The sequence below is a fragment of the Nesoenas mayeri genome, assembly GCF_963082525.1.
Source record: "Nesoenas mayeri genome assembly, chromosome: W".
Lineage (NCBI taxonomy): Eukaryota > Metazoa > Chordata > Aves > Columbiformes > Columbidae > Nesoenas > Nesoenas mayeri.
This window is the reverse complement of record NC_137553.1, coordinates 878,085-1,022,263: the sequence shown is the minus strand read 5'-3', so window position 1 is coordinate 1,022,263 and position 144,179 is coordinate 878,085. Positions and strand designations below refer to the sequence as shown.

Here is a 144,179-nt window from a genome sequence, read left to right as displayed (position 1 = left end):
TTGGAGGAGACTATGGGATGACCTCTGTCACGGAGGCACCCTGAGGTTAGTTTAAGGGACAACAGGGTCCAAAACAACTTTTATTAAACCGGTGAGAAACAGGGTTTTAGCACTCCAAAAGTGACTTAAATACAGGTTCGGACATCAGTTGAGGAAAATTATTAAGGGGCAGCAACTAATACAACAGGCGGTCCACAGAGTGCATGCACATGGCTTAACCCAAAACAATGCCGGAGCTGTCCCTGAGTCCCAGAGAAGTACACACTTGCCTAAACACGGTGTGGGATTATTTTTAAAGAGATACACGTACTCGTAGTGAGTACGGAAAGTGTACACTCGCGATTCTGCGAGGGTTAATTTACTTACACGTGCAAATCTGCACAGAATATTACACGTGCTTATGTGGAAGCACGGGAGGAAAATACACTTGCGATTGTGCGAGGAAATAATTTATACACGTGCTCGTATTGAGCACGGAAAGTTACGTGTGCAAACGTGCACAGAAAGTACACATGCTTGTATTAAGCACGGAAAGTAAGCGTGCAAATGTGCACGGAAAGTTACACGTGCTTATGTGGAAGCACTGGAGGAAAATACACCCACAATTATGCGAGGATTAATTTTACACGTGCCCATATTGAGCACGGAAAGTTACACGTGCATATGTGCACGGAAAGTATAAATATACTCGCAATCCTGCGAGAAGTTTTACTCACACCCGTGGCAGCAAGGCAATTGGAGTCTCCATCCCGGGGAGGGGGGCTCTCGGCAGCAGCATCTTGCTCATGCTCCGAGAGACCCACGGCAATGGGCGGAGTCTCGATGAGAATCCCGTTTTTATATTGGCTGATCAGATGTGACTGTGGGCATTCCAGAAGCTTCTCTGCACCCCCACACTGGCTGTGGGTGCCCCTGAAGCCTCCAAACATCCCCCACACTGGCTGTAGGCGCCCAGCGGCTCACTGGCGCCTCAGCACTCCCTTCTAATGGCCCTGGCCAGGGTGCTCTGGGGCCAAACAAAAGAAGCTGTCAGCCTCAAGTAGCAGAGAGAGAGGGAGATGTGCCTACTCCTTCCATACTGAAGGAGGGAAGAGGAGAGAGGGGGGTTTGCATCCTGCCACAACCTCATTAATGTTTACAAATATACAAAGAGTGAGTGTCATGAGGATGGAGCCAGGCTCTTCTCGGTGACAAACAATGGTAGGACAAGGGGTAATGGGTTTAAGCTGGAACATAAGAGGTTCTACTTAAACTTGAGAAGAAAATTCTTCTCAATGAGGGTAACAGAGCACTGGAACAGGCTGCCCAGGGAGGTTGTGGAGTCTCCTACTCTGGAGACATTCAAGACCTGCCTGGACACGTTCCTGTGTAGCCTCATCTAGGTGTTCCTGCTCCAGCAGGGGGATTGGACTAGATGATCTTTCAAGGTCCCTTCCAATCCCTAGCATTCTATGATTCTATGATTCTATGATTCTATAAACATGAAGTATGTTGACTAGTAAGATAACGGAATAATGTGCTACATCGGCAAAAAACATTTAATCTCTCTGGGCAGATCAGCAAGTAGGTAGCAATTCTTCCCATTACTGTGTGAAAAACTGTCTTATGTTGCATGGAACATAACTAATCATTTTGCTCATCTGGAAGTGTTTGTGTGCTCATTATTTGCTACTAATGGAACTTAGTAAAGATATTACCTTTGACATACAGTATTTTATGTGTAGATATGAAACAAGATTAATCATATTCTTCATCTTAGTGCCAAATAGCACACTGGCTACTAACGTATTTTGACACATACTTCTGAAATAATAGCAGTAATTAAACTGTTTATAGGTCAGAATATTCTTTTTTCTGTTTTCATTTTGTCAAGCAAGCTTACGAATGTAAATGCTTTGTATGTTGTTAATCAGATTTCACAAATGAATGACTCTATAAACATACTATATCCAAGCAAAAATTTGCTATTCCATTGTATAATTCAGTCACCTGGAAGTTATAACCTCTGGGACCTTAATTTTTTAATCTAATAATAGCTAAACTCAGTCAAAAACAGTAACAGACACTGTGTGTACTCCAACTCTAAGTTTTGCAAATTCCATTCTGTGGTTTTATTTTGCATTGCGATGGACTAGAAAGAGGGACACATGGTCTGTTATAGTCTCAGTGGAAGTGCTGATTAACTTTAAATTCCGTTATTGGGAACGCAGACAGGATTAGTCATCAGAATAACAATTAACATTAATGAAGTTACTCAGTATTACTCAAATCAGAACACTGGATTGTGAAAAAAACAAACACACTGTATTGTGGAGTCAGCAAATAATTTTATTAGCTGCAGAATGGCTGAAATAACAACATTTTGCAATTGGTCTTTGCAAAAAAAAAGGCCAGTCAGTCTCATCTCCATCCCTAGAAAAGTGATGGGACAACTCATTCTGGATGTCATCTCCAAGCATGTGGAGGAAAAGAAGGTTATCAGTAGTCAACATGGGTTCACCAAGAGGAAATCATGTTTGACTAACCTGATAGCCTTCTATGATGGTATGGCTGGCTGGGAAGATAAGGGGAGAGCAGTGGATGTCTACCTTGACTTCAGCAAGACTTCTGACATAGACTCCTACAACATCCTCATAGGTAAGCTCAGGAGGTGTGGGTTGGATGAATGGACAGTGAGATGGATTGTGAACTGGCTGGATGGCAAAGCCCAGAGGGTTGTGATAAGCATCGCAGAGTCTGATTGGAGGCCTGTAGCTAGTGGTGTTCCCCAGGGGTCAGTACTGGTGCGGCAGTTGCACATTCCCCCGATGAAATCTGAAGCCTTCGATAGGGCAGTTGATGGCTCTTTAGAACCTTTTGTGCCCCACTGTACCTGTCCTCATGTACACCTAGGTTGGTGCTAAGGTGTTGACAGTCACATCCTCCCCCACCCCAGGGAACAGTGACTCCTCACATTCACCCAGCTGGGGAGGCAGGAGGAGTGGGACCCTTGGTCAATACACAGGGTCCTCAACAAAAGGAGGTGCCCAGAGAAACTGAGAAGCTTCTCAACCATGCTCGTAATAACCACATCCAGATCCAACCAGTCTATAAAATGGAGGCCTCACTGAAGACCACCCTTTGAGTGGTCTTCTCGGAGCAGCGGGTCTCTGAATGGAACCCTCCCCTTAGATTGGGATGCTGTCGAAGGAGACTTCCTGGGACAGAGTGCCCTCACCTTCACTTTGGTGATATATCCTGGATATATGTGATATATCACCTGCAGAAAGGTGTCTTCTCCTAATAGCTGTGGCTCGGGCCCGTGTATGTGATGAGTATCACAGTATGTTTGGGATTGGAAGGGACCTGGAAAGCTCATCCAGTGCAATCCCCCCGCCGGAGCAGAAACACCCAGATGAGGTTACACAGGAAGGTGTCCAGGCGGGTTGGAATGTCTCCAGAGAAGGAGACTCCACAACCTCCCTGGGCAGCCTGGGCCAGGCTCTGCCACCCTCACCATGAAGAAGTTTCTTCTCAAATTTAAGTGGAACCTCTTGTGTTCCAGTTTGTACCCATTACTCCTTGTCCTATCACTGGTTGTCACCGAGAAGAGCCTGGCTCCATCCTCCTGACACTCACCCTTTATATATCTGTAAACATTAATGAGGTCACCCCTCAGTCTCCTCTTGCCCAGCTCCAGAGCCCCAGCTCCCTCAGCCTTTCCTCACACGGGAGATGCTCCACTCCCTGCAGCATCTTGGTGGCTGCGCTGGACTCTCTCCAGCAGTTCCCTGTCCTGCTGGAACTGAGGGGCCACAACTGGACACAATATGTGGTCTCACCAGGGCAGAGTAGAGGAGAAGGAGAACCTCTCTGACCTACTGACTGTGGGGGACTACGGTGGGTCCATGGATTCCCTGACGGAGGGCATGGGAACAGAAATTAGCCTTGAAGATATGAAGGCCTACCCGTGAGGAAGATGGGAGTAAAGGAGTATCTGGAGATGTGAAGGATGTACCCGTGAGAGAGAAGGGAGTAGAAGAGTAACACTGATGATAGCAAAATTAGCCAATGAGATGTTACTGCTGTAACTTGTAACCAATAATGAAGAGACACATTAACTGGTAAAACTGTATAAAAATGCACTTGTGGCAATAAATGGCATCTACTACTTTCATCCTGGAAGAACTTGATCTATGTCGTTTGTCCGTCTCAACCACAACAACTGACCACCCCCCTTCTAATCCACCCCAGGATGCCATTGGCCTTCCTGGCCACAAGGGCCCAGTGCTGGCTCATGGTCACCCTGCTGTCCCCAGGACCCCCAGGTCCCTTTCCCCTACACTGCTCTCTAATAGGTCATTCCCCAACTGATACTGGAACCTGGGGTTGTTCCTGCCCAGATTCAAGACTCTACACTTGCCCTTGTTATATTGCATTAAATTTTTCCCTGCCCAACTCTCCAGCCTGTCCAGGTCTCTGGATGGCAGCACAGCTTCCAGTGTCACCCACTCCTCCCAGCTTGGTGTCATCAGCAAACTTACTGACAGTCACTCTATTCCCTCATCCAAATCATTGATGAATATATTGAATAATACAGGCCTCAGTACTGACCCCTGAGGCACTGCACTAGATCCAGGCCTCAACTGGACTCTGCCCCACTGACCACGACTCTCTGGCTGCTTCCCTTCAGCCAGTTCGCAGCCCACCTCACTACCCGATCATCCAGACCGCACTCCCTCAGTTTAGCTGTGAGGATGCTGTGGGAGACTGTGTCAAATGCCTTACTCAAGTCAAGGTAGACCATGTCCACCGCTCTGCCATCATCCATCCATCTTGTTATGTCCTCATAAAAGTCAATGAGGTTGGTCAAGCACGACTTCCCCTTGGTGAAGCCATGTTGACTGCCCCTAATGACCCTCTTATCCTTGATATGCCTTGAGATGGCACCAAGGAGAAGTCGTTGCATCACTTTCCCAGGGATGGAGGTGAGGCTGACTGGTCTATAGTTACCCAGGTCCTCCTTCTTGCCCTTTTTGAAGACTGCAGTGACATTTGCTTTCCTCCAGTCCTCAGGCACCTCTCCCGTTTCCCAAGACTTGGCAAAGATGATGGAGAGCAGTCCAGCAATGACCTCAGCCAGCTCCCTCAGCACCCGCGGGTGCATCCCATCCGGACCCATGGATTTATGGAAGTCCAGATTGCCTATCTGCTCCCTAACCCAGTCCTCCTCAACCCAGGCAAACTTCTCCATTGTCCCGACTTCCTCTGGGGCCTCAGCGGTACGGGGCTCCTCAGGACAGCCCCCGGCAGAGCAGACAGAGACAAAGAAGGTGTTCAGTAACTCTGCCTTCTCTGTATCTTCTGTCACCAGGGCACCCACCTCGTTCATCAGTGGGCCTATGTTGCCTCTGTTGTTAGTTTTATCTGCCACATATTGGAAAAAGCTCTTCCTGTTGTCCTTGACCCTTCTCGCCAGGTTTAATTCTAAGGAGGCCTTAGCTTTTACCACCGTTTAACCACGCAGGTCTCCTGGCTCCCTTCCTTGAATTCCTACATTTCTCCACAGCTGCGATTGTCTTTTGAAAGGGTGAGTAACCCTAAAGTGCGGGTATAAGACGGTGGTGTGCTCTGCACAAACTTCCGCATTATACCTCGGGTACATGGCACTTCATCAGGATCTATAACTGTCTGTGGGTCACTGTAAATTATCTCTTGCACAGCTAGTTCTCTCAGATACCTAATACCTCTCTCCATAGTAGTCCATTTGGTTGGGCGGCATATGATATCATCTTTTAAAGGGTACCTGATTTTTACTGCTGAGAAAATTCTCCTCCAAAGGCTTTGACTTCGTTTCTTCTTTGCAATTGCCTTATCAATGCCTCCATCTCTGGCCAGGGATCCCAACTGACTGGCATCCTCTAAATTTCTCTATTACAGATTACCACAAATACCACAAAAATCACCACTAGCAAGTATACTTATGATTAATAAATATATAATATTTATATATTTACTATATATATCAATTTCTTGCAAATTGCTATCAGCAATCAATAATATAGTATTGATCAATAGCATGGCAGTGATCAATCATATAGCAAACACCAATAATAGCAACAGCCAAGTAGGTATACACTATTACAGATTGCTGCAAATTCATCATTAGTGAAGCAACTTATCAACAATTTAACAGCAGTTATGCTTATGATAGATTATTTATATGGATATCTAATGCTGGTATCAAGCAAATTAGATTTCAGAAAGGGCCAAAGCATCCCAAAAGGGAGGACAAACCAATCCCAGAGGGGAACCCAACCATCCCCAAAAGAGGGGAGGATAAACCAAACTGACCCTCAAAAGTGGGTCCAAAGGGGGACCAATAAGACAACAGAGTTTTGCTTCAAAGATTATCTGCATCACAGAGTTTGGAGTCAGCCAGGTATCCCCAGTGAGAGTCCAAGACCTCATAGGAAGTTCGTGTGGAAAATTCAACCCATTTAGGAAAGGAAGAGTACATGTAGCATGGGAAGCTCTCAGAGAGAGAGGCTTAATTTTGGATAAAATTTAAGTCCTTTTTATATCATAGAGACATAAGAGGGCACAGGACCTACTACTTCAAGCAGCCAATAGATGCTGTTAATTTCAATTTTTCATCTGTAACAACCAATAGATAACGGTGCTTTCTCTTCTTTCAGACCCATTTTATTCTCCTAGACTGTTTCCACTTTTTCAGACAATAAGTTGCCATTACAGTCCCTTGATTTTGTGCTTATCAGTGGTATCTCGGGATGTCTCTGGTTTCTGGGTATCGCATCTATACTTCAAAGAGGCCAGTTGCACTTTTCAAGCATGTTTCTGGTTCCAAGGCCTAGTTCCCAGGCTTGCAGATCCCAGACTAGCAGGCAATTTTTCTGACAGTATTTTTCAGCGGACATTTCTTCTGTTCAGTAATTTTCCCTTTCCAACCAGGCCACCTTTATGAATGCTCACAACACATGTCATTAATTATTGTGCTGGTTCATAATAAAAGTTCCCAAATAAGCAGCACACTTAGCAGCAGATATTGATTTCTGTGCCCAGTCTACATCTTCCTACTATAACATTTGACTTGAGAAATGAAAATGTTTTTGAAAACTGAAAGTGGAGCGACACAACAGCTACCTGGGGTGCTGCAAACAGGGCGGGCAAACAGGGTGTGCCACAGCAGTTTGCACAGAAGGGCGTGCAAGGTCATCCTGGTAGTCATCCTACTAGGTCAAGAGATTAGCTCAACTGGCAGTTATCACCCTCCCAGAAGGAGCTTGGCTATGGTATCCACCCAATGGAAAGTTATGTCCTCTGCACTCACCAGGAAGCACATAGCAACCCAGAAGGAGCTCCCATGGAAACTTGCAGCCATCCAGACCTCAGGCTGCAGGGAGTGCCAGAGCCTCTCACTGGTATGGGATGGCAGTAGAGATAACAGGTGTGTGAGGTGTGACCAGATGGATGATCTACTCAGCCTGGTGGTAGAGCTGAGAGAGGAAGTAGAAAGGTTAAGAAGCATCAGGGAGTCTGAAAAGGAGATACACTGGTGGAACCATGCTCTGGCCTCCCTGAGACAGGAAAGGCCACCAGTAAAAAAACAAGATCAAGGGAGTCCTGTATCCTTCCCCCTGCCAGACTGAAGACAGTAGCTCAAGAGAAAGAAGTAGAGGTAAGTCCACAATCGGGGCAGCAGGAAAGATCCCCTTTGCCCACCTCGCCATCCCAGGTACCTCTGTACAACATGAGGCTCTGGATGTGGAAGGCCAGTCAATAGATGAGGAAGATGAAGGTCCATCTGCATTGGAGGTGTTGACAGGGTCAGAAAGACATACTCCCTGTATTACGACCACCTCCATGAGGAAGAAAAATTGGGTTATAGTTGTAGGTGACTCCCTTCTGAGGAGAACAGAGGATCCAGTATGCCAGACAGACGCTCCTCTTAAGGATGTCTGCTGCCTTCCTGAGGCCCAGGTTAAGGACATCACTAGGAAACTTCCCAGCCTGGCAAGGCCCTCACTACTGGTCTTCCATGTGGGTGGCAATGAAGCTGCGACCCATAGTCCAAGGATGCACCCAAGGATTATTATCTTTGCAAGGCGTCAGCGAACTCCTGTTTCTTGTACAATAAGTTACACAAAGCCAAGCAAGGCTGGGCAATAGTGATGTGGGAGGACCCTCTTCTTCCTCCTCTGATTCTTCTTCATCATCACGTTGTTCTATTCCAGAAACCACCTCTCCCTGCTCTATTGTAGAAGGACCCTCTGCTTCCTCTCCCTGCCCTTCTTCTTCATCTTCCTTCACAATGGATTCCAATTGTGCTTTCTTTTGCTTCCACTTTGTTGGGGCAACTAATACTGCTGAAGTCTGAATGGCCACATCACATGTTGTGGAGGTTTGAGTGGATGGAGAAACTGATGTTGCAGTTGTAGTAGCTGCTGTATCCAAGTTAGGAACTGGAGTTGCTGCAGAGTCTGTCGAGGGGGGTGCAGTAGCTGTCACGGGCATTTCAGTGACTGCAGTGCTTGTAGCTTTAAAAGCGGCAACTCCTGCCACAGAAAGTTAGAAACACTACAATCCTTCTAAATAGTTTTATCACCAGCAAAGACTGACACATTCCAGAGACCCAACAATGCCAACAAGCTTCGCTCAAAGGTCCAGGGATATTCAAAATTCCCAAAAGCATCTGTAATTTGCTCTAATGACATAGGTAGAAAATAGTTAAATAGCTCTCCTAAAATCTCACTCCTGAAACTGAGAAAACAAAAGGCACAGGTCTCTTTCATTTCTTTTGCTTTTACTGAAGAATTCCAAAAATGCATACTCCTGAAGTATGATAACAATGAATAGAAATATATCATTGACTTAACCAAAATCACATAAATCAGTGAAACACAACCCAGGACCAAAGCTTTTATAACAAGTTTATCTCTACTTGCAAAAGTAATGTTCTGCACAAAAACATTAAGAAGAAGAATTAACCCCAAAAAAGGCATTATTAAATCCAAATAGATTTGCAACAACATCCTTTAAAATCAAAACCAAACTCAAACCACAGTATGCTTTATGACCTGTAAAGCACACAGATCTGTCATCTCCCAAAGTTTCCTCCCACCAGAGGATTCAAACACAGGCCGCACACATCAAAGCCCAATGCTCTCTCACTTACACTACCCAGTAAGTGTTGGAAACTGCAGCGGGTCTGTGGAATCCTTGACAGAAAATATGAGAGTAGAGATCAGCCTTGAGATATTAAGATTTACCCTTGTGAAGGATGGGAGTAAAGGAGTATCCGGAGATATGGAGATGTACCCGTGAGAGAGAAGGGGATAGAAGAATAACATGGATGATAGCAAGTTTAACCAATGAGATGTTAGTGCTGTAACTTGTAACCAATAGTGAAAAGACACATGAACTGGCAGAATTGTATAAAAATGCACTTGTAGCAATAAATGGTATCTATTACTTTCATCTTGAAAGAATTTGGTCCATGTCCCTTGTCCGTCTCAACCGCGACATGTGGTGACCCCGACGTGATCCTACCTGAAGAGGATCTCGCCTAACAAGGTGACAGCGAAAAGCTGTGAACAGCCGAAGAGCTGTGGAGACGGAGCCCGGTACAGCTGATAAGAACAGCCCTGGAGAGCTGCCGAAGATCCGGATCGATTGAAAAGACACCTCGCGAAGGAGGAGGTGAGCTACCGGGAACATGGGGGGAAACTTATCTGAAGAAGAGGGTACTATATTATCTACATGGAAGCTGCTTCTGAAGAAGCAGGGTGTTAGCCTTCCAGAACTGACTTTAAGAAAAATGTTACTATGGGGCAAAGCACAAGGTTTAGAGGTTAATCCTGTGACAGCATTTAGTGTGTCACAATGGATGGACTTGGGAGATAAATTGTTTGATAGTGCTACCCAAGGGTCCAAGGAAGCAACTGAACTGTTAACGACGTGGTGCTTATTATTAGATACTCTGAAAGAGTTAAAACAGCAACAGGCAGAGGCGGCCGAGGGGGATGGTCTTCTTGGCTCTTCTGGGCCAGATTCGGAGGAAAAAGCAAGATTAAGTACTACCCCGACCCCCCCTGTTACTAAAGATTCGTCAAAACCGCCCAAATCCATATTATCTGACACGGACAAGGATCCGCGGCACTTTCTTGGAAAGTTAAAAGGAATAAAGGAGGAGCGCACGTATATGTGGCCCCGAGATCAGAAAAAAACTATGAAAGAGTCGTATACATATGTGTGGCCCCGAGATCGGTTAAAAGCTATGAAAGACTCACATGAAAAAACAGCGTTATGGTCTCGGGAGGGGCCCTCAGAGAACCAGTCGGAGCACCAGTCGGAGCGGTGCGTTCGGCTGACCGCTCCATTGTCATCAATTACGGCTCAAACCTCTCCTCTATCATCAGCAACCGCGGTTCCGCCGTCTGTGTCACCGCCATTGATCACAGTTCAACCCTCTGCCCCGCCGCTATCAGTTGCGAAAGAAAAAAAAAAAAAAAAAAAAAAAAAAGAAGGACATTTTTTTTTCCCTATCCCCCCTTGCCTGGAGATTTGGGTGGGGAGGACCCACCAGTGATGAGCCAGACCGAGCCAGATAACGTAATTCCTACAGATTTGGGGCCCTCCAACCTGCCCCCTCCTCCCTCCCACACTGAATTCCTGAGGGTGAGGGTAGAGTTTCAGAGCGTAAACCGAACTTCCCAAAAAGCTGGGATTTACCCCCAGTTTCGATTACAATTAAACCACGGGACCCTCTGCGTTTCTGGAAGAGACACTATACAGGCACGATAACTTTCTGAAATCCTGAAGCAGTCAACAGACCTCACATATCAAGCTGTGATGGGGGTGCCTGGGATCAGCAGTGCGGCCAAATCATTTACAACTGTTAATCGGGGTCCCAGTGAGAATTACATGCAATTTATTGACCATCTTCAAGAGGCTATCAATAAGCAGGTTGAAAACTTACAAGCTAAGGAAGCATTGGTGTTGAAATTAGCAGTAGAGAATGCTCATGTTTACTATCTGCAAGTTTTACAGTACATATTATGCATTTCTGTGTATTGCCTCTCTGAAAAATCAAGCAGCTTGTTAGGAATGTGAGTTCATTGTTTTACTAGTTGTTTTAAGTGCGCCATAAAACTCTCTCCCTATTTTTCCCAGTCATGCTGCAAGCAGCACCCCTCCCTCCCTCCCCCTTCTCAAGGTTTTTACTTGCAAGATGGGGTCAGGAATAATTGTTTTCAGTTGTGTTCCTAAAAATCAGTATTGGGAGGTGTTTTAAAACTTAGGAAAGCACTCAGAATTATAAGGAAGGAATATCTTGTTAAATATTGAAATCAGTGTTCGGTGCTGTTTACGTTAAATGATTGGTAAAAGTGTCTGGAGAATAGAATTTTGTTGCAATTAATGTTGCTTTTAAGGTGAGAAGAGCAGGACAAAATAAATCTCTCCAAGAGATCATTAGATCATTACAGACAGTTTTACAGCTGGAACGGTTTGAACGTCAACAAGCTGAGAGAGAGTTAACTGATAACACACAGGTCACAGCAAACTTGCTAAAGTCTGCAAGATGCTTTCCTCATTAACCTGTTTTCTTTGTGGGTATCGGTTTACGCATGTTGTAATTTTGGTAGGTCTTTGTTATATGGTATGATAAGTTCACAGTCTGTTAAATCATGAGAATTCATTGACTCAAAATGTGCGTTCTGTGATAATACAGAAGATCATGAGTAATTTAGTTCTTTACTGTGTGAATGTGATGGTAAATTTTGTGTGTAGTAGCTGTTATTTATTTTTTTTCTCTCTAGTATGCTAGCTTTATTCCAGCATTCAGACTTGCGCAACTCTGTGACAGGCTGTGTCTCATCTCGGTGTGCTGGATTTGTTTTTTCCGTATGCACAGCATGTAAAGAATCCTGGTTTTGGAATAGCAACTGTAGCGCACCAGATGAGACACTAAAACAAAACAAAACAAAACACAAAAAGGCCTTGCCCAGTCTGGCTTGGCGGGTGCGGATGGGTTTCAGTGCGCAACTGACCTTTTTTGTCAGGGAGACCCAGAGGTACCTCCACCTGGCTGGGCAGTGAGCGGCCCAAAGGTGCAATATAAAAAATTGAGATATTGTCTTATATTGGTGTAACTGTGATCCATCTGCATATTTGAACTTGGTATATGGTTTTCATATCTGAGCTCAGTATTTTAGTTTGCATATTCATATTTGGTACCAAAAGAATCTTGTTTGGGGAGATAATTAAAAAATGGGAACCGGTTCCACTGCAAAAATTCCACCTTGCTCCTCCTTAGGATGCATCCTTACACATTAGAGTAATTGCTTATATTGTTAGAAAAGCATTTAAATTGTTAAAATGCTATGATAGCTGTGAATTTGGAAGAGGTTGTATTTAAAAGATTGCTAGAATATTAACTGATTTAGATTTAGGAAAATAGAATAATGGATTTATGTTTATTATACTGGTTTATACTGGGTTTTTTTGACATCTCTAAATTGTAACAGGTAAATGGAGCTAAGGAATGTAACTATTGCTGAGCTACTTGAAATTGCATATATAGTGTATTATGGTTGGAATGAAATGGGAAAACAAAACAGCAAAATATTCCAGGCCTATGTGCAGCTCATTGTAACTGAGGAGTTTACCAGAGCCTCCCACCTCGTACCAGCTGCGTGACCTTGGCTGTATCTGAACTGCAGGAAGAAGACAACGAAAAAAAAAAAAAAAAAATGGAGAAACCTGTTTTCCCGCTGCTAAGCGGAGAAAGGGGGGCTTTATTCACCCCGCTCTGTCCTTTTTTTTTTTTTTTTTCCCTGAAGTATTGTCATCCATTTTTGTTGTGGCACTGTGTTGTTTTTCGGCTTTGAATCAGGGGTTGTTGGTGTTGTTTATTTTTGCTTCTGTCTTGTTTCCTAGGTTTTGGCACATTTGGGAAAAAGAGCTCATAATTTTACCTCCTTGCTGAAGTCAGTCTTTTCACACTGGTCAGCTTTAGGGGGGTCACAGTGTTCAGTGCTTCTCTGGGTCAGACTGGTACTGATTTGAGTGTGGAGTGGAGCCAGATTGGTTTGATGTGGAGTTCAACCTGATGTGTTTTCATATTGGGCTGTACGTCTTGCCATCTCAGATGGGGGCGAGAGGGAAGTTTTATTCCCCCTCGCACGCCTCCCCCAAGCAATGTTACTGCTAGAGAGCTGTGATACTGCATGAAGGAGTCTGAGGGTGAAATTTAAAGGCATCACCAGTGGATGCATAGTTCTAATGAAACTGGAAAATTAAACCAAAAATTTGTTAATAGACTTATTCTGTGGTACTTAGTTGTAAGTGACTTCTTAGTAAATTCACCATGTTAGTTTTTGAGGTCATGAGAGAGAACGAAAGAAAGGTCGTTTTTTGAGACCAATGGAATGCCAAATTTGGAACAAAGTTTAAATACATGAATTCTTATAGTTGTTAGAAACTCCTGTACCTCTCTTAGGTTAAGATTTGTTAAGTAAATTGTAAGCTCAAATAACGTTTTCTGAGAATTCTGTTTATTTGCATGGCCTACAAGAAGCTGCTTGGATGGTGCAGATCTGCTTGCTGCAAGTGAGAAATCTCCAAGGAAATTTCAAATGCTGTATTTCCACTAGTATTAACAGCCAATGTTTTGATAAAGCAAATACTACACTGATAGATCTGAAACAGGACTTCGATCTGGTAAGGGAAAACAATATTCAATAAATATGACAGCCAAAATGGAGTTCGAAACTTTGAGGAATAAATTTATGACAACCTTATAGGTTGACTGTATTTGACTGGACTTGCAGATTTGTCTATTTATGGCTACAACATAGAAACAACCTGTGGCTATTGTGGGACAGTATGATGAGATTGCTAGCAAACTGATATACTGATTGTTATATACCAATTGTCACTCTACTCAAGAAAATGCAGGGAATTAATTTAAGTCTTAATAGGCCATGATCCTTTTGTCATATATGTACCATTTGTGAAATTTAATTTTGATTTTTTTTATTTGTAATCTATGTCTCTATAAATTGCACTAGCTGGTTTTCTTAACACCACAGCTTTTGGTATGCATAAATGTAAAATGTAAATTACTGCAGAACCTGCAAGTCTTTAACATCAGGTCATAGGCCATACTTGTATTTGTTCTGATCCTACATACTTGCAAAGTTTTTGTCGATGGTTTTGGGAAGTCTCATAAAGCTGTAGTGGTTTAGTGTGAAGATAACAATTGGCATCATTCTGAAAAAATTTTTGAAGGTTCAACCCAATTAGCAGAACTTGGCACAGCTTTAAATTACTTAGAGATTTTTAAGGAGGAACTTCTAAATTTGATTTGTGATTCTGAGTACATAATCAAGGTACAAATCACATATCTGCTTCTGAACTGTGTTTTTTTGTTTTGGTTTTGTTCTTTTTTAAAACAAAAAGGGGGGAGAAGTAGGGAAAACACCACAAAACCAATTGTCAAAAGCATTGTATGTGATTAAATACTTTGCAAGTATGACCCAAAATCATGCTAAATCAGAAAGAACCTACATTAGTTATGGTCAAATCACTAGTCAATGGAAAAGGCCACATCAATTGATAACCTGGGGGAGAGGTTCTGCTTGTGTCTTTTCAGATCAAGGGCCGCAATGGTTGCTGGCACGAAACGTGAAACCTGTGCTATCTTCCTGACAATGATTGTTGCAGCTGCTGTGTTTTGGATGCCCGCACAGACAAAGACTAACATGTGGAGTACTTCAGCCAACATGACTGACCAGGACTCCATATGCCTGGCTATGGTATCTCCGGAAAACCCGTTTCACACATGCTTGGTCGGCATCCTCCTTGATGACTACAGCAGCATCACACAATTGTTTCAAATAATGGTCGATGCAGAGGCATTGCAACAAACTGTAATAATACCAACATGGCACTTTGGATTAACTGTCTCCCGGAAATAGACATTGAACCACAGGAACTGGAATTGCTGGGATCTGTGCCCATGGATGCTTGTATCCAGCTGGTTTGTGAAAAGTGCCAGAACAATATGCTAAAGCATGAATGGATAAAACTTCAAAATGTTAACGCTACCATTGGTGACTACAGAAATGAAACTCGATGGTGTAATGCCTCGCAGAAGAATCCAAGGGTTGTCATTGATAATGTGGAACAGCGACCCCAAAACCTCCTGTATGGTGTATTCTTGATCTGTGGAGATAGAGCCTGACCAGGAATTCCTTCTAATGCTGTTGGAGGACTGTGTATTTTGGGACTATTAACTCTCTTAACGCCCAATGTATCTATGATAATAGATCACAGAAGAGTAAGATGAGAAAAACAGCTTTTGCGTGTATAAGAGTCAAAATGTGATGATAATGTAGATTTTTGGGGATCAAGGTTAAGGGTTTTAGAATCTCTTGTATCTGGTGTTGGCACAGCTAAAAGCTTTAAATATTTTAGAAAATTAGGATGCTGGCTAGTTAAGCAAACTAACAGAACTTAAAAGGCTTTAAGTGGACTTTTGTTAGATGTAGATTCTGTAAGACACGCCACACGGCAGAGTAGGGCCACGATAGATTTTTGTTATTAGCTCAAGGACATGGGTGTGAAGATTTTGATGGGATTTGTTAAATAAATTGCTTAGTGGTTGAGAATTTTTAGGATGGTTGTTATCAGTAGTGAAAACAGGACTGATCATTTGGATGATTGTTGTGGTTGTGTTACTAATGTTGCCATGCATGATTTCTCTGCTGCAAAGGGCCCTGCAGCGGACAATGAGGGCAGCATTTTTAGCACAAATTAAAAAAGGGGGAATTGTGGGAAACTGCAGCGGGTCTGTGGAATCCTTGACAGAAAATATGAGAGTAGAGATCAGCCTTGAGATATTAAGATTTACCCTTGTGAAGGATGGGAGTAAAGGAGTATCCGGAGATATGGAGATGTACCCGTGAGAGAGAAGGGGATAGAAGAATAACATGGATGATAGCAAGTTTAACCAATGAGATGTTAGTGCTGTAACTTGTAACCAATAGTGAAAAGACACATGAACTGGCAGAATTGTATAAAAATGCACTTGTAGCAATAAATGGTATCTATTACTTTCATCTTGAAAGAATTTGGTCCATGTCGCTTGTCCGTCTCAACCGCGACAAGTAAGCTGTTACAGTAATTGTCAGATACTGCTCTTAGCCCATCTCAGTCAAAACCCCATTCCTGCTCCGGCACAATAAAATCTGTCACGATTTCTCATGCAAATCCGAGTCACAGCACCAATAGAACCTGTCATGGTTTCTCTTATCTCATCCCTGTACACTCTCTCTCTCTGTATGGTCTTTTTCCCTGTACGGGCCACCAATTAAATCTGTCAAGGTTTAAGGCAAGACAGCAATAAACTGTGGCAGACGCTCCCTGTTACCCCCTCACCTCCCGTCACCCCTTTCCTTTAGATCGGAAAGATGATAGGGAAGATAAGGAGGAAGGAAGAGGCACTTAGACTTCAAGTTGGAAGGTTTTAAAGGGTTTTACTAATGCTACTAATAAATAGAGAATATATAGATATATAAAATATACAAAACCAATCTTGAATGCTCGATGTGGAGTTGGTGCCACTCCAGCAGCAGGAGCTGGGTGTGCGGAGCTGGCGGCTCCAGCAGGTGCAGCTCAGGCCCCTGGAAGTCATGGGCGGGACTTCACAGCAAACGGAACCTGGTTGCAGGATGCAGGGCCTGAGGCCTGTAGATCACAGGCAGACAGACAGGGCCCTCTCTAGATGCCAGCCATGGTCGAAGAGAGAGTGACCCTCGTGATCGCCCTCTTATATAGGGGGTATGACGATTATGGGATGGAATACTCAGTTGGTCAGTTCTAGTCACCTGTTCCATCCACCCCTCCTCAAACACGCCCCTCTCACGACGGAACATGGGAAATCTTATCAGTCTTTCTTGGCTACCATAGTAATAAATCTAAACATGAACTTCTTCAGCATTCCATTGGTCTCTTATCAGCACCGAGTACAGCATCCGAGGAAAAATATGCAGGCTAAAACTCAGAAAAGTGCAGCCACCTAGAAGAACTGAGCTGAAAGAAAAAACGCTAAAAGAGAACTGGTCTTGTTTTTAACAAAACCAGGACAATATGTAAAGGGTGAGTGTCAGGAGGATGGAGCCAGGCTCTTCTCGGTGACAACCAATGATAAGACAAGGGGCAATGGATGCAAACTGAAACACAGGAGATGCCATTTAAATTTGAGAAGAAACTTCTTCATGGTGAGGGTCATGGAGCACTGGAACAGGCTGCCCCGGGGAGTTGTGGAGTCTCCTTCTCTGCAGACATTCTAACCCGCCTGGTTCCTGTGTAACCTCATCTGGGTGTTCCTGCTCTGGCGGGGGGATTGGACTGGATGAGCTTTCAAGGTCCCTTACAATCCCTGACATTCTGTGATTCTGTGTAAACCCTGCTTTCCTCTGTATCGGGGTCCTCCATGTATTAGGCTAGGGCACTGCTATGTGCATAGCTAAAATAAGAGAATAAATTCCTTTGGCAATTCTATGCTAAGTGTTCTTGTCTCCCTCCTTGACGACCGAAGAACTGACTTTTACACTGGCAAACCAAAACTGTAGGATGCCCTAGAAAGTGCATGTGCCCTGTGCCCTACCCCCAATTGCTGTTTCTTATAACATGGACAGTGTTATGAGGAAATGAGCTCAGGTCATAAGAAACAATTAGAAGCTATAAATATCTATGTATACTTGGAAAATTTTACACTTTTCTGTATAAGAAAGACAAGGTGAAAAGACCAGTCAAATGAAAATATTTTTGAAGAATAGCATTACTAGTAGTTGCCAAATCATTGCCCATGAATAAATGGGTATTCGCAGGGGTTTGCTATCTTGATAACGAAGGGTACTTCACAAGAAAGTGATTCAGAAGGTGAAGTAAAAGAGCTATTGTGTGTACAGTATTATACAATGAGAAGATGAAAAGAAAAAAAAAAGAACTAACCAATGTAAAGTCTGTTAGGAGTTACCTGAAAAGTTTAAACAGGGAATTTACTGATTAGGAGAAAAAAAAGTGGGTAGACTTTTCTAGTCTGTCTTTCACCAAAAAGGTAAATAGATGAATCTGAAAGTTTGCACTCTTCTTTTTCTTTTTTTTAATGCAACCAGAGTATATAGGAATTAAAATATATAATATGGCTAACATTGTTAAACTAATAGCACAGTATTAACTAGGATAGCAGTGTTGCAGAAAGCAGGTTTGTGGCACTACAAGAAAACCAGTTTGGAATAATTTGTTATTATGAAATATATATGATGGTGTAAGAGGGAGGATGAAGGTGGGAAACTGGTAGCAGAGGCTTGTGATGAACAGACACAAAAATAGCAGAAGTCTGCACACTGCTTTTCAAGAGCACCTACAGAAATCTTCAATCTTCCTTTAAGTCACAAATGGATTGAGACATATGATAAATATATTTATGCGATATGACAGTTAAAAGTGGCACTAATGATAAAAGTTACTATATATTTCAAAAAGAAGACACATCTTAATGTGTTTTACACATGGCTATCAAAATATAACTCAGAAACATCAAAGAGAGAACAACAGGAAGATAAGAACTACCAGGCATGACAGCAGTACATAGCATGATTTTCCTAATTTTGCAGAGAGTTTATATTTCATCAGAGATTCTCTTTTACTTCAGTTTAATCTCACTAGCTGAATATTTTCATTTCTTCAGACAATAATACTTGTACAGCATGCTTCAGGACTAACAGTGGGAGAAAGTATTCCTACCCTGCAAATCTGTTCTTTGGGAAATGAAGAACTTAATTCAGCACGGTATGGGTTGTGAAACACAGAAATCCATCTTTCTGTTGCACTTGTATTTTGCCAGCCATTTCAACCCAGCTGGTGAAAATAACTAAATTCTGAAAACATACTTTTGAGTAATTTTATGTGTACATTTTGGTGTCAACAGAACAACTAATGACAAAGTATTTGCAGGGTATGGGACTGTAATTCTATCTGAACCAATACTATATCCTTGCTCTATGAAATGCTGATTTCAGATGGGTTTTTTTGAGAGCAAGATCAGGCACTGATTCCAAGAACTCTGCCCCCAATAACTGATGCCTCTTTCTGCTTTTCTATAATACTAACTGGATGTCCAGGAGGAAGTCCAGGAAATCATTATGTAAGGAATAAAACCTCTATTCAATTCAAAGGTTTTTTATTATTTGCAATGACAGATGTTATTCCATTATTGATGATGTAGGTGACTCCCTTCTGAGGGGAACAGAGGATCCAGCATGCCAGACAGACACTCTTAGGGATGTCTGCTGCCTTCCTGGGGCCCAGGTTAAGGACATCACTAGGAAACTTCCTAGCCTGGTACAGCCCTCAGACTACTACCCATTACTGGTCTTCCATGTGAGTGGCGATGAAGCTGCGACCCATAGTCCAAGGGTGATCAAAAGAGATTCAGGATCACAGGTTATTTTCTCCTCTCTCTGTCCAGTTGAGGGCAGCAACATTAGAAGAAACTGACGGACCCAGTCTATTAATACATGGCTCTGTGGCTGCTGTCACTGCCACAATTTGGGGTTTTTTGATAATGGGATGGCTCACACAGCACCAGGTTTGCTGATGTTGGATGAGGTTCACCTTTCTCAAAGAGGGAGGAGGCTATTTGCTCATGAGCTAGCAAGGACCATTGACAGAGCTTTTGAGGTGCTGAAATAACCTTACAGCCCTTGAGATTGTAAAGAAGGTATGTATTTACACGGCGCCGGGCACACAGGGAATAATTTCACCTAATACGTGTGTAAAATTACAGTAGCTGTGAGCTTGGTTAAATGCAGTAAAGTGTTACATATTCATGAAAGTTTTAGGAACGCCTATACATATTCATAACCTGTCCCCGAGAAGGCGGTTCTTATTACAGTGAGTTACGGGAGACCATTTCCATAGTCTCCACCTCTGGCTCCTCCTGGTTGCAGCTGCGCAGTGATCGTGAACCTGGTTCCTCTTCTCTGTACACGGTCACCTTTGGTCCAGTGTGATGAGTTGGTTGGGACTCAGACTGCTGAGTTGGTTAAAACTGGCAAATCTCCTGTCCTGTGCCCAAGTTTCTGTTCTCTAGTTCACCCAAGGATGCACCCAAGGATTATTATCTTTGCAAGGTGCCAGCAAACTCCTGTTTCTTGTACAATAAGTTACACAAAGCTGAGCAAGGCTGGGCAATAGTGATGTGGGTTAAAGGGTTAGCTCTCTGTTAGCTCTTTAAGTGTTAGTTCTTTAAGCGTTAATTAGTTAATTGTTAATTCCCTGTATCACTTTAAACTAGACATGATGGGGGAGGGGGACGATATCAGGCTTGCCTGTGAAAAGCTGTGGGATGACACACCAAGGTTAGAAGGGCAGGGTGCTAGTAAAGACCCTCAGCCGCTGGCCCTGAGACATGTTGGTCACACTGGAGCTGTGTGAGCCAGTGCAGGCAGATCGCAGGAACAATTAGAGGCCACAGAAGCAACACAAAGAGCAAATTTATTTTTTGCTACCTCACTACTGGGGGAGAGGTCACAAAAGCGGAGATGCAGGTGCTGAAGAATTCAGCCCATGGTGAAGATCAATGAGCATGCTCGTTTCGGCAGAGGTGCAGTTTACCACATTGCTTTGATCTTTGCCTGCAAGAATCTCGAGGATGTATGATAAGGTGCCTTTACGAATCTTTTCATAGAGTCATAGAATCGTTTCAGTTGGAAGAGACCCTCAGGATCGAGTCCAACCATAACCTAACCTAACTCTAGCACTAAACCATGTCCCTGAGAACCTCATCTGAACACCTTTTAAACCCCTCCAGGGATGGTGACTCCACCACTTCTCTGAGCAGCCTGTTCCACTGTTTCACAACCCCCTCTGTGAAGATTTTTTTTCCTAATATCCAATCTAAACCTCCCCTGGTGCAACTCAAGGTCATTTCCTCTTGTCCTGTCAGTTGCCACTTGGGAGAAGAGATCAGCACCCTCCATGCTCCGACCTCCTTTCAGGTAGTTGTAGACAGCAATAAGGTCTCCCCTCAGCCTCCTGTTCTCCAGGCTAAACAGCCCCAGTTCCCTCAACTGCTCCTCATAAGACTTGTGCTCCAGGCCCCTCACCAGCTTTGTCGCCTCCTCTGCACTCTCTCTAGTACCTCCATGTCCTTCTTATGATGAGGGGCCCAAAACTGAACACAGTGTTCAAGGTGGGGCCTCACCAGTGCTGAGTACAGTGGCACAATCACTTCCCTAGTCCTGCTGGCCACACTATTCCTGATACGAGCCAGGATGCTGCTGGCCATTTTGGCCACCTGGGCACGCTGCTGGCTCATATTCAGCCGGCTGTCAATCAACACCCCCAGATCTCTTTCTGCCAGGCACTGTGCCCTTGTGGCCAAGAAGGCCAATAGCATCCTGGGGTATATTAGAAGGAGGGTGGTTAGTAGGTCAAGAAAGGTTCTCCTGCCCCTCTACTCTGCCCTGGTGAGACCACATCTGGAATATTGTGTCCAGTTCTGGGCCCCTCAGTTCAGGAAGGACAGGGAACTGCTGGAGAGAGTCCAGTGCAGGGCAGCAAAGATGATGGAGTGGAGCATCTCCCTTACGAGGTAAGGCTGAGGGAGCTGAGTCTCTTTAGTTTGGAGGAGACTGAGGGGTGTACAAATATATAAAGGGTGAGTGTCAGGAGGATGGAGCCAGGCTCTTCTCGGTGACAACCAATGGTAACACAAGGGGTAATGGGTTCAAACTGGAACACAAGAGGTTCCACTTCAGATTTGAGAAGAAACTTCTTCTCGGTGAGGGTAACAGAACACTGGAACAGGCTGCCCAGGGAGGTTGTGGAGTCTCCTACTCTGCAGACATTCAAAACCTACCTGGACACATTCCTGTGTAGCCTCATCTGGGTGTTCCTGCTCCGGCGGGGGGATTGGACTAGATGAACTTTTGCGGTCCCTTCCAATCCCTGACATTCTGTGATTTCCAGCTCTTCCCCGAGCCTGTAGTGCTCCATGGGGTTGTTGTGAGCCAAGTGCAGGACTCAGCACTTGGCCTTGTTAAACCTCATACAATTGGCCTCAGCCCAACGATCCAGCTGGTCCAGATCCCTCTGTAGAGCCTTCTTACCCTCCAGCAGATCAACACTCCCACCCCGTTTGGTGTCATCTGCAAACTTACTGAGGGTGCACTCAATCCCCTCATCCAGATCACTGACAAAGAGATTAAACAGAACTGGCCCCAATACTGAGTCCTGGGGAATCACAGAATCACAGAGTCACTGGGGAACACCAGTTGTGACCAGCCACCAACTGGATTTGGGGCCGTTCACCACAATTTGGGTCCGTTAACAGGCCTGTTATCTAAACACAGAGGTTATGTGTTTTTCTACACCCCAGATGCAGTCGCCATTCTTGTGCTATTCCCACACAGGAGCACACTTGAAGTCTATCAGAGATGAGCCAGGGGCTCCTGTGGTAATAGAAGCCAACAGGAAAACACCAATGAAATACTTCAAAGGAATTAAGGGGAGTTCCTCTAAGAAGGTGACGCAGGCGACAGCCCAGCTGAATTGCCTCTACACCATTTAGGAAAGGAAGAGTACATGCAGCATGGGAGATTCTCAGAGAGAGCAGGCAATTTTTCTGACAGTATTTTTCAGCAGACATTTCTTCTGTTCAGTAATTTTCCCCTTCTAACCAGGCCACCTTTATGAATGCTCACAACACACATCATTAATTATTGTGCTGGTTCATAATAAAAGTTCCCAAATAAGCAGCATACTTAGCAGCAGATATTGATCACAGCAGATATTGATCAAAAGAGACTCAGAATCACAGGTTATTTTCTCCTCTCTCTGTCCAGTTGAGGGCAGAAACACTGGAAGAAACAGATGGACCCAGTCTATTAATACATGGCTCTGTGGCTGCTGTCACTGCCGCAATTTTGGGTTTTTTGATAATGGGATGGCTCACACAGCACCAGGTTTGCTGATGTTGGATGAGGTTCACCTTTCTCAAAGGGGGAGGAGGCTATTTGCTCATGAGCTAGCAAGGATCATCAACAGAGCTTTAAACTAGACATGATGGAGGAGGAGGACAATATCAGGCTCGCCCATGAAAAGCTGTGCGATGACACACAAAGGTTAAAGGGGCAGGGTGCTAGCAAGGACCCTCAGCCAGTGGCCCTGAGACGTGTTGGCCACAATGGAGCACACTTGAAGCGTTATGGAGATGAGCCAGGGGCTCTTGAGGTAATAGAGGCCAACAGGAAAACACCAGTGAAATACTTCAGAGGAATTAAGGGGAGTTCCTCTAAGAAGGTGACGCAGCCGACAGCCCAGCTGAAGTGCCTCTACACCAATGCACGCAGCATGGGCAACAAACAGGACGAGTTGGAAGCCACCATGCTGCTAGAAGGCTGCGACCTAGTGGCCATTACTGAAACTTGGTGGGACGGATCCCATGACCGGAGTGTGGTGATCGATGGCTGCAGGCTGTTCAGAAGGGGCAGGCAAGGAAGGAAGAGTGGAGGGGTTGCCCTCTACATCAAGAGGTAGATAGAGTGTGAAGAGCTGTTGCGTTGGATGTACTTGACCCCCTCCCAGACAAATCAACAGCAGTTTGGCACAGACTCCAAAAGAAGTAAAGGCCTGAGCTGCAGCCGGGCCAAAAAATCCTTTTAGGAAACCCACAAGGAAGCAGAAAGACACACTGAACACCAATAAGTTGTGGTTGCAAGCAGTCTTGTGGATATCTTTCCCACTGTATGCAGTTTGACCACAAGCCAACCACTTTATTTCATAAATATGGCAGTCCAGGTGAGCCTACTTTGAGCTCTTTCTGCTAAACAAGCCGGCTGTATGGTGATGATCTTTTACTACTCACTGATCCCTGGATGAGCCCAATTTAAGTTTCATATCAATCATTTAGCTTGAATACATGCATACTAAATAGAATGAACCGCTTAGAATTATAAGGTCGTGTGATATTTTTTTTAATATCCTGTCTGCTTCATGTTAGTAAGCTAAATTTGCTGAAATCTTAGGCTGTATGCTGTAACGTTCTGCTCATATTTACCAAACTTGCATCTACTTAATGGAAACAAAACCAGCTACAGACTACTGTGAACGTCTGCAAGATAATGCCTGTTCTGCACTTTGCTGGGAAGAAATAGGATTCATTCAGACAAAACAACACCTCCAAGGCCCTGAACTATAAACAATATCTACAGATAAACAAACCAAAGGCCCATCTGAGATCAGCGAAAAGGATCCAATGAGAAGCAAGAAGACCCCAGACTCAAATACTGCTATTGGACTGAATCATCATGTGAGGAGCGGGTAAGTAGTCTGTAAGGGTATAAGTACCCAGGGATTTCTATGCTTGGCTGGGACCTCTGTGAAGGCACCAGCTCGAGCCAAACCTGCTGCTATACTACCCCATTAAATTATTTATTTCTATGAACTTCAGTGCCTGAGAGCTTGCTTCTAGAGACCTGGGATCCAAACTTTGGAGCGACCTGACACCAGGCCCCTGGAGGGGAGGTAAGCAGGTTAGGATGCAGAATGATGAAACTTTGAAATCCTAGCCAAGCGATGTAAAGAATCAGGTGTGCACATATAATCCTTTGGCCATAAATACATATAATCCCTTACCCTCTGTGTCTCTTAGACATGAAACGTTGATCAAGTCTGGGGCTAAGCTTGAATCTAGCTGCACCTAGGCTCCTCTCTGAGAAAGAGTTTAAAAAGCAAGGGGGTCCATTCCCAACCTTGTGTCTTAATAGAAGGACCTCCCTCTACCCTTTTGCATCTCCTGTCCCCATACAAATCACCCTAAAACAACTCCCACCAGATTCTGCTTGGCATGTTTCCTCCATGCAGTAAGTAGTAGAGTGAACCTTGCCATTGAACTCTGTTAAGTCACACTTTTCTTTAAGTGATCTAAGCATTGCTCTGCTCAAGCAGGACCCTAAATGACTCATTCGCAACAGCTGTCTCTGAAGAATAGCCACGAGCAGGTTGAAAGCTTATGGGTGAGAATCAGAGACTGAGGCAACAAAGGAAACCTTGTGGTTGGTGTCTGCTACAGGCCACCCAATCAGGGGGAGACTATTGATGAAGCCTTCTTACTCCAGCTACAGGAGGCATCGTGCTCACAGGCTCTTCTCCTGCTGGGGGACTTGAACCACCCTAACATCTGCTGGAAAAGTTGCAATACTGGACCTGATGGTCGCCAATGCAAGTGAGCTAATAGGTGATGTCAAGATTGGAGGCAGCCTGGGCTGCAGTGATCACGTGCTCGTGGAGTTCGCAGTCCTGAGGGATGTGGGACAGGTGAAAAGTCAAGCCAGGACCCTGAATTTTAGGAAAGCCAACTTCCAGCTCTTCGAGTAGTTAGTCAATAGGACCCCCTGGGAAACTGCCCTCAGGGACAAGGGAGCAGAACAGAGCTGGCAGATCTTTAAGGACGCTTTCCATAGAGCACAAGAGCTTGTGATCCCCAGGTGTAAGAAATAGGGTAAGGAAGGCAAGAGGCCAGCATGGCTGAGTCAAGACCTGCTGGTCAAACTAAAGGGCAAGACGGAAATGCACAGGCGATGGAAGCAGGGACGGGTACCCTGGGAAGAGTATAGCGACACTGCCCGGTTGTGCAGAGATGGGGTAAGGAAGGCCAAGGCACAGCTGGAGCTGAACTTGGCAAGGGATGCAAAGAATGACAAGAAGGGCTTCTACAGGTACGTCAACCAGAAAAGGGAGGTCAAAGGAAGCGTATCCCCCCTGATGAGCAAGACTGGCGAACTGGTAACAACAGACGAGGAGAAGGCTGAGGTACTCAGCAACTTTTTTGCCTCAGTCTTCACTGGCACCTCTCTTCCCACACTTCTTGAGTGGAAAGTGAACTGCAAGACAGGGACTGGGGGAGCAAAGTCCCTCTGACTGTAAGTGACGATCTGGTTTGTGACCACCTAAGGAATCGGAACATACATAAATCTATGGGACCTGATGAGATGCATCCCAAGGTCCTGAGGCAATGGGCTGACGTAGTTGCCAAGACACTCTCCATGATATTTGAGAAGTCCTGGCAGTCAGGTGACTGGAAAAAGGGAAACATCATACTCATTTTTAAAAAGGGTAGAGAGGAGGACCCCGGGAACTACTGATCTGTCGGCCTCACCTCTGGCACTGGGAAGCTCATGGAGCAAATCCTTCTAGAAGCTATGTGTGGATGGGTTTCTATTAGATGGAGATTTGTTATTGAACTAGCCAGGCCCAAAGGAATTTCAAGGCCACCTTGGAAAGCTGAAAACAGGATCTGCTGTGAGAGTAAAACAGTTCAGCAGCTACAGGGCAGCAACATGACGTAAATCAACAGACCTATCAGCAGTGAGACTCAGGCACGTGGACAGCTCGTGAACATAGATGATAGCCAATCAGTGAATGCATGATTGGAGCGTGGACGCGTGATCGGGAAATAACTGCATATATAAAGAGGCTTGTTTCTGTAATAAATCGGCTTTGCGTGATTCACATTGAATCGGAATGCTGAGTCCTTTATTCGCTCCAACAAATGGTGACCCCGACGTGATACTCTGAACGGCGTCTCACTATGATCGGGGAAAAGCCTGGAGCAGCCCAGCCGGGGGGCAGATCAGCTGGACTGAGAACCAGACGGAGGCGTACGGACACCCCGGGGATAAATTCATCGACGGATCACCGGATAAGGTGAGTGGCTGAGAGCAGGAGGAGGGAAGAGTGAAGTTATGCGGCAAAACGTATCCTCTGAAGAACAAGCCATAGTTAAGCTCCTCCTGATATTCTCTCTGAGAGAGGACTTAAATATGAAGAAAGTAACATACGTAGACTGTTAGTCCGGTGTAGAACTAACGGCTACCCAGCAGAAACCGAGAAGGCTTTTAAACTTGAACCTTGGGACGATATAGGGCAGAAATTATGGGATAAGGTCAGCAATGGATATAAAGAAGCTAAATCGTTAGCAACTACATGGAAGCTTATAATTACCACCTTAAAAGATTTTAAGGCTGAACGGTCTGCTGCTGCTGGAATTTTTGAAGTGTTGCAGCCTGATAAGAAACCTGAAAATCGCTATGAATCTTACCCGGTTCGTGTCTTCGATACCCTCCCTACTCCATCCCCTGCTGTGCCTTTGGCGCCCCAGATGGCTCAGCAGTCCGGGGCGGGGGGAGGAAAAATGCTGACTGTGTGGATTTGATGGCCTGGCACATGAGATCCATGGGAATATAAGGCTTTGGTGGACACAGGTACACAGTGTACCCTAATGACATCAGAGTACAAAGAGGAAGAATCCATTTAGATTTCTGAAGAGAAAGGGGATCCCAACTGTTGCCTGTCTTGGAGGCCAAGGTGAATCTAACAGGGAAGACATGGCAGAAGCATCCTTTTGCAACCAGCCCAGAGGCCCCTGTGTGTCCTTGGAATAGACTACCTCAGGGAAGGGTACTTTGAGGACCCAAAAGGGTAGCAGTGGGTCTTTGGTGTAGCCACTACAGATAAAGAGAACATTCAAGAGATATCTATCTTGCCTGGCCTCTCAGAAGATCCCTCTGTTCTGGAGTTGCTATGCATTCAAAACCAGCAAATGCCAAGTGCTACCATGATGACACACTGACAACAATATCACACTAGCTGAGACCCCTGGTTCCCATTCATAGGTTGATTCTTCAATTAGAGAGCCAAGGAGTGATTAGCAAGACTCGCTCGCCCTTTAAGAATAACATATGGCCAGTGCGAAAGTCTGACCAAAGGTAGAGATTAACAGCAGACTGTTGTGACCTGAATGAAGTCAGGCACCACTGAGCGCTGCTGTACTAGACATACTAGAACTGCAATATGAACTGGAGTCAAAGGCAGCCAAATGGTATGCTACAACTGACATTGCCAATCAATTTTTCTCAATTCCTTTGGCAGCTTTGTAGGCCATTCTTCTGGGTCAGCTGAGATAGGGTTAATTTCTAGAAGTAGCTGGGGGGGTGACACAGCCAGGACAGCCGACTCAAAACTAGCCAAAAGGGTATTCAATACCATATAAAGTCATGCTCAGTTATAAAGGGCGCTGGCCAGGGAGGCAGCCTTTAAACAGATAAAGCAGGAGATAGATTATGTGGTAGCCCTTGGGCCTGTCCAGACAGGACTAGCTGTCCAAAACGTGCTCTACACTGCAGTTGGGGAGCATAGTCTCACATGGAACCTCTGGCAGAAAACACCAGGAGAAAGCTGAGGTTGACCTCTAGGGTTTTGGAGACAGAGGTATCAAGGATCAGAAGCCTGCTATGCCCCAAGTGAAAAACAGATACTAGCAGCATGAGGCATTTGAGCTGGTTCAGAAGTTGTTGGTAGAGAAGCACAGCTCCTCTTGGCAGCACAACTACCTGTTCTGCACTGGATGTTCAAAGGAAAGATGCTCCAGTGCTACATGGAGTAAGCGGGTAGCGTTGATCACGCAACAAACTTGACTGGAAAAATCCAACCACCCAGGAATCCTGGAAGAGATCATGGACTGGCCAGAAGGCAGAGATTTTGGAGCATTGCCTGCAGAGGTGGTTTGTGCCCAAGAGGCACCATCATATAATGAGTTATCAGAAGATGAAAGGTGTTATGCTTTGTTTACTGCTGAATCCTGTCATGTTTTAGGAAACCATCAGAAGTGGAAAGCTGCTGTGCAGAGTCCCACACGACAAGATGCCAAAGCCGCTAAAGGAGAACATGTTGAGACCATTTGCAGAAGTGAAAGCCATCCAGCTAGCCCTAAAGATTACTGAATGAGAAAAGCAGCCAGTACTCTATTGCTGTACTGACTCATGGTCTTCTTCCACTACTACAGCCACCCCCATAGGGCATTAGCCACCATCCAGGAGCAATCCAGGAGTTGAGTGAGCAATCACACAATGCAGCTGCCAAGATAAGTTTATCTCTGCTCAGATTTTGGCTAACACAGCTCACTCTAAGGCCTGATGTATGCTGGGAGCAGCAACATTAGGTCAAAGCAAGAGCACCACCTAGACAGAACAGGTGGCCAGAAAGAGTTAAAAGGCCATTATGCAGCTATTATCACCTGCAAATTGCTGTCTCCTGCAGCCAGCATGTTTGCATATTGATTGTCTGGAAGTTTCATCAGAATCCTCTAGCTCATGGAAATGGTATAGACCAAAGTTCCAAGTTCGAAGGTATAAAAACATCAGCTTACCCAAAAGGCTTTTGAAGCAGATTCAATAGCAGCTGAACTGCTAAGGCTTTCATGCTTCCCAGTGTGATAGAGGGGATGCCCCCACTGTGATGGAGAAAGAGGGATGAGCACTCTCACTGTCAGCTAGGTAACTATCTTGCTCATAGGTGCACGAGTTAAGAGTTATAGGTTATAAATTATGAAACCTCATGACTTATATGGTGACTAAGTGAAATCACAATAGACTAGTCTGTGCAAAGGGGATTGAGCCCTTATTTGTCATGTTTGTTTTATTAATTTACAGAGTATGTTGTCCTGTAAATTTGATAGATCCAAAGGGATTGTGACATACTGTGGCAAGACATGGCTGCCCAGGTAAAAAAAAAAAAAAGATATCACCATGTAGATGCTCATATGCTCAAGAACTATGCCACTGAAAAACATCAAAACGGTAGAGAAGACTGTCAAAACTGAAGGGGCTCAGGTAGACCTGGACTGGGAGTGGAAAGGTGAGCTATTTGTAGCTCAAAAGGCACATGCAACATCAGGGCATCTAGGGAGAGATGCAACATACAGATGGGAGAGGGGTGGACCTGACCATGGAAACTACCACGCAGGTCACCCATGAATGTGAAACATATGGCACAATCAAGCAAGCCACACAAGTAAAGTCTCCCTGGAATAGAGGGCAGTGGCTGAGTTTTCAATATGTTGAGGCCTGACAAATTGACTAGATTGGACCACTGCCACAAACACACCAAGGCAAGTGCTGCATATTCACCATGGCAGAAGTAACTACCAGGTAGCTAGAAACATACCTTGTAAACCATGCCACTGCCCAAAACATCCTCTTCTGCCTTGAAAGGCAAATTTTGTAGTGATACAGTGTGAAGGGGTTTCTGTTAGATGGAGATTTGTAGTTGAACCAGCTAGGCTCAAAGGAATTTCAAGGCCAACTTAGAAAGCTGAAAACAGGACCTGCCCTGGGAGAGAGGCACTTCTACAATAACAAGGCCTCAACGTGACGTAAATCAACGGACCTATCAGCAGTGAGAGTCCAGCGCATGGACAGCTCGTGAGCATAGATGATATCCAATTTGTGAAAGCATGATTGGAGCGTGGACGCGTGATCAGAGAATAGTTCCATATATAAGGACGCTTGTTTGTGTAATAAATGGCTCTAGCGTGATTCACATTGAATCAAAGTGCAGAGTCCTTTATTCACTCCAACAAATGGTGACCCCGACATGATACTCTGAATGGTGTATCACTGCGATCGAGGAAAAGCCTGGAGCGGCCCAGCCGGAGGCGGATCAACTGGACTGAGAACCGGGTGGAGGCGTACGGACGTTCCGCAGACAAATTTGTCGAAGAAATCACCGGAAAAGGTGAGCGGCTGGGGCAGGAACAGGGAAGAGTGAAGCTCCTCCTGATATTCTCTCTGAGAGAGGACTTAAATATGAAGAAAGTAACATACGTAGACTGTTAGTCCGGTGTAGAACTAACGGCTACCCAGCAGAAACCGAGAAGGCTTTTAAACTTGAACCTTGGGACGATATAGGGCAGAAATTATGGGATAAGGTCAGCAATGGAGATAAAGAAGCTAAATTGTTAGCAACTACATGGAAGCTTATAATTACCACCTTAAAAGATTTTAAGGCTGAACCGTCTGCTGCTGCTGGAGTTTTTGCAGCTTTGCAGCATGATAAGAATCCTGAAAGTCGCTGTGAAGTTTACCCGGTTCATGTCTTTGATACCCTCCCTACTCCATCCCCTGCTGTGCCTTCGGCATCCCTGATAGTTCAGCAGTCTGGGGCGGGGGGAGGAAAAATGCCAAGCGAGTGTCCTCCTACACTATTACCCAACCCTGATGAGAACAGCAAGTCCAGAGGATTGGAGTCAGACAACTTGCCCAAAGAACCTGTGAAAGCTGAGAATGCTAAGGTCATAAAGAAGTGTACTATCAGTCCTTTTACCAATTTGTATTTGCCTTTACCGCCTTTTAACCCTCCAACTTCCACGAGAGAGCAGAAGGAGTCGCCGGATAAGAACTGGGCAAAAGAACTCTGTGACAGATCAGATCAGCTAATAGCGAGTGAATCCAGCAGTCGGCAATGCGGTCACGCTGATCATGACGGGAAAGGGGGTGCTCCTGGGGACTCAGGTTATACAAATAATTATGATGCTAGAAAGTATTAGCGAGAATGTGTACCGTTCCGAACCCCCCTGTTATTAATGATTCTCCAGCACCGCTCAAGTCGGTGTTATCTGAGGACTTGGATGAGGATGAGGGTCTGCAGCATTTTCTTGAAAAGTTAAAAGGAAAAGGAGTATGCGTATGCATTGCCCTGAGATCAGATAAAAACCATGAAAGACTCAAGCAAAATTAGACCTGTGCAATGTAACAGCTATACATCATTTAGGACAGAACGACGGGGACTCGTTGAAAGGGGCAGATATCCCCCAACTCTTGGAACAGACACTAATTGGCACATCACAATTACAGGCGTGATTAGTTTCTGAAATCCTGAGGCAGTCAGCAGACCGTGCATATCAAGCTATGAGAGAGGTGCCTGAAACCAACAAAGCAGCCAAATCATTTACAACTATTAATCAGGGTCCCAATGAGAATTACGTGCAATTTATTGACCATCTTCAAGAGGCCATCAATAAGCAGGTTGAAAACTTAGAAGCTAAGGAAGCACCGATGTTGAAATTAGCAGTAGAGAATGCTAATGTTTGCTATCAACGTGTTATCTGCGAGTTTTACAGGACACATTATGTGCTTCTGTGTATTGCCTCTCTGAAAATCAAGCAGCTTGTCAGGAATGTGAGTTAATTGTTTTACTGGTTGTTGTTTGCAGTTCTTTATGATATTGTTCATGTGGGTGCACTGTGGGCCTTCTCCCCACTTTTCCCACTCACGCTGCAAGCAGCCCTGTGCTTCCCCCCCTCCCTCCCTCTTCTCAAGGTTTTTACTTACGAGATGGGGTCAGGAGTGACGGTTTGCAGTCGAGTTCCTAAGAAATCAGTATTGGGAGGTGTTTTAGAACATAGGAAAGCACTTGGAAATAGGAGGAAGGAGGATCTTGTGAAATATTGTAATTAATGGTGGCTGCTGTATAAGTTAAATGATTGGGAAAAGTGTCCGGAGGATAGAACCTTGAAGTATAACACCTTGTTGCAATTAATGTTGTTTTTAATGCCAGAAGAGCAGGACAAAATAAATCCCTACAAGAGATCATTACATCATTTCAGACAGTTTTACAGGCGGAACGGTTTGAACTTCAACAAGCTGAGAGAGTCAACTGATAACACACAGGTCAGAAAACTTGCTGAAGTCTGCAAGATGCTTTCCTCATTTACCTGTTTTCTTTGTAGGTATCTGTTTTAAGAATGCTACAGTTTAATAAGTCTTTGCCTGTTATATGGTACAGTAAGTTCACAGAGTGCTAAATCATGAGAATCCGTTGACTCAAAATGTGCGTTTTGTGATAATACAGAAGATCATGAGTAATTTAGTTCTTCACTGCGTGAACGTGATGATAAGATTTTGTGTCTAACAGCTGTTACTTTTCTTTCTAGCATGCTAGCTTTGTTCCAGCATCCAGACTTGCGCAACTCTGTGATAGGCTGTGTCTCATCTCGATGTGCTGGGTTTGGCTCTTTTGTATGCACACCAGGTAAAGAATCCTGGTTTGGGGATAACAGTTGTAGCGCGCCAGATGAGACACTAATAAAAGCCTTGCCCGGCCCAGCTCGCTGTGGGGGGGGCGGGTGCCGGTTGGGCTCCAGCCACACTGACCTGTTTTGTCAGGGAGACCCAGCGGTGCCTCCACCTGGCTGAGCAGTGAGCGGCCCAAAGGTGCAAAGCTAAAATTGAGATATTGTCTTGAATAAGTGTAACTGCGATCCACTTGCATATTTGAACTTGGTGTTTGGTTTTCATATCTGAGCTCAGTATTTTAGTTAGCGTATATATATATTTGGTACCAAAAGAATTTTGTTTGGGGAGATAATTACAAAATGGGAACCGGTTCCACTGCTAAAATTCCACCTTGCTCCCCCTTAGGATGGATCCTTACACCTTAGAGTAATTGCTCATATTGTTATCTAATAATTTTGAGACCAGAGAAGAATTGAAGCTGTTAAACTCCGATTCCCATCGAAAAAAACCAAACCAAACAAAAAAAAAAAAAAACCAAAAAAAAAAACCAAAACCAAAACAAACAAACAAACACCTAAATGCTATGATGGATGTGAACTTGGTATTGTATGAGGTTGTATTTAAAAGCTGCTAGAATATGAACTGATTTGCATCTAGGAAAATGGAATAATGGATTGATGCTTAAGATACCGGCTTTTGACATCTGTAAATTGTAGAAGGCAAATGGGGCTGAGGAATGTAACGACTGTAGAGCTAATTGGAATTGCGCATAAACTGTATGGTGGTTGGAATGAAATGGGCAAACAAAACAGCAAAATATCCCAGGCCTGTGCTTGAACATAAATTTCAGGCCTGTGTCGAGCTGCAAGATAAACGCAGCTTGTTGTAACCGAGGAGTTTGCCAGAGCCTCCCACTTTGCACCAGCGATTACGCCACCTGCGTGGCCTTGGTACAGCTGAACTGCAGCAAGAAGAGAAAGAAAAATGGAAAACAGAAAGTTTTAAATGCTTTACTAATGCTACTAATAAATAGAGAAAATAATACCAAATATACAAAACCAATCTTGAATTTCCCGGGGCAGCATTCCCTGCGGCGGAGTTGGCGTCACTCCAGCAGCTGCAGGGCAGGCAACCAGAAGTCCTGGGCTGGACTCTGCAGTAAACTGGAACTGTATTCAGGGATGCAGGGTCTGGAACCAGGCCTCGGATTGCAGGCATGACAGGCAGGGTCCTCTTCAGATGCCGGCCATAGTCGAAGAGAGTGAGACCCTCGTGATCTCCCGCTTTTATAGGGTGTATGATGTGTATGGGATGGAATACTCTGTTGTTCAGTTTTAGTCACTCTGTTGTTCACTTTAGTCACTTGTTCTGGCCGCTCCTCCTTGCAAATACGCCCCTCTCACTTACGGGACATGCAAAATTTTATCAGTAACCTTGGTTGCTATAGCAATAAATCTAAACCAGGAACTCTTCTGCATACCATTGCTCATCTTATCAGCTCCAGAGCGAACAGCGTCTCAAAAAACATGCAGCTAAATTCAGAAAAGTGCAGTTACTTAGAAGAACTTAGCTGAAAGGAAAATTCACTAAAAGAGAACTGGTCTTGTTTTTAACAAAACCACGACACACATAGAGGACAGAGAGGTGATTTGAGACAGACAGCATGGCTTCACTAAGGGCAAGTCCTGCTTGACCAACCTAGTGACCTTCTATGCTCACATAACTACATCAGTGGACAAAGGAAGGGCTACAGATGTCATCTATTTTGATTTCTGTAAAGCCTTTGACACGGTTCCCCACAACATCCTTCTCTCTAAATTGGAGAGGTATGTATTTGATGGGTGGACTGTTTGGTGGATGAAGAACTGGCTGGATGGTCGCACCCAGAGTGTAGTGGTCAATGGCACAATGTCTGGATGGACACCGGTGACAAGTGGCATCCCTTGGGGGTCCATACTGGGACCAGTACTGTTTAATGTCTTCATCAGTGACATAGACAGTGGGATCGAGTGCACCCTCAGCAAGTTTGAAGATGACACCAAGCTGAGTGGTGCAGTTGACACACCTGAGGGACAGGATGCCATCCAAAGAGACCTGGACAGACTCCAGAAGTGGACCCATGCAAACCTCCTGAGGATCAACAAGGGCAAGTGCAAGGTACTGCACCTGTGTTGGGGCAACCTCCAGCATCAATATAGGCTAGGGGATGAAGGGATTGAAAGTAGCCCTGTGGAGAAGGACTTGTGGGTACTGCTGGATGAAAACTTGGACATGAGCCAGCAACATGCACTCACAGCCCAGAAGGCCAATTGTATCTTGGGCTGCATCAAAAGGAGCATGGCCAGCAGGTCGAGGGAGGTGATTCTGCCCCTTCACTCTGCTCTGGTTTGAATAATTGGTGTGAATAATTCCATTTCTTCTGTAGTCAGTCCTGACACTGTATCCACAGCAGTGCCACCCCCTAGACCGGGGCGGAGGGCCCACACAATCAGCCTGACAGGTATTCAAAGCCCACTGGCCATGTTTTATCTTTCCCCATGGCCTACATAATGCCCTTAAATGTAACTGTGTACAAGTAGCACAATGATGTGAGCATGTTTTACAAGTATATAATAGCAAAGGGGTTTGAATGTGAGCAATGTCCCATGCGTGTGCAGTATAAGCTGATCCATGTCCACAAGCTATATGCATATTTAGAGCTTGAGCTTGGAGCTCAGCAGAGGTCATATTATCTGATTGCCTGTTGTTTTGTGATTCAAGTGTATCAACCTTATTGTGTTATTCTATTAACCCTTCACAAGGGGAATCCTCCTCCACAGAAGATGTGGGGATAAGTTCTCCAATGCCCTAAAAATCCCAAAAAGGCATGTAATTGTTTTACTGCAGCTGGTACAGAAAACTGCTGGACTGTGTGCTGTATCTTATCTGGTGTTTCTCTAAGCTGTCCATGCCAAACTATTCCTAAAAATAGTACAATAGCACTAGGACCCTGTGTTTTAGTCATATTAATTGTCCAGCCTCGGTCCTGCAAATGCACTTTCAGAAATCCAGCAGCCGCCTCAGCTTCTTGTTTTGTCAGTATTGAAATTTGTGTCCCTGCATCTACTAAAAAAATTCACCAATTGCCCTCGAGGGCCAACTGGAATTAAAATGTATGGGCCATCATCATTTATCTGCTGATAAGCTTCTACCTTCCGGACAGGCAGGCCCATTTGCTGTCCGGACTTTACTCAGTTTTTTGGATTCATGCCCTGTGATCCTTCCCTTGGAGGGAGGAAAGGGTTAACACTCCTTCTTGGAGCAGGCACTGGAGAAGTTGGAATGTGTTCCTTCTTCTCATAACTATCTCGCTTCAGGAATGCTTCAATGAGATCTGATATAACACTGGGAGGCTTTTCCTGAATTTTGGCTTCGGGAATGCCTAGTGCCAGTGCCTTTCTCCACAGCTTATTTCTCAGTTCCCAAGACTCTGCTTGAAACTCTTTAAATGCCTTTTCTCTTAAATCAGTTTCTGTCTAAATCATAGACCTAGCTTCATACTCAGGAGGATACGAGAGAGACAAGGAATCATCTTCCCCAAAATCATCATCGTCAGGGTCACCCCATAAATTTCCATCCCATTCATCAGGGGGCGCAATAAGTTTCCTAATCCGTAGAAGATTAGGGGGATGAGGAGCCTACATAAGTATCATTCCAATTTTTTCCTCTAATTTTTTTCTTCCTTTCCCTTTCTTCTTGTATCTGTTTCTGCAGTTGCTCAATTCTCAAGGACAATAACAATCCAGCAGCCTTTTTACTTTCTGTTACTTCCCTCAGATCATGTTTTTCTCTATTCAAGGTCTCACGCTCCTCACAAGTGATTTCTAGGCAAGTACCTAGCATTTTACAGATGATTCCTTTTCCCTTTCCATCCTTCAGAGGGTCCCTAGCAGCTGTTAGTTGTTCCTCCACAGCTTTCCAATCATGCCAATTACCACGAACCCATTCCTCTGAAAATCTAGGACTTGGACTTACTCCATGCCTCTGTAAATAATTAGCAATAATGCCCTGCCATCCCACTTCTGACACCAAATTGTCGCGGGGGAGTGATTTTAGGGTTCTGCTTGCTGCAGAACAATGCAGGTGGTCAGAAAGCATTTATCTCATGCCAATTGATTAATGATGGGTACGTCTTTTACAACTTAATCACAGTATGCATGAACTTGGCAGTTTCTCTTCAATGCATACTATGGTGTCTCTTTTCATTCCCCAAACTACAAATCCCAGTCACTAGGCCTGCAGTTTGAGCCATTTACACCTCTTATTGTTCTTCTAACATTCTGTAAATGTCTTTTTTTTTTCAATCCAATTGTTCCAATTAACCCAAGGATCTATTATCACAGGTCCCATTTGGGTGCCTACATATAGTTCTAGAAGGTTGGTTGCAAATTTAACACTATAGGCACATCAGCAAAGGATCAGTCCCTCCATCACATATGGATTATGTACATGCAATCTCGGGAATACTCACAACTCAACCAGATCCTGTGAGTATGCCAGATGTTAAGTGATGTTAAGAGTGGCTGCCTCCTACCAGAAGCTCCGGCCCAGGATTCCCTCCCACCCAGCTGCTGGAGCCCAGCCCCGTGCATCCAGGGACCCGGGTTCTCTACCCAGGCTGGGGGATGCAGCTGCTGCTTTCCTGCTTGCAAGTTCAACCACTAGTGAAGCTGAGCACATATCCCAGAGACACACACATAGGACACACGTGGCCATTTACACAGACTTCCACATACAACAAGCTCCAGTGGCAAACTTTCAGGCAAGGCCCTTAACTGCATGCAAAACAGACTTTCAGGAAACAAAATTCTCAGAAAATAAAAAATGTAATGGAGTAGAATAGCAGAAGGGCTGGCTCAAGCTGGGTACCAGCACAGAGGTCCGCCTGTACCCATTCACAAAGCAAACTGTCAGGCGTCTGCCCTCCCTGATAACCATTTGCTCCAGGGACTGTGTTTTGAAGCTCCGGAGGCAAACTTTCAGGTGAGGCTTATGTCCACCACAATGCAAATGTTTGGGATTCTTCTTGCCCTGATAACCGTTCGCTCTGGAGCCTGTACTTAGAGCTCTGAAGGCAAACTTTCAGAGGAGACCCGTAACTGCATGCAAAACAGACTTTCAGCAGACAAGATTCTCAGAAAATAAAAAATGTAATGGAGTAGAAAAGCAGAAGGGCTGGCTCAAGCTGGGTACCTGTGCAGAGGTCTGCCCACGCATAGAAAACTACAAACTTTTATATCTCTACAAACCATTCACACCAAGATCCAGTCCAACAGCAAAATTTCACCACCAGGTCCTTTGCTCCCCATTGGACCCTTTTTACCTGACTCCACGCGGGCCTCTGTTTTGTTCAGTTGTTGACATTGGTTTTGGTCCATATCCTTGCAGGTACTGTTTTGTCTGGATAAATCCTTTCTTCTCAGCAAAGTGCAAAATAGGCCCCGCTTTGCAGATATCTGTAATGTCTCCACATTAGCCTTGGATCATTGTTTTCCCAGTCAGTTCCATTTTTCCCAGCAAAATGCAAGCTGGACTTTTGCAGGCGTTTAGTGTAGTCTGCAGTTGCTTTTGGTAAATACAAGCTTAAAATTTTAGCAAATCTAGTCTACCAAGTAACATGAATCAAAGAGTATATTAAAAATCATACAACCTTATATCTCTAAATAATCCATTACATTTGGTGTGCATCTACTTAAGCTTAAATGATCAACCCATTACAGTTCTGCTCTGTTTGATGGAGTTCCATTTGGGAGTTTCTTTTAGTTCTACCTTTTGCCATCCTGCTGTATTGCAGTGGGCTTATGGGCCTTTCTGCCTTTTCCCCCGGGATCAGCTGTTCGGGACCAGGGTGCTCTCTTCCCAGGACTGGCTGCTTGGTGGGAACGGAGTTAAGAATTGCATTGAGTATCTTTTACTTTATATTCTATTCTCCATTTAATATATATTAGTAGCAGTAGTGGTATATTAGTGTTATTTTGTTATTTTATTAAACTATGTTTGTCTCAACCCCTTCCTTTTCGATTGTCTCTCCTATTTGGGGGGGGGGGGGGGAGGGGGGGGGGAAGGAAGGAGGGAGTGGCTATCGTAGTTGTGATTACTAGCTTGGATTAAACCGTGACACTCAGATATGAATAGAGCTGGTTTAGCTGTTTGGCTTAAAATTTACTGGGTGGACAAGCTTTAAGGGATTGCTGATCTGTCAGGTTGCTAGCAGCAAAGTGTTACAGAGTGATGGTTTGTCTAGCAAACGTAGTTAGGGGTTTTGTGTTGTAACAGTACATCGTGAGAGTTCTTCATAAAGTCATTCTCTGTATCATTCCAGCTCACTGCAGCACTGCAAAAGGGCCTGTGCGCTCCCCTCACTCAGCATTTGTCTATGATGCCTATTTACATACTTTCTGTAAGTTACTGGGGAAGGTAAAGGTGACCAAAACATGGTTCATGTTCCAGAGGTTTAAATCCAGCATCTCCCTTGGGGAACACAGTGTTTGGTCCTCAGTCTGAGGCTTGGCTGCTGTGCAGGCTGGGCTAGGGAAGCAGTGTTTGAGCTTCATGTAGTCAGGGTGTGGGGTGAAGGGGTCCCCAGGCAGGCTAACATGGATCAGGAGAGAGGATGCAGTTTACTGGTGGTGCAGAAAGCAGGGATGCTCAGCTAATATGCTGTGTTGGTGGCAGGTTGAGGATGAAGCTGGTTTTATATGCTGGTACAAGTCCATTCCCAAAGCAAACTAATTACCATTTTTTAAAAGAACAGTAATTTGGTATAGGGGAGTATAATACTAAACAACTTAAATTGACCCACCAGAAATCTGCTAATGAAAGACAAGCTCTAAAACTTTTGTATTATAAGTTAACTGGAAGATGTACTTCAGAACACAAATACCCACTGTCACCTGACACTACCCGATGCTATGGGGAGAGGCAGGTTCTTTTAAGGATCCTTGGTAAAACAAGAACTGGGCACAGGGTTATAGTTATAATTGGAGCTTTATTATTATATACAATTTTAGTAATCAGCGTAGCTTATCGTTAGACAGAATTTTTAGCGGCTCAAATAGCTTTCCTGTTACCTAAAATTTCAGTTACCTAGACTTTTCTGTCACCTGGACCCTCTGTAGATTGGGTCAAATTCTTAATAATCATCACAGAATCACAGAATGGTTGGGGTTAGAAGGGACCTCTGGAGATCATCTAGTCCAACCCACCTGCTAAAGCAGGTTCACCTAGAGCAGATCACACAGGAAGGTGTCCAGGTGGGATTTGAATGTCTGCAGAGAAGGAGACTCCACAACCTCTCTGGGCAGCCTGTTCCAGTGCTCTGGCACCATCAAGGTAAAGAAGTTTTTCCTCATATTCAGATGGAACCTCCTGTGCTTCAGTCTGTGCCTGTCGTTCCTCATCCTATCGTTGGGCACCACGGAAAAGAGTCTGGTCCCATCCTCTTGACACCCATCCTTGAGATATTTATAAGCATAAATAAGATCCCCTCTCAGCCTTCTCTTCTCCAGGCTGAACAGCCCCAGCTCTCTCAGTCTTCCCTTTTAAGAAAGCCGCTCCAGACCCCAGCATCTTTGTAGCCCACCGCTGGACTCTCTTGAGTAATTCCTTGTCCTCCTTAAACTGGGGAGGCCAGAACTGGACACAGTACTCCAGATGGGGCCTCACCAGGGCAGAGCAGAGGGGGAGGATCACCTCCCTCGACCTGCTGCCCACACTCTTCCTAATGCACCCCAGGATACCGTTGGCCTTCTTGGCCACAAGGAAACTTTGCTGGCTCATGGTCAGCCTGTTGTCCACCGGGACTCCCAGGTCTTTCTCTGCAATGCTGCTCTCCAGCAGGTCCAGCCCTAACCTGTACTGGTGCCTGGGGTTATTCCTCCCCAGGTGCAGGACCCTACACTCCCCTTTGTTGAATTTTATCAGGTTCTTCTCTGATCAGTCCTCCAGCTTGCCCAGGTCTCTCTGAATGGCAGCACAGCCATGGAAGTACCCATCTAAAACATCAGCCATTTCTGCTGATGGAAAACCAAAGTTAACTAAGGAAATAAAAGGTTTGAATTACTGGCCGTCACCCTAGCTTTTGAAGCTGGAGCTGACTGGGTTTACATTGACTCCTATGTTGTGTGGGCTGGAGCCACCCAGTGGTTTGGAAACTGGCGATGACATGACTGGCAAGTAGGGAAAGGAGAAGTTTGGGGATACCCGTATTGAGAAAAATTATATCAATCGGCCTTATCTGTTCCCTTCAAGTAGGGCATGTACCTGCTCACAAAAAAGCTAACACTAAGGAAGCCAAACTCAATGCCAAGGACATCCAGCTACCTCAAATAAATATTGCTATAGACTCTGGTTCCACTAAATGGAATAGATTAGCCCACTGGCTGCATGCTTCATTAGGACGTACTGGTACAGATTATTTACTTAAACAAGCACACATTATGGGATGGCCACTTCTATGAAAATTCCCTTCCATATTATATCAATCAGTCTTTATGGGGGGAGTTGTAGCTGGGCTTGTCCCAGTGGGGCAGTGCTCTAGAGTTGATGAAGACTGGGAGGCCTCCCACCCCCCTAGGGTGAAATCAGTGTGCTCAGCTCGCTCTCTGAAATGCCTGCACACCAATGTGCACAGCATGGGGAATAAGCAGGAGGAGTTAGAAACCTGTGTTAGGGCAGGAGATTATGACCTGGTGGCAATTACAGAGACATGGTGGGACAGCACACATGACTGGAATGTGGTCGTGGATGGCTGTGCCCTTTTCAGGAAAGACAGGCCAGCCAGGCGTGGTGGTGGAGTTGCTCTTCGTGTGAGAGAGCAACTACAATGTACTGAGTATTGTCCAGGCCTGGAGGAGGAGCAAGTTGACAGTCTATGGGTGAGAATGAAGGGGCAGGCTGGCAGGGGTGATACTGTTGTGGGTGTCTATGACAGGCCACCAGATCAGGGTGAGGAAGTTGATGAGGCCTCTACAGGCAGCTGAGAGCGGCCTCACAATCACAGGCCCTGGTTGTGGTGGGGGATTTTAACTACCCTGATGTCTGCTGGAAGGACCATTCAGCCAGCCAGCCAGCCACAGTCCAGGAGGTTCCTCCAGTGCCTTGACGAGAACTTTCTCATGCAAAGGGTGGAGGAGCTGACTAGGAGAGGAGCCCTGTTGGACCTCATCCTCACTAACAAGGAGGGGCTGGTTAAAGCGGTAAAGGTTGAGGGCTGCCTGGGTTGCAGTGACCATGAGATGGTGGAGTTCAGGATCTCCTGTGGCAGGAACAGAATAGCAAGCAGAACTGCAAACCTGGACTTCAGCAGGGCCAACTTTGGCCTTTTCAAACAATTGCTAGGGGAAATCCCATGGGCAAGGCTGCTTGAAGGCAAAGGGGCCCACGATAGTTGGTTAGTGTTCAGGGACTGCTTCTGCCAGGCACAAGATCAGAGCATCCCGACACGTAGGATGTCAAGGAAGGGAGCCAGGAGACCTGCGTGGTTAAACAGGGAGCTGCTGGGTAAGCTCAAGTGGAAGAGGAGAGTTTACGGATCATGGAAGGAGGGGCTGGCCACTTGGGGAGAATATAAGGCTGTTGTCAGAGGGTGTAGGGAGGCAACTAGGAAAGCTAAGGCCTCCTTAGAATTAAACCTGGCGAGAGGGGTCAAGGACAACAGGAAGAGCTTTTTGCAATGCCGCTGAGGCCCCAGAGGAAGTCGGGACAATGGAGGAGTTTGCCTGGGTTGATGAGGACTGGGTTAGGGAGCAGTTGGGCAATCTGGACATCCATAAATCCGTGGATCTGGATGGGATGCACCCGCGGGTGCTGAGGGAGCTGGCTGAGGTCATTGCTGGACCGCTCTCCATCATCTTTGCCAAGTCTTGGGAAATGGGAGAGGTGCCTGAGGACTGGAGGAAAGCAAATGTCACTGCAGTCTTCAAAAAGGGCAAGAAGGAGGACCCGGGTAACTCTAGACCGGTCAGCCTCACCTCCGTCCCTGGGAAACTGATGGAACGACTTCTCCTTGGTGCCATCTCAAGGCATATCAAGGATAAGAGGGTCATTAGGGGCAGTCAACATGGCTTCATCAAGGGGAAGTTGTGCTTGACCAACCTCATTGAATTTAATGAGGACATAACAAGATGGATGGATGATGGCAGAGCGGTGGACATGGTCTACCTTGACCTGAGTAAGGCATTTGACACAGTGTCCCACAGCATCCTCACAGCTAAACTGAGGGAGTGCGGTCTGGATGATCGGGTAGTGAGGTGGGCTGCGAACTGGCTGAAGGGAAGAAGCCAGAGAGTCGTGGTCAGTGGGGCAGAGTCTAGTTGGAGGCCTGTACCTAGTGCAGTGCCTCAGGGGTCAGTACTGAGGCCTGTATTATTCAATATATTCATCAACGATTTGGACGAGGGAATAGAGTGACTGTCAGCAAGTTTGCTGATGACACCAAGCTGGGAGGAGTGGCTGACACTGGAAGCTGTGCTGCCATCCAGAGACCTGGACAGGCTGGAGAGCTGGGCGGGGAGAAATTTAATGAAATAGAACAACGGCCAGTGTAGAGTCTTGAATCTGGGCAGGAACAACCCCAGGTTCCAGTATAGGTTGGGGAATGACCTATTAGAGAGCAGCGTAGGGGAACGGGACCTGGGGGTCCTGGGGACAGCAGGGTGACCATGAGCCAGCACTGGGCCCTTGTGGCCAGGAAGGCCAATGGTACCTGGGGTGGGTTAGAAGGGGGTGGTCAGTAGGTCAGAGAGGTTCTCCTGCCCCTCTGCTCTGCCCTGGGGAGACCACACCTGGAATCTTGTGTCCAGTTGTGGCCCCTCAGCTCCAGCAGGACAGGGAACTGTTGAGAGAGTCCAGCACAGCCACCAAGATGCTGCAGGGAGTGGAGCATCTCCCGTGTGAGGAAAGGCTGAGGGAGCTGGGGCTCTGGAGCTGGACAAGAGGAGACTGAGGGGGGACTCATTCATGTTTACAAATATATAAAGGCTGAGTGTCAGGAGGATGGAGCCAGGCTCTTCTCGGTGACAACCAATGATAGGACAAGGGGCAATGGGTTTAAACTGGAACACAAGAGGTTCCACTTAAATTTGAGAAGAAACTTCTTCTCAGTGAGGGTAACAACGCTGGAACAGGCTGCCCAGGGGGGTTATGGAGTCTCCTACTCTGGAGACATTCAAAACCCACCTGGACACATTCCTGTGTAGTCTCATCTAAGTGTACCTGCTCTGGCAGGGGAACTGTATTAGACAATCTTTTAAGGTCCCTTCGAATCCCTAACATTCTGTGATTTTGTGATTCTGTGTGAAAGTGTATTAACTTTGTTAATACATATATACTAGTTCACATTATACATTGTAATGTAATGCAGTAGTGGAATTTTCCTGGAGACTTTGGTATTGTTCATGATTAAGTAAAACAAACTAAAGGACAGCCTGGCCCTGGAAATAAGGACTTTGCTTCTTGGAAGCTTGGAGCTTGGCCTAGAAGCTTGTATCCTTTGGCCTGGAGGAGACTAGAGTGCGCTTAGGAAATCATAACCTTAAAATCGTGATGACATCTGTTGTACTGTGCTTATCCTTATTTGCATCTTTTTTTTCCTTATCCTAAGAATGGAACAATATCATTTCATTCATGGATGTGTTGGTGTCATGGGGCTCCCAACATTTAAACGCTACGCTTTCATTAAAACCAAAGCTTTCACTCACTGAATGTTGTGCCTCATCCCTGAGGGACCTGCACATGCTTTTTGCTTGTAATACCAGGTAACAGAAATGAGGAGAATAGGCTATCCAGTTTCCCATCCTTATTCAATGGGATTTTCCCTGCAGGGCTTCAACTATTTTAGCACATTGCACTGGACCCTGGCATCTCTTTAAAGCTATTGCTTTGTGCTTTAGTTTTCTTGTGCCTCACATTTGAGCTGAACTGCAGCAAGAAGAGAAAGAAAAGAAAAATGGAAAAACCTGGTTGCCCGCTGCTAAGCGTAGAAAGGGGGGCTTTACTCCCCCCACTCTGTCTTTTTTTCCTGGAGTATTGCCATCCATCCTTGTTGTGGCACTGCGTTGCTTCTCGGCTTTGAATCAGGGGTTGTTGGTGCTGTTTCTTTTTGCTTCTGTCTTGTCTCCTAGGTTTTGACACATCTGGGGAGAGAGCTCATCAATTCACCTCCTTGCTGAGGTTGTTCTTTTCACACTGGTCAGCTTTGTGGGGTCAGAGTGCTCAGTGCTTCTCTGGGTCAGACTGGTAGTGATGTGGGTGTGGAGTGGAGCCAGGTTGGTTTGATGTGGAGTTCAAACTGATGTGTTTTCATGCTGGGCTGGAGATCCTGCCATCCCAGATGGGGGCGAGAGGGAGGTTTTATTCCCCCTCCCCCAAGCAATGTTACTGCTAGAGAACAGTAATACTGCATCAAGGAGTCTGAGGGTGAAATTTAAAGGCATCACCAGTGGATCCATAGTTCTAATGAAGCTGGGAAATTAAACCAAAACTGGTTGTAAGAGACTTCTTAGTGAATTCACCGTGCTAGTTTTTGAGGTCATGGGAGAGAACGAAGGGCTGTTTTTTGGGACCAAAGGAACTCCAAATTTGGAACAAAGTTTTACCACATGAATTCTTGTAGTTGCCAGAAAGCAGTGCACCTCTCTTGGATCAAGATTTGTTAAGTAAATTGTAAGTTCAAATAACGTTTGAAGCTGCTTGGATGGTGCAGATCTGCCTGCTCCAAGTGAGAAATCTCCAAGGAAATTTCAAATGCTGTATTTCCACTGGTATTAACAGCCAATGTCTCGATAAAGCAAACACTACACTGATAGATCTGAAACAGGACTTCGATCCGGTAAGGGAAAACAATATCCAAAAAATATGACAACCAAAATGGACGTGGAGATTTTGAGGAATAAATTTATGACAGCCTTACAGGCTGACTGCATTCGATTGGACTTGCAGATTTGTCTGTTTATAGCTACAACATAGAAACAACCTGTGGCTATTGTGGGACAGTATGATGAGATTGCTAACGGACTGATATACTGATTGTCACTCTGATCAAGAAATGCAGGGAATGAATTTAAGTCTCAATCGGCCACGATCCTTTTGTCATACGTGTACCATTTGTGAAATTTAATTTTCATTTTTTATTTGCAATCTACATCCTTGTAAATTGCACTAGCTGGTTTTCTTACCAGCACAGCTTTTGGCATGCCTAAATGTAAATTGCTGCAGAACCTGCAAGTCTTTAACATCAGGTCACAGACCATACGTGTATCTGGTCTGATCCTACATACTTGCACAGTTTTTGTTGATGGTTCTGGGCAGTCTCATAAAGCTGTAGTGGTCTGGCGTGAAGATAACAGTTGGCATCATTCTGTACAAATTATTGAAGGTTAAACCCGATTAGCAGAACTTCGCGCAGCTTTACATTACTTAGAGCTTGTTAAGGAGGAACCTCTAAATTTGATTTGTGATTCTGAGTACGTAGTCAAGGTCCAATGCATGTATCTGATTCCGAACTGTTTTTTGGTTTTTTTAAAAAACAAAAAGGGGGAAGTGACTGCACTACTCCACATGACAGACTGAGCAAAGCATTATATGTTTTGAACTTTTTACGCCTCCCCCAAGGGTTCGATATTCCACCTATGATTCGTCATGGAACAAGTTTAAAAGGCCATCTGACAGACCTTAGGGAAAATCAGTGTCAGGTCAAAGTGCGCAATAGTGTTACTGGTGAATGGGAAGGTCCTTTCCAGTTAATAACTTGGGGACTTAGACGAGGGAATAGAGTGTACTATCAGCAAGTTTGCTGATGACACCAAGCTGGGAGGAGTGGCTGACACGCCAGAAGGCTGTGCTGCCATCCAGGGAGACCTAGACAGGCTGGAGAGTTGGGCGGGGAATAACCTAATGAAATTTAACAAGGAAAAGTGTAGAGTCCTGCATCTGGGCAGGAACAACCCCAGGTTCCAGTATCGGTTGGGAAATTACATATTAGAGAGCAGTGTAGGGGAAAGGGACCTGGGGGTCCTGGTGGACAACAGGATGACCATGAGCCAGCACTGTGCCCTTGTGGCCAGGAAGGCCAATGGCATCCTGGGGTGTATTAGAAGGGGGGTGGTTAGTAGATCAAGAGAGGTCCTCCTTCCCCTCTACTCTGCCCTGGTGAGACCCCATCTGGAATATTGTGTCCAGTTCTGGGCCCCTCAGTTCAAGAAGGACAAGGAACTGCTGGAGAGGGTCCAGTGTAGGGCAACCAAGATGATTAAGGGAGTGGAGCACCTCCCTTATGGGGAAAGGCTGAGGGAGCTGGGTCTCTTTAGTTTGGAGAAGAGGAGACTGAGGGGTGACCTTATTCTTATTAATGTTTATAAATATATAAAGGATGAGTGCCATGAGGATGGAGCCAGGCTCTTCTCGTTGGCAAACAATGATAGGACAAGGGGCAATGGGATCAAGCTGGAACACAAGAGGTTCCACTTAAATTTGAGAAAAAACTTCTTCTCAGTAAGGGTGACAGAGCACTGGAACAGGCTGCCCAGGGGGGTTGTGGAGTCTCCTTCTCTGGAGACATTCAAGACCCACCTGGACATGTTCCTGTGCAACCTCACCTAGGCGTTCCTGCTCCAGCAGGGGGATTGGACTAGATGATCTTTTGAGGTCCCTTCCAATCCAGAACATACTGTGATACTGTGATACTGTGAAAGGGTTATGCTTGTGTCATTACAGGCCGAGGATCAAAGTGAATTCCCGCGAAATGGATCAAGCCATGGCTGAATAAAGACAACAAAGATTCAATGGATGTAGATGGACGTGAGGGAGATAAGTTGTGAGGGTTGTTTCAGATGTAAACCATGGATCCTAATTCAGTGTTATAGATGCTCACAGACCTGGTGGTCTAGAAGCCTATTAGCAAGCAGGTGCTGTACCTTCCGTGGAGAATGGCAATTTGAGCAAACAGCAGGAGAGTCAAAAGGGCAATATTACACTTAGATAGTCAATGCAAAAATGAGGTAAAATTATGAGACATTCCTACCATAGTATCTACTGCACTCTTTCTCCTTAGTCTAGCAGCTGGTAAAGCTTTAGGAGACATATCAAAGTTAAGCTATTGGTCTTTTAAACAGGCTAATCTAACTTCTGAGAGACTAACTCAATTAATAGTAGATGTTGATGGTATTAGGCATGCTACTCTACAAAATCACACAGTTATAGATCTTTTACTTTTAACACTAGGTCATGGTTGTGAAGAATTCAAGAGAATGTGTTGTATTTACTTGTCTGATCCTTCTGAATCTATTCATAGTACTTTAGACAAACTAAAACAACACGCTTATAAGATTGTCGTAGTAGAATTAGGGTTTGACAAATGGCTTAAAAGCTTGGGAATAGGTGGGTGGTTGTTTGATCTTATTAAGTAAGGCTTAACTGCATTATATGTAATTGTAATTATGTTGTTAATCATGTGTTGTATGTTGCAGAGTATTTCAAAGATGATTCAGCACGCTGTAAATAAGGCCTGGCTGGTTCAAGAACAAAAAGGGGGAATTGTGGATGGGTTTCTATTAGATGGAGATTTGTTATTGAACTAACCAGGCCCAAAGGAATTTCAAGGCCACCTCGGAAAGCTGAAAACAGGATCTGCTGTGGAAGTAAAACAGTTCGGCAATTACAAGGCAGCAACACGACGTAAATCAACAAACCAATCAGCATTGAGACTCAGGCGCGTGGACAGCTCGTGAACATAGACAGTATCCAATCAGTTAATGCATGCTTGGAGCGTGGACGTGTGATCAGGAAATAACTGCATATATAAAGAGGCTTGTTTCTGTAATAAATCGGCTTTGCGTGATTCACATTGAATCGGAATGCTGAGTCCTTTATTCGCTCCAACAGCTATGCTAAAGCACATGGAGGAGAGGGATGTGATTTGAGACAGCCAGAATGGCTTCACCAAGGGCAAGTTCTGCCTGACCAACCTAGTAGCCTTCTACGATGGAGTAACTACATCAGCAGACAAAGGAAGTGCTACAGATGTTGTCTATCTGGACTTCTGTAATGTCTTAGACACAGTCCCCCACAACATCCTTCTCTCTAAATTGGAGAGATATGGATTTGATGGGTGGACTCTTTGGTGGATAAGGAACTGTCTGGGTGGTTGGTTGTACCCAGAGAGTAGTGGTCAATGGCACAATGTCTGCATGGACACCAGTGGCAAGTGATGTCCCTCAGGGGTCCATGCTGGTACCAGTACTACAATATCTTCATCAGTGACCTAGACAGTGGGATTGAGTATACCCTCAGTTAGTCTGTGGATGACACCAAGCTGAGTGATGTAGTTGACACGCCTGAGGGATGGGATACCATCCAGAGGGACCTGGACAAGCTCAAGAAGTGAGCCCAGGGGAACCTCATGAGGTTCAACAAGACCAAGTGCACCCAGGTCGGTGCAGCTGTCAAAGACAAAGGTAATGGCTCAAACATTGTGGCAAAACCAGTTCATCCGGCTGCAGGAGATAGTACATTCCAAGGAGCAGGAAATGGGACATTCAGTATAAAGTGAATTGTGATTTACATATCAATGACAAGCTAAGGAACCACAGACAAAGGCCAGCTGGCTGATACAAGAGGTGGGGGACTTGTTGGAGAGCATGTAGCGCTGTCTTCTGATAGGTCCAGTATGGCACTAAGGGAAAAGCTGTGACCCTTCAAGATGGCCCAAGACTTCTCTGTCTTTTGCAATCACTCTCCCAGACTTTTCTATCTTTAGCAATAACACCTCCACAAAAGACCAAAAATTACACAAGTGGGCAACCCAGAGGACTATAAAAGCCCACCTTGTGCAAGCACTGGTGGCGCCCACCTACCATCCTGAGGACCACTCCACCCACCAGTCTCACCGCATGAAGACACCAGAGTATGCTGCGCATTACTGGATCCAAGACTGAAACTGAACTCCATCACACACAAAGCAGAGCCATAAGGACAGTGAAATATTTATTTTCTCTTTCTTTCTTTTTCTTTCTTTCTTTCTTTCTTTCTCTTTCTTTTCTTTTCTCTTTTCTTTTCTTTTCTTTTTTTTCTTTTCTTTTCTCTTTTCTTTTCTTTTCTTTTCTTTTCTTTTCTTTTCTTTTCTTTTCTTTTCTTTTCTTTCTTCTTTCTTTCTCTCTCTTTCTTTCATTCATTCATTCATTCATTCTTTCTTTCTTTCTTTCTTTCTTTTGCTTCCCTTTTTATAAGTAATATAGTAACATAAGATTTCCAGCCCTGCATATGCTGCAAACTTTTTATGTTCACCAATTGAACCTACAATAATGTAAATCCTTCTGCCCCCAAATCATTTGCCAATTGGGCCAAGCTGCAAAATAAAAGCCTTTTGTTTATGGACCTTAAGTATTGTGTATACTGTTTTCTAACCAAGGGGAACCAGGAACCTGAGTCACCTCTCCCCCCCACTCATACCTCTGGGTGGGATGTGACAACAACCCCCGGTATCAATACAGGCTGGGGGATGAAGGGATGGAGGGAAGCCCTGTGGAGGACTTGGGGGTACTGGTGGATGAAAAATTGGACGTGAGCTGGCAATGTGTGCTTGCAGCCCAGAAGGCCAGTCGTATCTTGGGCTGCATCAAAAGGAGCATGGCCAGCAGGTCGAGGGAGGTGATTCTGAAACAAAGAAATAAACTTAACGGCAGAGTCAATTATACTGTTAAGTGACATTCTTTATTTTCTCATCGCTGGGGAACACTGGGGATCATCCTCCATAAGTGCTCCAAAGACTGGATGCTCTTGTGTTGCTTACATTCACACAATTATTGCATATTAATTACAATTTTTGGAAATTTTTAACATACAATATATTATACTAAGAAAGAATTGATTATATAAGTTATAATTGATTAGTTTCTTAGTTACAATCCATCTATTAATTATTAGTCAAATATAAACTAAGCACTCTGCATCTAAACAATGTATTAATCTTCTGTCTCCCTCTTGTCATGCAGAAGGATCTAAAACTTGAAAAATATCTCCTCATTTTGCAGGTGGTCAGAAAGCATTTATTATGTCAATTGGTTAATGATGAGTACATCTTTTGTAATTTAATCACAGTATACATTAATTTAGCAGCTTCTCTTCAATTCTGCCCCTCTACTCTGCTCTGATGAGACCCCACCTGGAGTACTGCCTCCAGCTCTGGAACCCTCAATACAGGTGTCACGGAGGCACCCCAGAAGTCAATTTAGGTGGACAAGTTCCAAAACAGACTTTATTCTAACCAGAAAGGTGTAGCCAGTAAACTGACTAGAAACAGGGTTTATAGAAATTATTTAGCACTCTGACAACATAAAACACAGATTCAGATACCAGTTGGGCAGATTATTGGGGTACGACAACATAAGAATAACGAGGATCCACAGCATGCACACATTCACTCCCAAGAAACAAAACCAGAGGCCTCTTTCACCCAAGGGTACCTAGAAGAAATAATCACTTGCCTTGCTTAGAATATATCCAGTGGAGAAAAACCACCACTCACTGAACGAGGAGGTGAGGCATACTCAGTCCCCAGAAGTCTCCTTAGATGGTGTCCCAGTGTAAGTGGAGGGCTCCATTTCACAGTCCTGCTGCTTCAAGACCACTCAAAGGGGATTTTCAGCAGGGCCTCCATTTTATGGCCTGGTCAGATCTGGCTGTAGTCATTATGACATGGTCCAGAAGCTTCTCAGCTACTCTGGGCACCTCCTTTGTTGAGGATCCTGTCATATGACTGAGGGTCCCACCCCTCCTGCCCCCCCCCGAGCTGGGTGGAGGTGAAGACAACCTGCCCCCAGTTGGGGAGGATGTGACTGCCAGCACCATCCTAGGTGTGTACATGGGGAAAAGCACAGTGGGGCACAAAAGGTGTTAAAGAGCCATCAGCTGCCCTATTGAAGGCTCTAGATCTATCAGGGGATGTGCAACTGCCACACAATCCACCCCATGACCACAGTCATGATCTGACAGACTACTTTGGAGTGTTAGTGCAGTCACCTCTTGCCTCCAAATTTAAAAGGGGGCACACTGTTGGTGACTTTCAATGCCTGCTGTGGATCATCATACCTCTAAGTGTAATTTTGCTGTTATACATTATCACTAAAAATCAATTTGCTAACAATAAAACAACAGAATAATGCAAATTACAACAATTACAGTTATTATCGAATATTGGAGGAGGTTGTTTAGCCATCCTGATAAGGAAAACCCAAATGCATTGAAAGTGTTTTTCAGTAGTTAGTACCCAGTACAGCAAAAATTACCACTGAGTCCTTTGTTATTTGTCCTCAAAGTTGTTCTTGTAATGGCACCCACATGCTCAGGATGTAGACACAGCTTCCCACATACACCTTTTTCCTTCAATAGGATCAAGTGCAATATGGCCTGTCTTTGGATAGTTTTTCTGTTTGCATTTAGATGATGATTTAGGGAGCCTATGCAATGTCATGCATAGGATCCAGTTGCAGGGTCCCCTCCTGAATGGCCTGTTGATTTCACCCTGGTGTGATCCTCATACCAAAGACTGACTCTAATCACCACCAAACTAATGCGTGGAAACAATTTTACAACCTATAAAGTCATAAAACTTTGCAACTCAAAATGAGTGTGATAATATAAAAAAACGGGTGTGTAATAATAGCTACCAGTATACTTCCATGTAAGACAATAGGAACTTACTCAAATCAATTCTATATCAATAGTATGTTGTTTCTGTGATAAGCAGAATAACATATATGCACATAACCTTTTGAGATGCTATAATCAGAATACACAAAATGTTTCCCTTCTGTTTTATCAGATTAAATTTAAAAGTCCACAAAATTTTCTTCTTAAAGACTGAAATAACATTTCATTCACCTAGATGCTCAATATTTCAACTGCCCTACATATATAAAACACACAGAGCCAAGGAAATCAGATAATACCAAGTCCTAAAATTAGTTCTTGATGCATCAGTTAGGCCCTCATTGTAAATGAACCTTCAACTGCAGTAAGTTTCAGATACTCTCATTTCATAGCAAACATAGAATGATTTAGGTTGGAAAACACCCTTAAGATCATCAAGCCCAACCATAAATCTAACACTGCCAAGTCCACCACTAAACTATATCAGTAAGCACCAAGTCTACATATCTTTTAAATTCCTCCAGGGATGGTGACTCCACCACTTCTCTGGGCAGCCTGTTCCAATGCCTGACAAACCTTTCCAGGAAGAAACTTTTCCTAATATCCAATCTAAACCTCCCCCGGTGCAACTTGAGGCCATTTCCTCTCATCCTATGACTCGATACCTGTGAAAAGAGACTGAAACCCTCCATCCTACAACCTCTTTTCAGGCAGTTGCAGAGAGTTATAAGGTTTCCCCTCAGCCTCCTGTTCTCCAGAACAAACAACCCCAGGTCCCTACCACTCCCCATCACACTTGTGCTCCAGCTCTTTCCCCAGCTCCATTCCCTTCTCTGAACTTGCTCCAGCACCTCAAGGTCTTTCTTGTCATGAGGGGCCCAGAACAGACCCCAGGATTCGAGGTGCAGCCTCACCAGTGATGAATACAAGGGGATGATCACTTCCCTAGTCCTGCTGGCCACGCTATTCCTGATACAAGCCAGGATTCTGTTGGCCTTTTTGGCCACCTGGGCACATGCTGGCTCATATTCAGCCAACTGTTGACCAACACCCCCAGGTCCCTTTCCTCCAGGCAGCTTTCCAGCCACTCTTTCCCAAGCCTGTAGTGTTGCCTGGGGTTGTTGTGACCCAAGTGCAGGACCCGGCGCTTGGCCTTGTTAAACCTCATACAATTGGCCTCAGCCCAATGATCCAGCTGGTCCAGATCCCTCTGGATGGCCTTGTTAAACCTCCAGCAGATCAACACTCCCACACAATTTGGTGTCATCTGCAAACTTACTGAGGGTGCAATCGATCACAGTATCACAGTATCACAGTATGTTTGGGATTGGAAGGGACCTCAAAAGATCATCTAGTCCAATCCCCCTGCTGGAGCAGGAACGCCCAGGTGAGGTCACACAGGAACATGTCCAGGTGGGTCTTGAATGTCTCCAGAGAAGGAGACTCCACAATCCCCCTGGGCAGCCTGTTCCAGTGCTCTGTCACCCTCACTGAGAAGAAGTTTCTTCTCAAATTTAAGTGGAACCTCTTGTGTTCCAGCTTGATCCCATTACCCCTTGTCCTATCATTGTTTGCCACCGAGAAGAGCCTGGCTCCGTCCTCATGGCACTCACCCTTTATATATTTATAAACATTAATAAGAATAAGGTCACCCCTCAGTCTCCTCTTCTCCAAACTAAAGAGACCCAGCTCCCTCAGCCTTTCCTCATAAGGGAGGTGCTCCACTCCCTTAATCATCTTGGTTGACCTACGCTGGACCCTCTCCAGCAGTTCCCTGTCCTTCTGGAACTGAGGGGCCCAGAACTGGACACAATATGCCAGATGTGGTCTCACCAGAGCGGAGTAGAGGGGAAGGAGGACCTCTCTTGATCTACTAACCACCCCCCTTCTAATACACCCCAGGATGCCATTGGCCTTCCTGGCCACAAGGGCACAGTGCTGGCTCATGGTCATCCTGTTGTCCACCAGGACCCCCAGGTCCCTTTCCCCTACACTGCTCTCTAATATGTAATTTCCCAACCTGTACTGGAACCTGGGGTTGTTCCTGCCCAGATGCAGGACTCTGCACTTTCCCTTGTTAAATTTCATTAGGTTATTCCCTGCCCAACTCTCCAGCCTGTCCAGGTCTCTGATGGCAGCACAGCCTTCTGGCGTGTCAGCCACTCCTCCCAGCTTGGTGTCATCAGCAAACTTGCTGATAGTACACTCTATTCCCTCGTCTAAGTCGTTAATGAATATATTGAATAATACTGGCCCCAGTACTGCCCCCTGAGGCACTCCACTAGATACTGGCCTCCAACTAGACTCCGCACCATTGACTACCACTCTCTGGCTTCTCTCCTTAAGCCAGTTTGCAACCCACCTCACTACTCTATTGTCTAGACCACACCTCCTCAACTTAGCAACTAGGATGCTGTGGGAGACTGTGTCAAAGGCTTTACTGAAGTCAAGGTAGACCACATCCACCGCTCTGCCATCCTCCATCCACCTTGTTACATTCTCGTAAAAGGCTATGAGGTTGGTCAAGCATGACTTACCCTTGGTAAAGCCATGCTGACTGCCCCTAATAACCCTCTTATCTTTGATATGCCTTGAGATGGCACCAAGGATAAGCTGTTCCATTACTTTCCCAGGGACAGAGGTGAGGCTGACCGGTCTATAATTATCCGGGTCCTCTTTCTTGCCCTTTTTGAAGACTGGAGTGACATTTGCTTTCCTCCAATCCTCGGGCACCTCTCCCGTTTCCCAAGACTTGGCAAAGACGATGGAGAGCGGTCCAGCAATGACTTCAGCCAGCTCCCTCAGCACCCGCGGGTGCATCCCATCTGGACCCATGGATTTATGGGTGTCCAGACTATTTAATTGCTCCCTAACTCAGTCCTCATTGATTAAAGCAAACTTCTCCATTGACCTGGCTTCATCCGGGGTCTCAGGGCTACAGGGCTCCCCAGGACAGCCTCTGGCAGAGTAGACAGAGACAAAGAAGGCATTCAGTAATTCTCCCTTCTCTGTATCTTCCGCCACCAGGGCACCCACCCCATTCCTCAGTGGGCCTACATTGCCTCTGGTATTAGTTTTATCCGCTATGTATTTGAAAAAGTTCTTTTTGCTGTCCTTGACCCCTCTCGCCAGCTGTAATTCTAAGGAGGCCTATGGATCCCCTCATCCACATCATTGATAAAGAGATTAAACAGAACTGGCCCCAACACTGAGCCCTGGGGAACACCACTCGTGACTGGCCGACAACTGGATTTGACTCCATTCACCACAACTCCTTGGGCCCGGCCCTCCAGCCAGTTCTATGTCCATCGAAGAGTACACCCATCCAGGCCATGAGCTGCAGCTTCTCCAGGAGAATGCTGTGGGGTACGGTGTCAAAGGCTTTACTGAAGTCCAGGTACACAACATCCACATCCTTTCCCTCATCCACTAAGCAGGTCACCTTGTCATAGAAGGACATCAGGCTGGTCAAGCGGGACCTGCCTTTCATAAACCCATGCTGACTGGACCTGATTGCGTGGCTGTCCTGTACATGCCATGTGATGGCACTCAGGATCATCTGCTCCATGACCTTCCCTGGCACCGAGGTCAGACTGACAGGCCTGTAGTTCTCCAGATCCTCCTTCCAGCCCTTCTTCTTAGATGGATGTCACATTTGCCAGCTTCCAGTCAACTGAGACCTCCCCAGTCAGCCAGGACTGATGATAAGTAATTGAAAGTGGCTTAGTGATCACCTCTGCCAGCTCCCTCAGCACCGTCAGATGGATCCCATCTGGCCCCATAGACTTGTGGGTGTCCAAGTGGTGTAGCAGGTCACCAACCATTTCCCCTTGGATTATTGGGGCTTCATTCTGCTCCCCATCCCTGTCTTCCAGCTCAGGGGGCTGGGTACTCCGAGAACAATTAAAGACTGAGGCAAAGAAGGCATTAAGTACGTCAGCCTTTTCCTCATACCCGGTCATTATGTTTCCCTCCACATCCAATAAAGGGTAGAGATTCTCCTTAGCCTTACTTTTGTTGCTAATGTGTTTATAGAAACATTTTAAATTCTCTTTTGTGACAGGAGCCAGATTGAGCTCTAGTTGGGGTTTGGCTCTTCTAATTTTCCCCCTGTATAACCTCATGACATCCTTGCAGTCCTCCTGAGTTACCTGCCCCTTCTTCCAAAGATCATAAACTCTTTTTTTTCCTGAGTTCCAGCCAAAGCTCTCTGTTCAGCCAGGCCCATCTTCTTCCCTGCCAGCTTGTCTTTCAGCACACAGGGAAAGCCTGCTCCTGCACCTTTTAAAATTCCATTCTTGGAGAATGTCCAGCTTTCCTGGACTCCTTTGCCCTTCAGGACTGCCTCCCAAGGGACTCTGTCAACCAGGCCCCTAAACAGGACAAAGTCTGACCTTCAAAAGTCCAAGGCAGAAGCTCTGGAAAGGCCCCTCCTTACTTCTCCAAGAACAGAAAACTTGATCATTTCATGATCGCTATGCCCAAGGCGACCTCCAACCGACACATCACCCACAAGTCCTCCTTTGTTCACAAACAACAGATGCAGTGGGGCACCTTCCCTAGTTGGCTCACTGACCAGCTGTGTCAGGAATTGTCTTCCATGCACTGCAGGAGCCTCCTAGACTGCTTCCTCTCTGCTGTGCTGTATTTCCAGCAGACATCTAGTAAGTTGCAGTCCCTCATGAGAAGAAGAGCTAGCGATCGGGAGACTTCTCCCAGCTGCCTGCAGAATATTTCATCTGCCTCTTCATCCTGGTTGGGTGGTCTGTAACAGACCCCCATCAGTATGTTTGCCTTGTCCTTCCCCCTGATTCTTACCCACAAATGCACCACCCTATCTTCACCCTCATCAAGCTCCAGACAATCAAACCACTCCCTAACATACAGGGCTACCCCACCTCCTCTCCTTACTTGCCTATCTCTTCTGAAGAGTTTATAGCCATCCATTGCAGCACTCCAGTGGTGTGAATCATCCCACCATGTTTCCGTGATGGCAACTATATCATAGTTTTTCTGCTGCACAATGGCTTCCAGCTCCTCCTGTTTGTTGCCCGTGCTGCGTGCATTGGTATAGGTGCACTTCAGCCGGGCTACTGATCCTGCCACCTTTTTTGGAGGAGAAGCTCTAATTCCTATGTGACCATTCTCAGGTGCTTCCACGCTTTCAAACACATCAACAACCCTTGCATCTTTGCTGCTGCATGGATGTCCATATCTGGGAAATTTGGATCAAGACTGAAGAAAGACTTGTCTGAGTAAGACCCCTTGTGTCTTTGGCATAGACTGCTTCAGGAGAGGGTACTTCAAGGACCCAAAGGGTTACCGACGGACTTTTGGTGTAGCCACCACGAACACATAGAAGGTTAAAAAGTCATCTGTCTTGTCTGGTCTCTGCATCCCAGAGTCCTGAGGGAATTGGCTGCTGTAGTTGCCAAGCCACACTCCATGATATTTGAGAAGTCCTGGCAGTCATGTAAAGTCTCTTGTGACTGGAAAAAGGGAAACGTTGCACCCATTTTCAGAAAGAGTAGAAAGGTGGACCCCAGGAAATACCAACCTGTCAGCCTCACCTCTGTGCCTGGGAAGATCATGGAACAGATCCTCCTAGAAGCTATGATAAGGCACATGGAGGACAGGAAGGTGACTGGATACAGCCAGCATGGCTGCACCAAGGGCAAGTCCTGCCTGACCAAAATAGCGGCCTTCTATGATGGAGTAACTATATCAGTGGACAAAGGAAGAGCTACAGATGTCATCTATCTGGACTTCTGTAAAGCCTTTGACATGGTCCCCCACAACACCCTTCTCTCTAAATTGGAGAGATATGGATTTGATGGGTGGACTGTTCAGTGAGTGGCCTTTGCTGACATGTCACTCCCTGTTTTCCTGCCCTATTTGCTTGTGTTCCTGGTCACTGGTGCTCCCCAGGGGCTTCTTTTATGTGTGTGGGGGCTTGGTCACCTGGCCCCATCCAGATCTCATCAGCTGCTGTCACATGAGCTGCAGGCTTCTAGCAGGTCTCTTGGCTCCCCTGAGGTTCCCTGGATTGGGAAACCCCCCTGTGCACCATGATAGAGCACTCTGCTGCTGATCGTGCCAGGACCAGGGCTGCTCGCCTCAGCAACTGAGTATTTTTCTTGAAGGCATTAAGCTCATAAGTAAATTCTTGTTCCATTAAAAGGTTTTATTAGCAGAACCAGATAATGGAAATTTCAAATAAATTTATAAAATAGTATAAATGAAGCAGAGTAGCAATGGTCAGTATAATTTCTATATTTCATGGTGCCATTTAGAAAAGTTATTAAAAATAGGGCCCAAATTAGAATTTCAGTCTTACTACAGACTGTCACTAGCAGGGGATCTTATGATCAGAGAATTGTTATAAACTATTTTTCCTTGATATTCAGACTATGATGCACATTACTAAAGACAGAAGTTTTAAAGTACTTTCTGTACTCCTTCAAAACTTATAATTCAGTTGTGAAACTAATTTTCTTAGGATTATAAGTTTATTTGGTATACATGGCAAGTTTTTGGTAGCAGACACATACAACGCAACACCTGCAGGGGTGTCCTCCATGATAAACTGACCTGTGCCAGACATAGCTGGTTCCAGCTGGCTTGGCAGTCGTCCTAATTAAAAGTTAAAAAGTAAGATAAAATAAATATTTCACAACACAGGGCTTTGAGCAAGCTTAATCAGGCAAGAGATAGCAGAGCCATCTGGAACAGAGATAAGGAAACAGACAGACCTTGAGTTGGGGGCTCAAGGAAACCTCCCTCCCTCATGAGCTCAGAGATACCACAAGATTTGTCCAGCTTGTGTCCCTTAGATGAACTTTTCTCAATATAATCTCATTATAATGTCAAAACCCATACCTCCAGCAATGAAGCCCTTGGCCTAAGCAAAGACCCACACACACTGAGCATGCACTGTAAATTTAAAACATGCTGTACCTTTAAGTGAAGCTGGGCATTACAAGAACCAATGGTAATGAGGGTGATCAAGCCTAACTGAAAAGTTACTGATAACTGTTGCTTGAAATATATGTTAACTGTATGATAGCCAAGAGGGGTGCTAGCTTTGTGGAGTTACAACCTAGGACTCATCTCTGAACAGACATGGAATAAACAAATATCTTGACTCTGTTATTTGTCACTTTGCACACCGGGTAAAAGAACCCTGATTTTTGGGACAACTGCCCCAGCTGGCCAAAGTTGAGCCAATCAGCGAAGCTGGTGGCACCTTTGTGAAAACATATTTAAGAAAGGGCAAAATACCACTGGACAGGCAGAGGAGGAGGGGGAAATTTTTTTAAAGTGTGAGAAACAGCAGAGAGAACACCAATTAAAAAAAAGGAGGCATTCCATGGTGCTAGAGCAGATATTCACACTGCAGCCCATGTATGACCCATGCTGGAACAGTTAGATATTTCCTGAAGGAACTGTGGCCCATGGAGAATCCACAGAGAACATATGCCAGAGCAGTTTTCCTGACAGGATTGTCTCCCCTGGAAGAGCTCATGCTGGAGGAGGTTTTCCTGACAGGAACTGTGGCCTGTAGAGAACCCATGCCAAAGCAGGGAAAAAGTAAGTACAAGGTGGAAGGAGCAGCAGAGAGCAACCATTATGTACAGACTGTAAACTACCTTCCCTGCTTTCCCCTGTACCACCCTGGGGGTGGTGAGTGGCAGAGGAGTCTGGAGTGAAGGAGTGAAGTTGAGCATAAGAAAGGGGGGAGGAAAGATGTTTTAATGTTTGTCTTCCTGTTTCTTACCACCTGAATCTATTCTAATTGGCAATAAATTAATTTTCCCCAAGTCAAGCCTGTTTTGCCTGTGATGGTAACTGGTAAGCAATCTCCCTGTCTTGACCCATGAGCTTTTTCATCTTATTTCCCCCCCTGCCCCACTGAGGAGAGGGAGTGAGTGGGTGGGTGGGAGTTTGGCCCATACCCAAGTATAACCCACCACATCAAGTTAAAGTGTGATCAGAAATTCACAAGGAATAAGTACAGTGGTAGTTAAACTGCAGATAAAACCTCCACCTCAAAGTCCTTGAACTGCCATTTATGAGTAACTTGGAGAGCATAAGGAAGATTTTATACTTATGCTGTTCTGTGCACTCTTCCCTTACACATCAAGGGTGGAAAAGATGAGTCAAGAGACTACTGACTGATCTGACACAAACAGGGTCAGTTTCATGTTCACAAAGATCATCACTACTCATTGACACTGACATAGTACTCAGAAGAACTGCCCTTTTGCAACTGACCTATAACCATGGGATCTCCTTCCAAAAGGATCAATGGTTAACTGTCACTCTAGTTAAGAAGAGTTCAGAAGACTAATCCACACATTTTGTCACTTCCTCAGTTACTAGACCATGCCTTGTTCCATCCTGTTGGCTCTTCCCTCCCCCATGAACTTCTGAATCTAGTTTAGAATCTCCCCTATGGCCTTCAAGTGCCAAAAGACTTGTTCCTCTTTTTCTTTTAATGAGGAATGTAAAAGTCTTCATAACTAAATTACTGACAAAGTATGTATTACTAATTCATGGTCTGCTGTAACAGCTCATAGTAGTATCAGCATACATTTTAAAATAGTGATTCATATCACACTTGTTTAATATAAACATGTCTACAGTACCACTTACTGTTAATTTCAAAAATGTAAGCAATGAATATCAAATAAAAATAACTCTATACTAGTCTCTGTCATTCTCAAAGAAGTCAGTGAGCAGCACACAAAGTCATCTTGGTTTGGTACAAAATAAAACCCTTACCAAACAATTCTTCAACAGTTAAACTAGGTTACATTAATATAAAACTCAGTTGGGCACTTAAGTTAAATGTCTCAAAACCATGTGACTTAAGATCATGACTTAATATGCCCCATAAAAGCCTTTATGCTACAAAAATATACAACCTATTTAGGTATTTAAATAAGTGTATATCAACACAACAATAAAGACAAATCTAGCCACCCTCAAGTACAAAAGGCAACCCACCTCTGATAGTCTTCCCATCATATACTCCTTTCTCTGAGCGGTTGAAAAAGAACAAGAGAAATTAAATTTTAACTCTACCTGTCTCTAGACAAATAAATGTTTATCTTTGCCTTGTAAGGAGATAGACAAGACTGAATGGTGAAGAGTTGGTGGAAGGAATTAGAGTAGTTTTACATCAGGTATTGTGCCTGGGAAACAGTTAATATTAATTCAAATGTCAATCACAGAAAATATTTCTGTCAGACAAATTGCTTTGGATTGATGCATATTGTATATCACCACTATAGGACTTCATACTCAAAATCTAACTAGTAGCATTTTATATAATTTCACCTTTCCCCTGTTTTTTTAGAGTTGACCCACTCAAGATGCAGCCCAATGCAACATCTATCTGTTAGACACTAAGGTCAATCATGTCTAAGCTATTATCTCTATCTTCTCACATTTACTCATAGCAGCATTTAGCTGCTACTACTTCAAAATGTAGTAGAGAGAATAATATATGCCATGAATGTACAGGATAAGCAAGTATCCCTCACGCAAATAACAGCCACCTTATAGAAGTACTTCAGTATGTCCCTTATTTTTTTAAAAAAGGTGAAAAATCCTTTTCAAAAACTAGAGCTCTAATGAATCCTACAGTACATGTGCCCAATTTCCAGCTTGCAACCACTTGTCTCTGAATTATAGAATAAATTGTAAAATTGTATTTACAGGATAATTTATCTCAGAATAACATTCAAAATGATGTTTAGAACACTACCAATGGTGCATTCTTTCCCAGTGTCCTCCCAAAAGAATTAAAGTCTGACTCTACATACATACACTGAATACTACTCCACATGATTTTCAAGAGCAAAATCACTGGAAAAATACAGATAAATTTTTAGAATGGTACTTCCAGTTAATGAAAACTATACTTCAGGAAAAATACTAGCAACTTACTTGTGGGAAGTTCTTTTTTTCATCATGCTCGCAGAGACTCCTGCATGACCTACAATATAAATGATGGAATTATTGAACAATAAAGTGTTTTTATACATAATGTCAAAAAGGTATCTGTGGCGGATGCACTCGACCCCCCCCCCCCCCCCCCAGGCAAACCAGCAGCAGTTTGGTCCGGGCTCCAGAGGAGGTAAAGGCCTGAGCCGCAGCCAGGCCAAGAACTCCTTCCAGGAGACCCACGGGGAAGCAAAAGAGCACACTGAACGCCGGTGGCTTGTGGGCGCAGAGAGTCTTGTGCAGACTTTTCCTACTGTATGCGATTTGACTACGAGTCAACTACTTCATTCTATAAACACGACAGCCTGGATGAGCCCACTGTGAGCTCTCCCTGCTACATAAGTGAGCTGTATGGCAATGGCTTTACTACTCACAGGTCAGTGGATGAGCCCAATTCAAGTTCGATGTTGATCATTTAGCTCAAGTAGATGCACACCAAATGTAATGGATTATTTAGAGATATAAGGTTGTATGATTTTTAATATACTTTTTGCTTCATGTTACTTGGTAAGCTGGATTTGCTAAAATTTTAGGCTGTAAAGTTCTGCTCATATTTACCAAAAGCAAATACCGACCACACTGAAAACTTGTAAGATAAGGTCTAGTTTGCACTTTGCTAGGAAAAATGGAACTGGCTGGGAAAAATAACAATCTAAGGCTAACATGGAGGCATTACAGACATCTGCAAAGCAGGGCCTATTTTGCACTTTGCTGAGAAGAAAGGATTTCACAGTATCACAGTATGTTTGGGATTGGAAGGGACCTCAAAAGATCATCTAGTCCAATCCCCCTGCCGGAGCAGGAATGCCTAAGTTAGATTGCACAGGAACATGTCCAGGCGGATTTTGAATGTCTCCAGAGAAGGAGACTCCACAACCCCCCTGGGCAGCCTGTTCCAGTGCTCTGTCACCCTCACTGAGAAGAAGTTTTTTCTCAAATTTAAGTGGAACCTCTTGTGTTCCAGCTTGATCCCATTACCCCTTGTCCTATCATTGTTTGCCACCGAGAAGAGCCTGGCTCCATCCTCATGGCACTCACCCTTTATATATTTATAAACATTAATAAGGTCACCCCTCAGTCTCCTCTTCTCCAAACTAAAGAGACCCAGCTCCCTCAGCCTTTCCTCATAAGGGAGGTGCTCCACTCCCTGCAGCATCTTGGTTGCCCTACCCTGGACCCTCTCCAGCAGTTCCCTGTCCTTCTGGAACTGAGGGGCCCATCTGGACCCATGGATTTATGGATGTCCAGACTATTTAATTGCTCCCTAACCCAGTCCTCATCAACTAAAGCAAACTCTTCCATTGACCTGGCTTCATCCGAGGTCTCAGGGGTACAGGGCTCCCCAGGACAGCCTCCAGCAGAGCAGATAGAGACAAAGGCATTCAGTAATTCTCCCTTCTCTGTATCTTCTGCCACCAGGGCACCCACCCCATTCCTCAGTGGGCCTACATTGCCTCTGGTATTAGTTTTATCCGCTATGTATTTGAAAAGGTTCTTTTTGCTGTCCTTGACCCCTCTCGCCAGCTGTAATTCTAAGGAGGCCTTGGCTATCCTAGCTGCCTTCCTACATCCTCTAACAGCAGCCTTATATTCTTCCCAAGTGGCCAGCCCCTGCTTCCATGACCTGTAAACTCTCCTCTTCTGCTTGAGCATACCCAACAGATCCCTATTCAACCACGCAGGCCTCCTGGCTCCCTTCCTTGACTCCCTACGTGTGGGGATGCTCTGATTCTGAGCGTGGAAGAAGCAATCTCTGAATGCAGTCCAGCTATCTTGGGCCCCTTTTCCTTCAAGCAGCCTTGCCCATGGGATTTCCCCCAGCAATTGCTTGAAAAGGTCTAAGTTAGCCCTGCTAAAGTCCAGGGTTGCAATTCTACTCGCTATTCTGTTCCTGCCACACAAGATGCTGAACTCCACCATCTCGTGGTCACTACAACCCAGGCAGCCCTCAACCTTTACTGCTTTGACCAGACCCTCCTTGTTAGTGAGGATGAGATCCAGCAGTGCACCTCTCCCAGTCGGCTCCTCCACCATCTGCATGAGGAAGTTCTCATCAATGCACTGGAGGAACCTCCTGGACTGTGGCTGGCTGGCTGAATGGTCCTTCCAGCAGACATCAGGGAAGTTAAAATCCCCCACCACAACCAGGGCCTGTGACTGTGAGGCCGCTCTCAGCTGCCCATAGAAGGCCTCATCAACTTCCTCAGCCTGATCTGGTGGCCTGTAACAGACGCCCACAACAGTGTCACCCCTGCCAGCCTGCCCCTTGATCCTGACCCATACACTCTCAATCCGCTCCTCATCCGCTCCTGGGCAGAATTTAGTACATTGTAGTTGCTCTCTCACACAAAGAGCAACTCCACCACCATGCCTGGCCAGCCTGTCTTTTCTGAAAAGGGCATAGCCATCCATGACCACATTCCAGTCATGTGTGCTGTCCCACCATGTCTCTGTAATTGCCACCAGGTCATAATCTCCTGCCCTAACACAGGTTTCTAACTCCTCCTGCTTATTCCCCATGCTGCACACATTGGTGTGCAGGCATTTCAGGGAGCGAGCAGAGCACACCCATTTCTCCCTAGGGGCATAGGAGGCCACCCGGTCCACATCAGTTTTAGAATGCTGCCCCACTGAGACAAGCCCAGCTACAACCCCTTTCCCCTTCGAGTCTAGTTTAAAGCTCTCCAAATGAGCCCAGCTAATTCCTGCCCCAGCATCCTTTTGCCCCTGTGAGATAAACCTTTCCCGCGTGACACTGTCCAGACTGGTGTCTTATAAAACCAACCATTATAAAAAATCCAAAGCCCTGCCTGTAGCACCAGTCTTGGAGCCAACCATTTAGAGACTGAATTTTCCTATTCCATCCCACATCGTCACTTGAAGATGGAAGGAGTGAAGAGAAGATCACTTGAGCCCCTGAGTCTTTCACCATCCTTCCCACGACCTTGAAATCGTTCTTCATTCCCCTCAGACTACGGGAAGCAGCTTCCTCCCCGTCTGTCTGGAAGACCAGCAGCGGGTAGTAGTCTGTCGGGTGCACCAATTGACATGATAAATGCTTTCGGACCACCTGCAAAATGAGGGGTTATTTTTTGAGTTTTAGATCACAGAATGACAGAATCCCAGAGTGTCAGGGGTTGAAGGGCCCTGGAAAGCTCATCCAGTGGAATTCCCCCCTGGAGCAGGAACACCCAGATGAGGTTACACAGGAAGGTGTCCAGGCGGGTTGGAATGTCTGCAGAGAAGGAGACTCCACAACCCCCTGGGCAGCCTGGGCCAGGCTCTGCCACCCTCACCCCCAACAAGTTGCTTCTCATATTTCAGTGGAACCTCCTGTGTTCCAGTTTGCACCCATTGCCCCTTGTCCTATCACTGGTTGTCACCGAGAAGAGCCTGGCTCCATCCTCCTGACACTCAGCCTTTCCATATTGATCCCCAGGAATGAGTCCCCGCTCAGTGTCCTCTTGTCCAGCTCCAGAGCCCCAGCTCCCTCAGCCTTTCCTCACACGGGAGATGCTCCACTCCCTTCAGCATCTTGGTGGCTGCGCTGGACTCTCTCCAGCAGTTCCCTGTCCTGCTGGAACTGAGAGGCCACAACTGGACACAAGATTCCAGGTGTGGTCTCCCCAGGGCAGAGCAGAGGGGCAGGAGAACCTCTCTGACCTACTGACCACCCCCTTCTAACCCACCCCAGGTACCATTGGCTTCCTGGCCACAAGGGCCCAGTGCTGGCTCATGGTCACCCTGCTGTCCCCAGGACCCCCAGGTCCCTTTCCCCTATGCTGCTCTCTAATAGGTCATTCCCCAACCTATACTGGAACCTGGGGTTGTTCCTGCCCAGATTCAAGACTCTACACTTGCCCTTATTCTATTTCATTACATTTTTCCCCGCCCAGCTCTCCAGCCTGTCCAGGTCTCTGATGGCAGCACAGCTTCCAGTGTCAGCCACTCCTCCCAGCTTGGTGTCACCAGCAAACTTGCTGACAGTCACTCTATTCCCTCGTCCAAATCGTTGATGAATATATTGAATAATACCAGCCCCAGTACTGCCCCCTGAGGCACTGCACTAGGTACAGGCCTCAACTGGACTCTGCCCCACTGACCACGACTCTCTGGCTGCTTCCCTTCAGCCAGTTCGCAGTCCACCTCACTCCCCGATCATCCAGACCGCACTCCCTCAGTTCAGCTGTGAGGATGCTGTGGGACACTGTGTCAAATGCCTTACTCAGGTCAAGGTAGACCATGTCCACCGCTCTGCCATCATCCATCCATCTTGTTATGTCCTCATTAAATTCAATGAGGTTGGTCAAGCACAACTTCCCCTTGGTGAAGCCATGTTGACTGCCCCTAATGACCCTCTTATCCTTGATATGCCTTGAGATGGCACCAAGGAGAAGTCGTTGCATCACTTTCCCAGGGATGGAGGTGAGGCTGACCGGTCTAGAGTTACCCGGGTCCTCCTTCTTGCCCTTTTTGAAGACTGGAGTGACATTTGCTTTCCTCCAGTCCTCAGGCACCTCTCCCGTTTCCCAAGACTCGGCAAAGATGATGGAGAGCAGTCCAGCAATGACCTCAGCCAGCTCCCTCAGCACTCACGGTGCATGCCATCCAGATCCACGGATTTATGGATGTCCAGATTGCCCAACTGCTCCCTAACCCAGTCCTCATCAACCCAGGCAAACTCCTCCATTGTCCCGACTTCCTCTGGGGCCTCAGCGGTACGGGGCTCCTCAGGACAGCCCCCGGCAGAGCAGACAGAGACAAAGAAGGCATTCAGTAACTCTGCCTTCTCTGTATCTTCTGTCACCAGGGCACCCACCTCGTTCATCAGTGGGCCTATGTTGCCTCTGGTGTTAGTTTTATCTGCCATGTATTTGAAAAAGCTCTTCCTGTTGTCCTTGACCCCTCTTGCCAGGTTTAATTCTAAGGAGGCCTTAGCTTTCCTAGTTGCCTCCCTACACCCTCTGACAACAGCCTTATATTCTCCCCAAGTGGCCAGCCCCTCCTTCCATGATCTGTAAACTCTCCTCTTCCACTTGAGCTTACCCAGCAGCTCCCTGTTTAACCACGCAGGTCTCCTGGCTCCCTTCCTTGACATCCTACGTGTCGGGATGCTCTGATCTTGTGCCTGGCAGAAGCAGTCCCTGAACACCAACCAACTCTCTTGGGCCCCCCTTTGCCTTCAAGTGCCCTTTCCCATGGGATTTCCCCCAGCACTTGCTTGAAAAGGCCAAAGTTGGCCCTGCTGAAATTCAGGGTTGCAATTCTGCTTGCTATTCTGTTCCTGCCACAGGAGATCCTGAACTCCACCATCTCATGGTCGCTGCAACCCAGGCAACCCTCAACCTTTACTGCTTCAACCAGCCCCTCCTTGTTAGTGAGGATGAGGTCCAACAGGGCTCCTCTCCTAGTCGGCTCCTCCACCCTTTGCATCAGAAAGTTCTCGTCAAGGCACTGGAGGAACCTCCTGGACTGTGGCTGGCTGGCTGGCTGGCTGAATGGTCCTTCCAGCAGACATCAGGGTAGTTAAAATCCCCCACCACAACCAGGGCCTGTGATTGTGAGGCTGCTCTCAGCTGTCTGTAAAAGGCCTCATCAACTTCCTCACCCTGATCTGGTGGCCTGTCATAGACACCCACAACAGTGTCACCCCTGCCAGCCTGCCCCTTCATTCTCACCCACAGACTCTCAACTCGCTCCTCATTCCTGCCTGGACAATACTCAGTACATTGTAGTTGCTCTCTCACATAAAGAGCAACTCCACCACCATGCCTGGCTGGCCTGTCTTTCCTGACAAGGACACAGCCATCCATGACCACATTCCAGTCATGTGTGCTGTCCCACCATGTCTCTATAATTGCCACCAGATCCTTCTACATGAGAAGAGGGAGACAGAAGATTGCTTACTTTATATTTAACTAATAATTAATAGGTGCATTGTAAGTAAGAAACTAAACAATTATAACTATTATATAACTATTATAACTATAAATTATAATTTAGATTAATAATGTGAATACAGCCTACTTACAAGAAGAGATTATTACAAGGTACATGAAGATCCCAGTACAGGAAAGACATGGACCTGTTGGAGAGGGTCCAGAGGAGGGTCACGAATATGGTCAGAAGGCTGGAACAGCTCTGCTATGAGGACAGGCTGACAGAGTTGGGGTTGTTCAGCCTGGAGAAGAGAAAGCTCAGAGGAGAACGTAATGTGGCTTTTTAACATATAAAGGGGCTTATATGAAAGACAGAGAGAGAACTTTTTACCAGGGCCTGTAGTGATAGGACAAAGAGTAATGGCTTTAAATTGAAAGAGGGTAGATGTAGATTGGATATAAGGAATAAATTGTTAATGATTAGGGTGGTGACACATTGGAACAGGTTGCCTAGAGAAGTTGTGCATGTTCCATCAATGGAAATGTTCAAGGTCAAGCTGGACAGGGATTTGAGCAACCTGATCTAGTGGAAGGTGTCCCTGCCCATGGCAGAGGGGTTGGAACTAGGTGATCTTTAAAGGTCCTTTCCAACCCCTACCATTCTATAATTTTGACAAAATCATCCTAGTACTGACTACAAGCCTATTGGCCATAATACGCATTTGTACTTTGTATTGTGTGAATACATTAATGTCTCAAGAAAATAAAAACTCTTTTAAAACCATCTCAGCTTAAACTGTGTGGCACTTCGCACTTCACATCTTTTGAAATTGTAACAGGAGTTCACTGAGTTTCTCCCCCCTATAGCAGGTATAAACAGGGAGATGGAACAACATGGAATCCTTATTTTTAACATCATTAAGCTTTATCCTTACAGAGTAAAGCAAAATCCAAAGTTACTCAATGAATCTGCCTGCCTGAACGTATCTTTATTCAGGCAAATTACCTCAGCAATATAGCTTTTCCAATGTAAAAGCCACAAGAACTCTGTAAGGAACCATTAACAAGGGAATGTTGTTTTTACAAAACTGGGGACCTGGCACCTGACCCCAGCGGGGCAGGGGGGGAAGGACTGAGAGACATCAGACTATAAAGCACTTATGAAGAGCACTTGTAAGAGCACGTATGGAGGATGATCCCCAGTGTTCCCCAGCGCTGATAAAATAAATGCCTGCTTAACAGTATAATTGACTCTGCTGATCAGTTTATTTCTTCATTTCATAATCTTTATAGCTCTCCCCTGAACTCCCTCCAGTAATTCCTTGTCCTGCTTAAATTGGGGAGCCCAGAACTGGACACAGAACTCCAGATGTGGGCTCACCAGGGCAGAGCAGAGGGGGAGGAACAACCTCCCTCGACCTGCTGGCCACACTCTTCCTAATGCGCCCCAGGTACCATTGGCCTTCTTGGCCACAAGGGCACATTGCTGGCTCATGGTCAACCTGTTGTCAACCAGAACTCCCAGGTCTGTCTCTGCAGTGCTGCTCTCCAGCAGGTCCAGCCCTAACCTGTACTGGTGTACAGGGTTATTCCTCCCCAGGTGCAGGACCCTGCACTTGCCCTTGTTGCACTTCATCAAGTTTTTCTCTGCCCAGTCCTCCAGCCTGTCCAGGTCTCGCTGGATGGCAGCACAGCCTCTGGTGTGTCAGCCCTTCCTCCCAGTTTGGTATCATCAGTCAGCTTGCTGAGGGTGCACTCAGTCTCTTCATCCAGGTCATTGATGAAGAGGTTGAACAGGACTGGACCCATTGCTGACCCCTGGGGAACCCCAGTAACTACAGGCCTCCAACCAGACTCTGCACCGTTGATCGCAACCCTCTGAGCTCTGCCGTCCAGCCAGTTCATGATCCATCTCACCGTGCATTCATCCAACCCACACTTCCTGAGCTTGCCTATGAGGATGTTGTGAGATAGTGGGAGACAGTGTCAAAAGCCTTGCTGAAGTCATGGTAGAAGACTATGAGGCTGGTGAATTTATGTTGACTGTTCCTGATAATCTTCTCTTCCTCCACATGTTTGGAGATGATGTCCACAATAAGCTGTCCCATCACCTTTCCAGGGATGGAGGTAAGGCTGACTGCCCTGTAGTTTCCTGGGTCATCCCTCTTGTCATTTTAAAAGACTGGAGTGACGTCTTTCCTCCAGTCCTCAGGCACCTCTCCTATTCTCCATGACCTTTCAAACATGATGGAGAGTGGCTTTGCAATAACATCTGCCATCTGTCTCAGCACTCGTGAGTGGATCCCATTGGAGCCCATGGATTTGTGGGTGTCCAGTTTGCCTAAAGTAATGCTTTTAAATACTAGCCCAGATAACTACAGATGCAAAAAAAAAAAAATCATGCAAATGCAGTTTTTATACCTCAGGAAACTGGTTTTACACTTGAAAACTATAGTATAAACAGTATTCTTACCCACAACATTGCATCAGTAAGTTGTACATATTCTCATCTGTGTAACTGAAGCATGTGAAAGACTATTTTCCTATTAAGTGCTTACACTAAAGTCCAGATATAGCACAAAAAGGTGGTATAGAATATAACAGAGTATTTTTGTAGTTGGAAGGGACCTAACATGATCATCTAAGTCCAGTTGCCTAACCACTTCAGGACTGACAAAGCATGTTATCAAGGGCATTGTCTAAATGCCTCTTAAACACTGACAGGCATGGAGCATCAACCACGCCTCTCTAGGAAGCCTGTTCCAGTCTTTGACCACCTAATCAGTAAATGTCCAGTCTGAACCTCCCCTGGTGCAGCTTCAAACGATTCCCATGTGTCCTGTCACTAGATGCCAAGGAGAAGAGCTCAGCCCCTCCCTCTCCACTTCCCCTCCTCAGGAAGCTGTAGCAATGAGCAATGAGTTTGCTCCTCAGCTTCCTTTTCTCCAGACCAGACAAACCCAGAGCCCTCAGTCGCTCCTCATAGGACATGCCTTCCAGCCCTTTCACCAGCTTCATTGCCCTCCTCTGGACGCATTCAAGGACCTTAACATCCTTCTTAAATTGTGGGGCCCAGAGCTGCACACAGTACTCAAGGTGAGGCCACACTGGGATAATCACCTCTTTTGACCAGCTGGTTATGCTGTGTTTAATGCACCCCAGGATGTGGTTTGCCCTAAGGTGCCAGGGCACACTACTGCCTCCTATTGACCCTGCTGTCAACCAGCAGCCTCAGATCCCTCTGCAGGGCTGCTCTCCAGCCACTCCTCTCCCAGTTTGTACTTGTGTCCAGTGTTACTCTGTCCCAAGTGCAGATTTGTTTTGGTTGGAAAAGACTTTTAAGATCATAGAGTCAACCTGTTAATATAACACTATCAAGTCCACCTCTAAACCACGTCCCTAAGAACCTCATCTGTCTTTTAAACACCTCCAGGGATGGTGACTCAACCACTTCCCTGGGCAGCCTGTTCCAATGCCTGAAAAGGCATTCGACTAGAACTGCCATAAAAAGGAACTATATCATAGTTTTTCTGCTGCACAATGGCTTCCAGCTCCTCCTGTTTGTTGCCCGTGCTGCGTGCATTGGTATAGGTGCACTTCAGCCGGGCTACTGATCCTGCCACCTTTTTTGGAGGAGAAGCTCTAATTCCTATGTGACCATTCTCAGGTGCTTCCATGCTTTCAAACACATCAACAACCCTTGCATCTTGTGCAACTCTGTAATAAACATCTCTGTGTGCTAAATTTGGCTCTTTTGTATGCATACTGGGTAAAGAACCCTGTTTTGGGACAACACAAGGATAACACTACTTGTGCTCCTGATCCTTTAACCAGTCATCCCAAGGCCCTGAAGTCCCTCTTGATTTCCCTCAGATTTCCTGTTGCAACCTCATCACTGCCTACCTTAAAAATCAATAACGGATAATAATCTGAGGGCCATAGCAGGGCAGGAAGTTTTCTCTTCACATGTTTAACCTGAGCCCCAGGGAGGCAGCAGACTTCCTTAAGAAGTGGGCCTTCTGTTCCCCTCAGAAGGGAGTCTCCTATGACAATGACCCATCTTTCTTTCCTTTACAGAAGCAGTTTTGACAGAGGGTGTAGACTGACAATTTCTGCAGCACCTCCAACTTAGTTGAATTGTCATCCTCAGTATTGTTTGGTTTCACTTGCAGAACCTCATACCTGTTTTGCAAAGGAACCTGGGAAGGTGGGGCAGTCACAGCAGAGACATTCCTGGTGCACTGGTCAGGAACATGCTGCCATCACCCCCTATCCCTTAAGTCACCACATTCCGCCATGCAGAGAGAAGGTGGGGAGTCCTTCGTCTCATGTGCCCTGTCTACCTGCTGGGTCTGTCCCAGGGAAGGTAGGGTGCGACTCCGCTGGTCTATCTCCCTCTCACACTCCCTGATACTCCTCAACCTACTTACCTCCTCCAGGCTGTGTCACTATGTGGAAGAGTTCCTCTACTTGAGCACACCTCCCACAGCTGTGCTCACTGCTGCCATCCAGTACTGGTGTAAGAGCAGGGCTCACCCTGCAGCCTGACACCTGGGTGGCTGCATCTTCCCACCAGATCTTGGTCTGGGCAGCTGCATCACTTGTGGTGGGTGCCGAGCTTACAGAGGCCATGGCTTTCTGCTGGGTGGATACCATTGCTCTCCAGTGAGCTAGCAGAGCTGTGTGCCCTACTGTGCAAACTGCCACACCATGCCCTGTTTGCCTGCCCTGTTCACAGCTCTGCTGGTCACTGGCACTCCCCAGGGGCTTCTTTTATATGTGGTGGAGCTTGGCTGCCTTTGCTCCTGGCCCCACCCAGGTCTCATCAGCTGCTGTCAGGCTCCTGGTGGTTCTCCTGGCTCCCCCCAAGATTCCCCCAGATCGGGAAACCCCCTAGTGCACCACACTAGAGCACTCTGCTGCTGATCGTGCCAGCACCAGGGCTGCTCACCTTGGCAACAAATCAGCCACACAGAGGACTTTTTTTTCTCAATTTAGTATTCCAAACAGCTTGTACAGGTTCTTTACAAAGATGTTTATTTGTAAATGTATGATGTTGTAAGTATTGCTATGTCTTAATGACTTAAGACATTTGAGAGCAAATAAAAATATTTTAATATATTAATTTTTAACATATATGTTGCTGATCATCTCCTTTAGCAGAGAATGCCAAACATAACAAGCAAAGCAGCAACTTTGCTTACACAAATTATCCTGAAATTATCCAAGGGCAATATGTTCACACAAATATATCAAGTGAAAATTTAGTATATCAAGTGAAAATTTAGTATATCAAGTGTTTTAGGGTCAAGCATAGTTTGGTCTCAAGCAATAATATGACTTTGAAGATGTTAACAGTAATTAGAGAACAATAATGTATTTATCAAATTCTGTATAGCATGAATGTCATTGAATGGGTTTAAGTTCATACCCTTTACCTCCTTCTGACTACGGAATGGTAAGTGCTACTGTTCTAACTAGCACATTCCATAAAATTCCATCATTCAAAATAAACTCTGTACAATGAAGTTGCCATGAATATAAAACCAGAAGTTAATAATTAACAGTATCAAAAAAACCCCAAGCACACAAAGTGATTTGATTTGTTTTATGCTTCTTTGTAGTAAGCAGCAATGATTCAAACTTTGATAGACCTGAGGGAGGAGAAAATATTTATGGCTCAATCTCTTATGACTACAAAATTAAATATTTTCCATAACAAAAAGTCAACACAAACTCCCAACTCCCAGTCAAGAACAAAAGAATGAAGCATTTAATTGTCAGTTGGCCTTTGTTTTTTGAGCCTGAATTAATTCTGCCTAATATATTCTTAAAATATTGTTAAATTCAATAGCAAAACTAGAAGCCATGTTTCTGAATGCTTCTGCCTTACTCTCACAGAGAAAGAAAAAGGGTAAGACAACACAGAAATAAAATAAACATTCTTTGAGGGTGTGGACTCCACTTTTTCTCATTTCTCAGAATATCCCCAGTCTTTATGACAGGCAGCAAAAGCTGGACATTTTAAAATTATATCTCAGAATCTGCTGTGGAAACACCATATAATCACATGAAAATTGTTCTTGATCTGATGGCTCTTTCAGAATTACTTTGAGGGAACTAAACATTCCACAGCCATGTTTATTCATACCTAATATTGCCCAATGTCAGCTTTAAGAGTTTGGGGAACTGGACCAGGAGAAGAGTGGTAAAATGAATTCCCGACTCTGCCAAAAGATTTCATTGCATTTTTAAGCAAGTCAAATCTGGGAGTTGGATCTCTTCTTAATTCACAAGGACAGTACTGGTAACAGCTAGGAAGGAATGTAAATGACCATGTCGTACACTTCTATAGCATAAAACAAATGATCACTAGACTCAAAAAGACAAAATATAAATGTAAACACAAGGGTAATCACAACTTATCTTACAGACAATTAGATTAGATTATGTTAATGAAAAAAATCAGGATTTGCCTGTATTGGGGAGAATCATGCACTACTTAGAATCACAAGCACAATGTCAAGCACAAAGCAACTGTCTGATCTACTAAAACTATATCCTGGAAAGCTGCTCTATATTTTAACAAAACCACTGAGGCTGCAGATGCACACTCTACTGTTGTGAAAAAATAAGAAACAGGTTTGGCTTTCCTTTGTTTCTCTGTCTTCAGTGTTATCCTTTATTTCTCAAGATGGAACTATTAAGTCTGTTTCCCAGTAGAGATAGACTTCAAAAACCTGGATATTTTGGTCAAATGGATTTTTCTCCTCTTTTAAACCTACTTTACAGCAAATAAAAGCCTTTGTAAGCAGGCAGACAGGACAAGGAAAACTAGCTTTTTCAAAGAAGCCACCATATCTAAGTCTTTACTACTGATTTGGATTTCTAATTCCTTGTCTTCAGCCTTCAAAATCTTGATTTGATAAACTCTCATGAAATCAATTACTGCTTTTGCTGTTCTTTCCAAATAATTTGACGACTATCTGTGAAACTACAATGATAAACAAATGTTCTGTCTTTCCTGCTCAGTAGTTGTATGTTTTAAAAAAAAAAAAAACAACAAAAAAACACACAAAAAAAACATTAAAGAATTGGTTATGCAGTCTCCTAATAATGGCTACCTGGTACACTTTTTCCTAATATACCTCTATAATTCCATCACCACATAAGTTTTTTGTTTTTTTCAAAAAGCAATAAAGGCCAACTACCCACAGCCCATGTTGCGTAGGGATATTAAAAAGCAAAAATGGCATCTAAAGAAATCTGAGTATCAATTATAATGATTTTACATGGTGCAAAATGAAGATGCCAGTTATAGTATAAAATATAATAAAATAACAATGGAAAGTGTGACCACCTAAAATAAGTTGTTGGTTTTTTTTTTTTAATTGAGGACAAATAGTGAAATTTTCTACTTAACATGTAAAGTAAAATTACCTATTTTAATTCACAAAAATCACCCTCTACATAAAGTTCACACTGCGTGGACTGTGGAATTCTTAATTTGCAACTGATAATTTCTAGTCCCTGTCTTGTTGTGTACACGTACGCAGGCAGGTCACAAGAAGAGTCAGAGGCCAGGCATGCATTGCAAAGAGCAAGTTTTATTTTAGTTCCCTCTCTCCTGGGGGATCTCCGAAGTCGCACCTGAGCTCCCAGGCAGAGGTGACACAGGCGGGGACGCAGGCGCTGGTCAGTTCAGCCCTGCTGGTAGATCCTGGTGTTACCTAACACAGAGGTTCTACTCATCAAGCACACAAGGTCAGTAAAACAATTAGTGTGATGTATGTGCTTTTTCTGCAGACAGGTGCAAGTCACTTGAGCGTATTTACATTTAACTAACCTCCTCGCCAATCTTCTGATATATTCCCATACACCTGCACACTAGTCCAAACAGAATGCACAGCTAAAACAGTCTGGTTTATTTTATACAAGACCAAATACCAGCACACAGAACAATTTTTGACAGATAACTTGATTTTTTTGTTGTGTCATTGTAAATAATCCTTACCATATGCATCCACAAGATTTACTGAGATTCATTAGTCCATTGAGCTACAAAACTGAATTAGCCTAACCAGTCATAAAAAGCTAAGTGATTACTCATATTTTGTTTCTTGAAATAAAGAATTCTTTAAAATACTTTGACTAATTATTTCAATTTACAAAACACAATGTAGCAATAATCTCTGTGTACATTTAGAAAAACCTTTCTGAAGTGTTTTTGAGAGATGCTCTTTCATAATTGCTATCTGATCAATTTCTTTAATTAAAAATTTTACACCATGTTATAAATATATGGTGAATACATTATTGTTAATTTTCCAGCACTTCTGATATGAGCAAAAGAGAATTTTTTTCCCTTAAAGTGTTAGTCTATGGTATGGAATATCTCTTTGGTCAGTTGGGGTAAGGTGTCCCAGCTGTGTCCCCTCTCAACTTCTTGTACACCTCCAGCCTACTTGCTGCAGGGGGAGCAGCATGAGAGAGAAGTCCTTGTCTCTGTGTAAGCACTGCTCAGCAGTACATAAAATGTCAGTGTGTTATCAACACTGTTTTCAGCACAAATCCAAAACATAGCATCATGAAACTACTATGAATAAATTTAACTCTATGCCAGCCAAAACCAGTACAACTTCTTATATGTAAGCCTGTATAGCTTAATTAAATGTATGCATATATTTTCAATTCCACAGTTTCTATAATGAAAGAAATAATTGTTATATCAAAATAAAAATAAAAAACCAAAACACACAAAAAAACCCCACAAGCACAAACAGTAAGAGCTTCATAAAGCTGCCTCAAGAGGTTGTGGAGTCTCCTCTGCAGGCATTCAAACCCACCTGGACACATTCCTGTGCAACCTGCTCTGGTGACCCTGCTTTAGCAGGTGGGTTGGACTGGATGATCTCCAGAGGTCCCTTCCAACCCCAACCATTCTGTGATTGTGACACTTTTTTACCCACTAAAAAACAACAAACAAAACCCCCAAATTAAGTAACACCTCACCTGCATTTGCATCAGCTCTGGATCGCTGACCTGTCGATTTTCCAAATGGGGTCTTCATTCATCTGTGTTTAAGTGAGCAGCGAAGCTGCTAGACTAGGGTGAAAATCCGGTTCTTCCCAACTCCCAAAATATCTTCTTACTCTCGTAATACAACAGCTACTTATTAATCCACCATCCAATCACCAATTTGTTATTCCTCAAATATAGGAGAAGCACTTTCAATTATATCACTCTGAAAAACAAACCAAAAAGTATAGTCCGATTTGAGACCTGGTTAAAATAAACATTGAAGTGAAACAAAATATTTTTTCTTTCATGCTCAATGAGAAGTCTCTTCATATTCTGTTATTCTGGATGCATTCAGTAAACAGAGGGCAGGTAGGCAAGAAGACAGCCAAATATTAAGGCTTGTACTTTTCCTCATATTCTGAATGCAAATTCTGTATCAAATCAAAGTCATCCACAGACAGATACACATAGAAAAACCTCATTTAAAAACCCCAACTTTTCTTAGTATAGGGAACAATGACTACTACTTTAAAAACCCTACCTGAAAGCAGAAGAAACTGCACTATCTTCACCATAGGAAAAGCACAAACCCACTACTTCCATCTGTTAGAAAAACTAAAATACTTCACACCCACATATCAGAATTCCTTCTCTACAGATATGTTCAAAAAAATGGTAGAAAGAATCTTAACACTTAAAAGATAAAAACCCCAAATATTCCATTGCAACACTGTTGTGGTTTTGTTAAAAACAAGACCAGCTTCTCTTGTAGTGAATTTTCCTTTCAGCTGAAGTCTTCTTAGTAACTGCACTTCTCTAAAGTAGGATACATGTTTTGGTAGACATAGCAATGGAATGCAAGGTCGCTGATAAGGATGCACATCCTGTAAGTGAGAGGGGCAAGGAGGAGCGAACTGAACAGGTGACTAAAACTGACCAGCTAAGTATTCCATCCCATCCACATGATACATCATATAGAAGTGGAAGATCACAAGGGCCTCATCCCTTTTTCCCTCTTCAACTATGGCCGGCATCTGGGGAGAACTTTGCAAGTCGTCCCTGCAAATCTGAGGCCTAGTGACAGACTGAATCCAGTTCCGGTTTGCTGCAGAGTCCAGCCCAGGACTTCTGGGTAGCTGTAGAGCAGTCAGCATTGATTTGCTGGGACTTTCAAGATTGGTTTTGTATATTTTGTATTATTTTCTCTATTTTATTAGTAGCATTTTAATATTTTCCAACTCTCTCTCTCTTTTTATCCTCCTTTGCCTTCCTATCACTTGTACTTAGTGGGGTGTGGGGGGGTGGGGGCTAAGGAAGACTGGGGGGAAGAGGGGGTTAACAAAGCATCTGCCATGGTTTAATTTTGCCCTGCAATCAAACCTTGACAAATGCTCAAACTAACAATTTGTTAAGTCATTAGTTTATAGAAGATCTGCAAAAGTCATTGGTGATTCACTACACCTAAATTCAGATTCCTGAAACATTTAGTAATCACATTTCTCTAGATAAGGGAGATTGGGAGGACAATTCTTTAAAGTATTTACCAATATTTAAATTACAGACACTTGTTATCACCTAAAATTTTGAAGAATTACAGATCAACTGTTTCAGACTAATGTTTCGGACAGCAAGCATTTCTCCTAATTATTCCATTCATTTCAATGCTGCACATGGCTAAAACAACAGGTTAGGTCAGCTCATCCTTTTAGCCTGGTTTCCCTAAGAAATATGATTACAGAATCACAGAATTACATGACTGCTGTAATCATGTTCTCTGTAATCTGTCAATCATCAGTGGCCTTCTCCCTTTCACTTTTTTTTCTTCCCAACAGGAGCTTTGGAACCTGCTGTTAATTTTTACAAAAGGGTAAAAAACAGAGGAATGTCTCTAACTAGTGACTCACCTGTGGGAAAAGGTGTACCTCATGCTCGTGCCTTACTGAACAACTAAATATACAAGGATATGCCTTGAGGTAAAGTACAAGTGCTATGATGAAACTTGCATTTACATCTACTAACACTTTGCCAATTCTTCCATGAATCACATCCACAAACTCCTATAAATATCAGATCAATGCAGAGGAATATTCCTATAAATAAAAAGCAATAGAGACATAAACAAAATGAAATACTAATTTCTGGTGTTTCTAGTTTAAGCAAGTATTTGGCAATTTCTAGTTTTTGGAAAAAGTGCCCATCTGCCATCCTGAGAGGGAGTCACGAGAGGCAGGCTGCCTTCTGGGAGCTAAGATGCAAGATGTTGCCGAGAGGGTTCCACAACTTGTCAAGAGCACAGACTACAACCCACTGCTGCTCTTTCATGTAGGCACAAATGACACTGCAAGCCGGAACCTGGGCAGAATCAATGAAGACCATAAAGCCCTGGGGGTGCAAGGAAAATATCAGTGCTCAAGTCATCTTTTCCTCCATTCTACCAGTTGGAGGAAAGGGGGCAGCCAGAAATGGATGCATAATGCACATTAACTCCTGACTTCAAGGCTGGTGCTGTCGTGAGGGTTTTGGCTTTTATGACAATGGGACATTCTTTTATGACTATAACCTGTTAGGGAGGGATGGAACCCACTTGTCTAGAAGAGGCAAGGGCATCTTTGGCAATAGGCTGACCAACTCGGTGAGGCAGGCTTTAAACTGAAGAGCTCAGAGAGCAGGGTCCAAAGTGGCAATGCTCATGGAATTGCATCCAACTGGGGAATAAGCCAGGCCAACCAGAGCAGCGACAAATATTCCTTAGCTGCCTCCCAAAATGAGAACCAGAAGGCCAACCACCTCAAGGGTGTTTGGCTCTGGTGGTTCCTTCTGCACACCTCATGAGAAACCTGCATGCTTGATTACTTCTCTGAATTGACTGCACACCAACACATGCAGCATAGAGAATAAATAGGAAGAATTAGAGATCTATGTGCAGTTGTAAGGCCACACAGTGCTCCAGGTGAGGCCGCACCAGTGCAGAGTAGAACAGGACAATCACCTCCCTTGACTGGCTGGCAATGGTGTGCTGAGGTTCCATCTGAACATCAGGAAACACTTTTTTACTGTGAGGCTGACTGAGCACTCTGGTTGCCCAGAGTGATTGTGAAGTCTCCCTCCTTGGAAATATTCAAAAGTCCTCTGGACAGGGTTTTGGGCAATTGACTCTAGGTGGCCCTTCTTGAGCAGGGGGGTTGGACAGGATTACTTGCAGAGGTCCCTTACAACCTCAGCCATTCTGTGAAAAACAAACAATATAGTAAAATTTGGCATTACCCCAGTTATTGCATGCTTCTTTTCTTTTGATAGTTCACATTTTTCCTGCCTAATCATTACTAGGTTTAGTAATGGTAACTGCTTGAGTAAAAGTTTAGTAGGAGAAAAAACTCCAGCTTGTGGCATGTATCTTTAAAATATGGGTCTGAAAAGAGGTGAAATGTAGTCAGAAAGACTGTAAAGTCAAGAGGGGAAAATATTTTTTTCTTCTCATGTGTTGATACAGCTTAAGGATTAGAAAAAGAGTGTGCTTATACAGGTGTGAGCTGAAAAGAAGTCAAGAGAATAAGTTATCTATCAAGCAGAAAAAGAAATAGGGCTTCTGTCTATAATCACTGAAGAGTTGTGGAGATCAGAGGATGTCCCTGATGACTGGAAGAGGGCAAATGTCACACTCATCTACAACAAGGGCCCAAAGGAGGACCCAGGAAACTACAGGCCCATTAATCTTACTTCAGTCCCTGGGAAAGTAATGGAACAAGTTCTCCTGGAAAGTGTTACAAGCCAAATGAAGCAGGTAATTGGGAAAAGCCAATATGGATTTACTAAAAGCAAATCATGCCAGACTAACTTCATCACCTTGTACAACAAAATAACTTATTCTGTTGACATGAGGAGAGCAGAGAAGTGGATGTTGTTTACCTGGACTTCAGCAAAGTGTTTGACACTGTTTCCTACAGCCTTCTCCTAGACAAACTGGCAAGATACAGACTGGATGGGTAGTCTGTGAGATGGATAGGAAATTGGCTAACAGGTTGCACTCAGAGGGTGGTAATCAGTGGTTTTTACTCAGGCTGGCAGCCTGTCACAAGTGAGGTTCCGCAGGGATCAATACTGAGCTCCACAGGGATGTAAAAACACAACTAACTAACCCCCAACCCATCTTTCTGATTCACGGAAATGGTGGGAAAGGGTGTAACCATCCCAAGAAGTTCTTTAAACATACTGTCCTGACATCAAGATGCTCTCTATACTCTTCTGCCTTCCAAATGCATACTCACATGCCAAACAGGCAATGTCATCAGAAAACATATTTCTCTTATTTCACAGAAGAGCCTGAAGTACTAAGTCATATAACAACAGCCAGTGAAAATGATTTTCAGTCTCAAAATTGCATGGATTAATAACAGCATCAATGTCTATAGCCAGCATAGAAAAAAAAAAAATCAATGCCTTTTCCTTTTAATTTTTCCTTCAAACTTTCTTTTTGTTTTCTTTTTTCCATAATGGAGGACATCCTTATAAATATCCCAGTATCATGAAATTTCCAGTCTCTCTTGCATAGTCTTTATGAGCTTTCTACAGTAACAAATCAGATCTTTTGCGAGGGCAAAAACTCATGGACTCCACACAGTCCAATATGAATTCAAGCGAAGCCATTTATTACAGAAACAAGCCTCCTTATATATGCGGTTATTTCCTGATCACACGTCCACGCTCCAAGCATGCATTAGCTGATTGGATATTGTCCATGTTCACGAGCTGTCCATGCGCCCGAGTCTCACTACTAATAGGTCTGTTGATTTACGTTGTGTTTTCAGCTTTCCGAGGTGGCCTTGAAACTCCTTTGGGCCTGGCTAGTTTAATAACAAACCTCCATCTAATAGAAACCCATCCACACATTAACTTCAAGAAAATCCCTCAAATCTCCCACAATCTTTCAGTGCAAAAACTTTTCTGAGGAATTTTAAGGCCTGGCAACATGGGGCAAAGAGCAGCACAAAGGCTCCTCTGTGGCCCCAACAGAAGTAGAATAAGGATATTAAAAACTTGTACTGAGTCTGACTGGGATGGAATCAACTTTTTTTATAGAAGCCTGTATGGTGCTGTGCTTTGCATCTGTGCCTAAAACAGTGTTGATAACAAAGCAATATTCTGGCTATTGCTGAACAGTGCTTGCACAGCATCAAGGCTTTCTCTCTTTCTGCTCCTCCCACCACACCCCCCCCTAGCCGGTAGGCTGGGGATGGGCAAGACTTTGGGAGGGAACATAACTGAGACAGCTGACCCAAACTGACCGAAGGGATACCCATATGGAATATGGAGGTGTCTTCTACCCATTCAATACAACATCATGCTCATCAATAAAAGCTCAGGGAAAGGAGAAGGAAGGGTGGATGTTCATGGTTACAGTGTTTGTCTTCTCAAGCAACCATTATGTGTGCTGAAGCCTTGCTTTCTAGGAAGTGGTTAAACATCTGCCTGCTGATAGGAAGTAGAGAATTAATTCTTTTTTCTTTGCTTACCTGTACAGCTTTTGATTTACCTATTAAAGTGACTTCATCTCAATCCAGAAGTGTTTTAACCTTCCTTTTCTTTTCTCTCCGTCCTCCAGGAGACATGTAGATGACACCAAACTGGGGCGAGTGGCTGATATGCCAGAGGGTTGCACTGCCATCCAGAGGGACCTGGACGGGCTGGAGAAATGGGCCAACATGAACCTCATAAAATTCATCAACAAGGGGCAGTACAAAAGTCCTGCACCTGGGGAGGAATAAACCCGTGCTGGGGGCCAACTGGCTGGAAAGCAGCTTGGCAGAAAAGGACCTGGGGGTCCTGGTGGACACCCAGTTGAACATGAACTGACAATGTGCCCTTGCTGCAAAGAAGGCTAATGGTATCATGGACTGCATTAGACAAAGTATTGCTTGCAGGTTGAGGGAAGTGACCTTTCCCTTCTACTCAGCACTAGTAAGTCCACACCTGGAGTCCTGTGTCCAGTTCTGGGCTCCCCAGTACAAGAGAGACATGGACATGGTCCAACAAAGGGCCATAAAGATGATTAAGGGTCTGGAGCATCTCTCCTCTGAGGAAAGGCTGAGAGAGTTGGGACTGTTTAGCCTGGAGAAGAGAAGGCTTGAAAGGGTTCTTCTCAGTGTGTACAAATACCTGAAGGGAGGGTGTAAAGAGGACAGAGCCAGGCTCTTTTCTGTGGTGCCCAGTGACAGAACAAGAGGCAATGGGCACAAAGTGAAACACAGGAAGTTCCATCTGAACGTCAGGAAAGACATTTTTACTGTGAGGGTGACTGAGCACTGGGGCAGTTTGCCCAGAGAGGTTGTGGAATCTCCTTCCTTGGAGATACTCAGAAACTGTCTGGACATGGTCCTGGGCAACCGCCTCTAGGTGACCCTGCTTGAGCCAGGTGGTGGACCAGAAGAACTCCAGAGGTCCCTTCCAACCTTTTGTGAGAGGGGAGCGAGAGGCTGGGTGAGTGTTTGACTGCTCACTGGGGTCAACCAACCACAGTCTTTTTTGGTGCCCAAAGTGGGGCACAAAGAAATTATACTTTTGATCTGAGCATGCTATAGCTATTGTAGATCTCTTCATGGAGAAGATTGTTCTGGGAGTTATTGAAAAACATCTGAACGACAATGCAGTCATTGGTCCCAGCCAGCACGGGTTCATGAGGGAAACGTCCTGCTTGACTAACTTAATTCTGTTCTACAACAAGGTTACCCACCTAGTCGACCAAGGGAAGCCTGTCAACATGATCTTTTTGGATTTCAGTAAAGCCTTTGATACTGCCTCTCGCAGTATCCTCCTGGACAAGATGGCCAGCACACAGCTGGGTAAACACACAGTGCAGTGGGTGAGCAGTTGGCTGATGGGCCGGGCTCAAAGGGTTCTAGCAAATGGGGTAAAGTCGGGCTGGCGACCAGTCACTAGCGGGTTGCATGGGGATCCATCTTAGGGCCAGCACTCTTCAGTGTCTTCAGAAATGACTTGGACACAGGACTTGAGGGACTGATTAGCAAGTTTGTTGATGACACAAAATCGGGGGGAGCTGTTGACACTCTGGAGGGCAGAGAGGCCCTGCAGAGGGATCTGGGCAATCACCAACCGCATGAAGTTCAACAAGAGCAAGTGCTGGATTTTGCACCTGGGACACAGCAGCCCTGGCTGTACATACAGACTGGGGACGAGATGCTGGAAAGCAGCTCCGTGGAGAGGGATCTGGGGGTTCTGGTTGATGTCAAGTTGAACGTGAGCCGACAGCGTCCCTGGCAGCCAAGAGGGCAACCGTGTCCTGGGTGCATCCAGCACGGCATCGCCAGCCAGTCGGGGGAGGTGATTCTCTTGCTCTGCTCTGCACTGGTGTGCCCTCACCTGGAGCACTGGGTGCACTTCTGGGCACCACAGTGCAAAAAGGATACAAAGCTACTGGAGAGTGTCCAGAAGAAGGCTACGAAGTTGGTGAAGGGTTTGGAGGGGAAGCCGTATGAAGAGCGGCTAAAGTCACTTGGTTTGTTCAGCCTGGAGAAGAGGAAGGAAAGGTGAGAGAGAGCAGCTGTCTACTGCTTGGCCTCTGCCCAATGTTAAACAGTAGCAGTTATTCATAAAAGAAAATGGAAATTTAGCCCTCTTATAAATGAAATCGGACCATTTAATGTAGAAGATATACCACAGAGGAGCTAAAGGAGCACATTAAATGGGTTAAGGTGAAAAATTCCTATATCATATATTAACCAGAAATAATCAAATTACTTTAAATACAGAAAAAGCAAAAAGCAGCTCAGATAGACAGAAATAGAAATGATTTGTTGATACTGGCAGCATGGGAAAGAATCAGATTCCTCCACTAAACTTCATCATCACAGTGTTGTGCTTGGATCTGACTATAAACCTTTTCTTAAATAAGCAGTGGAGTGGGACCAAATGACCATCCACAGACATACAATTAATTATTTTTTTAGAATAGATCCATAGCACAGATGTTTCATTACATGGAGTTCTCTCAGTTCTTCACTTTCTTAGAAATCTAAAGAATAAAAGATATGTTTATTTGGAAGAAAATTTTTAACTCATTTGGGGAATGAGTCATGCCATGCTCTGTTCTAGTGAAGAGGGATCTCAAATGTGAGGCACAAGAAAACTAAAGCACAAAGCAATAGCTTTAAAGAGATGCCAGGGTCCAGTGCAATGTGCTAAAATAGTTGAAGCCCTGCAGGGAAAATCCCATTGAATAAGGATGGGAAACTGGATAGCCTATTCTCCTCATTTCTGTTACCTGGTATTACAAGCAAAAAGCATGTGCAGGTCCCTCAGGGATGAGGCACAACATTCAGTGAGTGAAAGCTTTGGTTTTAATGAAAGCGTAGCGTTTAAATGTTGGGAGCCCCATGACACCAACACATCCATGAATGAAATGATATTGTTCCATTCTTAGGATAAGGAAAAAAAAGATGCAAATAAGGATAAGCACAGTACAACAGATGTCATCACGATTTTAAGGTTATGATTTCCTAAGCGCACTCTAGTCTCCTCCAGGCCAAAGGATACAAGCTTCTAGGCCAAGCTCCAAGCTTCCAAGAAGCAAAGTCCTTATTTCCAGGGCCAGGCTGTCCTTTAGTTTGTTTTACTTAATCATGAACAATACCAAAGTCTCCAGGAAAATTCCACTACTGCATTACATTACAATGTATAATGTGAACTAGTATATATGTATTAACAAAGTTAATACACTTTCACACAGAATCACAAAATCACAGAATGTTAGGGATTCGAAGGGACCTTAAAAGATTGTCTAATACAGTTCCCCTGCCAGAGCAGGTACACTTAGATGAGACTACACAGGAATGTGTCCAGGTGGGTTTTGAATGTCTCCAGAGTAGGAGACTCCATAACCCCCCTGGGCAGCCTGTTCCAGCGTTGTTACCCTCACTGAGAAGAAGTTTCTTCTCAAATTTAAGTGGAACCTCTTGTGTTCCAGTTTAAACCCATTGCCCCTTGTCCTATCATTGGTTGTCACCGAGAAGAGCCTGGCTCCATCCTCCTGACACTCAGCCTTTATATATTTGTAAACATGAATGAGTCCCCCCTCAGTCTCCTCTTGTCCAGCTCCAGAGCCCCAGCTCCCTCAGCCTTTCCTCACACGGGAGATGCTCCACTCCCTTCAGCATCTTGGTGGCTGCGCTGGACTCTCTCCAGCAGTTCCCTGTCCTGCTGGAACTGAGAGGCCACAACTGGACACAAGATTCCAGGTGTGGTCTCCCCAGGGCAGAGCAGAGGGGCAGGAGAACCTCTCTGACCTACTGACCACCCCCTTCTAACCCACCCCAGGTACCATTGGCTTCCTGGCCACAAGGGCCCAGTGCTGGCTCATGGTCACCCTGCTGTCCCCAGGACCCCCAGGTCCCTTTCCCCTATGCTGCTCTCTAATAGGTCATTCCCCAACCTATACTGGAACCTGGGGTTGTTCCTGCCCAGATTCAAGACTCTACACTTGCCCTTATTCTATTTCATTACATTTTTCCCCGCCCAGCTCTCCAGCCTGTCCAGGTCTCTGATGGCAGCACAGCTTCCAGTGTCAGCCACTCCTCCCAGCTTGGTGTCATCAGCAAACTTGCTGACAGTCACTCTATTCCCTCGTCCAAATCGTTGATGAATATATTGAATAATACAGGCCTCAGTACTGACCCCTGAGGCACTGCACTAGGTACAGGCCTCCAACTAGACTCTGCCCCACTGACCACGACTCTCTGGCTTCTTCCCTTCAGCCAGTTCGCAGCCCACCTCACTACCCGATCATCCAGACCGCACTCCCTCAGTTTAGCTGTGAGGATGCTGTGGGACACTGTGTCAAATGCCTTACTCAGGTCAAGGTAGACCATGTCCACCGCTCTGCCATCATCCATCCATCTTGTTATGTCCTCATTAAATTCAATGAGGTTGGTCAAGCACAACTTCCCCTTGATGAAGCCATGTTGACTGCCCCTAATGACCCTCTTATCCTTGATATGCCTTGAGATGGCACCAAGGAGAAGTCGTTCCATCAGTTTCCCAGGGACGGAGGTGAGGCTGACCGGTCTAGAGTTACCCGGGTCCTCCTTCTTGCCCTTTTTGAAGACTGCAGTGACATTTGCTTTCCTCCAGTCCTCAGGCACCTCTCCCATTTCCCAAGACTTGGCAAAGATGATGGAGAGCGGTCCAGCAATGACCTCAGCCAGCTCCCTCAGCACCCGCGGGTGCATCCCATCCAGATCCACGGATTTATGGATGTCCAGATTGCCCAACTGCTCCCTAACCCAGTCCTCATCAACCCAGGCAAACTCCTCCATTGTCCCGACTTCCTCTGGGGCCTCAGCGGCATTGCAAAAAGCTCTTCCTGTTGTCCTTGACCCCTCTCGCCAGGTTTAATTCTAAGGAGGCCTTAGCTTTCCTAGTTGCCTCCCTACACCCTCTGACAACAGCCTTATATTCTCCCCAAGTGGCCAGCCCCTCCTTCCATGATCCGTAAACTCTCCTCTTCCACTTGAGCTTACCCAGCAGCTCCCTGTTTAACCACGCAGGTCTCCTGGCTCCCTTCCTTGACATCCTACGTGTCGGGATGCTCTGATCTTGTGCCTGGCAGAAGCAGTCCCTGAACACTAACCAACTATCGTGGGCCCCTTTGCCTTCAAGCAGCCTTGCCCATGGGATTTCCCCTAGCAATTGTTTGAAAAGGCCAAAGTTGGCCCTGCTGAAGTCCAGGTTTGCAGTTCTGCTTGCTATTCTGTTCCTGCCACAGGAGATCCTGAACTCCACCATCTCATGGTCACTGCAACCCAGGCAGCCCTCAACCTTTACCGCTTTAACCAGCCCCTCCTTGTTAGTGAGGATGAGGTCCAACAGGGCTCCTCTCCTAGTCAGCTCCTCCACCCTTTGCATGAGAAAGTTCTCGTCAAGGCACTGGAGGAACCTCCTGGACTGTGGCTGGCTGGCTGGCTGAATGGTCCTTCCAGCAGACATCAGGGTAGTTAAAATCCCCCACCACAACCAGGGCCTGTGATTGTGAGGCCGCTCTCAGCTGCCTGTAGAGGCCTCATCAACTTCCTCACCCTGATCTGGTGGCCTGTCATAGACACCCACAACAGTATCACCCCTGCCAGCCTGCCCCTTCATTCTCACCCATAGACTGTCAACTTGCTCCTCCTCCAGGCCTGGACAATACTCAGTACATTGTAGTTGCTCTCTCACACGAAGAGCAACTCCACCACCACGCCTGGCTGGCCTGTCTTTCCTGAAAAGGGCACAGCCATCCACGACCACATTCCAGTCATGTGTGCTGTCCCACCATGTCTCTGTAATTGCCACCAGGTCATAATCTCCTGCCCTAACACAGGTTTCTAACTCCTCCTGCTTATTCCCCATGCTGTGCACATTGGTGTGCAGGCATTTCAGAGAGCGAGCTGAGCACACTGATTTCACCCTAGGGGGGTGGGAGGCCTCCCAGTCTTCATCAACTCTAGAGCACTGCCCCACTGGGACAAGCCCAGCTACAACTCCCCCCATAAAGACTGATTGATATAATATGGAAGGGAATTTTCATAGAAGTGGCCATCCCATAATGTGTGCTTGTTTAAGTAAATAATCTGTACCAGTACGTCCTAATGAAGCATGCAGCCAGTGGGCTAATCTATTCCATTTAGTGGAACCAGAGTCTATAGCAATATTTATTTGAGGTAGCTGGATGTCCTTGGCATTGAGTTTGGCTTCCTTAGTGTTAGCTTTTTTGTGAGCAGGTACATGCCCTACTTGAAGGGAACAGATAAGGCCGATTGATATAATTTTTCTCAATACGGGTATCCCCAAACTTCTCCTTTCCCTACTTGCCAGTCATGTCATCGCCAGTTTCCAAACCACTGGGTGGCTCCAGCCCACACAACATAGGAGTCAATGTAAACCCAGTCAGCTCCAGCTTCAAAAGCTAGGGTGACGGCCAGTAATTCAAACCTTTTATTTCCTTAGTTAACTTTGGTTTTCCATCAGCAGAAATGGCTGATGTTTTAGATGGGTACTTCCATGGCTGTGCTGCCATTCAGAGAGACCTGGGCAAGCTGGAGGACTGATCAGAGAAGAACCTGATAAAATTCAACAAAGGGGAGTGTAGGGTCCTGCACCTGGGGAGGAATAACCCCAGGCACCAGTACAGGTTAGGGCTGGACCTGCTGGAGAGCAGCATTGCAGAGAAAGACCTGGGAGTCCCGGTGGACAACAGGCTGACCATGAGCCAGCAAAGTTTCCTTGTGGCCAAGAAGGCCAACGGTATCCTGGGGTGCATTAGGAAGAGTGTGGGCAGCAGGTCGAGGGAGGTGATCCTCCCCCTCTGCTCTGCCCTGGTGAGGCCCCATCTGGAGTACTGTGTCCAGTTCTGGCCTCCCCAGTTTAAGGAGGACAAGGAATTACTCAAGAGAGTCCAGCGGTGGGCTACAAAGATGCTGGGGTCTGGAGCGGCTTTCTTAAAAGGGAAGACTGAGAGAGCTGGGGCTGTTCAGCCTGGAGAAGAGAAGGCTGAGAGGGGATCTTATTTATGCTTATAAATATCTCAAGGATGGGTGTCAAGAGGATGGGACCAGACTCTTTTCCGTGGTGCCCAACGATAGGATGAGGAACGACAGGCACAGACTGAAGCACAGGAGGTTCCATCTGAATATGAGGAAAAACTTCTTTACCTTGATGGTGCCAGAGCACTGGAACAGGCTGCCCAGAGAGGTTGTGGAGTCTCCTTCTCTGCAGACATTCAAATCCCACCTGGACACCTTCCTGTGTGATCTGCTCTAGGTGAACCTGCTTTAGCAGGTGGGTTGGACTAGATGATCTCCAGAGGTCCCTTCTAACCCCAACCATTCTGTGATTCTGTGATGATTATTAAGAATTTGACCCAATCTACAGAGGGTCCAGGTGACAGAAAAGTCTAGGTAACTGAAATTTTAGGTAACAGGAAAGCTATTTGAGCCGCTAAAAATTCTGTCTAACGATAAGCTACGCTGATTACTAAAATTGTATATAATAATAAAGCTCCAATTATAACTATAACCCTGTGCCCAGTTCTTGTTTTACCAAGGATCCTTAAAAGAACCTGCCTCTCCCCATAGCATCGGGTAGTGTCAGGTGACAGTGGGTATTTGTGTTCTGAAGTACATCTTCCAGTTAACTTATAATACAAAAGTTTTAGAGCTTGTCTTTCATTAGCAGATTTCTGGTGGGTCAATTTAAGTTGTTTAGTATTATACTCCCCTATACCAAATTACTGTTCTTTTAAAAAATGGTAATTAGTTTGCTTTGGGAATGGACTTGTACCAGCATATAAAACCAGCTTCATCCTCAACCTGCCACCAACACAGCATATTAGCTGAGCATCCCTGCTTTCTGCACCACCAGTAAACTGCATCCTCTCTCCTGATCCATGTTAGCCTGCCTGGGGACCCCTTCACCCCACACCCTGACTACATGAAGCTCAAACACTGCTTCCCTAGCCCAGCCTGCACAGCAGCCAAGCCTCAGACTGAGGACCAAACACTGTGTTCCCCAAGGGAGATGCTGGATTTAAACCTCTGGAACATGAACCATGTTTTGGTCACCTTTACCTTCCCCAGTAACTTACAGAAAGTATGTAAATAGGCATCATAGACAAATGCTGAGTGAGGGGAGCGCACAGGCCCTTTTGCAGTGCTGCAGTGAGCTGGAATGATACAGAGAATGACTTTATGAAGAACTCTCACGATGTACTGTTACAACACAAAACCCCTAACTACGTTTGCTAGACAAACCATCACTCTGTAACACTTTGCTGCTAGCAACCTGACAGATCAGCAATCCCTTAAAGCTTGTCCACCCAGTAAATTTTAAGCCAAACAGCTAAACCAGCTCTATTCATATCTGAGTGTCACGGTTTAATCCAAGCTAGTAATCACAACTACGATAGCCACTCCCTCCTTCCTTCCCCCCCCCCTCCCCCCCCCCCCCCCAAATAGGAGAGACAATCGAAAAGGAAGGGGTTGAGACAAACATAGTTTAATAAAATAACAAAATAACACTAATATACCACTACTGCTACTAATATATATTAAATGGAGAATAGAATATAAAGTAAAAGATACTCAATGCAATTCTTAACTCCGTTCCCACCAAGCAGCCAGTCCTGGGAAGAGAGCACCCTGGTCCCGAACAGCTGATCCCGGGGGAAAAGGCAGAAAGGCCCATAAGCCCACTGCAATACAGCAGGATGGCAAAAGGTAGAACTAAAAGAAACTCCCAAATGGAACTCCATCAAACAGAGCAGAACTGTAATGGGTTGATCATTTAAGCTTAAGTAGATGCACACCAAATGTAATGGATTATTTAGAGATATAAGGTTGTATGATTTTTAATATACTCTTTGATTCATGTTACTTGGTAGACTAGATTTGCTAAAATTTTAAGCTTGTATTTACCAAAAGCAACTGCAGACTACACTAAACGCCTGCAAAAGTCCAGCTTGCATTTTGCTGGGAAAAATGGAACTGACTGGGAAAACAATGATCCAAGGCTAATGTGGAGACATTACAGATATCTGCAAAGCGGGGCCTATTTTGCACTTTGCTGAGAAGAAAGGATTTATCCAGACAAAACAGTACCTGCAAGGATATGGACCAAAACCAATGTCAACAACTGAACAAAACAGAGGCCCGCGTGGAGTCAGGTAAAAAGGGTCCAATGGGGAGCAAAGGACCTGGTGGTGAAATTTTGCTGTTGGACTGGATCTTGGTGTGAATGGTTTGTAGAGATATAAAAGTTTGTAGTTTTCTATGCGTGGGCAGACCTCTGCACAGGTACCCAGCTTGAGCCAGCCCTTCTGCTTTTCTACTCCATTACATTTTTTATTTTCTGAGAATCTTGTCTGCTGAAAGTCTGTTTTGCATGCAGTTACGGGTCTCCTCTGAAAGTTTGCCTTCAGAGCTCTAAGTACAGGCTCCAGAGCGAACGGTTATCAGGGCAAGAAGAATCCCAAACATTTGCATTGTGGTGGACATAAGCCTCACCTGAAAGTTTGCCTCCGGAGCTTCAAAACACAGTCCCTGGAGCAAATGGTTATCAGGGAGGGCAGACGCCTGACAGTTTGCTTTGTGAATGGGTACAGGCGGACCTCTGTGCTGGTACCCAGCTTGAGCCAGCCCTTCTGCTATTCTACTCCATTACATTTTTTATTTTCTGAGAATTTTGTTTCCTGAAAGTCTGTTTTGCATGCAGTTAAGGGCCTTGCCTGAAAGTTTGCCACTGGAGCTTGTTGTATGTGGAAGTCTGTGTAAATGGCCACGTGTGTCCTATGTGTGTGTCTCTGGGATATGTGCTCAGCTTCACTAGTGGTTGAACTTGCAAGCAGGAAAGCAGCAGCTGCATCCCCCAGCCTGGGTAGAGAACCCGGGTCCCTGGATGCACGGGGCTGGGCTCCAGCAGCTGGGTGGGAGGGAATCCTGGGCCGGAGCTTCTGGTAGGAGGCAGCCACTCTTAACATCACTTAACATCTGGCATACTCACAGGATCTGGTTGAGTTGTGAGTATTCCCGAGATTGCATGTACATAATCCATATGTGATGGAGGGACTGATCCTTTGCTGATGTGCCTATAGTGTTAAATTTGCAACCAACCTTCTAGAACTATATGTAGGCACCCAAATGGGACCTGTGATAATAGATCCTTGGGTTAATTGGAACAATTGGATTGAAAAAAAAAAGACATTTACAGAATGTTAGAAGAACAATAAGAGGTGTAAATGGCTCAAACTGCAGGCCTAGTGACTGGGATTTGTAGTTTGGGGAATGAAAAGAGACACCATAGTATGCATTGAAGAGAAACTGCCAAGTTCATGCATACTGTGATTAAGTTGTAAAAGACGTACCCATCATTAATCAATTGGCATGAGATAAATGCTTTCTGACCACCTGCATTGTTCTGCAGCAAGCAGAACCCTAAAATCACTCCCCCGCGACAATTTGGTGTCAGAAGTGGGATGGCAGGGCATTATTGCTAATTATTTACAGAGGCATGGAGTAAGTCCAAGTCCTAGATTTTCAGAGGAATGGGTTCGTGGTAATTGGCATGATTGGAAAGCTGTGGAGGAACAACTAACAGCTGCTAGGGACCCTCTGAAGGATGGAAAGGGAAAAGGAATCATCTGTAAAATGCTAGGTACTTGCCTAGAAATCACTTGTGAGGAGCGTGAGACCTTGAATAGAGAAAAACATGATCTGAGGGAAGTAACAGAAAGTAAAAAGGCTGCTGGATTGTTATTGTCCTTGAGAATTGAGCAACTGCAGAAACAGATACAAGAAGAAAGGGAAAGGAAGAAAAAAATTAGAGGAAAAAATTGGAATGATACTTATGTAGGCTCCTCATCCCCCTAATCTTCTACGGATTAGGAAACTTATTGCGCCCCCTGATGAATGGGATGGAAATTTATGGGGTGACCCTGACGATGATGATTTTGGGGAAGATGATTCCTTGTCTCTCTCGTATCCTCCTGAGTATGAAGCTAGGTCTATGATTTAGACAGAAACTGATTTAAGAGAAAAGGCATTTAAAGAGTTTCAAGCAGAGTCTTGGGAACTGAGAAATAAGCTGTGGAGAAAGGCACTGGCACTAGGCATTCCCGAAGCCAAAATTCAGGAAAAGCCTCCCAGTGTTATATCAGATCTCATTGAAGCATTCCTGAAGCGAGATAGTTATGAGAAGAAGGAACACATTCCAACTTCTCCAGTGCCTGCTCCAAGAAGGAGTGTTAACCCTTTCCTCCCTCCAAGGGAAGGATCACAGGGCATGAATCCAAAAAACTGAGTAAAGTCCGGACAGCAAATGGGCCTGCCTGTCCGGAAGGTAGAAGCTTATCAGCAGATAAATGATGATGGCCCATACATTTTAATTCCAGTTGGCCCTCGAGGGCAATTGGTGAATTTTTTTAGTAGATGCAGGGACACAAATTTCAATACTGACAAAACAAGAAGCTGAGGCGGCTGCTGGATTTCTGAAAGTGCATTTGCAGGACCGAGGCTGGACAATTAATATGACTAAAACACAGGGTCCTAGTGCTATTGTACTATTTTTAGGAATAGTTTGGCATGGACAGCTTAGAGAAACACCAGATAAGATACAGCACACAGTCCAGCAGTTTTCTGTACCAGCTGCAGTAAAACAATTACATGCCTTTTTGGGATTTTTAGGGCATTGGAGAACTTATCCCCACATCTTCTGTGGAGGAGGATTCCCCTTGTGAAGGGTTAATAGAATAACACAATAAGGTTGATACACTTGAATCACAAAACAACAGGCAATCAGATAATATGACCTCTGCTGAGCTCCAAGCTCAAGCTCTAAATATGCATATAGCTTGTGGACATGGATCAGCTTATACTGCACACGCATGGGACATTGCTCACATTCAAACCCCTTTGCTATTATATACTTGTAAAACATGCTCACATCATTGTGCTACTTGTACACAGTTACATTTAAGGGCATTATGTAGGCCATGGGGAAAGATAAAACATGGCCAGTGGGCTTTGAATACCTGTCAGGCTGATTGTGTGGGCCCTCCGCCCCGGTCTAGGGGGTGGCACTGCTGTGGATACAGTGTCAGGACTGACTACAGAAGAAATGGAATTATTCACACCAATTATTCAAACCAGAGCAGAGTGAAGGGGCAGAATCACCTCCCTCGACCTGCTGGCCATGCTCCTTTTGATGCAGCCCAAGATACAATTGGCCTTCTGGGCTGTGAGTGCATGTTGCTGGCTCATGTCCAAGTTTTCATCCAGCAGTACCCACAAGTCCTTCTCCACAGGGCTACTTTCAATCCCTTCATCCCCTAGCCTATATTGATGCTGGAGGTTGCCCCAACACAGGTGCAGTACCTTGCACTTGCCCTTGTTGATCCTCAGGAGGTTTGCATGGGTCCACTTCTGGAGTCTGTCCAGGTCTCTTTGGATGGCATCCTGTCCCTCAGGTGTGTCAACTGCACCACTCAGCTTGGTGTCATCTTCAAACTTGCTGAGGGTGCACTCGATCCCACTGTCTATGTCACTGATGAAGACATTAAACAGTACTGGTCCCAGTATGGACCCCCAAGGGATGCCACTTGTCACCGGTGTCCATCCAGACATTGTGCCATTGACCACTACACTCTGGGTGCGACCATCCAGCCAGTTCTTCATCCACCAAACAGTCCACCCATCAAATACATACCTCTCCAATTTAGAGAGAAGGATGTTGTGGGGAACCGTGTCAAAGGCTTTACAGAAATCAAAATAGATGACATCTGTAGCCCTTCCTTTGTCCACTGATGTAGTTATGTGAGCATAGAAGGTCACTAGGTTGGTCAAGCAGGACTTGCCCTTAGTGAAGCCATGCTGTCTGTCTCAAATCACCTCTCTGTCCTCTATGTGTGTCGTGGTTTTGTTAAAAACAAGACCAGTTCTCTTTTAGTGAATTTTCCTTTCAGCTAAGTTCTTCTAAGTAACTGCACTTTTCTGAATTTAGCTGCATGTTTTTTGAGACGCTGTTCGCTCTGGAGCTGATAAGATGAGCAATGGTATGCAGAAGAGTTCCTGGTTTAGATTTATTGCTATAGCAACCAAGGTTACTGATAAAATTTTGCATGTCCCGTAAGTGAGAGGGGCGTATTTGCAAGGAGGAGCGGCCAGAACAAGTGACTAAAGTGAACAACAGAGTGACTAAAACTGAACAACAGAGTATTCCATCCCATACACATCATACACCCTATAAAAGCGGGAGATCACGAGGGTCTCACTCTCTTCGACTATGGCCGGCATCTGAAGAGGACCCTGCCTGTCATGCCTGCAATCCGAGGCCTGGTTCCAGACCCTGCATCCCTGAATACAGTTCCAGTTTACTGCAGAGTCCAGCCCAGGACTTCTGGTTGCCTGCCCTGCAGCTGCTGGAGTGACGCCAACTCCGCCGCAGGGAATGCTGCCCCGGGAAATTCAAGATTGGTTTTGTATATTTGGTATTATTTTCTCTATTTATTAGTAGCATTAGTAAAGCATTTAAAACTTTCTGTTTTCCATTTTTCTTTCTCTTCTTGCTGCAGTTCAGCTGTACCAAGGCCACGCAGGTGGCGTAATCGCTGGTGCAAAGTGGGAGGCTCTGGCAAACTCCTCGGTTACAACAAGCTGCGTTTATCTTGCAGCTCGACACAGGCCTGAAATTTATGTTCAAGCACAGGCCTGGGATATTTTGCTGTTTTGTTTGCCCATTTCATTCCAACCACCATACAGTTTATGCGCAATTCCAATTAGCTCTACAGTCGTTACATTCCTCAGCCCCATTTGCCTTCTACAATTTACAGATGTCAAAAGCCGGTATCTTAAGCATCAATCCATTATTCCATTTTCCTAGATGCAAATCAGTTCATATTCTAGCAGCTTTTAAATACAACCTCATACAATACCAAGTTCACATCCATCATAGCATTTAGGTGTTTGTTTGTTTGTTTTGGTTTTGGTTTTTTTTTTTGGTTTTTTTTTTTTTTTGTTTGGTTTGGTTTTTTTCGATGGGAATCGGAGTTTAACAGCTTCAATTCTTCTCTGGTCTCAAAATTATTAGATAACAATATGAGCAATTACTCTAAGGTGTAAGGATCCATCCTAAGGGGGAGCAAGGTGGAATTTTAGCAGTGGAACCGGTTCCCATTTTGTAATTATCTCCCCAAACAAAATTCTTTTGGTACCAAATATATATATACGCTAACTAAAATACTGAGCTCAGATATGAAAACCAAACACCAAGTTCAAATATGCAAGTGGATCGCAGTTACACTTATTCAAGACAATATCTCAATTTTAGCTTTGCACCTTTGGGCCGCTCACTGCTCAGCCAGGTGGAGGCACCGCTGGGTCTCCCTGACAAAACAGGTCAGTGCGGCTGGAGCCCAACCGGCACCCGCCCCCCCCACAGCGAGCTGGGCCGGGCAAGGCTTTTATTAGTGTCTCATCTGGTGCGCTACAACTGTTATCCCCAAACCAGGATTCTTTACCTGGTGTGCATACAAAAGAGCCAAACCCAGCACATCGAGATGAGACACAGCCTATCACAGAGTTGCGCAAGTCTGCAAAACGAGGGGATATTTTTCAAGTTTTAGATCCTTCTGCATGACAAGAGGGAGACAGAAGATTAATACATTGTTTAGAAGCAGAGTGCTTATTTTACATTTAACTAATAATTAATAGGTGCATTGTAAGTAAGAAACTAAACAATTATAACTAACATCATCAATTATTTTTTAGTATAGATGTATTGTATGTCAGAATTTTCAAAACCTGTAATGCATATGTAATAATTATGTGAATATAAACAACGCAAGATCATCCAGTCTGTGGAGCACTTATGGAGGATGATCCCCAGTGCTGTCAATAAAGAATGCCACTTAACAGTATAATTGACTCTGCTGTTAAGTTTATTTCTTTGTTTCAGTATAAGTAACAGATCACTTCCAACTATCAAATAGGCTATAAAGCAGGAGGAAAGGTGAGAGAATCAGGCTAAGGCTGAGCTTGCTAGTACTTGAACTTTCCAATCTGTGAAGAATCAGGTAGAAAAGGAAAATGCACAGTTGCAAAGGAAGAGCTGCAACTCGCAGACATTTCACCCTGATGGAGCCAAGGAATAGAGCTGATTATTATGGCAGAAATCAGTGAACTGTGGGGGAACAAACATCACTTAACTCTGCAAATAATGTACCTACTGTAAGTGCAAATCTCTTGTAGCTACTGTCATTAGACAAACACATGCTGTCTTGCTTATAAACAAGAGATGGCTGGACAGGACAACCCAGGGTCAGCCACAAGAGGTCCTTATGTCCAAGGATGCTCAAATAAGCCCCAAATCCAAGGGGATATATGATTATTATTCCTCATCCCCACTCCCCCAAATCAAAGGAGCTACAACACTTCTAGGGATCCTTAAAAGGTTCTGCCCTTAAGAATGACAACAATTCAGGAACAGGGTTACAGTTTCAGAGACATCCTGCAGGACATTCCCCGCCCCATCTTTAATGTAACTACTAAAGGTGGAAGCCACTTCAATGATGAAGGGTCACCACAGGGGGAAGGGACTGAAATAACACTCAGACCCTCCTTCCTGCCAGAGATACCAGGCTCATTCGCCGTAGGAGGAAAAAAAAATATATATATTGCTTTTAATGTTTCAGTTCATGCTAAATATGCTCTAAATTAACTACTCAACCACCACTGATTGAGATTAGATATCAAAGGATAAAGAAGGTGGGGGGTCAATCAGCTGAAACTGAGACATTCCCCCCAACCCCATAAAACTGCTGGGGAAGTGGGGTTGCTCAAGCTCCTGAGATGTGCCTGGGAATTTCTCCCTAGTGTAGTCACTGCCACTGAAAAGAATTAATCCAGTCGGCAATTGCTAACCTAAAGATATGTAAATCCTGTCAGTTTCAGGTGATTTGGGGAACTCCTTATCAGGGGCCCTGATTTTTTGCAGTTTAGATACCATGGAGCCTATGCAATTAGTTGAACATGTATCTCGAGATTGTCAGATAAAAGTATCCTTTTGGTGAACTATTCTCATTATATGCTCATTATAATACTAAAAATCACAACCACAGGAGTGAAGACCCCAGCCCAACCTGAGACTCCTCCCCAGGGAGCACAGGTAGTGGTAAAATGATTGTGTAACCAATCAGCTCTTTAGGACTACCCTGAGGGTGTGACTACAGTGATAAGATTTTGTATATAATGGCTGTTACTTTTCTTTCTGGCATTCTGGCTTTATTCCAGCATCCAGACTTGTGCAACTCTGTAATAAACGACATCTCATCTCTGCGTGTAAAATTGACTCACACACCAGGTGAAGAACCCTTCTTTTCAACAACACTAGGAGATATTCCTGAAAAGATAATAAGGGAGAGACAGGGACACTCTCCTATTGCTTGAAAAATGTCTCTCCCACCCTGGTTTCAGGCTATAGTTCATTTGATCAGTTCACATTAATTGTACTACAGCTACCCAGGAGGCAGGAAGCACCCTGCAATGAACCTGTCTGGAATGATTTACAGCTTCCTGCATATTGCAGGCAAAATGGCTTTAGGAGTACAGCAAGAATAATAAGAGATACACCAGCCCTTAACTCTTGTGGCCATACCAACAAAGGGGGGATGATTGCAGCCATATGAAAACATTAGTTTGCTCCAAATTTCTTGTATGCGAATCTTTCAGCTATTTGTCTATTCTCAACATTATTTTAGAACAGAATGATAGCAATATAATGCTTTAGTGAAGTCACTGAGCTAATGAGTGCATCATTAAAATTCTGGCATATCCAAAGATACAGCTAATACTGAAAAAGGAAAGTTGAAGCACTTCAGTATGTGTTTCCCCTTTTTTAATAGTTCACATAAATGTAGGGTTTCTATAATTTATACACATTTTTATTTAATCAAATAATTCTATAACTTGAATGACCAAGAAGGAGCCACATTTTTGCCAGAAATTAAGGTGTAAAGGATTAAAGAGTGTTAGCACTGTTCCAATTTTTGAATCTTCATATTCTTAGGACACCTTTTCAACAAAATAATATAGGACAGCAGGAGAAGACAAGTATATCTGCTGATCTAAATTGGAGTCCAGTAATTCTGTGACATATGAAAAGTACCAACATCATGTTCTAACACCACAGCAATAATGGACTAGCCAGACCTCTATATAATAACTGTGAAAAGACTGTCCTTCAGGCCAGCAACTTGAGTGTCAAGGGCACCCCATGAAGCCAACCTCCTGCAGGTGCATGCCATGTGGCTCCTTCTGATTTTTCCTGCGTGACTGCAGGAGGACATAAGAAAGTGGGATGGTGAACCTACATCTAAGGTAGAAGCCCATGTATGTGAACAGTGGGGGAATGCAGCTGCTAAGAAGGGGCCATCCAAGAAGGTTGTCAGTTCAGTTGCTGTTGCGGTGGTAGAAGGTAACCAGCAATCCCCCAGACACAGAAGAAGCACTGAGATTGACCCTCCTCCTGATTTTGGTGAACAGACTTCTGGTCTGACACTGCAGGGGTCAGATGGTGAGTACTCTGACCAGGAGTACTGTATGCAATTTGACCACAAGCCAACCACTTTATTTCATAAATATGGCAGTCCAGGTGAGCCTACTTTGAGCTCTTTCTGCTAAACAAGCCGGCTGTATGGTGATGATCTTTTACTACTCACTGATCCCTGGATGAGCCCAATTTAAGTTTCATATCAATCATTTAGCTTGAATACATGCATACTAAATAGAATGAACCGCTTAGAATTATAAGGTCGTGTGATATTTTTTTTAATATCCTGTCTGCTTCATGTTAGTAAGCTAAATTTGCTGAAATCTTAGGCTGTATGCTGTAACGTTCTGCTCATATTTACCAAACTTGCATCTACTTAATGGAAACAAAACCAGCTACAGACTACTGTGAACGTCTGCAAGATAATGCCTGTTCTGCACTTTGCTGGGAAGAAATAGGATTCATTCAGACAAAACAACACCTCCAAGGCCCTGAACTATAAACAATATCTACAGATAAACAAACCAAAGGCCCATCTGAGATCAGCGAAAAGGATCCAATGAGAAGCAAGAAGACCCCAGACTCAAATACTGCTATTGGACTGAATCATCATGTGAGGAGCGGGTAAGTAGTCTGTAAGGGTATAAGTACCCAGGGATTTCTATGCTTGGCTGGGACCTCTGTGAAGGCACCAGCTCGAGCCAAACCTGCTGCTATACTACCCCATTAAATTATTTATTTCTATGAACTTCAGTGCCTGAGAGCTTGCTTCTAGAGACCTGGGATCCAAACTTTGGAGCGACCTGACACCAGGCCCCTGGAGGGGAGGTAAGCAGGTTAGGATGCAGAATGATGAAACTTTGAAATCCTAGCCAAGCGATGTAAAGAATCAGGTGTGCACATATAATCCTTTGGCCATAAATACATATAATCCCTTACCCTCTGTGTCTCTTAGACATGAAACGTTGATCAAGTCTGGGGCTAAGCTTGAATCTAGCTGCACCTAGGCTCCTCTCTGAGAAAGAGTTTAAAAAGCAAGGGGGTCCATTCCCAACCTTGTGTCTTAATAGAAGGACCTCCCTCTACCCTTTTGCATCTCCTGTCCCCATACAAATCACCCTAAAACAACTCCCACCAGATTCTGCTTGGCATGTTTCCTCCATGCAGTAAGTAGTAGAGTGAACCTTGCCATTGAACTCTGTTAAGTCACACTTTTCTTTAAGTGATCTAAGCATTGCTCTGCTCAAGCAGGACCCTAAATGACTCATTCGCAACAGCTGTCTCTGAAGAATAGCCACGAGCAGGTTGAAAGCTTATGGGTGAGAATCAGAGACTGAGGCAACAAAGGAAACCTTGTGGTTGGTGTCTGCTACAGGCCACCCAATCAGGGGGAGACTATTGATGAAGCCTTCTTACTCCAGCTACAGGAGGCATCGTGCTCACAGGCTCTTCTCCTGCTGGGGGACTTGAACCACCCTAACATCTGCTGGAAAAGTTGCAATACTGGACCTGATGGTCGCCAATGCAAGTGAGCTAATAGGTGATGTCAAGATTGGAGGCAGCCTGGGCTGCAGTGATCACGTGCTCGTGGAGTTCGCAGTCCTGAGGGATGTGGGACAGGTGAAAAGTCAAGCCAGGACCCTGAATTTTAGGAAAGCCAACTTCCAGCTCTTCGAGTAGTTAGTCAATAGGACCCCCTGGGAAACTGCCCTCAGGGACAAGGGAGCAGAACAGAGCTGGCAGATCTTTAAGGACGCTTTCCATAGAGCACAAGAGCTTGTGATCCCCAGGTGTAAGAAATAGGGTAAGGAAGGCAAGAGGCCAGCATGGCTGAGTCAAGACCTGCTGGTCAAACTAAAGGGCAAGACGGAAATGCACAGGCGGTGGAAGCAGGGACGGGTACCCTGGGAAGAGTATAGCGACACTGCCCGGTTGTGCAGAGATGGGGTAAGGAAGGCCAAGGCACAGCTGGAGCTGAACTTGGCAAGGGATGCAAAGAATGACAAGAAGGGCTTCTACAGGTACGTCAACCAGAAAAGGGAGGTCAAAGGAAGCGTATCCCCCCTGATGAGCAAGACTGGCGAACTGGTAACAACAGACGAGGAGAAGGCTGAGGTACTCAGCAACTTTTTTGCCTCAGTCTTCACTGGCACCTCTCTTCCCACACTTCTTGAGTGGAAAGTGAACTGCAAGACAGGGACTGGGGGAGCAAAGTCCCTCTGACTGTAAGTGACGATCTGGTTTGTGACCACCTAAGGAATCGGAACATACATAAATCTATGGGACCTGATGAGATGCATCCCAAGGTCCTGAGGCAATGGGCTGACGTAGTTGCCAAGACACTCTCCATGATATTTGAGAAGTCCTGGCAGTCAGGTGACTGGAAAAAGGGAAACATCATACTCATTTTTAAAAAGGGTAGAGAGGAGGACCCCGGGAACTACTGATCTGTCGGCCTCACCTCTGGCACTGGGAAGCTCATGGAGCAAATCCTTCTAGAAGCTATGTGTGGATGGGTTTCTATTAGATGGAGATTTGTTATTGAACTAGCCAGGCCCAAAGGAATTTCAAGGCCACCTTGGAAAGCTGAAAACAGGATCTGCTGTGAGAGTAAAACAGTTCAGCAGCTACAGGGCAGCAACATGACGTAAATCAACAGACCTATCAGCAGTGAGACTCAGGCACGTGGACAGCTCGTGAACATAGATGATAGCCAATCAGTGAATGCATGATTGGAGCGTGGACGCGTGATCGGGAAATAACTGCATATATAAAGAGGCTTGTTTCTGTAATAAATCGGCTTTGCGTGATTCACATTGAATCGGAATGCTGAGTCCTTTATTCGCTCCAACAAATGGTGACCCCGACGTGATACTCTGAACGGCGTCTCACTATGATCGGGGAAAAGCCTGGAGCAGCCCAGCCGGGGGGCAGATCAGCTGGACTGAGAACCAGACGGAGGCGTACGGACACCCCGGGGATAAATTCATCGACGGATCACCGGATAAGGTGAGTGGCTGAGAGCAGGAGGAGGGAAGAGTGAAGTTATGCGGCAAAACGTATCCTCTGAAGAACAAGCCATAGTTAAGCTCCTCCTGATATTCTCTCTGAGAGAGGACTTAAATATGAAGAAAGTAACATACGTAGACTGTTAGTCCGGTGTAGAACTAACGGCTACCCAGCAGAAACCGAGAAGGCTTTTAAACTTGAACCTTGGGACGATATAGGGCAGAAATTATGGGATAAGGTCAGCAATGGATATAAAGAAGCTAAATCGTTAGCAACTACATGGAAGCTTATAATTACCACCTTAAAAGATTTTAAGGCTGAACGGTCTGCTGCTGCTGGAATTTTTGAAGTGTTGCAGCCTGATAAGAAACCTGAAAATCGCTATGAATCTTACCCGGTTCGTGTCTTCGATACCCTCCCTACTCCATCCCCTGCTGTGCCTTTGGCGCCCCAGATGGCTCAGCAGTCCGGGGCGGGGGGAGGAAAAATGCTGACTGTGTGGATTTGATGGCCTGGCACATGAGATCCATGGGAATATAAGGCTTTGGTGGACACAGGTACACAGTGTACCCTAATGACATCAGAGTACAAAGAGGAAGAATCCATTTAGATTTCTGAAGAGAAAGGGGATCCCAACTGTTGCCTGTCTTGGAGGCCAAGGTGAATCTAACAGGGAAGACATGGCAGAAGCATCCTTTTGCAACCAGCCCAGAGGCCCCTGTGTGTCCTTGGAATAGACTACCTCAGGGAAGGGTACTTTGAGGACCCAAAAGGGTAGCAGTGGGTCTTTGGTGTAGCCACTACAGATAAAGAGAACATTCAAGAGATATCTATCTTGCCTGGCCTCTCAGAAGATCCCTCTGTTCTGGAGTTGCTATGCATTCAAAACCAGCAAATGCCAAGTGCTACCATGATGACACACTGACAACAATATCACACTAGCTGAGACCCCTGGTTCCCATTCATAGGTTGATTCTTCAATTAGAGAGCCAAGGAGTGATTAGCAAGACTCGCTCGCCCTTTAAGAATAACATATGGCCAGTGCGAAAGTCTGACCAAAGGTAGAGATTAACAGCAGACTGTTGTGACCTGAATGAAGTCAGGCACCACTGAGCGCTGCTGTACTAGACATACTAGAACTGCAATATGAACTGGAGTCAAAGGCAGCCAAATGGTATGCTACAACTGACATTGCCAATCAATTTTTCTCAATTCCTTTGGCAGCTTTGTAGGCCATTCTTCTGGGTCAGCTGAGATAGGGTTAATTTCTAGAAGTAGCTGGGGGGGTGACACAGCCAGGACAGCCGACTCAAAACTAGCCAAAAGGGTATTCAATACCATATAAAGTCATGCTCAGTTATAAAGGGCGCTGGCCAGGGAGGCAGCCTTTAAACAGATAAAGCAGGAGATAGATTATGTGGTAGCCCTTGGGCCTGTCCAGACAGGACTAGCTGTCCAAAACGTGCTCTACACTGCAGTTGGGGAGCATAGTCTCACATGGAACCTCTGGCAGAAAACACCAGGAGAAAGCTGAGGTTGACCTCTAGGGTTTTGGAGACAGAGGTATCAAGGATCAGAAGCCTGCTATGCCCCAAGTGAAAAACAGATACTAGCAGCATGAGGCATTTGAGCTGGTTCAGAAGTTGTTGGTAGAGAAGCACAGCTCCTCTTGGCAGCACAACTACCTGTTCTGCACTGGATGTTCAAAGGAAAGATGCTCCAGTGCTACATGGAGTAAGCGGGTAGCGTTGATCACGCAACAAACTTGACTGGAAAAATCCAACCACCCAGGAATCCTGGAAGAGATCATGGACTGGCCAGAAGGCAGAGATTTTGGAGCATTGCCTGCAGAGGTGGTTTGTGCCCAAGAGGCACCATCATATAATGAGTTATCAGAAGATGAAAGGTGTTATGCTTTGTTTACTGCTGAATCCTGTCATGTTTTAGGAAACCATCAGAAGTGGAAAGCTGCTGTGCAGAGTCCCACACGACAAGATGCCAAAGCCGCTAAAGGAGAACATGTTGAGACCATTTGCAGAAGTGAAAGCCATCCAGCTAGCCCTAAAGATTACTGAATGAGAAAAGCAGCCAGTACTCTATTGCTGTACTGACTCATGGTCTTCTTCCACTACTACAGCCACCCCCATAGGGCATTAGCCACCATCCAGGAGCAATCCAGGAGTTGAGTGAGCAATCACACAATGCAGCTGCCAAGATAAGTTTATCTCTGCTCAGATTTTGGCTAACACAGCTCACTCTAAGGCCTGATGTATGCTGGGAGCAGCAACATTAGGTCAAAGCAAGAGCACCACCTAGACAGAACAGGTGGCCAGAAAGAGTTAAAAGGCCATTATGCAGCTATTATCACCTGCAAATTGCTGTCTCCTGCAGCCAGCATGTTTGCATATTGATTGTCTGGAAGTTTCATCAGAATCCTCTAGCTCATGGAAATGGTATAGACCAAAGTTCCAAGTTCGAAGGTATAAAAACATCAGCTTACCCAAAAGGCTTTTGAAGCAGATTCAATAGCAGCTGAACTGCTAAGGCTTTCATGCTTCCCAGTGTGATAGAGGGGATGCCCCCACTGTGATGGAGAAAGAGGGATGAGCACTCTCACTGTCAGCTAGGTAACTATCTTGCTCATAGGTGCACGAGTTAAGAGTTATAGGTTATAAATTATGAAACCTCATGACTTATATGGTGACTAAGTGAAATCACAATAGACTAGTCTGTGCAAAGGGGATTGAGCCCTTATTTGTCATGTTTGTTTTATTAATTTACAGAGTATGTTGTCCTGTAAATTTGATAGATCCAAAGGGATTGTGACATACTGTGGCAAGACATGGCTGCCCAGGTAAAAAAAAAAAAAAGATATCACCATGTAGATGCTCATATGCTCAAGAACTATGCCACTGAAAAACATCAAAACGGTAGAGAAGACTGTCAAAACTGAAGGGGCTCAGGTAGACCTGGACTGGGAGTGGAAAGGTGAGCTATTTGTAGCTCAAAAGGCACATGCAACATCAGGGCATCTAGGGAGAGATGCAACATACAGATGGGAGAGGGGTGGACCTGACCATGGAAACTACCACGCAGGTCACCCATGAATGTGAAACATATGGCACAATCAAGCAAGCCACACAAGTAAAGTCTCCCTGGAATAGAGGGCAGTGGCTGAGTTTTCAATATGTTGAGGCCTGACAAATTGACTAGATTGGACCACTGCCACAAACACACCAAGGCAAGTGCTGCATATTCACCATGGCAGAAGCAACTACCAGGTAGCTAGAAACATACCTTGTAAACCATGCCACTGCCCAAAACATCCTCTTCTGCCTTGAAAGGCAAATTTTGTAGTGATACAGTGTGAAGGGGTTTCTGTTAGATGGAGATTTGTAGTTGAACCAGCTAGGCTCAAAGGAATTTCAAGGCCAACTTAGAAAGCTGAAAACAGGACCTGCCCTGGGAGAGAGGCACTTCTACAATAACAAGGCCTCAACGTGACGTAAATCAACGGACCTATCAGCAGTGAGAGTCCAGCGCATGGACAGCTCGTGAGCATAGATGATATCCAATTTGTGAAAGCATGATTGGAGCGTGGACGCGTGATCAGAGAATAGTTCCATATATAAGGACGCTTGTTTGTGTAATAAATGGCTCTAGCGTGATTCACATTGAATCAAAGTGCAGAGTCCTTTATTCACTCCAACAAATGGTGACCCCGACATGATACTCTGAATGGTGTATCACTGCGATCGAGGAAAAGCCTGGAGCGGCCCAGCCGGAGGCGGATCAACTGGACTGAGAACCGGGTGGAGGCGTACGGACGTTCCGCAGACAAATTTGTCGAAGAAATCACCGGAAAAGGTGAGCGGCTGGGGCAGGAACAGGGAAGAGTGAAGCTCCTCCTGATATTCTCTCTGAGAGAGGACTTAAATATGAAGAAAGTAACATACGTAGACTGTTAGTCCGGTGTAGAACTAACGGCTACCCAGCAGAAACCGAGAAGGCTTTTAAACTTGAACCTTGGGACGATATAGGGCAGAAATTATGGGATAAGGTCAGCAATGGAGATAAAGAAGCTAAATTGTTAGCAACTACATGGAAGCTTATAATTACCACCTTAAAAGATTTTAAGGCTGAACCGTCTGCTGCTGCTGGAGTTTTTGCAGCTTTGCAGCATGATAAGAATCCTGAAAGTCGCTGTGAAGTTTACCCGGTCGTGTCTTTGATACCCTCCCTACTCCATCCCCTGCTGTGCCTTCGGCATCCCTGATAGTTCAGCAGTCTGGGGCGGGGGGAGGAAAAATGCCAAGCGAGTGTCCTCCTACACTATTACCCAACCCTGATGAGAACAGCAAGTCCAGAGGATTGGAGTCAGACAACTTGCCCAAAGAACCTGTGAAAGCTGAGAATGCTAAGGTCATAAAGAAGTGTACTATCAGTCCTTTTACCAATTTGTATTTGCCTTTACCGCCTTTTAACCCTCCAACTTCCACGAGAGAGCAGAAGGAGTCGCCGGATAAGAACTGGGCAAAAGAACTCTGTGACAGATCAGATCAGCTAATAGCGAGTGAATCCAGCAGTCGGCAATGCGGTCACGCTGATCATGACGGGAAAGGGGGTGCTCCTGGGGACTCAGGTTATACAAATAATTATGATGCTAGAAAGTATTAGCGAGAATGTGTACCGTTCCGAACCCCCCTGTTATTAATGATTCTCCAGCACCGCTCAAGTCGGTGTTATCTGAGGACTTGGATGAGGATGAGGGTCTGCAGCATTTTCTTGAAAAGTTAAAAGGAAAAGGAGTATGCGTATGCATTGCCCTGAGATCAGATAAAAACCATGAAAGACTCAAGCAAAATTAGACCTGTGCAATGTAACAGCTATACATCATTTAGGACAGAACGACGGGGACTCGTTGAAAGGGGCAGATATCCCCCAACTCTTGGAACAGACACTAATTGGCACATCACAATTACAGGCGTGATTAGTTTCTGAAATCCTGAGGCAGTCAGCAGACCGTGCATATCAAGCTATGAGAGAGGTGCCTGAAACCAACAAAGCAGCCAAATCATTTACAACTATTAATCAGGGTCCCAATGAGAATTACGTGCAATTTATTGACCATCTTCAAGAGGCCATCAATAAGCAGGTTGAAAACTTAGAAGCTAAGGAAGCACCGATGTTGAAATTAGCAGTAGAGAATGCTAATGTTTGCTATCAACGTGTTATCTGCGAGTTTTACAGGACACATTATGTGCTTCTGTGTATTGCCTCTCTGAAAATCAAGCAGCTTGTCAGGAATGTGAGTTAATTGTTTTACTGGTTGTTGTTTGCAGTTCTTTATGATATTGTTCATGTGGGTGCACTGTGGGCCTTCTCCCCACTTTTCCCACTCACGCTGCAAGCAGCCCTGTGCTTCCCCCCCTCCCTCCCTCTTCTCAAGGTTTTTACTTACGAGATGGGGTCAGGAGTGACGGTTTGCAGTCGAGTTCCTAAGAAATCAGTATTGGGAGGTGTTTTAGAACATAGGAAAGCACTTGGAAATAGGAGGAAGGAGGATCTTGTGAAATATTGTAATTAATGGTGGCTGCTGTATAAGTTAAATGATTGGGAAAAGTGTCCGGAGGATAGAACCTTGAAGTATAACACCTTGTTGCAATTAATGTTGTTTTTAATGCCAGAAGAGCAGGACAAAATAAATCCCTACAAGAGATCATTACATCATTTCAGACAGTTTTACAGGCGGAACGGTTTGAACTTCAACAAGCTGAGAGAGTCAACTGATAACACACAGGTCAGAAAACTTGCTGAAGTCTGCAAGATGCTTTCCTCATTTACCTGTTTTCTTTGTAGGTATCTGTTTTAAGAATGCTACAGTTTAATAAGTCTTTGCCTGTTATATGGTACAGTAAGTTCACAGAGTGCTAAATCATGAGAATCCGTTGACTCAAAATGTGCGTTTTGTGATAATACAGAAGATCATGAGTAATTTAGTTCTTCACTGCGTGAACGTGATGATAAGATTTTGTGTCTAACAGCTGTTACTTTTCTTTCTAGCATGCTAGCTTTGTTCCAGCATCCAGACTTGCGCAACTCTGTGATAGGCTGTGTCTCATCTCGATGTGCTGGGTTTGGCTCTTTTGTATGCACACCAGGTAAAGAATCCTGGTTTGGGGATAACAGTTGTAGCGCACCAGATGAGACACTAATAAAAGCCTTGCCCGGCCCAGCTCGCTGTGGGGGGGGCGGGTGCCGGTTGGGCTCCAGCCGCACTGACCTGTTTTGTCAGGGAGACCCAGCGGTGCCTCCACCTGGCTGAGCAGTGAGCGGCCCAAAGGTGCAAAGCTAAAATTGAGATATTGTCTTGAATAAGTGTAACTGCGATCCACTTGCATATTTGAACTTGGTGTTTGGTTTTCATATCTGAGCTCAGTATTTTAGTTAGCGTATATATATATTTGGTACCAAAAGAATTTTGTTTGGGGAGATAATTACAAAATGGGAACCGGTTCCACTGCTAAAATTCCACCTTGCTCCCCCTTAGGATGGATCCTTACACCTTAGAGTAATTGCTCATATTGTTATCTAATAATTTTGAGACCAGAGAAGAATTGAAGCTGTTAAACTCCGATTCCCATCGAAAAAAACCAAACCAAACAAAAAAAAAAAAAAACCAAAAAAAAAAACCAAAACCAAAACAAACAAACAAACACCTAAATGCTATGATGGATGTGAACTTGGTATTGTATGAGGTTGTATTTAAAAGCTGCTAGAATATGAACTGATTTGCATCTAGGAAAATGGAATAATGGATTGATGCTTAAGATACCGGCTTTTGACATCTGTAAATTGTAGAAGGCAAATGGGGCTGAGGAATGTAACGACTGTAGAGCTAATTGGAATTGCGCATAAACTGTATGGTGGTTGGAATGAAATGGGCAAACAAAACAGCAAAATATCCCAGGCCTGTGCTTGAACATAAATTTCAGGCCTGTGTCGAGCTGCAAGATAAACGCAGCTTGTTGTAACCGAGGAGTTTGCCAGAGCCTCCCACTTTGCACCAGCGATTACGCCACCTGCGTGGCCTTGGTACAGCTGAACTGCAGCAAGAAGAGAAAAAAATGGAAAAATGGAAAAACTTGGTTGCCCGCTGCTAAGCGTAGAAAGGGGGGCTTTACTCCCCCCACTCTGTCTTTTTTTCCTGGAGTATTGTCATCCATCCTTGTTGTGGCAGTGCGTTGCTTCTCGGCTTTGAATCAGGGGTTGTTGGTGCTGTTTCTTTTTGCTTCTGTCTTGTCTCCTAGGTTTTGACACATCTGGGGAGAGAGCTCATCAATTCACCTCCTTGCTGAGGTTGTTCTTTTCACACTGGTCAGCTTTGTGGGGTCAGAGTGCTCAGTGCTTCTCTGGGTCAGACTGGTAGTGATGTGGGTGTGGAGTGGAGCCAGGTTGGTTTGATGTGGAGTTCAAACTGATGTGTTTTCATGCTGGGCTGGAGATCCTGCCATCCCAGATGGGGGCGAGAGGGAGGTTTTATTCCCCCTTCCCAGCGATGTTACTGCTAGGGAACTGTAATACTGCATCAAGGAGTCTGAGGGTGAAATTTAAAGGCATCACCAGTGGATCCATAGTTCTAATGAAGCTGGGAAATTAAACCAAAACTGGTTGTAAGAGACTTCTTAGTGAATTCACCGTGCTAGTTTTTGAGGTCATGGGAGAGAACGAAGGGCTGTTTTTTGGGACCAAAGGAACTCCAAATTTGGAACAAAGTTTTACCATATGAATTCTTGTAGTTGCCAGAAAGCAGTGCACCTCTCTTGGATCAATATTTGTTAAGTAAATTGTGAGTTCAAATAACGTTTGAAGCTGCTTGGATGGTGCAGATCTGCCTGCTCCAAGTGAGAAATCTCCAAGGAAATTTCAAATGCTGTATTTCCACTGGTATTAACAGCCACTGTCTTGATAAAGCAAACACTACACTGATAGATCTGAAACAGGACTTCGATCCGGTAAGGGAAAACAATATCCTAAAAATATGACAACCAAAATGGACGTGGAGATTTTGAGGAATAAATTTATGACAGCCTTACAGGCTGACTGCATTCGATTGGACTTGCAGATTTGTCTGTTTATAGCTACAACATAGAAACAACCTGTGGCTATTGTGGGACAGTATGATGAGATTGCTAACAGACTGATATACCAATTGTCACTCTGATCAAGAAATGCAGGGAATGAATTTAAGTCTCAATAGGCCACGATCCTTTTGTCATACATGTACCATTTGTGAAATTTAATTCTGATTTTTTATTTGCAATCTACATCTTTGTAAATTGCACCAGCTGGTTTTCTTACCAGCACAGCTTTTGGCATGCCTAAATGTAAATTGCTGCAGAACCTGCAAGTCTTTAACATCAGGTCACAGACCATACGTGTATCTGGTCTGATCCTACATACTTGCACAGTTTTTGTTGATGGTTCTGGGCAGTCTCATAAAGCTGTAGTGGTCTGGCGTGAAGATAACAGTTGGCATCATTTGATCTTATTCAATTTCATGTCATTAATGATTGTCCAGTGCTCCAATCTGTCTAGATCCTTCTGCAAGGCCTCTTGAACCATGAGACAGTCAACAGCACCTCCCAATTTGGTATCCTCTGCAGACTTGCTAAGGGATCATTCAACTCCTACATCCAGATCATTGATAAAAATACTGAACAGAACTGGCCCTAGAATCGAGCCCTGAGGAACACCAGTCACCAGCTAGATGTAGCCCCATTCACTACAACCCTTTGAGCCCTGCCTTTCATCCAGTTCTTCACACAGCACACTGTGTACCTGCTGATCCTAGAGCTGGACTTGCTCAGAAGGATGCTGTGCAGGACAGTATCAAAAACCTTACTAAAATCCAGAAAAACTGCATCCATCAGCTTCCCTTCATCCGCTTGGCAGGTGACCTTATCATAGAAGGATATCAAATTACTTAGGACTTCCCAGGAACTTGCTGGACATTGCCTGTTGATGGGAAGTAGAAAACCAATCTTCTTGCCTTTTTTTTTTTTTTTTTTTTTTTCTGTGCACACACAGCCATTGCTTGTCTTTTTTAAATTGCCTTTATCTCACCCCATGAGTTTTTAATCTTGTTTTCTCCCTGTCCTGTTGACAAGGGGGAGTGACAGAATGGCTTAGTGGGTACCTGGCAGCCAGTCAAGGTCAACCCACCATAGGTAGACACAAGTGAACTTCAAGTAGTAGAATGCAAGTGTTTTTGTCCTTAATCATTCTCTTACAAATGAAGTCGACACAAATAATTTATTGTAGTTGTGAGTAAGTTTACACAGGTTGGTTAGATTAACAGTGAAGATGACAGATCTCTGGAAAATAGAGGGAGGAAACATCTATTTTAATATTTTCTGTTCTCTATCTAAGAGTCTCCTCATACATGATATTAAGATCATTAGCCTTCATGTGAATACTGAATTTGATTGCTGTTATCTAAGTCTGAGAAATATTATTCCAAAATCAAAAGACTTATCCAAGTGTTCTGAAAGAAAATGCCCAGTGCAAATGTACACATCCCTGTGGTTAAAAGTGGCAGTGGAATAGTAAGTTACTACCACTTAGCTAGAAGTCTTATTTTAATTAATCATACATCAAACTCTTGATATTTTGAGTGCTAAACCACATTTGACAGCAAGTTCTCAACTTAGCAGACACTGATATACACATACTTACCAACTCTGAGACAACATTAAGCTTGATGTTAAATTTTAAAGGTGGGGGGGAATTGATTTGCCATTTTACACGCCACTTTAAAGTCTTTTTGTTCACCAGTGGCCTTTAGACCAAAAGTAACAAGTTAATCTAGGATATGCATTTTCAGACCTTAAGAGTCCAATACACTGAGATGTCACTGCAACACTAAACTGAAAATAAGTTTGGCCTAGGAAAATACTTTAATTACACTTAAGGATTTGTGAGGTCATTTATTTTTGTAAGATTAAATGTCTTGCTGACATACTTGAAACAAAATTTCTTCTAATGCAGCAGGCTTCTACAACTTTATTCATGATGGGCCACAAGACAGAACATTTTTTGTTTCCTGCATTCAGAGGTGACACAGTTCATGCTTTAGGAACCCCTTATTCCTAGGGTCTACATCCAAGTACTGCAGCTGTTTTATAACTTGCTTGCAACATAATCACTATTTGTCTTTAAAGATAAGCAGTGGCAGAACACCAAGTTGGAGGAAAGGGCCAGAAATCTGTCAGAAGACAGAAAAAAAAAAAAGGAGGGGGGGGGGGGGGGGGCATATTATATATTAAGATTTGTGGTACAGTAACCAATTTTGAAAGTATATAAAATCCATAAGCATTCAAAATTCTTATAATGACAAGCTATTTTTTATAGCATTTCATTGGTCTGAAAATGAATCTAAATAGCAGATAAGAGTAATAAAAAATAAGAAGGTATTTGACACTTAAAAAAAAAAAAAGCCACAAAACATTTAATGGAGGGACCAGTTTAAAAAAAAAAGGAGTTACACAACATTAGCTCCATATCCAACCAAAAACAAGACAAGCTGTTCTATAAATCCATTTATTCATTCATTTGAAACACCCGTGCCTAAAACTTCTCCCATAATCAACACGACTGTAACTACAATCACAGCAGACAGTACTGAGCTTATTACAGGCAGTAACTTGGGTCTCTACCCTACCCAAATGCTGACTGCAAAAAACTCAATTATCTTTCTTAAACCAGCTAACTGAGGGTGGAGGGGAGGAATTACAATTAAGTTATTGGGTAAATTAGGACTGAAGAAACCTTGTCTGGTCACAAGAAAATGGATAAATAACTTTCTTAGAAATTACTAGCAGTGAAAGAGTAAATATTAGCATTTTGCATAGAAATGCACTATGACACCAATACAAAGATCATAAGCCCCTACCCAAAGCACAGAGAAATTACCAGGTCTCCCTGGGAGATTAGGGAATTCAAATAGGTGGCAAGTTTCATTGTCTTTGCACAATTAAAAAGTCATTTTAGCTTAGATTAAAGCAGTTCTTATGTAAATGCATTCAAGTAACTGTATACATTAGGAAAGTAAATCACTTAAGTGAAAGCATTTGCTGTCAAATGCAACTCTTGCCATGGGTATTTACTCAATAACACAATTTTCTTTTAATTCCAGACTAATGGCAGAAAATTCACTCACTGCCTATGATGTTAATACAAATCTCAGCCTAAAAAGATTATAAACTTGAAATAGCGAACAGCTGCATTAGCTGTCAAAATTATAAAAATATAGTAACAGCAAGGCACTGAGAAAATTCAGCATTATATTCATAAAATCATTTCCTTTGGAGAAGACCTTTAAGATCATAGAGTCCAACTGTTAACCTAATACTGTCAAGTCCACCACTACACCATGTCCCCAAGAACCTCATTTATGTGTATTTTCAACCCCTCCAGGGCTGGTGACTCCAGCACTGCCCTGGGCAGCCTGTTCAATGCCCCACAGCCCTTTGGGGAATTGTTCCCCAGATCCAACCTCAACCTCCCCTGGCGCAACTTGAGGCCGTTTCCTCTGCTCCTGGCGCTTGTTCCTGGGGAGCAGAGCCCGACCCCCCTGGCTCCAAGCTCCTTTCAGGCAGTTCAGAGATCAGAAGGTCTCCCCTCAGCTCCTGTTCTCCAGCTGAACCCCCCAGGTCCCTACCACTCCCCATCACACTTGTGCTCCAGCTCTTTCCCCAGCTCCATTCCCTTCTCTGAACTTGCTCCAGCACCTCAAGGTCTTTCTTGTCATGAGGGGCCCAGAACAGACCCCAGGATTCGAGGTGCAGCCTCACCAGTGATGAATACAAGGGGATGATCACTTCCCTAGTCCTGCTGGCCACGCTATTCCTGATACAAGCCAGGATTCTGTTGGCCTTTTTGGCCACCTGGGCACACACTGGCTCATGTTCAGCCACTGTCACCAACACCCCAGGTGCTTTTACACTGAGCACTTTCCAGCTGCTCTTCCCCAAGCCTGGAGTGTTCATGGGGTTGTTGTGACCCAAGTGCAGGACCCAGCACTCGGCCTTGTTAAACCTCATACAATTGGCCTCAGCCCAATGATCCAGTTGGGCAGGATCCATCTGTATGGCCTTCCTACCCTCCAGCAGATCAACACTCCCACTTAGGAGCTCTAGCTACAACTAACTATCTATCTATATATATATATATATATATAAATTTAAAGAGTCAGTGAAAGATAGATAGTTCTTTAAAATGAAGTGTTGCTTGTAGAAGACTAGTAGAGCCATAGAAAAGAAATCAGAGCCATGTAATATTAATAATTTAAATATTGTAGTCAACACTGAAATGATGAAGTGCAAATGAGAACTGCATACTACCCATCCCTGGAGGTGTTTGTTTAAACAAGGTTCTTAGGGACATGGTTTAGTGCTAGAGTTGGGTTATGGTTGGACTCAATGATCCTGAGGGTCTCTTCCAACTGGAATGATTCTGTGATTCTATAGTGTTGTGGGGTTTTGTTTTCTTTTGTGTTCCCTCCCCCCCAAAGATTAAACCCCTCAGCATCATAGCACTGTATGTTATTTTCTTTTAGATACAGGTCTCTCAGTAGCTCAATAATTCACACTGTATTTAGTGCTCCCTTCCCCCCCCCCCCCCCCCCATCCCCCTTGTTAGAGTATTTTTTCAGAATGGAACATACCTAGCCTCTTGAGGGAGGAGAAATACCAACCAAAACACACACCAACCAAAACACACACCAACCAAAACACACACCAACCAAAACACACACCAACCAAAACACACACCAACCAAAACACACACCAACCAAAACACACACCAACCAAAACACACACCAACCAAAACACACACCAACCAAAACACACACCAACCAAAACACACACCAACCAAAACACACACCAACCAAAACACACACCAACCAAAACACACACCAACCAAAACACACACCAACCAAAACACACACCAACCAAAACACACACCAACCAAAACACACACTCCCTTTGTGAACTGGAGCAGTATTTAATAGTATTTACCAACACCTAGAAATAACTTACAGATATGAGAATTTAGCAGAGAAATAAGGTAATTTCATTATGTTATTGTACTTCAAAGATTATAAAACTGCAAAGAATTCTTATGAATAGGCATTGGCTTTGAGGAATTGCCTCTACAGACAAGAAAAATGCATGCCTCAAATGTTTAATTCCTCTTGTTCTGTATTAGCAGAGGTGAAAAATTATGTCAAGAAGGAAATCAAGACTCTGAGTGAAGATCACCTTAGTATCTTTTTTTTTTTTTTTCCCCCTACCCCACAGTTCTGGTTTTGTTAAAAACAAGACCAGCTTCTCTTGTAGTGAATTTTCCTTTCAGCTAAAGTCTTCTTAGTAACTGCACTTCTCTAAAGTAGGATACATGTTTTGGTAGACATAGCAATGGAATGCAAGGTCGCTGATAAGGATGCACATCCTGTAAGTGAGAGGGGCAAGGAGGAGCGAACTGAACAGGTGACTAAAACTGACCAGCTAAGTATTCCATCCCATCCACATGATACATCATATAGAAGTGGAAGATCACAAGGGCCTCATCCCTTTTTCCCTCTTCAACTATGGCCGGCATCTGGGGAGAACTTTGCAAGTCGTCCCTGCAAATCTGAGGCCTAGTGACAGACTGAATCCAGTTCCGGTTTGCTGCAGAGTCCAGCCCAGGACTTCTGGGTAGCTGTAGAGCAGTCAGCATTGATTTGCTGGGACTTTCAAGATTGGTTTTGTATATTTTGTATTATTTTCTTTATTAGTAGCATTTTAATATTTTCCAACTCTCTCTCTCTTTTTATCCTTCTTTGCCTTCCTATCACTTGTACTTAGTGGGGTGGGGGGAAGAAGGCCTGAGAGGGAGAGGAAGTTAACAAAGCATCTCCTTTTGGTTTACTGTTGCCCTGCAATCAAACCTTGACACATACTTTGTTTGTCCTACAGAAAATGTGCACTCATTTTTACTTTGATAATAAACTACTTATAAAAAAATCTTGCTTCTAAATTATTTTATTTTTATAGATGCAACACAAATGAAAAATAAATGGCTAAGTACATTCATCAAGACAGGACTTCAGAAAGAGAAGTTTTAGCAGGGACAAGAGGTAGATCCTCATCCTCTTAGCTTGAAAATCTTTGCAGAAAACTTTATGTCTGACCTGAACTAGATTCAGCAACATAAACAATTATGTCTTCTATTTCCTGAGGTTTTGCATAAATATAGGTATTGGTATTAACACAAATAAAGAAGTCTCTTTTCTTCTAGAAATACACATACTTATTTGCAGAGAGACAGATTAAATTATCTTCCAGTACTTCAAATAGGGTTGAGTCTACTGACATTAAGTGCAGAGAACAGGAGAAAAACCCAGAAAGTGAAAAAGTCAGGAAATCAGAAAGCAGGGTATCCCTCTCCTTATAAACAGGTGAGGCTTTCTGGAAGTCTATCCTATAGATAAACAGAGCACACACAAGAACAGACACCTCTGCCTTTCATGGTACATTGGGTGTGTGTGGCAAGAGGTCAGGGACCACCCTGTGCCTCTCACAGCTAGTTCCATCCTGCTCAGCAACAGATCTGCCGCAGACCAAATCTGAGCCAATAAGCAAAGCTGACAGCACCTCTGTGAAAAGATGTTTTAAAAATGGGAGAAGACACCAAAGCAAGAGGGGAGAAGGAAACAAAAAGAAGCGAAAAACAGAGGGAACACCAAGGTCATAATAGAAAGAGCTCCATGGCAGAGCAAATATTCCTTCAGGAACTGCAGTCTGCAGAGGACCCATGCCAGAGCAGATATTCCTTAAGGACTACAGCCTGTAGAGAACCCATGCTGGAACAGAAAAAATGAGAAGGAATGAGCAGCAGAGAGAAACTGCCATATGCTGACCATAACAACCCCCTCACACACACACTTGCATCACCAAAGGGACTGAGTGTAACTTGCAGACATAACAAAGGGCAAAGGGAAGAGTTTGGAGTGAAGCTGAGTCTGAGAAAAGGGGGAAGAAAAGTGTTTTCCCCACATGTATTCCCCATGTCTTCTTATGTTTGTTTTGTTTCTGTTTCCCAAGAGTTATATAAATCAATACTAAAATTATTGATTCATATATATATATATATATATATATATGAATCAATTAAACTCCCCAAGTTAAGTCTGTTTTGCCCAGGACAGTGATCTCCCTGTCTTTATCTTGACCCACAAGCTTTCTTGCTCCTGTTGTTCCTACTTTCTCACTCCACCCTGCTGGGGAAAGAGGTGAAAGGGCGGCTGGGTGAGAGTTTGGCTGCCAGCCAGGGGCAACCCACCACATCCCTGCTTCATATTTCAACTTGCTTCACCCCTACCCAAACATACAGTCTCCCAGAACTCTGGTTAGAGCCCTCAGCATGACTGACAACTAGGATGTTTATTCACAGCAAAGAATCTTGTCCCAAGTCATTACCATTTAAAAATGTACTATTCATCCAATATTGATAAAGCTACATCTCTAGTCATATGAAATAAGGTAAGTTTGCCTCATCACCCTCTCTATACAAACCAATGCTGCTATAACTAAAGGTAGGAGTGAACACACACACACACACCCCTTTAAACAAGTGAACTGTTAGGACAGAACACAGAATCATAGAAGAATTTCACTTGGAAGGGACCTTCAAAGGCCATCCAGTCCAACCACTGTGCAATGAGCAGGGACATCTTCAACTAGATCTGGTTGCTCAGAGCCCCATCCAGACTGACCTTGAATGTCTCCAGGGACATGGCATCTACCACCTCTCTGGGCAACCTGTTCTATAAACCAGAAGAGAGGTTGCTTGCCCTCTGTCTTATGGCTTACACCTAATAGTACAGTATGTTTATACTGATTTAAAAAAAAAAAATAAAAATAAAAAATCAGGACAATCAGGAAGATGGGGGTGGGGGGGTGAAAGAGGTTTAAATCACAAATACTAATAAAAAAGAAATACAGCAGTCATCTGGGGTGCCTTCAGTAGTCACTGGACCAAGAGAGATTTCTATCTTGATTCACTTCTAGAAAAACCCTTTTCCTCAGTAGATAGATGACCCTCTAGGATCTGAGGGCAGTGAATGCTCCCCCTGCTCACAAGATGTCAATGGTCTCCACTTTCCAAATATGACAAACACTTGTATGCTCCCTAACTCTAAAAGCATTTAAGAGTCATATTTTTTAAAAGTATTTGCACCACACAAGAGACAGAATTTTCTGTTAAGCTGTTTTTTGAAGATACTCCTGTCAGCATGTATTTTGACAGATCAGACCTCTTATAACTGCAGTTCCACTGATGGCAAACCAACTATCAACAAAACGTTGTCTTCTTTTAACATTAGGACAAAGATCTTCTGACTACCCAAAATACATGAGATTAAGGAACACGATGGGCAAACAACCATCCAGAATCACACAGACATAGCTGACTGTCTTTTGAGTACAAGATGGGTGTTGCAGTTTAGCCCTAGCCCCACCCCAGCCGGCAACTAAAACCACCTGCCCCTCACTCACCCCTCCCCGGTGGGATGGAGAGGAGAATCAGAAAACAAAAGGCAAAACTCGTGGGTTGGGATAAGAACAAAAAATTAAAAAACAAATACACACAAACAATAACAACATATACAAAGTGATGGATACACAGAGCAATCTCACCAGATGGCAATCGTGACACTGCACCTTGCCTCCTCTAAAGCAGCAAGTAGATTCCTGACCCCAGCACATGCCAACCCCCTCTCCCCACACACACCTGAAACACAGTAGCCCAGAACCATGTGAGGAAGAGAGAAAGGAGAGAGCAGGCAAGCAAGAGATCCCTCCCCCCCCAACCAGCCCCTCTTTTGTAACTGATCATGACCTAATATAGTATTAAATACCCCTGTGTCATCCCCCCAGCTACCTGTGGAAATTAACCCTATCTCAGTTGACCCAGCAATGGGTTAGACAGCCTACATCCTCTAAGCCTTATTTTCATTATTTGTATCATGCCTAGAAAATTTAAAGACAGTTTACTATCCTAACATTTTACAATTTGAATTGAAGACCAGTGATAAGTTACAGACATACAGAAGGACAGAAAAAATGCTCATCAGTACGATAAGTAGTTATCTAACCATACCAGAGACCTAAGCACTGTACTGAATTTTAGTAGACATTATGTTTGACACAGTATTTGAAAAAGGACAGCAAAAAACCATAAATGTGTTGTGGGCAAAAAAGTTTAATCATTTTTGGAGAATTTCAATCAATTCAACTTATTGTCAAGTAAAAACTTATAATTACCAATTTTGTTACTGAAACAAAACCCACACTCTCAGAAATCACAAAAATCACAGAACGGTTGAGGTTGGAAGGGACCTCTGGAAGTCATCTGGTTCAATACCTCTGCTCAAGCAAGTGCACCTAGAGCCAGTTGCCCAGGATCATGTCCAGATGGCTTTTTAGGATCTCCAAGGAAGGAGACTCCACCATCTCTCTGGGCAACCTGCTCCAGTGCTTAGTCACTCTCACAGTGAAAAAGTTTTTCCTTATGTTCAAACAGAATCTCCTGTGTTTCACCGTGTGCCCATTGCCTCTGCTCCTGTCACTGTGTAATAGATAATGGTCAAGGTTGTTGAACAAATCGAGTAGGGTTCAATCATATTATGCATATCGTTGTAAGAAGTAATTGTGCTTGTGCAAGTTTAATTATATTTTATAAAACCTTGTAATAGTAGTTAAGCCAATGGCCGGATGCCGGGCCCCAACCAAGCCAACGGCTGGATGGTGCAACAGATAACAGAACTCCAGAGGCAGAAACACCCAGCGACACCCAGCAACATCTTCCACCAATCCGGAGCTGGTAGACGCGCGTGGACAGCGCGTGGACACTGTCGACTAGCCAACCAGGAGCTAACTCATCAGGGTGTCCCAGCATGTGAACGAGTGTATAACATATATAAGCACATACGAAAAGTTGAGTGTGTGCCCGTTGGCGGAACCAAGTTCCCCCAGTCACCCAGCGCTGTTTTGCCTAATTACCGCTTGCTTTAAATTCGCTTGCTTAATAAAATTAATTAATCGGCTCAAAGACTCGTCTTCATTTATAACAACTGGGTACCACAGAAAAGAGCCTGGCTTTGTCTTCATTACAGCCTCTCTTCAGATATTTATACATATTAATAAGATTCCCCCCTGAGCCTTCTCTATGCTGAACATTCCTAGCACTCTCAGCCTTTCCTCAGATGCAAGATGCTCTAGTCCCTTAACCATCTTTGTGTCCCTGTCTCTCTTACACTGTGGAGCCCAGAACTGGACACAGGACTCCAGGTGTGGCCTCCCTAGTGCTGAATATTAGGGAAGGATCACCTCCCTCGACCTGCTGGCAATGCTTTGCCTCATGCAACCCATGATACCATTAGCCTTATTTGCCACAAGGGCACATTGTCAGCTCATGTTCAACTGGGTGTCCACCAGGATCCCCAGGTCCTTTTCTTCAAAGCTGCTTTCCAGATGGGTGGTCTCCACTATATATTGGTGCCTGGGCTTGTTCCTCCTCAGGGGCAGGACTTGGCATTTCCCCTTGTTGAACTGCATGAGGTTCCTGTCAGCCCATTTCTCCAGACTGTCCAGGTCCCTCCGGGTGGCAGCACACCCTCTGGTTTATCAATCACTCCTTCCTTGCTGAGGGTACACTCTGCCCCATCATCCAGGTCATTAGTGAAGATGTTAAATGGGACTGGACCCAGTATTGACCCCTGGAGTACACCGCTAGTTACTGGCCTCTGACTAGATTTTGTGCCACTGATCACCTACCCACTGGGCCCAGCCATTTAGCCAGTTTTCAATCTACCTCATCCTCCCTTGCTTCTGCAAAACCTCTCCTTCCCCATTTGTTCTCCAATCCAATCACTACAGATAAAACAGTCTCTTAGATGGGGCAACAGGCAGCACTGGAAATTGGGGTCAGTGTGTGGTGGTTGCTCTACTAGCAGCAGTTCCTTTAAAGTCAGATCTCTCAGCCTCTGCTCAGGTTACCACTCAAGCTCCTGCTCCAGTATGGTCTTCTGTCTCCTCTTTCTTCTGCTCTGGTTTTATTTCTTTTCTCCCTTTTATTCAGCATTTACCACTCTTTTAGTTTTGTTTTCACAGAGGTGCCACAAAGTTCACTGATCATCTTTGGCCTGCAACAGGGTTGTTGCTGAACTGGCTGGAACCACCTGTAACTAGTACAGGGCAGCCAACAACTTTCTCCCACAGAGGTCACCATTGCAGCCCTGCCCCCCCCCTCAACCTTGCCAATTATGCCCAATACAAAAAGTCACAAAGGAACTATTACAGAACACACTTTCTTCTGTCCTGCTAGGAAAAAAAAAAAAAACAACACCAAAACTCAACAACAAGCATGGAATTATACAGTGGAGTTAAGCTACCTTTTCTGAACACACAAGGGAGGAATTTTTCATAAAGAAAATACATACTAAACTAGGAATTTTTTTTTTCAACAGAAATACTTATTTGATCTTAACATATACCAGAGCAGAAGTCTGATATGTCTTTCAGTCGTGCTTCTTAGGGTAAAAGGTCATGATCAAGTAAAGCTCATTTTTATATTTAAATGGTATTAATACAGGTTCAGAAAAGTAGTAATCTATATTTTTTGAAAGAGAGGGGTCAAGTCAAGGTGTAGATAGGTGATTTTTTTTAACATGGAAGTCAGCATAATGGCAGGTTAGTATGCTTTAGAACAAGTCAATGAACATTACTGAAAAAGTCAAGTTTACCTCTTCATTTTACAAGTGACTGACAACATCTGAGCAAAGTACTATCACCTTAATAAGCAGCACCAGTGGTAGACATGATTGTAAAGTATAATGTTACCTAGCAAACTCTAGTCAGCACAGTAATCCTAAAAGATAATAGTTACCCATGTTCCCTATATTCATTACTTGTTCTGACCTAAGAGTAATCGGAGGAAAACAAACCCACCAAGCAATACAGCAGACAGAATGAAAAGCCTTTGAGGTAAATATTCAGAGGGAATTGTCATCTTAATAGGCTGCATCCAAAGTTACATATGGAACTTGAGGTTCAGGACTACCTTTGAACCACTAAGAAGACTCTCAGAATAGAAGGATGAGAGACTGATCAGTAACATTAAACATAGCAACACATTTTATTGGAGCACTTGCATCCAAACTTTCACATACAAGCAGTCTTAAGCAGACAGATAGGTTCCCCAGAACTCTTATACTAGAATCACAGAATCATTTCAGTTGGAAGAGACCCTCAGGATCATGGGGTCCAAGCATAACCTAACCTAACTCTAGCACTGAACCATGTCCCTAAGAACCTCATCTAAACACCTTTTAAATACCTCCAGGGATGGTGACTCCACCACTTCTCTGGGCAGCCTGTTCCAATGCCTGACAACCCTTTCCAGGAAGAATTTTTTCCTAATATCCAATCTAAACCTCCCCTGGCGCAACTTGAAGCCATTTCCTCTTGTCCTATCACTTGCTACTTGGGGAAAAAAAGAGATCAGCACCCTCCATGCTGCAACCTCCTTTCAGGTAGCTGGAAACAGTGATAAGGTCTCCCCTCAGCCTCCTATTCTCCAGGCTAAACAGCCCCAGCTCCCTCAACTGCTCCTCATAAGACTTGTGCTCCAGGCCCCTCACCAGCTTTGTCGCCTCCTCTGCACTCTCTCTAGTACCTCAGTGTCCTTCTTATGATGAGGGGCCCAAAACTGAACACAGTGTTCAAGGTGTGGCCTCACCAGTGCTGAGTACAGTGGCACAATCACTTCCCTAATCCTGCTGGCCAAACTATTCCTGATACAAGCCAGGATGCTGGTGGCCTTTTTGGCCACCTGGGCACACTGCTGGCCCATATTCAGATGGCCATCAGTTAACACCCCCAGATCTCCCCTCATCTCCTCAATCTGTGCCCAGCCTCAGCTCTTACCGTAGCTGCTGCTGTGCACATTGGTTCACCACGTTTAAATCTCCTGCGGTTGCTCTGTAGTCACTGCTGTGCTCGCCATTTGCCCCGACTAAATCAAACATGCAAAAAACTTCCAAAAGGAACATGAAGACTAGCCAGGTTAGCACTCACCACTGATCACTCCTAGGAAATAGAACCGCAGAGACTGAATCCAAGGCACTTCAATTAAAGTAGCTGGCACTGTTAGTACAAGGGAACTATCAGCTACAATGTTGTCAAAGAATAGGATCTTCATACAGCTATGCCAGAAGAAGTGACAATGAAAATAGATTACTTCAAAGATAGCAAGTGGACTCAACAATTGGTCACAATGATAAAAATGTTCTCGCTATAAAAAGCTACTGTAAGTCATCCATATAAAAACAACTGAAATATTATTGGCAAACAAAGAAATAAAGTTCTCCTCTGTTCAAACTACCCCCCGCAATTGAAGGTCTGAAGTTCAGCAGCTCATCTGCATGTTAAGTATTGTTGAAAACCATAAAGCTACTCTTAATTTTAAGATCTACTCTCACCATTATTTGGAGGTGCAGACCTTGAAGAGCACATGAGAGCATTCAAGAATAACTTTTTTTTTTTTTTTAAAAAAAAAAAAGAGACTAAAAGCTAAGCTTAGCAAAAAAAAAAAAAACCTATAAAAACCTACTGACAGTATACTGTCAACATTTAAAAGTAACTTTTATTTTATAGATAGATCTCCAATAAAATTCTATCATAAAAGACAAATTAACAACACATCTCAAACACCTTGCAATAATTGCACATACTAGAATGTAATTAGGTAACATTTAAATCTAATATAGTTACCACAGTTAATGACAACAATTTGTAATGGTTCCATGACCTGCTGAAATACATACAAAGTTTCCAAGCAAGTCAAACAAGACCTCACATAACATGGATTTACAGCAGTTTTACAATGTACATTATACACAAGAAATAGAAACATTCTCCTCAAACTGATAGCCAAATCAATTCACCTCCTAAATTCTACATGCCATCACCAAATTCACATTTTACATTAAGACATGTATGTTATTAAATTAAATAATTTCATCATTACTTGATAATTACTTCAGTGATCCTAGGCCCATTTTTCACTGTTCATAGATAAAAATACAAATTAGTTAATTAGTCAACAATAACTGAATGCTGCACAAATCCACTGACATGAAGTATTACAGTTGTCTTGGAAGTCATTACATGAATACACATTCCAAAATGCAATTTGGATGATTCCACTCAAGTTTTACATTGTGGTAAACTCAATACTATAATTTATTTTCTTCTCCAGTTAATCAACACTTGTTAATGGGAATGCAAAAAGGAGGAGAAAAAACAAACATAGATTAAAGAACTTAATATATGATATTTAATTCTAGCATTAAAATGCAGTAACTACTTCTATCTCAATAAAAACTGATTATGCTATGCCAGTGCTTCTCCACTAGAAGCTTCCAAAGTAGCAAAAAAAAAAAAGGACATTACTTCAGGGCACTGCTCTGATAGAAGTCATGGCTATAAACGTGTACATGCTTTGGTTAAAGACTCTGGTTTTAAATACAGTCTTTGAAAAATGAAACATTTACTATAAGCTACAGTAATACATGTTTAGAAAGCATCCCATCCTTTGCATCTTGAGCATCTATCCTTAAATTAAAACCTAGATATGCTGTTCCCCAGCAAATCATTTTAGATATGCCCAAGAAATTCAAATGTTAATTTGGCTTTATGTCATTAAAAAAAAAAAAAAGGCAATAAAATATAAGCTATTTTCATCAAAGCCAGAAGGGAGTACTCTGAATAACTGAAATTGGGAGGTGCTGAACTGAACATTTGCCTTGTGTTAGGAGAGATCAGAAACATGCTGTCTTGTAGTTCAGTATCGTACCTCAGCCCATGATGTTAAAAGTGCTCCTTTTTTTTTTGCCATTGTTAAAAAACACCCACAAACCAATCGCTTCAATTTGTGCTACTGTCATCACAAAGGCAAGATAATCTGAGACAGAAAACTAGTAACGCAAAGAGACCCAGCAAGTGTTAATTCCAGTTTTATATCCTGTGATCCACAAGCTATTTAAGATACTGACAAGGAGATACAGAGAAAGCCAAGAAACCTCCAAAACCCTATACTATGTTTTTTCACTGCACAGTGCCTATTCTAACATAAATAGTTCAGGTCTTTTTAATAAGACTGTACCAAATTGATACCTTATACTGAACTGCATCCTAAAATGAAAGAAATGGCACTAGATCATTTTGCAAGCATAATACAGTATTTAATCTCCGCTAGCACTTCGGTACACCAGCCCCCTCCCACAAAGAGATACGCGCATTCCAATCAAGCTTGGCTCAGCCAATTCTCCCCCTCCCTCCAGGCCTTGCTAGGTTCCCAAACCCCCACTGACTGTAGCTTTCATTTTGTTTTAAACAGCAAAACAAAAGGAGAAAGTCTCCAAAGCGAGAATCCTTACCCTTGAAATCCCACCATGCACGCAATAAGGAAGGTGAATTGGTTTTCCTTTTTTTTTTTTTTTTCCTCCCCCTGGGAGATGAAGAGGAAGAAACAAAAGCCTAAATGGAGGAGAGACTAAGCGGCAGAGACAGAGGGAGAAAGAGGAGAGCCTGGTGAAGGAGCAGGGCGAGCGTCAGCCATATTGTGTGTGTTCATCCAGTATTTACAAACCTGCAGCTGCAGCAGCGTTTTGAGTCTGGGAGAGAGAGGAAAGAAGGGAGGGAGAAAAAAAGGAGAGGAGGGAGGAGAGAGAGGGAATCGAGGGAGGTGGGGAAAGCAGCGGCAGCAGTAGACAAAGGAACCCAGCAAAGCGCGAGCATACACACACAAACTCAGAATTCCCCGGACAGCAGCAGTGGCGTATGCAACCCCAGCGCTGCCAGCCCAGCGCGTTAGCAACTCTCCCAGCTCCAGCCTTTGACTACTGCGGCCGAGCCTCGCCACCACCCTCCTATCTTCTTCGTCCCATTTTCTCGTGGTGGGGGAGCAGACGGATGACAGGGCAGCAGCATGCCTCCCCCAACGTGCACTATTGACAGAGATGTTTATCTGCCGGGAACCCCTAGGTGGGCCCCAGCCCACACAGTACAGTAGCTCCACAGAGAGGAAGGGGGAATATGCAGCTGCGACCCCTCCCCTCCAACAAGGGATGATGTGAGGGTGGGGTAGAGGGGCCGTGCCAAAGGAAGACAGCAGTCCCCCAGAGCCCGGAAAAGTGGGGGTTGCCAAGGAGCCGGGACACTACGTAGGAAGGAAAGATAGAAACGGCAACACGAGCCTGAGGGCCGCCACTCCCGGCCGCCTCCCGCGCCTTCCGGGCAGGCCGCTGAAGCGGGCAGCGAAGAAGAAAAGGTACCAGAGACGGGACACCGCAAGTATTTAAATAACATCAGCCTCGGGGGAGAGAAGGGAAAGCTAGGAACAGTGGCTCCAAGCTCATCTCACAGCGACTCCCTCTGGCTCTGCCCGGTTAGACTAGACTAAGCCAGGCCAAGGGCGGTGCGACGGGCTGCGCTTTCCCCCCGCCCCCCCCCCCGCATTCGCTACTCACCTGCTAGGGGGATGGGCGCCTGGGAGCGCCAGGAGAACGGCCTACAGACGTTAGCGCTGCAGCCAGAGCAGTCCCTCTGTCTCACTAAGCCACTCAGATTCTCTACGGCAGCAGTAGGGACAGCTGCTCTCCTTGTCTCGTTTGTTCTATTCTGTCGTCACCACTGCTGCCTCCTGGTCGCTTCTGCCATATTTAGACCCTCCTCTCCGTACACGAACTCCACCGCCAAGATAGAGGCCTCCTCACCTTCCTGCCAAATAGTGAGCTACCCGCATTGAGACGTTCAAAACACAGGGCCGGACACCGCCCTCCTCCCCTCCGCCAAGGCGCAGGCGCACTGCAAATTCCGAACTGCGATAGGAGCGCAGAAAGCAATCCTCCACCTAGTCCACCACTCCTCGTTAGCGCGCAGGCGCGCCCGTAGTAGTAGTTGTTGCTGCTGCTTTACTGTTGTCTCCCGGCGCTCCGTTGGCAGTCGTAGTGTTAGCAAAAAAGGACACATAACCACGGACGTAGTTATATGCGGTGCTTTTATTCCAGCGTCGGGAAACCAGGGGTTCACACCCAAAGCTGGCTCCGACCACTGATTCAAAGTCCACTATATTTATACAATTTAGTTACATACATATTCATTACAATTCTTGACAACCATTAGCATATTCCACACTTATTCTAACACAAGCTAACTGTTTAAGTGATGCTAAGTAACATTCGCATGTTTATCAGTTATTTCTCAGTTACCTGTTTTAAAAGAATATGTCATAAATCTATGTCAATTTTAAGAATAGGGTATGGTTATATAAAATCATGCTTGAATGCACATCCTGAACTTGGATACAGCCCACAAAGCTTCAAGATAAGGTAAGAATCTTGGATACAGCATCTTGGATACAGTTTACAAAACCAAGAATCTTGGATACAGTTTGCAAAAACAGAATACATCTTGCAAAAACTAATTCAACTATAACAGTAGTGGAGGGTGGTGGGGGCCTGTCCGCAAATGGCTGTCTGTTGGCCCTTCTCCAAACGCAAGCCACCAGGCCCTGGGGCGGTGAAAGTCCGCCTTTCCCCTCCCATTGTTAGCAATCAGGACACATAACCACGGGCGTAGTTATATGCGGTGCTTTATTTCAGCGCTGGGAAACCAGGGGTTCGCACCCAAAGCTTCGCTGCTCAGTTTAAGTTACACAGTATTTATACAGTCCATTCACATACATATTCATATATTCATTAAGATACGTAACGGTTACTCAACATTGATTGCAACATCGATTGCAACATCTTGGAACTATTTTGATCATGTGCAGTGTCCTCTGGTGGTCTTTCAGGGGGTCTTCAGGATGAAGTAAGTAGTCTTCATCACTTCTGTCCCTTTCACCTGTGGGTACTGCACAGGCGTACTACTTCCATAGCCACATTGTGGCTGTCCCCACTTGAACGTTTTATTCCCTTGTGTTTCATACAAAGGTTTGGCGATCAACCCATAGTCCATAATCCAGAGTCTGCACCATCCTGTCATTCCTAAAAAAGATCTCAACTCATGTAAGTTTTGTGGTTCTGGAATAGCACAAATAGCATGTATCCTGTTCAGGCTTAGCCTTCGCTGTCCTTGAGAGAGCTCGCATCCTAAATAGATCACAGTCTCGGATGCAATCTGAGCTTTATTTTCGATACTTTGTACCCGTTCATTCCCAATTGGTTCAATATTTCAATTGTTACCTGGATGCAGAGTTCTCGTGTCTCAGTTGCAATCAGAATATCATCTACATATTGTAGCAACAAATACCATTGTCGAGGGATCATGATATGACCTTTTGTAGTCCGTTCCTCGAGTTCCTTGGCTAGCTGATTTCCAAAGATGGTTGGGCTATTCTTGAACCCTTGTGGAAGGCGGCGTGTCCAGGTTAATTGAGTTTTCCTCCCATTGTGTGGATTTTCCCATTCAAAGGCAAATAGCTTTTTGCTTTCATGGTCAAGGGGCATGCAGAAGAAGGCATCTTTTAAATCAAGTGCAGTAAACCATTTATATTTCTCTTTCACAGATGTTAACAAGGTATATGGATTTGCAACTACTGGATAAATGTCCTTAGTGATCTGGTTTACAGCCCGCAAATCTTGGACTAATCGATAACTACCATCAGGTTTCTTTACTGGAAAAATTGGAGTATTATATTCTGATTCACATTCCTCTAGAACACCATATTTCAAGAATTTTTCAATTAGAGGTACTATTCCTAACCTAGCTTCTAGTTTCAGTGGGTACTGCCTCAACTGTACTGGCTTGGCATCTTCCTTCAGTTCCACTTTTACGGGCTGGGCTGTTTTTGATTTCCCAGGTATGTCAGTCTCCCATACCATAGGAATCACAGCCTCCTCCACTGACTACCAGGCTTTCTTTTAATAACAGAATTTGTCCTACCTTAGATTCTGGAATTTTCATTACCAGGTTTCCATCCTCAAATGTTATTACGGCATCCAATTTGGTCAATAAATCCCGTCCTAAAAGGGAAACTGGACAGTCTGGAACATATAAGAACTCGTGGGTTAATTCCTTTCCTCCAAAACACAAATCTAAGGGTTGTAGGAATGGCCGTACTTCTTCCTTCCCTGTGGCACCAACAATCGTTGTCGTTTTATGACCTACTGTTCCCTGTAAGGAATTTAGCACAGAATAGGTAGCCCCTGTGTCCACTAAAAATCTCACATCCTGGTCCCCCACTTGTACCGTCAACAAGGGCTCCTTATTTTGGGTATCCATTTTCGTGCTTTCATATAGTCAGTTGTCATTACTATCCTCCCCCAGCACCATAGTTTGTACTGCATTTCCTACTGCATCTGGTACCCGACTCCGGGACGGTTCGGGCATTCATTTTTCCAGTGTCCTTGCTGCTTACAATAAGCACATTGATTTGAACCAAGCTTTACAACAGGTCCCAAAGGAATTCCCTGAACATTCTGAAACCCACGCCCTCGACCGTTTCTAATTCCTCTACCACAGACTCCTGTTCCTACTCCCCCGCCTTGTCCTTGGACCAGGGCCAACAGGTCTTGCTGATAATGCCTTGACTGTTCCTTTTCTCTATTATTATAAACTTTCCAGGCTGTTTCTAACATAACATCCAGATCTCGTAACTGTGCCCCCTCCAGTTTCTGTAATTTCTTTCGAATATCATCCTGAGACTGTCCTAAGAAGATTAAAGCTAACTGAGCCCTTGCTTGTTCTGTTTCAGTATCTAAATCTGTATATCTCTTTGCAGTTTCCTTTAATCTTTCTAAAAAGGCTGAAGGGGATTTGTTCTTTTCCTGCTTAACACTATACAATTTTGACCAATTCATTTGTTTCGGTATAGCAGTCTGAACACCGATTAATAACCAGTCCTGATACCTCCGGAGGCCACATAAACCGCCTCCGGTATTATAATCCCATCGGGGATCCTCCTTTGGAAAATTTTCATCAACATTACCGCCCACTGTCCCATTCCGAATATCCTCCCTTACTTTATCTCTTGCTACCCGTATAACCATATCTTTTTCTGTAGAGTCCATTAATGCGTCAAGAATCACTTGCAAATCATCCCAATCAGGATTCTGCGTTTTAATTATCATTTTAATTACCCTTGCAACCTTGTCCGGGTTTTCTTGGTAAGGACCAGCTGATTGTTTCCAGATCATTAAATCTCCTGGCGAGAACGGAACTTTTACATAAATTGGTTCTCCCCCCCATCCTACCGCCTGTCTTAGGGATGCTATTACCTTTGATGGTCCACCCCCCTTTTGGGCTTCCTTTTGTCTGTTCCTAGTCCTGTGGGATATTGGTGGTGTTGTTACTCCTTTTACACCACTTGCTGCCCCCTCATCACCACTGGAATCGGTATCACTTTCAGTAAAACGCACGGGTGCCGAAGGTTTAAGGGGTTTAGGTGCAGAGGGTTCTGTTTCCGGAGGTGCAACATCAAGACACGGCAGATCCAATTCTAAAGCGTTACTGCTACTGTTTTCTATAGCCATACACGTCATGCATTTCTTTTCTGCCGTACATCCCATACATTTATCATTAGTACCACTCCTCCGGACTAACATTAACCTACAATCCTTCCTCCAGTCCTGTCACGTATTGTACCTCATCCCATCCACCTTCCTTCTGACAAAACCTCATTAATTCAACAATAGTTCCATGGTCTAAAGTGCCCTCCGGTGGCCACTGTACTTCATTAGGCAGGTCATATTCAGGCCACCGGCGAGTACAATATTCAGTTAATTTCTTTTTACTCATTGATTGTCCAAATCCACCCTCCTTCCAATGTTTCAACAGGCAATCTAATGGTGACATCTTTGTATCGCACGTATCAACACAGAAGGATACAGATAACTAACACAGAAAGATAACACAGGTAACTTTACCAGAACAACAGTAAACACGGATCAAATCACCAGTTTCAACAGTAAATACAGATTAAATCACCAGAACTACAGCCCAGGTGCTGAGCAGCACAAATAACCAGACTAGGTGCACACAAATTACCAAACCAAACCAGATGCCGAGCCTGCGGCACAAATAACCAGACCAGACCAGATGCCGAGCCCGCAGAGGTTTCCCTCCATCTGACGGACGGCTGCCTAGGCAATACCCCGGGAGCTCCCTGCCCAACCGAGCGTGGCTTTCGCCGCATCTGACCGGCAGGCTACCAGATGCCTGACCAGCAGGCTACCAGACCAAAACCAGACCAGGTGGGTACCCAATAATCCAGATAAAGCACCTTCTTACCAGTCAGAGGTCCGTCGTGAGCAGCAGAGGGTCGGTCGCGTCCCATGCACTCCCCAAGAATACCTCGGTGCTAGCTGGAGCAGGATCGAGACGCAACCCGCCTCAGCAGCCCATGAGGTCCCATCTGGGGTAGCCAAAATGTTAGCAATCAGGACACATAACCACGGGCGTAGTTATATGCGGTGCTTTATTTCAGCGCTGGGAAACCAGGGGTTCGCACCCAAAGCTGGCTTCGCTGCTCAGTTTAAGTTACACAGTATTTATACAGTCCATTCACATACATATTCATATATTCATTAAGATACGTAACGGTTACTCAACATTGATTGCAACATCGATTGCAACATCTTGGAACTATTTTGATCATGTGCAGTGTCCTCTGGTGGTCTTTCAGGGGGTCTTCAGGATGAAGTAAGTAGTCTTCATCACTTCTGTCCCTTTCACCTGTGGGTACTGCACAGGCGTACTACTTCTATAGCTAGATAACTGCTGACTTGCTCAACCTCCAGAGATACTGCATGTACTTCTCCTCACTCTATGCGTATTTAGGCTAAGATAAAAGCTAGGTTGTTAAGATAAGAGTATACTCGAACACGATATGCTTGAACATCCTCTCAGGGACAGTTTACAAAACTGATTCATCCTTTCAGGAACATTTTGTAAAACTGGTTCTGTTACTAACACCGTCAGCCCGCCCACCACGGTGGGTCTAGTGCTGCCTCGCGAGGTGGACACTGATGGCAGCGATACCGCTTCTCTAAATGTGCCTTGGGAGCCAGCGGCTCTCCGCTGCCCCCTTGCCGTCATAGGAAAGAAAAGGTGTAAGCCATCATAAGAAAAATAAGCTATGGATATCCTGTGTTACAAATTCGGTCCGTGCCGACTGAGGAGAGAGGCTAGGACATAAAGTATAGAAGTACAAAGGTAAATATTTATTAATGTGCATGAGATGTCTCAGCCAAACTGGGCACGCCCAAGGGATTTTCTTTAGGGTTTTTATACCTTACACTACAAGGGTATGTAATTGTAATAAACAATTCTAAGAGTTAGAGATGTTTGTTCATGAAAGCTTCTTAAAAAGAAACGCTCAGGGGTTATTGTGCAACACGGGAAGCCCCTGCCCTTTGTTATGCAATTGCCTTAAATGTTCGATCCTCTAAAGGTGGGGGGCAGGGGTAGGTGAGAAGATCGGAGATTAGCTGCCTGACAACAGAGGACACATGCGCAGAAAGAACGAGTGACGTAGCACCCTGAGCAACGAACCCGGGACTGTCGGCCCTATAAAAAGTTCGGAAGAAGTTTTTCCCACGCGCGCCACTGGAGGAGCGCAGACTCCCCGGCTGCCCAGTGCTGTTTTTGCTTATTGTGTTGAAGTCCACCGGGAATACATTTCTGTTATTCAAGTTAATTTCGAGTCAAAATTTATTACATTATGAATCACCCAATTACCTACTGTGAGCACTGGTGCAGGCAGGTCGCAAGAAGAGCCAGAGGCCAGGCATGCATTGCCAAGATCAAGTTTTATTTTAGTTCCCTCTCTACTGGGGGATCTCCAAAGTCGCACCTAAGCTCCCAGGCAGAGGTGACACAGGCGGGGACGCAGGCGCTGGTCAGTTCAGCCCTGCTGGAAGGTCACCGGGCCTGCTGAGCTCACCTGCGTTTCAAGGCTTCAGGAAGGCACAGCCTCCTGCTCTTTCTCACAACAAAGCAGGAATCTCAGCCATAGTGATAAGGTGCCTGGAGTTTCTCACAGGCCTATGTTACCTAACACTGAGGTTCTACTCATCAAGCTCACAAGGTCAGTAAAAAAATTAGTGTGATGTATGTGTTTTCTCTACACCCCAGCTGCAAGTTGCTTCAGCGTGTTTACATTTCTCCTCCTCACCATTCTTGCGCAATTCCCATACACCTACTAATGCATATTTCTATCCAATCATAAATGTGGTACAGCATAGCAACATACATTACAAAAATATATATTGTAGGTCTTGCAGCATCATTATCTGTCAGCATCCTTGTGGTTTATCTGTTTATCCAGATGTTTCTATCATCAACTTCTGCAAAGTTATTAGGCATCAGCAATTCATGTTTCTCTTAGATACGGATCCTTCAGTTAAGGAAACTTCTGTTCTGGCAAAAATTTTCTTAGTTGATCGCTTGTCCTTAGTAGGGGTCTTGGGTCTTCAGAAAATGGCACAGCAATTAAACACTAATAATATTCTTAGCTCTTAATGACTGTGTCATCTCAATAATTTATGTCATGCCTACTAGAAATGAAAATAAAGATTTAGACAAAAATATAAAAATAAGATGCACTGTCACCAAATCATAATCTATTGCATTTTTTACATTATTCAGGGATATAACTTCAAGAGCTGTTCATAGCTTTAGACTGACAAAGAACAAAATGGAAAACATCAATAAGTAAAATTATATTCTTCTCTGACAAACCAAGTAATTGGTTCAAAAATCAAAACAGGTGAACAGCTGAGGCACAGTCTGCCTTAAAAAATCTAATGGGCATTTTTTTTCAAAGTAGACCTTGGCAGGTATAGCATGACATGACATGACATGACATTGTTACAAAATCATAAGACAAAGAAACTTCAGTGCATGAAGACAGCTATGAAAAATTGTTTGAGTCAAGAAGAGTTTGACTGAAGGCCATCATATCGTGAAACCAAAATGCAGCTTAATTAATAATATCATAATATCCTGAAAAATTTCGTGGGTTTTTTTGTTTGTTTTTTTTTTTGTTTGTTTGTTTTTGTTTTTTTTTTTTAAGTGCTGTTGTCACCTGATGCTATGGGGACAGATAGGTTCTTTTAGGGATCCTTGACAGAATGATGATGACACTAAGTTGTACTTTCAATTAAAGCTTTCTTTTTTAACAGAATGTTATGATTAGCATAGCATAGAATCTTATTATAAGAATACCACAGGATTTCTGATAAGCAGAAGCAGTGTAGCACAATTGCATAAATAGTGTAGTACAGCAATGAGGAATGACGCATACAGATGCAGACAGAGATGTGGGAAAGTAAAATGTGGGAAAGCAAGATGTGCGGTTCCAGCCACCTGGACAATAAAGGAAGATCAAATACTAACATGACCATCCGGATGGTCGAAGACATAATACTAACATAATGATATATAAAAGGCCTTGAACAGATTACTTTGAAGTATCTTTCTCATAATTGTAAAAAGTTATAGCCCAGACTCATGAGAATGGTATCTCGGGCCAGATAACCGTCCCCAAGTGCATGGGATGTGTGAATGTCCTTGGGCCTGGTCTGTGAATGAGTGGAAAAACAAGTGAGACAAACATCACATGAGTTTAGTGTGTTCTTAATAACAATTAGTGGAAAAACACCTTTTTGTAAACATCTTAGTCCAGGCCTGTACCTGTAAATCCTATAAATTGTTAATGGTAAATAAAGAAGTTGGCCTGAGCCAAGGCCTAAGTCAGTTCTCTGCTAGGCCAGGCTCTGCGCTCCTTCATGAAGAAGACCTCTGCCTCTGCATGAATTTCTGTCTGCATCCCGGTGTGCGTTGTCTCTAATCGCCGTACAGAGATGCATAGGCACAGAGTTCTTGTTAGCAGCGAGAGCAGAGCCAGGCAGAGCTGAGCTCTCTTTTATTAACAGTTCTCAATTTATATGTTTACAGATACAGGGCCGGACCAAGAGGTTAAACAGTTTTTTCAAAAAATGTTATCCCAAACACACCACATTCATGTTGTGTCTGTTTTCAGTCACGTCCCCATGCATATCTTGTGGGCGGTGTTCCGACCCACTCATTCACACGCCCAGGCCCAACATTCACACCATACATATGGGGGCAGTTTTCCAACCTGAGATATCATTCTCACTGGCCTGGCCTATCACTCCTTACACTCATAAAAAACATACTTCTGCATAACCTGTCCAAGACCATTTAGCTGGAACTGTACATTCTGCTGTTCCCACAGCGTAGCACAGAATTTTATAGCACAGCTTAGCTTATGGTTTCTAATCACCTGGACACTTTGGGTCAAATCTTAATACTTGACTTGCAGTATCAATATAACAGCCATAAACTAGACTCAAAATACACAAAAGAATATGAGTCATTCAATCCTCAGAAGCAGCACATGATGGTGGAGGCATCTCTGACCACCGGAGGTTCATGGGTTTTGCTGTCCAGTAGCAGTTCTGGCTTAAGTCCCATTTGTAACTGCTTAATTTTATAGACGGTGATCTGTGCGCTGCTGTGCTTCCCTGTTCTGTGTCAGGGTCATCACGACCCGCTTGGCTAGGTGTTTGAGACCTTCAAGGCCAATAAGGAGGGGAGTAGTCAGCCTGGCACCCAGAAACCTGGAGGCCAACAGGGAAAGGGAGAAGTTGTCTGCCTGGTGCATCAGTGTGTACAAATACCCGATGGGAGAAAACGAAGAAGAGAGAACTAGGCTCTTCTTGATAGTTCCCAGTGACAGGTCAAGAGCCAATGAGCACAAAGTGAAACACAAACTGTGGCCTGCACTGTGCTGCCAAAGGAATTGAGAAAAATGGATTAGCAATATCAGTTGTGGCATACCACTTGGCTGTCTTTGGCTCTCCTTCATATTGGAGTTCTAGAATGTCCAATACAGCAGCCCTTAATGGCTGCATGACTTTGTTCAGGCCACAAGAGTTTAATTTTAGCCTCCACCCTCTGTCAGACTTTCATTCTGGCCACATGGAACTATCAAAGGGTGAGTCTTACTGATCAATCCTTGGCTTTTCAATTGAGGAATCAACTTATGGATGGTAACTGGGGGGCTCAGTTGGTGTGATATTGTCTCTGGTGCACTGTCATGGTAGCAGTTGGCACCTGCTGTTCTTCAACACGCAGCAACTCCACCACAGAGGGCTCATCTGAGAGGCCAGGCAAGGTAGACAGCTGTTTAGTCTTCTATGCATCCACTGAGGCTATACCAAAAACTAACTAGTACCCTTTTGTGTCCTTGAAATATACTCTCGTGAATCTATGCCAAGGACACATGGGGCCTCTGGGCTGGTCACAATAGGATGCTTCTGCCACTTCTTCCTTGTCAGGCTCACCTCACCCTCCAACACAAACAACTGCTGGGATCTGTTGCTCCAGAAATTCAGATGGGTTCTGCGTCCCTTGTACCCCAATGTCATTAGAGTACACTGTGCACCAGTATCCACCAGAGCCTTATACTCCTATACTCTCATGGGTCTGATGTGCCAGGCCATCGAATCCACACAGTCCAGTAAACCTGGTTGTCCCTTTCCTCCACCTGGCCAGAGGTAGGCCCCTCTTATTCCCAGTCAGAGCATTCACTGCCTTACTCCTGTAATTGTAAACTAGAATACCCTTCACAAAGATCAGGACAAGGAGAGGCCTTCTCAGCCCTTCTACTGCATCTGGGGTATTGTTCAACAGTAACCAGAGCAGTAATCTTCCTGGATGAGCCAGCAGTGTGCCCAGGTGGCCAAAAAGACCACCAACATCCTGGCTTGTATCAGGGATAGTGTGGCCAGCAGGACTTGAGAAGTGATTGTGCCACTGTACTTGGCGCTGGTGAGGCCCCACCTTGAACACTGTGTTCAGTTTTGGGGCCCTCATCATAAGAAGGACATGGAGGTACTAGAGAGAGTGCAGAGGAGGCGACAAAGCTGGTGAGGGGCCTGGAGCACAAGTCTTATGAGGAGCAGTTGAGGGAGCTGGGGCTGTTTATCCTGGAGAACAGGAGGCTGAGGGGAGACCTTATCACTGTCTACAGCTACCTGAAAGGAGGTTGGAGCATGGAGGGTGTTGGTCTCTTCTCCTAAGTAGCAAGTGATAGGACAAGAGGAAATGGCCTCGAGTTGCGCCAGGGGAAGTTTGGATATTAGGAAAAAATTCTTCCCGGAAAGGGTTGTCAGGCATTGGAACAGGCTGCCCAGGGAAGTGCTGGAGTCACCATCCCTGGAGGAGTTTAAAAGGTGTTTAGATGAGGTTCTTAGGGACATGGTTTAGTGCTAGAGTTAGATTAGGTTATGGTTGGATTTGATGATCCTGAGGGTGTATTCCAACTGAAATGATTCTATGAATGGATACTTTCTATCCACTGTTTGTGTTGGGTTTTGTTTGTTTGTTTGTTTTTTTGTTTACCCCCCACACTTCATGTACACAGTTTTCCATGTCTGAGGTAGCTGCACTATTCCACTTCCTCATGTCCTCCCTATGACCAATGACAAGCTAAGGAGCCACAGACAAAGGCTGGTTACCTGACAGTAGGAGGTAGGGGATGTGCCAGAGGGTATGTAGCTCCATCTTCTGATAGGCCAATATGGCACAAAGGGAAAAGCTGACACCCTTCAAGATGGCCCCAGACTTTTCTGTCTTTCACAATCACCCCCCAGACTTGTCTATCTTTCACAATAACACCTCCTCAAAAGACCAAAAATTGTACAAGCAGGCAATCCAGAGGGCTATATAAAGGCTCACCTATACTAGCACTGTCAGGGAACCCACCATCCTGAGGACCACTCTGCCCACCAGCCTCATTGCAGGAACTGAACCAGACACCTGAGGATGCTGCACTCCCAGATTACAAACCCCAGCATCCTTGTTGCGGGATACCGGAGGCCACACATCATTGGACCCAGACTATAAGTCCCATCATCCATGCTGCGAAGACGTAAGGGTGGTGGGATCCCTCACTTTCTTTCTTCCTTTCTTTTTTTGTTCTCTTCTTTCTTTCCTTCTTTTTTCCTTTCCTATATCCCTATTTCTTTGCCCCTGCTTCTGTGAGTAGTAAAATAACATAAGGCTTACATCCCCACACATGCTGCAAAACTCTTTTATGTAAATCCTTTTGCTGTTAAATTGTTCACCAATTAGGCTTAAGTAACATAAATCTTTCTGCCACCGAATCACCTGCTAATTGGGCTGAGCTGCAAAATAAAAGGTGTTGTTTTTCTTGTTTACAGACCTTAAGTATTTTGTATACTGTTGGAGCGAAATAAGGACTCAGCAAAACAAGTTGATTCAATGTGAATCACGCTAAGCCATTTATTACAGAAACAAGTCTCCTTATATATGTAACTATATTCTAATCACGCGTCCACGCTCCAAGCATGGATTCGCTAAATGAGTATCGTGGGCTGTCCGTGCTCTGGAGTCTCACTGATGATATGTCCAATGATTCACGTCATGCCAGGACCCCGCTGATTGAGGAACGCCCCTCTTTCTCACAGCAAATTCTGTTCTCAGCTTCTCAAAGAGGCCTTGAGATTCCTTTGAGCCTGACTAATTCAGCAACAAATCTTTATCTATCAAGACCCCTCCACAGTATACTGTTTTCCAACCAAGGGGACCCACAAACCTGAGTCACCTCTCCTCCCACTCACACCTCTGGGTGGGACGTGACAGTCCCCTTGTGCGGTTTGGCTGAACCCCTGCCCAATTATATCAAATAACCTCAAGTCAGCACTATAAGTCTGATCATGCTCAACAGCCAGTCCGGTGTAATGTTGAATTTCTTCAATGGATTCACTAATAGTGCAGAGCAGTCATGACCATTGAATTTACATGCTTACACAGATTCACAAATAGTATAATATATACTATAAGTCTGAGAGCATTCAATGAAAAATTCTCATTACTAGATCCACAAATAATGAGTTTTATTAAAGCAACAGGTGCAAGTTCTTTGAGATGCTGTTGATAAATACACTGTCTGCAAAAACACACTTTAGTTGCAAAATACAATTTAGTTGTAAAAAACATGTTAGTTGGAAGAAATAAGTATTGGTACCAAATTTATATAAATTCTAAGATGACTATATAGTCATGATTACAAATACAAGCTTGAAGTCTAAGTGTCCCAGGGAAACCTGGTAAAACAAAGTGAACAAATCTTACCTAAAAGCATCCCTTTGGGGTGGGGAATATAGGCTCAGCCCGTTGACTGGTCCCAGAAGTCCTATTATGCTATTCCCTTGACTTCCCAGTGATGGTGTCTTCCCCCCACCCTTCCTCTATTGTTACGGTATTTTATAATATTTTCTACATTTAGGCGAGCTTGAGTGACTCTAGTCATGCATACCTTTGTTATTGATTGGCTTAGCAATCCTCGCTTCCATTTTTAAAGTAAAAACCTCACTATGCATGCTCGAAGGTAGGCTGGAGGTGGGTATCCTTTGAGACAGAGGTGTATTTTGGCATTATAATAAGATTATAATGAGAAAAGTTCATCCATTGGACAAATTTCTGGCTCAGTAACTAGCATTTTGAACATTTATCCTTTTTAATTGACAGCAGCTATACCTTATGTTTTTTAAATTGTCAGCAGCTATACCATCTGGTTCAGGTACCTGCCTTGTTACACAAGGCTTGGCCATGATATCTTCACACCACTCCACTTCTCCGTTCATCTTAATTGGTACTACACTGAGCTCCCCCATGTACTACCATACAAGAATGCAGGCCAGGGGTGTGTGTGTGTGTGTCAAGGTTTAAGGCAAGACGGCAATAAACTGTGGCAGATGCTCCCTGTTACCCCCTCACCTCCCGTCACCCCTTTCCTTTAGATCGGAAAGATGATAGGGAAGATAAGGAGGAAGGAAGAGGCACTTAGACTTCAAGTTGGAAGGTTTTAAAGGGTTTTACTAATGCTACTAATAAATAGAGAATATATAGATATATAAAATATAAAAAACCAATCTTGAATGCTCGATGTGGAGTTGGTGCCACTCCAGCAGCAGGAGCTGGATGTGCGGAGCTGGCGGCTCCAGCAGGTGCAGCTCAGGCCCCCGGAAGTCATGGGCGAGACTTCACAGCAAACGGAACCTGGTTGCAGGATGCAGGGCCTGAGGCCTGTAGATCACAGGCAGACAGACAGGGCCCTCTCTAGATGCCAGCCATGGTCGAAGAGAGAGTGACCCTCGTGATCGCCCTCTTATATAGGGGGTATGACGATTATGGGATGGAATGCTCAGTTGGTCAGTTCTAGTCACCCGTTCCATCCACCCCTCCTCAAACACGCCCCTCTCACGACGGAACATGGGAAATCTTATCAGTCTTTCTTGGCTACCATAGTAATAAATCTAAACATGAACTTCTTCAGCATTCTGTTGGTCTCTTATCAGCACCAAGTACAGCATCCGAGGAAAAATATGCAGGCTAAAACTCAGAAAAGTGCAGCCACCTAGAAGAACTGAGCTGAAAGAAAAATCACTAAAAAAGAACTGGTCTTGTTTTTAACAAAACCAGGACATTCCACCCCTTATTCCATACCATTTGAGTCATACATCACTACTGCTTTCTGCCTGTCTTCAAATGTATATACACACACAAATATGTATATCACTAGTTCATGAGTGCAAGTCTCTCTGTCATAGCAGTCCTCTCTCTCTAGGCAGGAAAGATGATACACAATCTGATGCAGTTTGTGCCCATGAATTGTCAGAGATGTCAGTCTCAGGCAAGTTACTGGACACCACTCGATGAGGTTAGCTTAGGGTTCATCACCACCACTGCATCAACCTGAAAGACACTTATGGAACACTTAGTGTCATGCAGCAATTTCCCTTATACAGTTTGAAATTGAGTATTCTCACCCAGAATCAAATCTCCTTGAGGTACACATTGGACTTCGCCATCCTTCAGCATCACCCACCAAGTACATCCAGGCCCTTGAGCAAAAACAATCCCATGAATGGGTTTGCCTTTGCTCAAAGCAGGAATAACCCAGGCAGCTTTTCCTAACATGTTCCTTCCATGCACCACAGGGACTTTATCCCCTTCCACTGTATGTAAAAGCTCTGATAGAGCAGGGCCAGCTCGATTGATTGATCCCCTGGTGTTAACTAACCAGGTGGCTTATGCCAAATTCTTCTCACAATTTTTAAAAGTTCCACCTCCCATTGCCTTCAGAGTAGTTTTTAACAAACCATTATATCACTCAGTCTTCCCAGAGGCTGGTTCATGATAGGGGATATGATATATCCATTCAATACCATGTTCTTTGGCCCAGTTGGTTATGAGACTGTTTTTAAAATGAGTCCCATTGTCTGACTCAGTTCTTTCTGGAGTACCATGTCGCCACAGGACTTGCTTCTCAAGGCCCAGAATAGTGTTCTGGGCAGTGGCATGAGACACAGGATATGTTCCCAGCCATCTCGTGGTTGCTTCCACCATTGTAAGCACATGGCATGTTCTAGGGAGTATAATATAGTCAATCTGTGTCGAGGGTTAAGATTGCGGGGTGACAATAAAACCCTGGCAGATGTATTGTTAACCTCCTCTCCCCTCCCCACTCCCCCCTTTTTGCCCCTCCCTCTCCCCCCTTCCCACTCAGGACAGGCGATTGGGAGGAAAAGAAGGACAGAGAGAAGAGAGTTGGAAAAAATTAAAGATGTTTTACTAATGCTACTAATAAGAATATACAAAATATACAAAATATACAAAACCAATCTTGAAAGTCTCAGCAACTGCAGAGCCAGCACCCAAAGTCCTGGATTAGACTCTGCAGCCAACCGGAGCTGGATTCAGTCTCTCACTAGGCCTCAGTTCGCAGGGACGACTAGCAAGGTCCTCTCCTAATGTCGGCCATAGGGAAAAAGGGAAAAAGGGCCGAGATCCTCGTGATCTCCCATTTTATATGAAATATTCACGTGAATGGAATGTTATACACAGTTGGTCAGTTGTTTCTCCTCGCCCCTCTCGCGAGATGTCCATCCATGCTTATCAATAAGTTTGCATTCCATTGCTAGGTTTTATCAAAACATGTGTCTGGTTCTCCAGGAAAATGCAGTTAATATGAAGGCTTTAGCTGACAGGCAAAATTCACTGAAAGAGAAACTTGTTTTTAACAAAACCAGGACAATCTGCCAGGCCTCCCCACATTTATATTTCAACCACCACCCCCCATGCCACACAGGCTTTAACCTTTTGGTTGCAGTGCCCATGAGATGGTGGAGTTCGGGATCTCATGTGGTAGGAGCAGGATAGCAAGCAGAATTGCAACCCTGGACTTCAGCAGGGCCAACTTTGGCCTTTTCAAACAATTCCTGGGGGAAATCCCATGGGCAAGGCTGCTTGAAGGCAAAGGGGCCCAAGATAGTCGGTTAGTGTTCAGGGACTGCTTCTACCAGGCTCAAGATCAGAGCATCCCGACACGTAGGGAGTCA

The 144,179-nt window shown here is 44.5% G+C and overlaps 1 long non-coding RNA gene across 2 annotated transcripts; it reads right to left on the bottom strand.

Annotated features, from left to right (window-relative positions):
- Positions 1 to 73,557: 73,557 nt before the first annotated feature.
- Positions 73,558 to 128,575, bottom strand: LOC308051418. 2 transcript variants are annotated; one of them, XR_013923486.1, is made up of 4 exons: positions 128,250 to 128,575; positions 83,032 to 83,202; positions 77,513 to 77,744; positions 73,558 to 76,207 (listed from the first exon to the last, which is right to left on the bottom strand). It is a non-coding gene; the product is annotated as an uncharacterized lncRNA (long non-coding RNA). The 2 variants fall into 2 exon arrangements; XR_013923487.1 differs by having other exon boundaries at positions 73,558 to 74,154.
- Positions 128,576 to 144,179: the final 15,604 nt, after the last annotated feature.